At 41.6% G+C, this 144,179-nt stretch overlaps 1 protein-coding gene and 1 long non-coding RNA gene across 5 annotated transcripts in view; one reads left to right on the forward strand and one right to left on the reverse strand.

Moving 5' to 3' along the window:
- The first annotated feature begins 5,746 nt into the window (after nt 1-5,746).
- On the forward strand, nt 5,747-78,519 carry ANO6 (anoctamin 6). The gene is made up of 20 exons (XM_075140614.1): nt 5,747-5,834; nt 33,287-33,363; nt 43,047-43,175; nt 52,318-52,383; nt 53,989-54,267; nt 54,625-54,738; nt 56,567-56,682; nt 57,117-57,251; nt 58,574-58,679; nt 59,925-59,985; nt 63,364-63,509; nt 64,986-65,063; nt 67,473-67,698; nt 68,578-68,747; nt 69,328-69,425; nt 72,300-72,430; nt 73,194-73,399; nt 76,640-76,839; nt 77,289-77,394; nt 78,328-78,519. Exons 1-20 carry the CDS (start codon nt 5,747-5,749, stop codon nt 78,517-78,519), a joined length of 2,724 nt encoding a protein of 907 aa, XP_074996715.1.
- A 60,711-nt stretch (nt 78,520-139,230) lies between these two features.
- LOC142081599 (uncharacterized) overlaps nt 139,231-144,179 on the reverse strand; it is a 34,716-nt gene continuing 29,767 nt past the window's right edge. For 3 of the 4 annotated variants that reach the window (XR_012673398.1, XR_012673395.1, XR_012673396.1), the window contains one exon: nt 139,231-144,179. This exon is cut by the window's right edge and continues 1,312 nt beyond it. This is a non-coding gene — a long non-coding RNA (uncharacterized LOC142081599). The other variant, XR_012673397.1, reaches the window with a different exon arrangement.

Below are 144,179 nucleotides of genomic sequence, written 5' to 3' on the forward strand. Positions count from 1 at the left end.
AAAGTAAAAGAAAAATACTAGAGCTGTACGGGGTTTGGGTTGTTTTAATTTCCCTTAATGCTTCACTGCTCTCCCTATCTGTGAATCACACTGAAATAAACACGAGAGCCTGGTGAAACAAAATGAACTCCAAACTCTTCACAGCTTTCTCTAGTCTTAAACAGATTGTAATTCAACAGTACCAGGAAAAATATATGGTTTGGTGAACTGGAAGTACATTCTCCTACATTTTCTTTTACTGACTTTTAATGCAGCAGATTTCTGAATAATTTGGTGCACTTAAGGGAATTTCTTGTGATGAATGACCATTTTATTTGTTTTTATTTTCTCTCTGATTTTATTTCTCCATTAGAACAGGGGCTTTGCAGGCTATCTAACAAAGCATTTCAAACGGTCTCTTTTCTGTTACTGAGTTTCAAACTCTTTCAGTAATGCTTTAAAATTCACCTGCTTTCAGACACAAAGGCACAATATCCCAGCAGTTATTAAAAAAGTCTAATGTTTTATGAAATGTGAAATAATAGACTCTGTTTGGTCTCTGGGATAATTACTTCTTTCATTCCACCTAAGAACGCAGAACAGAAAGACAGCTGTGTTCTCCATTCTGCAATGAATCCCACAGTGATGGACCACTTTGACCTTCGTATCCTTAAAGAATTCCTCACACAGTGATACTTGTCTCCTGCTATTCTTCCCAAATTTTGTCTGCATTGATATAATTTGCTGTAGTGGCCTTAATACACTATTTTGCAATAATTGATAGTTTTCCCACAAAACTCTTTCCCTCCAAGTTTTTTTTTTTTTAAGTACACTTGACCTACCAGTCCTCCACATTTGCTGACTGTCTGCTTTCTTGATGCTTCTGGTCTTTATTCTGCTAGGACTATGGTTTAAGCAGTATGGATTTTGTCCCCCAGCAGTTCACAAGCACTGTGAAAGACAGCATTTGAATTTAAAATTATCTTGACAGATGAGAAAGAGTTGGTCAAATGTGGAAATATAATAAAAAAAAAGGCAAAAATGTCCACTTAGGAGCAGAAAATCAACTGCAGAAATACAAAATGGGAAATAGCCTGACAAAGAACTCAACTGCAGAAATTAATCTAAGACTTATTGCAGAGTGCAATAGAAATATGAGTTGACAACTGCTGCAAAAAAAAGTAATTGTCGCTCTGGGATATGTTAGAAGGAGCATCACATTCAAAACGGTACAGCAATCGTATTCACTGTGGGTGAGTTCTTACCTGGAATACAGTATCTGTTGTTGGGCACTGTACCTTAAAATAAAGGGTTAGGCAATGAAAGAAGGTGTACAGAGGTACTGACTTGTAATGGAAATGTTAAGATGGCAGAAATGAAGTATGAGTGGATATAGTTGCATAAGCACGAGAACAATGTAAAAATGGACTATATCCATAAACAAGGACATGGTCCACAACAGTAAGATTGAGGACTGCTGCCTGTGCTAAGCCCAGGAGGCCTGCACTCCAGTAAAACCAGACCACAGATTGCCTGTCAGCAGAAGACCCTACCCTCTAACAAGAGGAAGATGGGAAGAAGGTAACAGCACATCACATATGCCATTGCTTTTCCTTTCAACCCAGCTAGGATACATACTATGGCCTTAAGGAACTTGGAGCAGACTTGCCTAAAATTTATGGAGGTGGAAGTAAGCAAAATTCTGATGCCAAAGAATCATGCCATAGTGATTTTGGCTCTTGATATAAAAGACCTGTCAAAAAAATTAGTTTGACATTGCTTAACAGATGTGATGAGGATCTGATACCTGGTGTCCCTTCACAGAATCACAGAAGGGTCGAGGTTGGAAGGGATCTCTGGAGATCATCTGGTCCAACCCCCCTGCTCAAGCAGGGCCACCTAGAGCTGGTTGCCCAGGACTGTGTCCAGGCAACTTTTGAATATCTCCAAAGATGGAGACTCCAAGGCCCCCTTGTCCTCTGTGTTGGACACAAGTGACCCTGGCCAGACCACCTGAACACTTACATCTTGGTTCTTCTAAGTATGTGGGTGTGAGAGTGCAAGTGAATTAAATCATTGAGAAAATGACTGTGAGTGGGTAAAGCCAACGTACTTAGAGATTTTGTAAGATAATATCACCTTCTCCTTCCATAGAATCTCACACTGTGTTTTTTACACTAACTTCTTAGCGGAGGGGAAAGCACAAACAGTGATACATGCTGGAAGGCTGAAAGACCTGGGTTTGTGTAGTCTGGATGAGAAAAGCTTCAGAGCAATTAAGGTGGTAGTTTTCCGTATGTGATATGTTATTATTAAGAGGACAACAACCAGCGGTTCTCATGGATGCTGGGAGAAGGACAAGGAGAAAACAGCTCCAATTGCTGCAAAAAGATCTCGGCTGAGTATCGACAGGAGTGAAATCCTGGCAAGAGCTTACCTGGACACGTCACGGACTCGTCACTGTGAAGCACATGACCGGCAAATATTTGTCACCAATGTCTGGATACGTTCAAACCTGTCTTACTACTGGGGGCTGGACCAGACCAGCGATCGACAGCACATTTCTGATGCTCAGCACCAGATTTATTGCCAAAGGCCCTGTGACTCAGAGACCCTGGTGCCAGCCCAGATCCATGGCAGTTAGAGACGTGGTGCCTGTGCCGAAGTTTTATCACCACTGGACTAAACAATCTCTTTTAGTCTCCTCCTGACCTATGTTGCTATGGTTGCTATGAAACCCCTACTCATGGAAGCAATTTTTCCACTGGCTCCATGAACTTCTGCTTTTATTTCTCACTACCAGGAATGTCAAAACATTTTTATTTCTTCTTCGATAAAATTGAAAACAGCCATGCTTGAACTGGGGGGAAAAAAAATATTTTTTTAGCCTAACTTTTTCACTCCAGATGACTTTTGAAAAACTCTATTTGTCGGCTAGAGGTTACACAACTGCAATTCTTTGAGCAGATGTCTTGTTATTATCCTTCTGACAAAGAGATGGCAGCAGGGTGGTGCTGTTGCATTTTTCTCTTCATTTGCTTTTTTTTTTTAATCTCTGAGTTTCAGGAGTAACAAAACCGAGCTTCTGAAGCTTTGGTGCTTTACCAAAAGTACACATGGATATATTTGTATCAGGTATAAAGTTAAAAAACAAATAGCTATGCATTTTCAAAAAGTTTTATGGGAGTTTTAGACACAGTACTCCCATTGCCTTTTCAGATAACTGCACAGCTTGGCTCTGAAGTAATCTATGAAGTTGAACATTCAGGTATTGAAGGCTGAATGAAGCCTACAAAATCTTCATGTTCTGTAATTGTTGGGAGAAACCTTATAGCAAGAGCAGGACTGAAAAGTTAGATCCTCTACCTGTATTTTTAGTAGGAACAAGTTAAAAACCCACATTTTGTGTATAGCCTGGTTTTGAAATGCTCCTCTTTTGCACACTTTTTTTTTTTTTGCACTTTGCAGCTTTTTGATTACATTTTCATTCAAGAAATGTGAAAATGGGATGTACGTAACCAAGGTAACAATGATGTCCCTGGTGTGTATCCGAGAGTGCACAAATCTCACGTCACAGTCCTAAGCCAAGCTGTACCTTGTCTGTAACAATCCTGGCTCTCCTCCCATCATTTACGAAATAAGATCTCACCAGCGGGACCACATTTTGGGGAGGACCCACAAGGAAGGAGGGCAGCTGAATATTACACAATACAGGTATGTAAAGATGTCGCTGCAACCGTTTGCTGGACACATCGAAACCATGCCGGTGTCTGCGGCTGAGTCAGCCTGGAGTAAACACTCCTGGCAAGGAGCGGCGTAATTCACTCTCTCCTTGTGACCTCACTAAGTGAAACCTGACAAGCGGTCGTGACAGTGAGTATGGCACACGCTGAGATGGTCAGAGGCAGAGTGGCTGTGTCACAGGGCAGCACATCAGATTTCTAACTTGGGACACAAGAAAACACGTCTTACTATGCATCATTCCCCCCTACTGGGTGTGCCCCCATCGTATTGCCCTCCTTCTCCGGTTCAGCTCTGGGAGGCTTGCTTTATCTAACGGAGTGAGAAAAATGCTCAGTGTCAGATGGTGCAGATAATACTCGTTTGCTAATACTGGTGCTGGCATCAATAAGGTCCAGAGAGGTAGTTTCTGTTCTGATGATTTCACTTATGCCCTTGCAGACCACTTCTCTCTTCAAGCGATCAATGTGAGGGGCTCTTTGCTAAGCAGAGTTGCTCCAAAACTTCCCCATTCAATTCCTCAACTCATTTTTGTCTGAAAGTGCTTGCACTTAGACTTGCTGTAATGCCAGGCCCTGCTGTGACTCTAACCCCCAAATGGCTTTTCGTCCAGACTCGTTTGTACACTTTAGACATCCTGGGTCCTGTGGGCCATTTTTCTATCACTAATAGCCTAGAGATTGAAAATAGATTTCTTATAGGGTATTTATTTCTTTATGCAGGGAAAAAAAAAGTTATCTTGCTCTTTTCTCCTTTCCCCAAACAGGACTCCCCTGTTTCTTCAATTCATTTTTCCAACTTTATTTCCATTTCTTCCCACTATTCAAGTTCAGTCCAATTCCTCTCTGGGAATCCCTCCAGATGTCTTTCTGTTTGAGGAACCTTCTACTTTCTCCCTGGAACCAATACATGTGAGTAGATTGGTATATTGCTGAGCACTCAAATCCCTTTTTATGAGTACTTCTGCCCCCTCAGCATTTCTGCACAGTGACAATTCTGCATTCCCTGTGTTGCAAAATTCTCCTGGTTTGTGTCTGCACACTAAGGTGGAGATGAGGACAACCTCTCACCTGTGAAACAGTCAACTGAGTTGAATACATCAGCAGAGCTCCGAAGATGGGCTGTTTATTCAGCCCTTGAGCCTTCCCACTCCAACTTCTGCTACCTTCTCCAGACAACTCTGCCAATACTTACTGGTCTGGGGTTTTTTACATATGTAGGTGTCACATTTTCAGAAGTATTTAGCAATGGTGAGTTCTTCAATGCTTGGGTGAATAATTTGACATATTTTAAAAAGACCCTGGGGTTTCACTCCTGACCCAGTTTTCGAAAGGTAAACATATGGATGAAACCAAAGAAATCTTTGTAAAATCTTCACCCTGGATCCCGCTAAGAAAAACTGTTCCCTAATTAATTTTAAGATGGCATTTGATCAACTCATGATATGATCATGTATATCAATTCTACGATATGGCCAACTGCAAAAAACGGAACAAAACGCACAATGATTAATATAATGTTTTTCCAACTTCCCCGTTTTAATCATTCGGGATGCTATTAATGAAGTACCTAAATGCGCCTGCTTACAGAGCACGATTTTGAGGACGGTCTCTGCCTCTCCCTGTCCAAAGACCAGCAAGTGCCTTCTCCCCGTTCCGACAGCTTCCAGCGCGCTGGAAGGTGATAACGGCGTAAGGTCGAAGGAGCCACGTTGCCTCTAGTCCTGAATCCCACCTAGAGCTCACCTCTCCTCAAGCTCGGCGGTTTCAGGCGGGAGCTGTGCAAGGCTGAGAGCAACAGGACGGGCTGTCGGCGGCAGCCTGCCGCCCAGCCTGCCAGGGCAGGGCCGGACTCGCCTGCCGGGAAGGTGCCGGCGGCCGCCCCGCCCGCCCCCCGCCCCGCGGCCCGCCGCCCGCCCCGCGGCCCGCCGCCGCCGCCGCTCCGCCTCCGGGGCAGGGAGGGCTCGGGGCGGGCTCGCCTCCCCGGCGGCGGGAGAGCGGGCGCGGGGGGCCGCAACTTCGGGAAGATGAATGCGGAGAACCAAGATGTGCTGCTGGATCTGGAGGGGGAGGAGGAGGAGGGAGAGGAGGAAGATGATGATGACGGGGAGACCGGTGAGTCGGGGGCTGGCGCGGGGAGGGTCCCCCCGGGACAGCGGCTGGAGCGCGGGTTCACCCCGCGGGGCGGGTGTGGGCCGGCGGGGGCTACAGCCTGGGGAAGTTCCTCGTGGAGCCGGTGTCGCGGGTGGGGAGGGCACCTGCTGGCACCGCGCCCCGGGCAGCGACCGGGCCGGGGGGGGCTGGCAGGCAGGGTGCTCGCACCGCAGCTCACCTACAACTTCTGATGATTTTCCCGTGGAAAATACATGATCTCTTTGTCTGTGCTGGCGGCGTGGGCCAGGTGAGGCTTCCTCACCGAGCGCCGTTGCTGTGCTCCTGCTTTCGTAGCATCAGCACAGGCTAGTTGTCAGAGGAGCACCAAAAACTTTACCTGTTCCTTTCCCTCTCCTGGGAGGGAAACGCGTGAGACGGCACAGACGCAGCACTTTGCAGCCAGTGCGATGCTGGAGGCCTTTGGTGTCGCAGCGGTCCCCCAGCACGGGCACAGCCTCTGCCAGGGTGCCTGGCTCCCTCGGAAAATGCGAAGAATGCCATGGCCCCCGCACACCCCAGCGCATGCAGCATCCCCCGGGGCTGATCCGTGTGGCTGCCATCAGCTTCGGGGGACAGCAGCGAGCTCTCCTCCTACTGCCTGACTTGCGTGCCTTAATTTGACAGCCAAGGAAAAGAGGGGGAAAATTACCCCCCCCCCCCAAAAAAAAAAAAAAAGAAAAAAAAACGTAAGGGAGAAAATTGGCAAAGCATAGAAAGATAGTAATTTTGCTGGAAAAAAAATGCATATTGTGTCTGCCAGAAATGCAGAAAAATGACCAGAGAGTTTTAAATTCAGACAATGTATGTTAGTCTTGTCCCAACAGCAGCAGCCCAGGACAATAACATTTGTATTTACTGTGGGAATGAATTCTATTAAAGTATTTCCAGAAAACAGCCCAAAAGGGGTTGGTTCTCAGCTGGTCCAGACTGAAGGGGTCTCTTCATTTCACTGAAGAGACACAGATTTACTTCAGTTCAGAAGCTGTTTTCAGCTGTGGTACCCAAGGTATTCTGAAGTCTTTTCTTTCTACTTAACTTGTTAAAATGGATCTAACAAACAAGGAATGCAGGCAAATGTCAATTAGACAAGCAAGTAGAAGATAGATTTGTATATATAAATTTTATCAAATAAAAAGCATTCCTGCGCATTATTGTTCAAAAGGTTGTGAATGTTTTTACTAAAAAGTACAGAATTTTGATAATTTTTTAATATTGGGACTGAATTTCTGCATTTGTAAAAAGTTCTAGTGACATTAACTCTCTCTGATGCTCTTGTTGCCTCTAAATACTAATGCTTAATAATGGCCAATACAGTTTGCCTCATTTATTCAGTTAGCTCACTCCAAAAGTGTATAAAGTTTGAGCCTCACCCAATGTCTGTGGAAATCAGGGAATGTCTTTCCTCCAACATTACTAGCCTTTGTTTCAGATGCTGTGGGAGTATCCCTTGCTTTACAGTAATAGTCCAAAGACAAATTCCGTTTTCCATATGAAGTGAGGCAGAGGAATTGTTTGACTCCACTCCCCAAATTAAAGGGTGGATCAGCACTGCAATGTATTAATCAACACATGCCTTTTTCTTTCCATTCTTCACCCCAGAGAACAACTAAATTGTTTCCTACTCATGACTCTCTATCAAATCTGGGGTTAGTTCAGCTCCCAGAGCCAGCAAATCATGAGCTGCATGCTCTGCTTGCAGGATACAGCAGTTTGGAAAAACATATGCTATGTGGCAAAATTAACTAAAAATTGAGCAGTGATGATTTCATGAGTTGTTTTGCCTGTTACACAGCACCCAGCTCTGTCACGTTTGCTATTCTGCCTTGCAAAATGCATGTGTAACAGTCTCGAGGTTTTTAGTTAGTTGCAATTACAGGAGAGCTATTTTATTAGTCTGAGAAACTTGTAAACCATCCATTTACCTCCAGTTTTATTGTACCACTTGCATCTGCATTTTTCCCAAGAAAGCCATCCCTGCTTCAGCAAGTAAGCAGGACTTCTGAACTCTTTCCAGCTCTTTTCAAGATCAATCCCAAGTGTTTATAGCTCATCAGGAAAGCATTATTATGGCATATCAAAGTTGTAGTCATGGCACGTAAAGGGAGTGCTGTGGCTCCTGTTGGCATACAGTTGGTTTCGGTTATCCACGCTGATGACTAGCAGAGCCCTCGCATCAGAAGCAGACTTAGACAGGAGTCCAGAGAAAGAGCTGGACTCATGAGCCCCAATCCACAGGAAGGTACCACAACCACGCTGCCGGCCATACATAGCTTTGAAATGGATTGTTTCGGTCAGACTTGTGCTTAAGGAAGAAAGTCTTGTCCTAAGGTTAGGCTTTTTCGACAAGTTGAAACCTTTTTTTTCCAGTGCTTAAATAAGATGAGCAACTTTTTATTTTGGAGTCAGACTGTTTTCAAGAGGATTGTTACATTAGTGGCATCAATTTGTTTCTGAGATATCTTGTTACCAGGCAGAAATGGTGGGAAGCACATTGACCTGCGGTTGCCACAGCATTTAAAATTCTCTAAACCCATTATTTTCTGCCTAGAAACTGTCAGACAGTTCCATAAACTATAAAGTTTTTCTTTCCCTGGTGCCAAACCTCATACCATATCTAAATTAGTTTGCTTGTGTTTTGGGATTTGCAGAATATCTGAGTGTGCTTTCCAGAAAAATTAACTTCTGCAGACAACATCCAGAGGCGTCCACTCTGACTAACCGTTCCGCATGAAATACTTTTCATTGGGATATGTTAGCATCTTACTCACTCTTTGTTGTCTTGGTTTTGCTCAAATATACCTCCTAGGTGTTCCTTGAGCCTTGAGTGTATAACATCTTCCCATCTTTTGACTCTGCTGCAGTAATCATCAAGCCATGCTTTATAGATGACCAAGAAATGGATGTTCATATGTTAACCTTTTTCTTGTCGCACAATGTAGATATTGTGCTGATGAGGATTCCAGCTCTTCTGTCTGAAAAGGGTTTCATGCTGTTGTTCAGCAGACGTTTTTGCCAACTACAATAAAAATGTGCAACAGTACTGGCTTATTGTTGGTGGAGTTGCAGCCTAAAATAATCAGTTTTGTGCAGCCGACTGTACAACTGGAATGCTGTCCTAAGGGGTGGTGGTGTAATCCAAATGGTGAAGAGCAGGCATAGCTATTCTTCCCCTCATTACTTTTGCTCACTGTTCTGCTCTCTGCTTGTTTCCTCATGGCATATAACTGATTTTTATCATATTGCCTGCCTAGAGCTTCTATTTTTTCCTATTCAATAGCTTCATTAACTTGACCTGCTTCTCATATGACCCTACAAATATTATTGATATCATATACTGTACTTCAGTATGAATGTACAGTTACCAACAGTGTTCTACAAATTACTCCAGTGTTTGCCTTCATGATGCTGTGTCCTGGTTTTGGCTGGGATGGAGTTGATTTTCTTCCTATTAACTGGTATAGTGCTGTGTTTTGGATGTAGTGTGAGAATAATGTTGATGACACGCTGATGTTTTGGTTGTTGCTAGGTATTGTTTATGCTAGTCAAGGACTTTTCATCTTCCCATGCCCTGCCAGATGTGCAGGGGGCTGGGAGGGAGCGCGGCCAGGGCGGCTGGCCCAGCTGGCCAATAGGCTATTCCATACCATATGACGTCATGCTCAGCATATAAGGCTGGGTGAAGAAGAAGGAGGGGGGGCGTTCGGAGTGATGGCGTTTGTCTTCCCAAGTAACCGTTATGCGTGATGGAGCCCTGCTTTCCTGGCGATGGCTGAACACCTGCCTGCCGATGGGAAGTAGTGAATGAATTCCTTGTTTTGCTTTGCTTGCGTGCGCGGCTTTTGCTTTCCCTATTAAACTGTCTTTATCTCAACCCACGAGTTTTTCTCACTTTTACCCTTCTGATTCTCTCCCCCATCCCACCCGGCGGGGGGGTGAGCGAGCGGCTGCGTGGTATTTGGCTGCTGCCAGGTTAAACCACGACATGCTGTGAAATGGTCAATTCTCTACAGAAGTCTTCTAGAGGCAATGGAAAGTCTGAACAGTTAGATTCCTTGATTGAAAAATGTGGCTTTGTCCTGCAATTTATTAACTGTAATCCCCACATTGTGGGAAATTTAAAAGTGGTCTAGTCGGCAGAAGGTGCAGGGATCAGATCTGATAATTTTATAACATGCAAGGCTTTATAAGCCGATTCTTTAAAAAAATGTAATTCTGTTTCTGAAAGGACAATATCTTGCTTTTCAGTTTACCTACAGTAATGAGTAAGACTGCCCCAGTCCACTCTTATCACTGTTTTTTTTCTCTTTTTCCTCTCTGTCTTGTAATCAACCTGAAAATTATTGGGGCGCATTTCAGTCACCCACTGTCCTGAAGAAGACTGATGGGTGGGTATGTCTGATGAGCTGAAAATCAAGAATTTCTGCTCCCCGATTCTGTGCTCTGTTTGCGACACTGTTCTTGTACATGCGCATCTAGAAGGTGAGGAACGGGAGCAAGCAGGAATGTAGAAGGAAATGCAAGAAATGTCTCATTTATTCTAATTTGCTATTGAGGCAGCGAGAGACTGTTCATGGTGAACTGGGACTTGTACAGGTCCAGGAAACACTGCCCTGTAATACTCCTCAAAATTTAAACTACCTTTCATGCCTTCATGTCCTTCCTCTTACATTTGTTACCCTGGTGGTTTACCTACATTTCTTCCTCCCTTCATACTTCCGTAATTTTATTTTTTGACTTTCTGCCCACTTTGCTTTCACCAAATCCAAGCCACGCAGGAGTAACAGCCTCGTCACCAAGTATGGTTGCATTTGAACAGTACACTGCTGGTACCACTCACTTTTTAATTCTGATTTAATGATTTTTCTACAAAACTACTAAAAAACACATACTGAGAGTATAAATATTTAACTACAATATAATTACTGTTTTGCAGCTATTTATAATTCATAAACTCTGGAGGAGATCAGAGTATTTCAAGAATCAGGCAGGAATTTAGGAAACTGATAAACTTCACCAATTTAGCAGATTTTTCTCTTTTTAAAGTTTTTCTACTATAACAGAATTCCCAGTTGTCCATTAGAAACTTCCTGTAATTTGAAAGTATTCTTTGCGCCTGTATTTTGGATTTAGCTCTACTGAACATACAGTGCAGTTTACAGGTAAGTCTATAATCTGTAGGACGGACTTGTTATCTGCCATTGTATCAACTTGTGCCATTTGCACAACTTTAATTGTAATAGTTTTGTTTCTTTTCCTGGTTATTAAGTCATTAATTTTATGTCAGATATTTATCACAGGTGATTCCTTAAAGTTTTTCCTCTATTTACACAGCCCACAAGTTCTTTTCAAAGGAAAAATACCCTATACACATTTATGCTCAACATCTTAGATTTTTTGAATGACTTTTCAAGCATTATCATTTGTAAAAAAGAAAACTTACTAAAATTTATGTGTAAGAAACAGCCAGGTTTGTGTTGCATGGTACAGAGCTCCAGCAGTTCCGTAGTGTTACAGTTATTGAAAGTAATGCAATCAAAAACTCACAAAAAATGTCCTACTATCAGCTGTTTTACAATTTATGCAGTATATCAAATTGCAGGTAGAGAACTTGAATTTCAGGAGACCAGACATGTGGAAGGGGTGATGTATGCATGCCATAACAGACGTCGTGTCCGTCTGTGGGTCACACAAACGGACCTTTCAAAAGTAATTAGAGAAGGATTATGAATAAGATCTGTTACTATATGCATGGAAAGTTCAATAAAGTTGTTATCATTTAAATCACCTCATCCTAGTATTTCTTGGTACCTGCCATTTCCTAGGAAATGATGGGTTGCATGCTGTGGAATAAAGGTCTAGTTTGCCACTAGACGTGTGGCAAACCCCAAGGCGGAACTGATACTAAACCTGATGTTTTCTGCTGTGGTTAAAAAAAAAAAAGCAGCAAATACAAGGGTGCTTTTGTATGACAGCAATTACCTGTCATAAATTAAATAGTCTTTGTAATTCCTTCCAGCTTATCCCTTGTAAAGAACAATGGATTTTTTCTTTTATTGTTTATTTTTAGTTCGAGATAATGCATTCTTGTACCCCTCTAAAAAAGCCAAATAAAGAAGCATTAGCCTAATTTTGGGATTAACTGGGATAGGTCAGGAAAAAGGGTTACTAATTTTTGTGCTTTATAAATAACGCACAAATAATAAAACTAAATACCCTGTGCTTGACATGAGAAGATCTTTAAAAAAAGGTGCTGCAGGCCTTAAGCATCTGGAGCTGCTGCAGGTGTGTGTTTAACAAGGTAATGCATTTAACAGGGTGTGAGTGTCAAGGAGGAGGGCACTGAAGAATGGTGCCATGGGCTGGATTGTTTATTGTTCTTACATTCAGAAAACAATGGTGGGGACAGAAATATTTTGCAAGTGCTGAGCTCTGTATCCTAATGAATAGAGAAAATCAGCTTGCTTTTGCTGGGCTGTCACTATTGCTTCAGCGCATGTCTCTGGCATGGTCCTTACTAACAGTCTGAAGTATTGCTCTATAGAATAGGTATGCTATTAAACTGATATTTGATTGATATTGTTAATATAAAATTTTAAAAAAAATCACCAAGGCATGGGCCTAATATAGTTTGTAACTTTTTAAGGGTTTTTTATTCAAATCCAGGTTCACTGTGAGTGTAGGTAGAACAGTTTTCCCACTGAAGAGCGTATGCGTTCATCTGCTGCACGGCCGTGATGGGAGCCCGCTAGGACATTGTGAACAGTTTGTGTTAGGGTTCAGGTCTGATGAATCTGGAAGTTGAAATGAAAGCCTTAGGCCATAACGTCACAAACATGTCAAGCCAGCATAAATTGGCTTGGCTACCAAAAGAAGTATTCCCCCCACAACCACCTTACAGCGGCAGCTTAAGTCTTCGTGGCATTTTGACCTTATTTTTCATTGGGGTGTATCAGTGGTAGCATGGTAGGAACGCAAGCCTGTAAAGAAGGACACTCTACCCTTTGTCTTATTACTGACAGTGTCTTCTGTGGGAAATGAAAATTGGCAGTCATGCGAATTGTCGTCAAACAATGGGTTTTGTTTGATAATCAGTCTAAGAAAGCAAACACCTGAGCACAGAATCCTTTGTCTTCTCCACCCTTCACACTTTACTCAGGATTCCACATCATTCCACATCTATCTGAAGGCTTCGTGGCAGGATGAGTGTCTTGATTGCTTCCTGAGGACTTATACGGGCATCTGAAAGACATTTTTGCTTGATTCAATGGAATTATTTCTACCCCTTGTTCTGACCTGTCCCAAACTCACCATATGATAACAACATTAGACATGTAGGCACAATTCCCTGCATGGGCTTCGGAAGTGAGATCCTGAATCATCATTAGAGCTAATTAAAAAAAGTCCTCAACCTCAAGATGGCTTGATTAAACTTTGAGCAGTCCCCACTCCTCTGCAGGAGGAATCGCTCCCCAACCTCCTTATGCACACATGGGATACCTTCCCCAAGGAAGTCAAGAGGTGTGCTCAGGCCCCACGTTTGTATATACATGATTTAGTGCGCTGCCTATGCGAAGATAACTCACCTAAAGCAGTTGTTGGTTTATCAGGGATGGGCTGCTGAGCGGCAAAGGGTAGGGAATAGAGAAGACTTCTACTTTCATTAGCCTCAGGCAGCCTGCCACGTATTCTTCCATTGCATGATACTATCAAAAGGGAGTATAATCCCTTTTTTCCATTCCTATCCTGCATCCCTGTCAGAGCAGCATCCTCTTCACAAGCCTTCAGTTGCAAACCTTATCAATATAGATGGTCCATTTCCTATGCAGCACTTGACCTGTTGAGGGGCATAGTGTAACTGAATGCAAAATAGGCAGAGCCTAGATAGTTTTGCTAATGGAAATACCCATATTAATAAAATGTGTGTGTTATGATTGCAAAAGGGTAAGATTCAGACCAGCATAGACGTCGCTAGCGGGACGAACCAGGAAGACCTAATGGTTTTGGAAAGAGACCACATTTAAACATCTTTAATGAATACCAGATTCAGATTGGAAAATTAACAAAAATGTCTTAAAACACAAACTGACTGAACTTCAAGCAGTGTAGTTACAAGTCTGCTGGAGCATAAACATTCTTTAATTGATTTTATGCCTCGTGTGGTAGAAATTGCAGCTTAGTTTCCAAATATTGTATAAAGCCTGAATAAGATTGAACCCTTCAATTTAGTGTTTACATTAAATAATTTCCAACTAAACCACTAATCATCAATATTCTTTAGACATGACTGAAAATCAAAGTTTTGTAGGAACTGCCACCAACAGCAGATTTTGCTTTGCTTTTATAGTTTCCCTTCCTTTCAGTTTTTTGTTGATGGATTTCTCCTGACCCCATTAATCTAGTTAGTCAGGTTCTCCAGCATTTTTTAGATGTGATTTGTCATGGAACATTAAATATTTGCATAGGAGACTGCTTACAGTACAGTCATCAGAATGAGCTGCTGCACCAGTGTTCTTCTGTAGGAAACAGCCCCCACCTCTGTTCTGCCCAAGTGCTGTTGGAGCGCAGTTGTTGAGCAGGCTAAATGTCTGATAACTTGAATGTCCACGGTGTGTTTCTGTCCCGTGGGCTTCTAGCTTGGGTGGATCTTTTGCTAAGGCATCTGGCTTTCAGAGCGTCTGCAGGAAGATCTTGGTTCTTGCTCCGCTGCTGCAGCAGAGACCCGTGACCTGTCCCTGCACCATTACTGCTTTGGGATATTACAGTCAGATGAGGAATCTTCACTGGGTAGGGAAGAGAATTTGGAATGAAGTGCAAGAAGCCCTTGTGCTGAGATGCGCTGTATCCTGTGCTGTGGTGGGGCCAGAGCTAAGGCATTTTGGTCAGGAGAAGGGGATGAGATTAGTGACTTTTCAGTGGGTGAAAGGTTGTGGGTTCTTTCCTTCCGTTGTGGGAGGAATATTTAACTGAGAAAATGTCATCTGGATTGCAGATCAGGGTGGAAAATATGAGAGCCGATTATAAAATGTTGTCGGTGTAGCAACCCTGCTAAAATTGCTGGGAACTGATATTAGTAATCCAAGGACATGCTGCTGTGATCTGGCACGGTGGAGGAGTTGAAGAAGAGCCACGTCCTGCCTGTGGAGAAGCTGGGGTCTGTTGCTGTCAGTGGAGGGAGCCTGAGATTAGCGTCAAAGAGTAGAACTTAGATCAGTGGAGAGACTCCTGTAGCACAGACCACGGTCTTGACTGAAGGGTCTGGTAAAATAAGGAGTGTCAAAGAGATGGAAAGAGTAAGGAGATGGAAGTAAAGGCAAAACATCCATTGAGACCTGGGTGCAGACTAAGAAAGAAAGTACGTAAAAGGGAAAGAGAAGGAACTCTGACAGTATGCATAAGGGTAAAGCCGACCAGTGCAGCTATTCACCTATTTATCTGGTCAGGAGCTCATAAGCAGTGGCATAAAGATTCTTCCAAGTCAGTTCATCAGGAAAATAAGCTACAGCATGGGACTAAGGTAATATAACCGTGGGTGCAGTGCATTGAAGTAATTCATCATGCATATTTTTAATCTATAGTAAAAATCACAATGTGTTCATAGGTAATTTATCCAGCAGGAAAAAAAGACTATATTTATACCATTAATTATTTGCAAAAAATTTCCACTGCTCTAGGTTTGGTACTGCAGTTAGAGATAATAACATTTAGCAAAACAAGACTGAGATGATGATCCACAGGGCTCTAGCATTGCCAGAGAGTTTTATTAGTTTGTGTGCAATATTACTAAAATTATTAGGGTTCTGTTTTGATGTGTTTTTTCCTTAAGTAGTCTGATGGAGTTTTTATAGGCATTAATGAACAAGGATGAGGTCAAACAATGTACACTTTATAAACCCTTGTGAGCAGTCCCTTTGACTAGGGTGGGAATAGCATTATTTTTGTAAATGCTATTCATAGTAGAGAATGCAGAACTAGTCCCTAATGGAGGAAATATCTTTATTAAATCTTTCATCATCTCCGTATATACTGATTTATTCTAGGAAAAATAATTAAATTCATTTAATTATTCTGCTGTCTATAAAGGACGAGAAGGAATTTGCACAAAAGGACACTTTAATCTATAAACTGATGGCTATGCTTAAGACAAACAACCCAGCAAAAACTACTACAATATTTGGTAAGACTTAAACATGTAATGTATTATTTAAAAAAAAAAAAAAAGAAATCAATATGACCTGAAGAATAAATGAGTCAATGCTGGATTTTTTTTTTTTTTTTTTAACTTGTTCCTTGCTGATAATAAAGTGAGGAGAGAAAAAGCTTCAGGGGCAATGCAGTCCGGCCAAATAGAGCTCCAGATCTTTCTGTAAGTTTATTGGTGTTTGCAAGAAGAGCAAAGCTCTCTTTTAGACCTCTTATGCACAGAAGAGGGTGGCTTTAGGTAGAAGTTGCTTATTAAGCTGCAGCTGTTAGAAGAAAAATCTGAAGAGTCCTTCAATTGCTAAAACTACAGAGTATTTCCTGATAAGGAAACAAAAGTATTTATTTCTAAACTCTGGGTCCAACACTGGGAATGCTTACAGACACGACCGTTTGCACCTACACACACAAAGTAGCTCAAAAATGCCTGTAGGTTTTGACTTTAAACTTAATATTTTCATAGTCAAAGTAATTAAAAGTATCTTTTTGGGACCCTCCTGTAAACACACTGTATAACAACTGAGTGTAGGAAATACTTTAAAGCAAACATTCTGAGAAACTCATTATAGAAATTCAAATATATCTCCTTGGAGACATGTAAATTTAGGAGCAACGGGTATAATTTTATAAACATATTTCAAACTTAAGATTTCTAATTAGATAACTCATTGATCCATAGGCACTGAAATCTAACCAAACAGCGATTTGCAATTACAATTTTGGTTAATCATTTCAGTTCCCAATGAAAAGGCTCCACAGCTGCCTGGAGGCTTGGCATTGATGAGGAACACCATGGGATCAGCTTGGCTGCTAAAAAAGCTGTGTTTGTAGCTTGGGGCAACCGCTGTGCATGGGCTGCCCCGCTGTAAAACGCACTGAAGGCAAGGTACGCTCGTTCCCCATGTAATTGGGCAGTAGTTTTGACAGTATGCTTGGGGTTGATCTTGGCAAGTCTATCTCATGGCAAAAGCGGCTTGTCTTCTTTGTATTTCCTGCCTAAGGACAGCTGATTTGGGTTAGTTGCTCTGGGATAGGAAAAAAACCCAACCTCACATTATTTTAGCAATGAAGAAAACCCCTTCAGGTTCAAGAAGGCACTCGGGGACTGGCAGAAGTCCGGGTGCATTTGTGCAAGGATGTGCTTCAGCGCTGGAGCAGGTATAAAACCACCTTATCATACTCTTGACCAGAGGGTTAATGCTACAGTCCCCACCGAAGCGTAGGTCACAGTCCTTCAGCAAACCAGCCTTCACAGACATGCATGTTTATTAGGCCAGGTTCTGGGCACGGCACGCACGTGATCTAGATGGGAAGGCAGAGGGCTTGCACAGAAATGATAAACAGCTTGTGCTGCTTCTTGGTTTTATCCTTTCTACCTCTTAAAAAAATCAGCAATATTGTGGTTTGACAGAGCTGATTTAAGTCAGATGTCACTAACAACTCAGCTGAAATTTCTCGGGGAAAGAAAACACATATAAACAATGACATTCTATGATGTTTGGACCCAAGTAGTGTAGTCCTTCTGATAGCTGTCACATTGCCAAAATTGCACAGACTCCTCTCAGCCCATGGTAGGAATCCTGATTTTTACAGCATTACCTGCAGTTTGCTCCTATAGTCCTCACACAACAGCATAAACTTCTGAGGTAGCAGGCTGCTGCTCACCTCTGCGCACCAGTCCGTGTAGGGACGTATTACAAGCCAAACATTACGCAAGCATGGGACAATCCTTTTGAGTTAAGTGGAACCGTCAGCATCCATAAAGTTATTTAAACATGTAAATGTTGCAGTCTCAGCCCCCAGAGACTGTATATTGCTGTTCAGAGTGGGTTTTTTTCGGTGTTGGGTTTTTTTCAGTGGTTTATCTTCCAAAGTTATTCATGATGGAAACATAAATATCTGCCTAAATAATGGTACTCCATTTATCAGTTGTGGCTGGTGTATCCTCATCTTTCTTTTTTTGTTTGTTTCCTCTGAATTTAATTAAATGTTTTGGGGATAGATGTTTATCCTGCACTGCAAGATAAGACCAAATGTGCAGGAGTTTCTGCATCTCTCGCTGCAGACAGTTCACTGAACAAACCCACTGACCCTTCTGCTCAACAGGATGTTCCTCAGGAACACCTTGCACACAAAAATGAACTCCAGAGAAATCCTGTTTGCTTTCAGGATGAGTCTTTCAGTTCTTTTTCATCCCTTTCACTATTTTCTTCACCATTCTGTCACCTTTAGGGTCAGTGATTCTCTTGGCCTTCAGAGTGCCGAGTTTGACTCCATATGAGCAGCTCTGGCTCATGCAGAAGAGAACTGTCACTTAGAAGTGACATAAGGTGCTCTTAGGGTCCGGACTAAGAGTGCCAGCCTGCAGCAAACAGGGAGAGAGAAGTCATTTGGTGATTTCATATTTGAAATAATGAAACAGATAATAAAATAAACCAAAGTCTGCGGCTACAAGAAAGGTGGCCATTGAAATCCTAGCTGTGTGAGTTCAGCATGAACATATCCCATCAGTGCTACCTGCAGCAGGGGGCTGATACAGCCAGTACTTACAACCTTTCATGTTTTGCCTATGTAGAATGCAGGTCAAAAATATGACAATAAGTAAGATTAAAAAGCTTTTCTTTTACATGATCAGGCATGGGTTTTTTTCATCTGAAAACAGATTTTTTACATCCTCTCACTTCCACAGTTTTGAAGAAATGGACTAGAATCTCAGTGGAAATGAGTTTGTGAAGAGGGGTAAGGCTGGATCCCTCAGCACTGGTTGTGGTTTCATAAAGATCTGCAATGTTGTATGAAATGAGCAAGCCCCACGATTGTTCCCATGTTACTGCTATCTAGTATGTTCCTAACATCGTAAAACAGTTTAGCAGGACTCTGTAGACACCAATGTAAAATGTCTTTCCATGCTTTCCAAAGCAAAGCTTGCATCTCCTCTTTTGCGGGCTTTTTTTAAGATTTCATGGAATTTTACACTGTGGTATAGGTGAGACAGGAGGAAAAAAAGAGAATTTCTGTTTGGCTTTTTATTCCTCGTTATTCTTGCTGCTTAGTTTTGTTATAGCTGAATGGTATCTAAGATTCAAAGCTGGTCATTTTTCATCAGCGTCATTAGTGTATAGTCCTGACTTCTTTTTGCTTCCTCCTGAGATAAGCTATCAAAATACTTATTTTCCATATTTTTATGCTACCTGCTAAGCAAAAGGAGGCTTGTACTTTTAAATTCACCTGCATTCTTTCCTAATGAGTTGTTAGACTGAATAATTTACACACTCTGGGATGGGTAATCTTCTAGGAAGGTGCAACAATTGTTAGAGAAATCTAGAAATGGCACTTTACACCACATTATCATGGTTTGGGGGGTCTAAAGATGCCTCCACTGTTCCTGCTTTGAAAGACCTATTCACAACGGTGGTGGGTGACAGTGCTGAAGTCTGAAATATGACATTACCCAGGGAATGATTCTTCTATGTGTGTTGCTTATAAGCACAAATCTTAAGGTGACATAATATAGAGATAACAAATACATTATTAACATCGTTGCACATCAAGCACTCAAAAAGCTCTCGCTATCCCATGGCAGCACTGTTGATACTTTTCCTCATGTATCTATGGTATCTCAGAGTGTGTAGTAATATGTAATATATCTAGAAGATTTCTACTGTGCCACCTCATGGAGTAGAGAGGAATCAAAACTTACTGGTCCTCACTCTTCCCAGTGCCAGGAAGTGTAAGCAGCAGTTGCAGCTTCAAAAGGTGTAGAGAGAAATTAATGAATTAAAAAGCCATGAGATGATCTAAACCCAAAAGACACTGCTTCTGTCTGATTGTATAGAATAGGAGCTTCACTGCCTCCATGCCTTCATCTTACACTTCAGAACATTGAATGGCGGTTTTGACCCGGAGCACCACTGGCCACTCTTGGGGACAGGAGGCTGGGCTAGGTGGACCATTCAGATGATCCATAAGCACATTCTTGTGTTCTCACGTGCCCTTGTTATTCTTTGGCTGCACACATACTCTGTTTCTTAAAAATCACTGACCTTGTGCAAAACCAGTGAACAGCCTTACAGTCAAAAGGTGGCAAGAACACGGACAGAAGGCAGGCTATAGGCCAAAGACTCCATTATAACATAAAGTTGAGGACTGGGAGCAGGCAGTCTGTCCAAGGACAAAAGCCAGGAGCTAGCTAGTGCTAAGGCCTGCAGCTGGATGAGCACAGGCAAGTGGTGAGTTTCTTTCTGACATCTGATAGATAGGACAAGCCACCAGTCACTCTCACGAGCCAGCTCACAGATCACCCATCCCAACAAGAGGCTGACTGCAGCCAAAGGTGCAGTCTAATGGCATTACCTTGGAAAACTTGTAGCACTACCAACCCTGCATAAGCTCAAGGCTTGGTCTGGTAAATGTGCAATGCCTGATCTGTGCATTCACATCACCTAACCAGGATCTTCAGCACGGCATTCTCTCTCCAAAGGAATCCACTGCATTTTTCCATCCTTATCTTGTAAGAGGACCGTAATGATTGCTAAGACCTTACCTCCTTCTACTTCCAGGTTCTCAAAGTCTGGGAAAAATGTTTGTGATCACTTTGGAGTTTGTTTTTATTGCCTTCATATTTTCCAGATGTGTATGTGTATAAGTTTCTTGAATTGGTATTTTCACATGCATCTGTTTATTTTTCTTTAGTTGTATAGTAGACTTTTCAATGCCAGGCAGAGAGAGCATATTCTTATTTTCCATCAGTCTGCCCACATTACTGTTACTAGAAAGCTATGTGCACACATGCATCCTTCTTGTTAATGCCTCTTTTCCCAGAAAGTAATTTGGAAACCTCTGTGTCTTCAAAGCCACAGCTGTTTGGCATGAAGCTGTCAGACCTTGCCCAGCTGTAGTTGCTGGGCATCATGAATTGAATTGTCAGCAGAATCCAGAACTTTTTATTCATAGTGATTGCAATAAGCTAAAACACGCTGGGTTTTTTTTTCCGTCGTGGTACTGAATTTACACTAAGTAGATTATTCTGAACTGACTTTTAAGACTTAATAAATCTGATACGTGAGTTGCTAAGGAAAAGTCCATAGTTATTATGATTACTTTTCTTACAGTGCATTTTGAAATTACTCATCAGCAGCGCAGAGCGCTCCTACGCATGGGCCACTAATCAAATTGTCTGATTAGGTGAAATTCTAGACTTTCAGCAAAGTTTCCTCATGCCAAATTGCAGTTATAATTGTTCCATCACTTCTGCTCAAGGGAATCTCTCAAACGCTTCAGATATAATTTCATTTCTAAACTGACTGTATAATTAAATAATACAGTATAGCCAGCAGTAATCGTTCTCCATATTTAAATGTAAATATTACCGGTTACCAACAGGAGCCATAGCATCCCTAATTGGCTGCGGCTAATTATATATTATGTCTAAAAAGTGTTAACATTAAGGTTGGGAAGTCAAGCACTTAGAAGTTGGGCAATGTCAGCATTAACGTTACCCAGGCAACTTCAATTTTCCTGTCATTTGTTTGCATGCACGTTACAGTTTTTAATTACACAATCATACTGTTCTTTTTTTCCTCTTAAGTCCACTGCCTCATTCAGTAAACTGGTACTAATTACAGATTTCTTTTTATCTTCCTCATGAAGAGCATGGCTCCAAGCCTTGTTTAACTCAAATTATCCAAGCCTTGCGCAGCATGCATGTTCGTTCCTTTCCTCCTCTGTGTTTCTGTGGTGCTCTTCACATATCTGAGCGCTATATCTGACAGGGATGCGAGTGTCAGGTTGCCTAACTCCCTTTTTAGGGAGAGCTGGAGTTTCAGGAATCCAGACCCCTGTGATAGGAATGCAGGCTGCTGAAGTGATAAGATGTGGGGAATGTGAAACACTTCTGAGTGGGTTGTGCACGGGACAAGGCGCTGAACAGAGACACCCGCATCCCACTGGCAGGTCTCCCTAGAACACATCTGCTGCAGGGCCACGAGAAAATAATTCATTTTCAAGCACTTTTGTACAATCAGGTATTAACACCGTTCTGGGTTTACGGCTGATAAACTCTCTGTGTTTCACACAAAGTTGTCCCAAAAATGCTTACCAATCACAAAAGCTTTGGGACTGATTTTTCAGAAATAAGATCATTTCCCAATCTTGCTATTCCAAGTACCACACGATACTTCTCCAGCTAACTTACTTCAAATGCCCAGCTCTGCTGTAAAAGTGCTGAGCTTCCCGGCTGTAACACCCTGGGCAGTGAGCTTGAAAACTCTGCTGTGGAAAGCTGGGCAAAACTTTGTTCAAGTAGCTTGCTCAGCATCACATCTATTAGATGATGAAGCTGAGGCATAGGCCACTTCTCCAAGGCTGAATGCAAATTCTTTGACAATTAGGTCATCTTTCTTCCTTTCAATCTTCCTACAGTCTTTACAGCCTATCCATCTTTTGCAAAAAACAGTTAAAGGTCTAGATGGACAAGCCCTCCTCCTTGACCAAACCTGGACTCATCCTCATTGCAGCCCCATCTTGTATACAAAAGGAGGTGGGGTCCTGAAGAAAAAAAGAATAACAATTTGGGTTTTATAATAAAAAATTACTTCCTTTGCTTTAAAATCCACCAGCATCTCCTGTGCTAGATCAAGAGGTATCACTTTTTACCTTTTATGTAGTAAGAACCACTTCTGAAATGGGAAGACCAGGATCCAATCCCTTCCTCTGTCTTCTTTAAATAAGCATCACTGGTGACAGACAGTCTTGAACCAGCACTACTTCAGTGTTTGGAGTCTTATTGATCTGCTCACTTGCCACATTTGGCTATAAATTTCTATTTTTTTTTAAGAGCCCTGAAAACCAGATTCTACCATGTAGAGCAGTATTAACCAAAGTGGAATAATTGACGTTAGTGATTTAATTTGCAGGTCGTAATAAGCAGCAACCTGTATAGAGTTTTTAATCACATTTTGAATTTTTATTTTAAAGGCTTTCTAAGAGAAAGAGGTTTTTCTTGTTGATGGGTAGAGCAGCTAAGACAGTAAAACCCTTGTGTTCTGCTGAATAATGACATCGCTGAGGGCACCGCAGGGGCTGCACCCAGCCTGGTCCCCGGTGACCCCCAGGGGAAGTGCCCGCAGCGCCTGGCAGCGAGGCAGGAGGCTCCTCTTAGCCAGCGGCTGCACAGCCATGGTTTTGGTTTGTACTTCTGGACCTGAATGTTTTGGTTACTCCCAAATCCTGTTTTAGATGCCTACATCCCTTCTTTAATTCCATAGACACACATTCATTTCAGCTGGTATGTAGCTCAATGCACTTACTCTGATTTTTAATTTATTGTTGAATGACTTCTTTCTTATCTACTAGATAATAACTATTTACTCTGAACTTTTGTTTAGATGCATCTTGTTGGTAAGTAGACTTAATTAACCATAGAGAAAAACAGCGTGCAAACATGTTTATTAGTTATCTTAAATATGCTGTATACTTGAGAAGAAAGTGCATTTATAAAATATTTTGCATTTCAAATAATTTATTAAGCAAAGGAAACATTAACTGTAGTTAATGAAATTAATGGATCGATTAATGAAATTGATGGATTCATTCTGGTCACTAAGGGCCATATGCTGTCTTTGATATAATTTGGCATAAAAACTGTCAATCTGCTTGGACACTTTTGAATACCTCAGCAGGAATTTATCTGTAACTTTTTATGCCTAACCCCTTCTGCAAATCTGTCCTAATGCCCTTTGGGTTTTTAGAGTTAGTGGATCTCATCCTCTGCCACCTGGATTTTATTTACTGCAAGAGAAAAACAGCAGCCTGGTCTTCTTGATCCCTTTTTCAGGCTTAAACAGATCATTCCAAGTAAAGAAAATTTTCTCTCAGAACCTACTAACAAAACTAAAAAACAAAGTTGTCTGTTAGCTGGTGCTGGATTCAGTGACCCAGCTGATCCCTTATGTCTTACATTCTTAATGAGACTTAGGTAGTTATTTTTCTTAACCCTAGAGACTAAGAACTTGCATTTTTGACAGCAGGAATGACAATGTTTGCACTATTATTAAAAATGAAAGAAATAAAGTATATATGTATGTGTGCTTCAGTATGTAACAGGGTGACATAGTTTGAATCAATAATGAAACAGGCTTATTTGACAGTCAACATTACCGCAGCTTTCTACCTGATTCCATATATAATTAAAACAAAGCAGCCCTTAATTGAAAAATTTAAGAAGGCTCATTTGTTGCATCATTTTAATATATTTAAATTACTTAATACATTATAAGAATGTATATATGGAGAAGAGAGAATGATTCAAGCCCATATTCCAACCTGAGATTAATGCCTGAAAAGATTATCAGTCTGAAGCCTTCTGATTTAATCAGTTTATTCCATTATTTTATACTCTGACAAAGCTAGCTAGCTATTTGACATGTATGCATTCAGTGTACAAGGAAAAACTATACCAAATATTGTTTGGAATTACAGCAGGTAGGCGTGTTAATACATTCTAAAACAAAAAATTGTTTCTAAATCTATATATTGCCTATTGACAGATGAGCGCCAAGATAATTCTTTCTGACAGCCGTTTCAGCTGAAGGTGGGTAAATTGTTTAGCTTCAGAAAAAGCGTTTAGAATAGTCTAATTGGCAACTGAATTTCTGCAGTGATTTACAGTCAACTGGTGTCTGATGTGCAAACTGGATGCAGACAGGTTGGTTCTGGCGTGCATCGCAGCAGTGAAAAACAGGAGCCAGCATTTGCATTTCAGCGGATTACTCTGGATTCACAGAATTGTAACTAAAAAGTCATTAGCCCAGTGTTTGTTTTCAAAAGTGATGTTGGGGCTAGTCCAGGTCTCATTGAAATGATTTAGGATTTTTGCCCCAGGTTTTGGGCAAGTGTCCCACTTTGAGCTCGGGACACATAAGAACTGTTTGACAATTTGGTTACTGAGCCCCTTAAACCTTCTGACTCAGTGCCTCTTAAATATTTAGGCACCGCTATCAGCGAAATCATTTCCACAAAGTCTAATTTCTTGTTCTATAACTGCCTGCTAATTACTTTATTATTTTTGGTGAGCTACCCCGACTCTGAGCTGTTTCAGGACATGGGGTGTTAGACTAGCAATACTCTGTATTATATTCCCAACTGGATGGCTTCCTGTTTAGGGTTAGTCATGAAAGAGTATTTATTTTTGAAAGTCATACCACATGTTCCCAACCCTTTGTTTGCACAGCTGTAAGAGAAGATAACTTAATGGAAAGAATAGTCTTTCAAACAAGAAAGAATCATCTTCCAAGACAGCCGTTTCACTTCCTTTGTGATCCAACAGGATCTATATCATATTGGGTATGCTTGGGCATCTGAAATTAAAATCAATGTTTTTCTTATTACGTGGCATAGATTAGGTTTTGGGTTGACGATAACTGCAGATATGCCCTGTGTGAGTGCACAAAGAATGTAATTTATTGGCAGCTTGGAAAGCCATTTTGGCATTACTAATTGTCATCGGTTTTCTCACGTGTTGTTAAGACTGCAGGCGACCGTAAGAAGAGAGCAGGACTTTCACATGGAAGGCAGCTGTATAGAACTCTTATTAACTATAAACAATAGGTTATAAAATACAGTTTGTTGTAAAAATAATTAAATTTCACTTCAAGTACATAACTTTTTGAAAAGGGAAGCATATTGGGTTTAGTAGCACGTATTCTTCAAATAAGGTCTACAGGTATAAAATAAAACTAATTTGCACACATTCCAACAGAATAACTGAACTTAAAGAAATGAATACTACTAAATGCAAGCCAATAGTATTTTGGTGGAACGAGGTGAAACCATTGATAATTTGTGATCATAATGGCTGCCCTCATGAGTGAGCGGAGATGAGACTGTATCCCAGGGAAGAGTTAGTCTGGAAAAGTCACTTCAACCAGACAGACCTTTAACCGTCAAAAAGATCTCAATAATAATGCCTCCACCTAGCAAGGAGCAAGGTGGAAAGATCAGACCTACGTTTTGGAAGGATAACCTAAGACATTCTTTTCTTAACTCTTTGTGTTTATTCATTTACTCTATGAAGTGAAAGAAATTAGGTTAACATATCATCCTAGCTAAGGAGGATTTGATGGGGAGGGGGTTGTTTAAAATTGTTTAGGTGATTAAATGAAACTATTTTATATGTGGCTTGATATATAAGGATATTTTACATTTAAAACTGATTTTTTTAACAAAGGAAGTAGATCAAGGAAGTTAACAGCCTTGGTTAATTTTGGTTTAGAGCTCTGGATCTCATTGCCTCTTGCTTTCTTTGATTCATAAATTTAAAAAGGAAAATACGTATTCTTGCTCTGTCAACTCCTAAATAGTTTCTTAGCTCTGAGAGTACCCCTGTACAATGAGCACTGAACATATGAAATAAACTACAATAAAGAAATATTCTGCACCAGTAAAAGAGATTGTGGCTATCAAAAAACAGTATATCAGTCCAACAGTTTCTGTTTCCAGAAAAATTTGACTTGTGCAATGGTTTTACTTCACAATACTTTATTTCACAAGTATTACATATTGCTTGAATAGTTTACATTTAACTGAAAAAAAAATTTGTTCTATGATCAGCCCTTAAAACAGGTTGTGATCTGTTCTGATAGGCTTTTTTTAGTAATAACTATCAGATTAGTTTTTTAATTTCATATATACATGTATAAAATTAATATAAATTAATATATATAAAATCTGATATAAATTAACAGAAGGAAAGTAGTTGTTTTGTCTACTCTAAATATCATATATTCAAAGTTTTCTTTGTTCATAGCCCCAGAGCTTGTAGTCATGTTTATGACAATATCTTCACTTTCTGGGTAAGTGTTAAGATTTGAAAAAGCAAAATCTTTGCTCAGTAGGGAAACTCCTTTGTATTGTCAGCTCTCCGCCTTTTTGATCTTCTGGGGCATTTAAAACAACATGGCATAAATTTGTCCTCCTCTTCCTCCCCTTCTCTCCCCAAAAGCCAGGACAGAATCTTATACTTCAGTACCATAATTTTATTATTTTTGGACCAAGAAACAGAGGACTGGATGTTCTTAAGGAAGCTGCCGTCTATGTAAAGTTCTTTTTAGGACAGTGGCTTTACTGCCGTCCCCAACTGATATTCAGAGATGACTCCAGATCTTTAGACTGATTCACCTGAAAATGATGCTCTCCCCTCATTATTATTTCCTCAGTTTTGATACAGACATTGGTTGCCATTTTCTCACGTGGTACCCTGTCTTGGACATGTCGATACTCATCCTTTTTGAGAAGATGAATCTCTCTGAAACATTAGTTTTATTCCAGATATCAGTAGTTTGTTCTTTTTTATGAAATAAGGTGAAAGTAATTTGACTTGATTCGATGATGGGCTTCAGAGTAGTTTTCATTCATTCCGGGACTCAGTTCATATCAAGTATTTTACCTCATGCTTCCTTGTGGCTTCTGAGACAGTACCTGTGAGGTAGGGTTTTTTGCTTGGTTGCCTCTTGGGTGCCATGCGTGATGGTATCACGAAACCGATCTTCTGCTAGCTAGCACGACTGCAGCCTGCCGAGATACGGAGACACTACCACAACGTTGGTCTGTTTTCTGAGGATCAGCTCTTCTTAGAAAGCGGCATGTGGGCAAAGCCCACTGTCTTTGGATGATCTTGTTTATCCCAGCAGATGGGAACAATCTGACTCCATCCAGTACTCTGAGCCTTACGGTGGCAAACCTGATATGATCTCTTCATTTGATTTTCATTAGGACAAATAGACTTTACTAATGACTATTTTATGTTCTGATGTAGTGACAGGGCTGTCAAACAAACATTTCGGGGAGTGTGTCGATTCAGATAAAAATTGCATGTAAATATTTCCCAATGTTTTCCAGTCAGTGAAATATTTTGTTATTATATTAATTTTCTTTGCAATCTATTTGGGTCTAAAAGACCTAAGCGTTTCCATGTTTTTACATTTTTGTATGCAATGAAGGTTGTTGTCTAAGGCGCGGCTACACAAGGGCAGTGCTGTGAGCTAAGCTAGAGCGTGGGTTTGAAGCCCCCCATTTATTCAGTGTTCTCCGTCAGTAAATGCCTGCTACCCTTTCCTCCCATGCTTTCCACCTGCATTTGCTGTGGGACAGCATTGTGCGTGCAGCCAGGTGATGCAGATAAGTTGATGTGCCCCAGCACTACAGTCTAGCTTTGCAACAACTCATTTTCTGTAACTGTACTGTAAACTTTCCCGCTTATGGAGGAGATAACCCTATGCAGCAGGCAAGTCCCACCGAGGGGCTGAGCAGATATTCTTGAGCACTAAAGTTTGTACTTAGGAGAGCACAATATTCTATTAATTTATTTTTCCCCTGTAAGAACAGGATTTGGGACTTATACTTTTTAAAACTTCGGTGACAGACAGTCAGTACACTTACATAATACCCTGAGGGAAGTGAGGGGTGGTGTGGTATCTACAGCAAAGCAGCAATGCCTGGGGACCCTGGGGGATCCCAGACATCACCTCCTGGCTTTGCATTCATGATTGCTCCCTTGTTCAGTGCCAGGGCTGAGATCTTGTCCTTTGCAATGTCTCACAGGTCTGTTGAGGGAACTCAAGTACCAGGTACTGTGAGTTCGGTGTTGTAAAACCTTTTTGGTTTCTGAGAATAATTCTGTGCCTATTAGTTTGGCTTATGTAGGTGATTTACAAGCTTAAAGAGTGCTGCTGCCTTTTTTCACCTTTGATTATTTCCATTAGAGAGGAAATCAATGATAGCCAAGAATTTCTTTGGCACAAAAAGTTTGGCAACTTCAGGCATGTTTGTCAATGTCCTTGCTTATAGAGCCAAGCCCAGTGGTCTTTTCAGACACCAGCTTATCCAATATCTTTGTGGTTTTCTTGTCATTAATGGTGTTTTGGACAGCATCTTTCTTTTCACTTCTGGATACCGCTTTTTTCCATTCTCAGGCCTCTTAATTTATAGTCTCAAAAAGACCGTTTCATCCCTATTGCCTGTGCTTTGGGCAGCTTCTATTATTTCACTATTCAGACTCCAAGGAAAATTTTAATTCTTCTTTATATTTATTCCAAAGGGAGAGCAGCTTCCATGCCTATCGGTGTGCCATGGCCTCTCACCTTGCCATAGCAATAGGTAGAAATTGCTACTAGTAATGTTCATGAAAGCCTTTAAAAATTGAATTATTCAATGGGAAGATCATTGAACTTCCAAAACCATTCACTGTCAATATCAATTAACTAATGGAAACACTAGACATTTTACATTGGTTCTCAAGGTATTTTAGGACCTTTATTCAATCCAGTCAGAAATGGCAGCCGACCTGTGAGAAAGCAAAGCCATAGAGAAAACTCATTAAAAAAATCACTGGTAGAATCAACAGCGGGATTCATCTCCCATGGCCTGGTCTAAAGGGTGGGATGTACACAGGTGCCGTGGTTTAACCTGGCAGGCAGCCAAATACCACGCAGCCGCTCACTCACTCCCCCCACCCCCAGCGGGACGGGGAGAGAATCGGAAGGGTAAGAGTGAGAAAAACTCGTGGGTTAAGATAAAGACAGTTTAATAGAACAGGGAAAAAGAAGGGAAAATAATAATGATAATGATAATGATAAAATATACAAAATGAGTGATGCACAATGCAATTGCTCACCACCCGCGCTGACCGATAACCAAGTAGCGATCGGTACTTCCTGGATCACGCCTACCCTTCATATACTGAGCATGATGTCACATGGTATGGAATACCCCATTAGCCAGCTGGGCTGGCTGTCCTGATTATGTTCCCTCCCATCTTGTGTACCTAGCTCAGTCAGTAGGCAGGGAGCTGTCCTTGGACTAGGAGGGCACTTAGCAACAACTGAAAACATCAGTGTGTTATCAACATTCTCCTCATACTAAATCCAAAACACAGCACTAGGAAGAAATTTAACCCTATCCCAGCCGAAACCAGGACAACAGGTTATAAAGAAGCAGCATGGGATTAACATAGTCTTCTTAATACTTGTGTATAGGCATATTTGAGGTAAGGTGTGAAATACTGACAGTGCAATTCAGTGTCCCGGATTGCAGAATGAGCTCCAGGCAGTTGGAAATGCCACTGATATATTGGCAGCTCAGATACCACTGAGACGTTCTTGTAAAGTAGCATGCACAGATTCAGTACTTAAATGTTTACAATGGCATCTTTTGTAAGGACTAGATCAAAGTCCAACTGGTATCACTGGGCAGGAACTCAAAATCTATGATTACAATTCAAAGAAATTTGATCAAATATTCTGACAAAAGCATGTGTTGCCAGGATTGCTTGAAGGTAGAACTTGATGTATCAGTCAATTAAAATCAGAGCATGCCAACACAAATCCAGTAGATTTCTTCCCTCCCTTGCACCTTCTCATGTACACTTGATGTACTCTGACCCAAACATTAACAGGAATGATAATGCCTCTGAAGAAGAAAGAGGTAAGCAGGAATATTATTTTAATACAAAATCTCAGCACAGTTGTCTTTTTTGGCCGTAACTATGAGAACACTATGGCCGGACTTACACTCAGAGGAAACCGGGTCCGGAAAGGACCTCAAAAGCTCATCTAGGCCATCCTCCTAAGGTTCATGCCCGATTCAACTTGGCCTAGATTGTTCTAGATTATTTAATTAATCTGCACTGAAGCATCTCTGATGTTGAAGACCTCACATGACCTCACCTGCCTCCCCAGGCAGTCTCTTCTACTGTTCTTACTCTTAGAAAGTTTTTCCTAATGTCCAGCCCCAAACTTTTGTGCTGCAGTTTTCTTTCTTGTCCTCCCTACTTCAAACTGACCTTACTATAATGCTGGAGGGGAAGTGGGAGAAATACATGAAGTGATTTTGGGGATAGGAAAAGCACTTTGTGTGGGTGTAACTTTTTCTGGCAAAGCTGAGTTCTTGCAGGCACCATTTCTATCTCTCTGAGAGACTAGAAGGGTCTCTTCCAGCTAAAAACTGCACAAATTGGCACAGCTGTCCTTGCAAACCACTGCTAGAACAAATCTGACCTAAGTACACATTCAGGTAGTGTCAAGGCTCTGTATTTTTGGCTTCACGCAAACAGTAATCTGTATTTAATTTGAGAGAAGCTCTGGGCTGATCTCCCAGAAGAAGTGAGAGTGGCAGGTCCCTTTTCCACGAGTCCTTTCATTTGGATGAATGGTCCAGGGACTGTACTGAGTGGTATCTCAAGTTAAAATGTGTTAAGATGATAAATATTGATTGAATGATAAAGTGTGCATGACACTTACCATATCATGGGGAAGATATGCTGGCCAGAGACGCTGAGGCAGAAGCAAATTGTAGTCCTATAAATTTTTACAGAGGATGTTCCTGGCCAGCTCCAGATCCATCAGGATTTGGGAGAAATGAAATTATCCTGGCACGTGTCCCCTTCTCTTCAGTTCTGGCTGAAGGGATTTCTAGACGGCACTGATGAGGGGTATGAAGTAACATGTTGTGAGGACTTAGCAAAAAGGGCAGTTTAACTCATGATTCTCGTTACTGCAGTTCAGTGGCTGGCAGAAGTCTTCGTGTCTGTGTCCACATCTGCTTGTTTTGTGCAATGGCGCACAGAGTTTCAGGGCAGATGTTTATATTTCAAAGCAAGATGCTTATATTTCTCTTTCACCCTGCCCATTATATGTGGGCAGAAACATTCCCTCTTCTGTGGGCTTTCAGAAGCACTTTTTATCTGGATATCTTTGTGTCCAGATAGAGAATAAAGAATGCCCTAAGGAATGTAGGGTGATGCCCATTACACTGACATCACGGGTATGTATTTGCCCTTCTCACACTAGTCTGAGCTGAACCCATTAAAATATAATACTGTGCATATACAGCAGCCTTGCGGTGGCTGCTGAGGTATGCTTATGTTTTCCGAGTCCTCATATTATGGTCTCAGCATGTGATGTTTGTGTGCTGCACTAGTCCACATTTTCCTGCTCTTTTTAAATGCTGGGAGACGTTTCTAAAGATGTTAATGTTTTTGAGAGCTCACGGACTTTGATTATTCAACTGGGCCAACCTTTGGGTTATGACTCAAATGTTTCTGAAGCAATGTTGATGGAAAAATTCATGGACTTGCTTTTGTCTCCTCCCTAGAGTGTGCACTATCACCACAGTAGAGATCTGGAAGCTGACAGCTCAACATCTGGAACAAAGTCCCTACCAAACTCCATGAAAAAGTATTTAAATCAGAGAATTCAGCTGCTTAAAAGCCATGAAAGAATTCTGTTGATTTGTGAAGAGTGGTCTTGTTGTGCTCTGTTTCTAAGTATTTTGACATATCTTCAGCTGGTATAAATGAGCATCATTAGTGAAAAAAAGCTTCTTGAAAATTCTTGAGAATTTGGCCACATATCAATGAAGTTTTTAAGCCAAAAAAAAAAAAATATCCAGGCATATCAGTTATGTTTGTCCTGGCATGGTATCTAATGGGCGTTTAGCTATCCTTCTAAGAGTACTAGAGATGAGATTATTTCAGAGTTTGGGGATTTTCTTTTAGTATTATAGTATTTTTTGATAAGTTGAGGCTATCCTTTCCGGACAACACTGGCGTTTAGGTACCATTGATATCCATGACAGTGCAGGACTGACTTGGCTAAGACACCTCTCTATTTTAAGGATCTAAAAATAACACATGGGTCCGTCTGCCTGCCATGCATAGGCAGAAAGCAGCCTTCTCCCTTCAGCCACTTGATGTTATCTTCAGCCTCAGGATGTTATCTGACTTCTTAAGAACCAAAAATATTTGTTAAGAAACTAAAACCAATGCCTTGCAACACTTGTAGAGCTTCTGTAACTTATTTCCAGCAGCTTTATTAGGATGCATTTGTGTGTTATCCAGTGCTTGATCTGGTGGCCAGTTTTCCCAGTGTGCTTGATAATGGTATCATGGAGTAGTATACTTCACAAGATCGTTTTTATTTTATGCTGTATTTTCAGGAAAGCAAGTCAGTTTGCAAATTGTTGGTTTTTAACAGGTATTGGGGAAATGGGTGAGGAGTCACTGGGGCATCAATACACATTGAACTTGTAGGTGTGTTAATAGGTTACGTGAAAATCATTCCTGTTATAGAGTGAATGTTACCACAAACCATTAGTAAAATTTAAAAAAAAATACCTACGACACAAAATGCTAAAATGTTTTAATTTTTTATGTTTATTTTTAGTCTTGGAACTGAACCAGGTGATTATTCCCACTTACGGAACTGTGCCGGATCAGCAAAATCTTCATACTCCTGAATGGGTGGGTACTTGTTTACTTTAACTATGACTACCTGTAATTTTCTCTCATATAGATATGCAACAGTCAGTAGCTGTTCCAGAAGACTAGCATTCCTTTGCATTTGCAGCACATGCAGTTCATCTGTGTGACTGAATCTGAGTTGCTGTATCTCTGTTTCCCTAAAGGTACCCGAAGTCATTGACTCAGATGTGAAAGCGCAGGTTGACACAGGCACTGGACTCAATTAAAAGTGACCAATATATATTCACTATAAACCAATACACATGTATACACCTCCTCTCTATATATAATTTTGTACACACATGTATAGGATTTCTGTGTGTTTATACAAGGATAAATAGTTATGAACACACCCTACATGTAAACACACATACCCTATAGATTCATACACACCCAGGTATTAGTTGGCCGGCATGTGAGTTCAGGATTCATTTTTACAGAAAGCTTGGAGACACCAGGAAATTCCTTGCTCCAATCAGAGACTGAAGTGGCAAGAAGAAAAAAGATCTGGAGGTGTCCATTCCCTTTATCCAAAGTTCAAGTTCCCAGCTCGCCTAATGTTTTCTGTAGCTAACAGGCTTCTGGCTCTAGCTCAAGATCCCCTGCCTCACATCTCATTTATCTCTAAGGGCTGGCCAGTTGACCCCAACAAGCCCTGCCATGGCACATGATTTGCCAACCTGATGCCCAACTGGCATGCTGATAAGTCCAATTTTATTGTTTCCTCTAGAATGGTACAAGTGTGGTCTGCAGTTGCATAGGGAGATAGCTATAAGCCTGGATTAAAAAAGGTGTAAAATCATATACTTATCCTAAAGCTAATAGAGCGACTCCATATAAATGAAAAAAAGCCTGTTCTGTGTTTCATTACTCTAATGACAGAGGTTAGTGTCACTGGCTTTGGGTGTGTATAGGTTGTCTTTTCTAGTCGAGCTACCTCTACAAGTGGATCAGTGTTATAGGAGAATAAGGCATAAAGAAACAGGTTCAACAGTGTCAAGAATTGCTCATTGGACCAATTAATTTTGAGCACCTAAGAGCTTCATGACAGTTTTCACACAGAGAAATCGTTCAAGAAAGTACTGTAATGGTGCCACCAAGTAATGAGAGCTGGAGCTGATTCCCAATCAGCCCTGTCCAAGGCATTGACATTTAAATTATCAGCTATTTACAAATAACTGAACCTGCCTATGTGTTTCGTTATCGCTGTCTACTAGATCCTACTCCAGGAATGACAGCCTGCTACCGCTGCTACTGGTTATCCCTTAGCTTGCACAGAGAAGGTCTGTTATGACTGTGGAGGTCCAGGTCCTCCTGACTCATCTGCCTATGAGGAAATACGTTGTTTTCTTTATATGACTAGGAGAACATATAATACATTGAAAAATGAGCTAAAAAGTTAAAAGATGCAAATCAAGCATGCAAATTCAGGGGGTTGAATTAAGCCTGCGCTGTCTTATATGTAGATATTATGATTGGAGCTGTTTACATAATTTATTTTTCAGTCTGGCCTCTCAAACTGAAAGCCATTTTGATTCATATCAAACTGAAATGGGAAACAGAATCATAAAAGAAAGAGACAAAGGATTTCCGTAGTGGTAGTGCATTTCAAAAACAGTGTAAATGAGGGGATAGATTCAGTCTTCATTGCACCAAGGTGCTCCAGAGCCCTGGGGAGCTGCTCTAGCAGCTTAGCTGGCAAAGTACTTGTCATAGTTATGGGTCGGGGGGGTTTGTTCCTGCCTCTGCTGTAGGAAACAAATACCCAAACTACCAGGAAATGAGTTTCCTTCTGGAAGCTGGATACCTTTACCTCCCCTGCCCCTGCCCCAGCGTTTTGCAGCAGGCTGTTCTTTGTTTGAAGCTGCTTCAGTCTCTGGAAAAAGAATTAAGCATTTTTTGGAGCATGATGTGTAACCAAGAGCTTCCATTTCCCAACTGAGTGCCCTGACTAGGATGTTATAAAAATCCTTCTTGGACTCCCTTGTGGTTCAATGAAAATTTTTTTATGTATTTATATGAAGTGAAATAGCATCAAACCAGGCAGAATGTCATATACCTTGTGGTTAGAAGAGTGTCCTCCAAGCAGTCTTGGTAGAATTTATTTTTATTTCTACTGAAAATCAACTGTCAAAATCAATTTTTATTTTTGGTTACTTATGTTTACCAGCAGTTGTAATTTCTTCTCAGTTTTAGCAGCATCTTTTCTGCACTGCTCCTTCCATGTCAGGTCCTCCTTGTTGGCCACTGGGCAGTTTCAGGGGCCAGAAAGATAAAATCGAGGTCTGCTGAGCCTGTCTGTGAAATGGATGAGTGCTAATTGTAGCTAGAAATGGAAACTGAATAGGAAGCCTAACCTTAAATGATTGAATAGAAGGGAAGTACTGCACCTGTTGTCTAAACTTAGATGATGCTTTGCAGCTGGAAGTGCTCTGGAAATTTGATTTGATTTTGCAAGTCATCCTGGAGTAGCCAAAACTGAGTAAGTTATTGGCTAATAGAAATGGTCCTGTTCTTCTTTGGGTGCTGTCTCTAATTATAGGATCACATGCTAAGTTTGCCGCAAGATCCCTGCCTCATTCAGCACGAGTAGGACATTAATCTCCAAAAAGCCCAAATTCTGTGAGGATGTTGTTTGTAGTACTTCAGCAAGGTGTAAATGTGGCAGGAAATTGCAGGGAAAAAATGAAAGGTTCTTATGACTGGAGAAACTGAGTGCAGTCCTAGATAATTGGATTTTATCCCTGCTTCTGCTATAGGGTTTCTGTGCAAGACGTGCAAAGTCACATCCAGCTTTTGTTTATTACCTGAGTGTCAAAGGGGAACATCTGTGACCCTCTTTGCATTAGTTCAAAATAGTAACATGCGGACCTGAAAGTGAGTGTATTGCTCTTTGAAGAGAGAGAATTGCTGAGCTCTCTGGAAAGATGTCACTGTCCTGGTGTCTTAAGCTAGGATTTAGGAGACAGTCAACAGGTTTTGGCATTGATCTTTAGATGCCTTATGTGATCACTGTTAAAATGAGGGTTATACTGTTACTTTCTCTCCTGGGGGATCTTGTAAAATTAAATTTCTCAAATTTGTAGAACATTGAGATTCTATGAGGAGAGTACCACAGGCATAGTCAGAAGGAAACTCCTATTTTAAGCATTTGGGCTATTTAGATGAGGTGTAACAAAAAAAGACATTGACTAAAGAAGATAATAAGGAGTATTCCATAACTACTACAAGGAGGATAGAAGTATGGCATGTGGTTGTGCAATTGAGTCATGTACAAAAACAGAATGTACAAGGAAGAGAAAACTGCACAGGCAGCATTAATTCAAGCCTTTTCCAGCTCTCAGATGTTTCATCTTGCAGTCTTATCTGCTTTATAGGTAGATAGTTTGAATTTGGATGTAACAGTAAGATTTTTTTTTGAGAGGGGAGGATAACTTCTTCAAAATGCCTATTACTGCTGCCCCTCAAATACCATTTTTGCAGCGAGAAGGCTTCAGGGAAGTCCGAAAGTGTGAATTTCCCAGCTCCTGCATCCAAAGAAAGATGGGAGGTGCTGAAAAGCAGGTTTTCAGCAGAGTACTGTCTTCACCTTTGGTCTCTCTCTAATCAGGAGTGACTGGAATTCCTTCTGCAGCCAGCAGCAACGTGACGCTCAGACAGGAAGTCAAGTGGGTGTCTGGTCCAAACTTAGCTCAGGGGACAAGGCATCCCGATGCCTGGCCGGTTACCAACCGCTTTCTGCTGACAGAAACGTATGACAGTAATGACACCCCGCATTGTTCTACTTTGTCTTTAGTCTCAGTTTATTTCAGTTGGTTACATACCAAAAATTTCCTTGCATGTTGAGGAAATGAAAAAAAAAAACCTTCTTCTGATTAAGTGCTTGCTAATAATCTCATTGTTGCTAAAAACAGAACTAAAACAGTCCTCTGTTGTTATTAGCAAATGTGAGTCACAAGGAAAAATGTTAAAGGCACAACAGTTTTATGGCCCTACAGAGACAGACCAACGTTAGTATGTGGTATGCAAACAAACTTATATCGTCTTGAAATATCTTTTATATTATATATATCCTATATCTTCCAGAAGTAAATGCTTGTGCTGATCTTGATGTCAGAAAGTTGTCCGTATTGGTCACTTAGAACATAAAGTAATAAAAGATCTTGTTATATAGCTCTGACAGTAGAAGGAACTGTAACATTTTCTCCAGATGATCTCAAAGCACTTTACAAATAATTATGTTCCATGATATCCTGGCAATATAATTTGTTTCCCTTTTATTTACTTGATTTGAAGTTTCCTGAGGCCTGTAGAGAGAAATAACTCCTAAACTCCTAAACAGGCACTCTGAAATTTTCACCTACATAAAACCTAGAACTGAAGTGTAACCTGCGGGTCCGCTGCAAGACTGTCGCCATGCTCCAGCCGGAGGATTTTTTGCAGGTGCCTGTCAGCAGAGGCGATGTTACACAAGCTCTACTCTCTTGTTTCCCAGTACTGATTTATTCCCTGGCATGCTGCAGGAAGCTGTTTTGAAGCATATCTGAAAATTATGTGAGGTTGCAGACAAGTAGTTTATCCCTCCAGTAATGATTACATTTGGTGCTATTGACAGTCACACCAAAGGCTCAGACGGACAAAATAAAGCACTTCTTTTATCCTTCCAGTTAGATAGGATAAACTGCAGAATCTCTTGTTATTTAAAAAAGATCAGCTTACAATACTGTGCTTGTTCAGGGTATAGTAAACAATAAATAACTGCAATTCCTGTGCACATATTTTTCTTCATGCTTGTCTCCATGCTGCCCTTCCGACCATTGTCCCCACTGAATGTTTAACAATATAATGCCCAGAGAAGCCTGGAAAAGTGAAGATGGGTTTCTTTGTAATGCCACCGTTTTTCCTCCCCTGGCATGCAGCATCGCGGTTGCTGAAGGGAGCTTCCCACTAGAGTGGTCCCCTTTCATCTTCTGCTGCAGGCATCACACGTAGCCATGACTACAGGAACGGTCTCAAGAGTGAGACACTGCGGCTCCCCTTAGATACCGGCAAGCCTGGTTATACGTGAGGAGGAGCACACGGTAGTCTCCCTCCTGAGGAGCTCTGAGTCAAGGGGCTGAGGGTCGATTCCACAATGTGATCACTTGGAGTCAAACCAGTTACCTCAGCCTTTACAGCCCTGTGTGGAGAGGCAAGCTTGTCTTCATGTCCCACTTGTCTCTTCTCCAAGTGCCACTCTGTCCCAAGGGCTGGGAGAGCAGATGCTGTTTACTGACGACTGCTTGTGCTGAATTAGCAAAGAGTGCAGCAAGCCCCTTTGCTGAGGTGGCCGTGGAGTCGGGGAGGATGAAGAGAAGTCGTGTAAGCAGGGGGGTGTGCATGGCAGAGGGCTGCTCAGGTCTGGCCGGGGACCTGTGGTTGCATCAGTGCAGCACTTCCCAGTCCGGCAGGATCCCACCAGCTGAGCATACATCACCTGGTAGTGAGGACCCAAGCAGTGGGTCTGCAGAACAAGGCATTTGGTGTTGAGGAGGTGGTGACTACATTATATGCATTTCTGAGCTTTTTGTTACCGCCAACTACCTCCAGTCTCATTCCTTGGAGTGAAGAGCCACTGATGCTCACTTGATCTGACTCTGCTCTGAACTGAAACGCAGAGGTACACCCACATGACCGCGGCCGTGCTACCTCTAGGCTAGCCCCCGTAGGTGTACCCTGAGTGTTTCAAAAAGCTTTATCCACAACCTGGCTCTCCCCTCCTTCAGATTCCTTCTGTTAATAAAGCAGCTAATAGTTCCCTGTCTCTCAGTGGTAGGCAAGCGGTTGATTGTACAGCACTTGGAGAGTTCAGAAGCGCTGCAGAGTATGTGCTAAATATAATTAGTATTTTACAGCTAAATGTATTACTTTTTTTATTTATTAATGAAGTTAATCAATAGTAACCTGCTGTCCACTAGGGTATTATTATAACATTAGAGTGCACAACCAATTGCCTCCATCAGTACTTAAAATGTGATTATGCTGAGGCTAAGAAAATTTGAAAGTGCAGTAAATAGACCCCGCGTTTGTTTCTTCCAAAACAAAGAGGTATCAATGGGCCTGTTCGTTATTTTGGGTTATAATTTGCTACTGATACTTAAGAAAAATTATATATTGGAATTTCAGCCCCATTAACTTATGTGTCTATGCACACAAGCTTGTGTGCGTTTGTATGATAATATTTGTCATGCTGTCAAATAATATTACATATTTTTAAAAAAACAAACATTGTCTCAAAGGAATTATTAACTTCAGAGTACAGCACATCTTTTTGGTTTCCAGTCTTGTTTTTCCCCTGGTAATTATTTGAATAATATATGATTTTTCATTACAAACTATCCAGGAGGGATTAAAAGATACACCACACATCTCAGTTAATGTGGCTGTCAGAACCTTAACTATTACATTCCCATTTACATTTTACTTCTTACTTTTAACTGAGCAACATTTAATGTTAGATTACAGTTTATTTGTGTGGGTCTTAATCTTGATTTCTTAACCATTCAGGCTTAATGAGTCAATTCTTTATTATTTTATTGATATATAAAGTGTCCATGGATAGATCAATTCAACAATGCCCTCATGATTAAAAGCAATAGAGATTATATTTAAGAAGTTAGCTTCATAAGTATGAACTTCGGTGTATCTGGATTCATGAAGTCCAATATTGATTAATTTTTCAGTTATATTCCATTATATATATATGCATAGTTGGAGATGTATATAGAGAGAAAGGTATATGTATATGGTAACATGTATATACTCATGTGAATGAAATCATGTATGTAAGTAAATTCATGAGTCAGAATACTGATTAACAGGCAGTCTTTGCATCTGGTTATTGACAATCCAGTTAAGCCAGTTATCGCTAAGTTGCATACTAGTTTTATAAGCTTAAAGGAGACTACGTTTAAAGGAAAATTATTTAAATGGTGAAATTATGCAATCACAAATTATGATCAAAACTTGTTAGATCAAAACCTGATCTGATGTTTGCTGTCTACCATGTCTTTCTTTTCTATCCTGTGGGTAGGTCATATAGGAAAAAGAGCTAAAAGCTGTAGTGGAAAAATCCTCAAAGCTATTACTGCTTTTATGCTTTCAAGTGCTTGAATTTCACAACTAAACTCTGTCTCTTTAAAGAGAAGTTATTATAATGCTGTTTCTAAGATTCAAAAGACGAAGAAGCCCAATTAAAAAACCTTCCGGTTTATGGAGTGGCAACACTTCCCCTCCTTATTCATTATCACAAGGTTTGGGCTCTGTGTTTCCAGCGTTGCAACACAGAGCAATTTTAGCCCTGGCCAGAGCCTGCTGGGGTCCCCGGGGGAGGGCAGAGGCTGCAGGGCTGGGCTCTGTGCCGGGCTGGGCTCCGCTCCTCACGCCCGCTCCTCTGCTGCTGCCCCAGCACCTCCCAAGCTGTCTCCCAACAGGGGCTGTTGGCTGTTGTCGATGCTTTCCTCCTGATGGGAATCTAGTCAACGTGAAATCATCATGATTATGTTTTAAATGAGACTGGAAATGGTCGCAGCAGGGCTGCATTTTACACCCACGGCTAGTCGTCAGCGGGAGGAAAACTTGTCAGGGTCAAATCTGATTGCTTGTTGGGACTATGCCAACTCTACTCTCAAGAATTTAGAAATTCACATTCGTGACTTGCTTTGGGTGAAAGAGATACTCAGTGTCTTTGTGATGCCATCTGAAAGTTTAAAGCATTTTTTTCCTAAAACTTTATTCACAGCGTGCAGTTGTATGTTGATTTGGTGACTGCCTAGGTAGTTTCTGAATCCTAGGACAGGTTGTGAAACTAACATAGAATATATGTGTATATTGGCCGTATGTCAGCATATATATATATATATATGTATGCATATATGTATGTCAGCAGCTGCTTGCTGTCAGGTTTGTCACACATCTTTAAGCACAGGTGGGATTTGAAGACAACTGTTCTAACCAAGAATCTGTTCAGACTATTTGAAGCACCTAAGTTAACAGGACCTCTTTGCAGCAGAGCCTAACTGTAGCTTTGCACATACAACGTAAAAAAAAAGTGAGTTTAAACTCCCCTGAGTTTATTTAAAATATGGAAATTTTGTCATAATTATGGGGAGACACATCTTGGTCGACTGTTTTGACTCAGCCAATAAACCGTAACAAAATAGTCTACAGGGAGAGGTTTAGAATAAAACTCCTGGGAAATTTTGTTTTGGAAACACTGACACATGTGGTTCCTAAAACACTGTATGCTCCCTGGAACTGGGGTGCTCCTGACTGAAGACTGGCATTCTTCCCAGTTTTATCACAGTTGAAGAACAACCATTTCAGTCTGCACTTAAGGGGTCTCTGACACCATAACCACATTTCCATGTGCCTTTCTGTGGACCAGACATCCCAGAGCTCCCAAAAGTGGACTTGGCATCCCTCATGAAGTTTGGTCTGCACTGACAGGGAAATTTCAGGGATAGGACATCTGGGAAACTTTTCCGTGTCCCCAAAGGCACAGCATGTTCGAGAGATTATTCTGGGTCATTTTGCCTGGCCTGATCCTGCCCTGGGCCACCCTGCATGCCCAGCCGTCTGGAAGCCAAGGCTCCTCTGTATGGGATCTTATTGGAGATCTTACCATCTCTAATGCAATGCTGAGTCCCATTTCAGACATTTGATATCTACCAACTTCAGCGGCACTCCCCTTATTAACACCATGGATGGATTTGGCCAACTACCTGAAAGTTTGGTGCTCATTACATGACAATTCTGATAACATTACAGCTATATATTACCTGAAAGGAGGGGTTGTTACATGTGATAGTGCCCTCTAAGAAACTACAAAATCATTACTCGAGGATTCAGGTTCCCCCATCATCAATGTGTCTGTATCATTTCACACATGAAATAACACATTAAGATGTTATTAGTGGATATGACAATCTATCCTACTTTCCTCCGGGGACTAGATAATGGCTTATGGATATATTAATCCTTTTCATTTTGGCATGTATTACAACGTGATGGATGTGTGGCATACAAAAATGTTTTTTCCTTGCTGAGATGTTGCGAATAAAAAGATAAATAAATCCACATAGGATGTGTTCATTCTGAGAGTTCATCTGCAGCCTGGTTATGTTCTTTATTCTCTGGGCAATGGTGGGTTTGGTGCATGAAACTACTGGGCTTTTTGTTTTGGGTTTTTTTTAAATTGCAGAGATGCTTAAACTTCTGGCAGGTGAGGGGACAGATGGGAACGCACTAATTCTGTGATGAGGCAACATCATATCAGGCAACCACATACCCTGTAGACAGACTATCTAACAATCATATCTATGATGGCATGCAAATTACTTGATAGATGCATTATTTGGGAATGGTGCTGCATCCCAATACTCCTCACATTGCCAAAAGCTAATATGCTATTTTTAAAGAACAAAATTAGGTCAAAGTTCTGCTATTCTTATGTCATGCAGAGACCTCCCAAACTTTTTTTTCTCCGTTCTACTCTGTGCTACTTTTGTTGTCACTTTGGTCTTTGTGTTATATGAGTCTGACGTGTTGAATTTCTCTGTTCACTGAAATACTGTGTGAGAGGAAGCAAGTAAGGAACCGAGGAGTAAAGTTCTTCATATTAACCTATCCTACCTGCTTTCCAGGCTGATTTTGATGATAAGCCTGACTCCTTGTTCTTCAGCGATGGGCAGCGAAGAATTGACTTTGTTTTGGTGTATGAAGATGAAAGCAAAAAAATGACTCATAAGAGGAGTGATCGTAAAAAGCAAAAGGTAAGTTATTTTCAGTCTGAATATGAATCATTTGTTGGGTGTTAGAGCAGTGGGCAGAAAGGACAGTGCCCTCAGCCAGAACGGCAATTGCATTGCCTAGGAGTACTCTTGGGAGCTGGGAGACTGAAGCCCACCAAACTGCGCAGGGAACAGGGGTGAGCTCAAGCCAGTAGATTGCTGTGTAAATGGGCAGAGCACTGCACATCGTGTCTGTGTCAGTGTGTGCTAGGTGACCTCAGAGCATCCTTCTGGGAGGGAGCCCTTCAGGAGACATGAGCAGAAAAATGTTGGTATCAGGTTCCCGGTTAGAATTAGACACCAAGATCTTCAGACTAGGGCAATTTTCTGTACCTACAGTGATTGAATTAGGCCCCTAGTGGACTTTGGTATTAAAATCCGCGTATTCAGAGGAACCTATAGAAGGAGGCAGCTGACCAGGTGCTCCAGATCACAGTTATGAACATAGCTGCTGACATTCTGCCCAATAAAGTACCTAAGTCATTTATGGGAAATAATTGTACATCACTTTGCTACCAGTATTTCTCCCTGTACCACTCCCTCCCTTGACACTTCAACAGCTTGGCCCTCCCTAGGGACCTTGCAAAAAATTTCTGACTCAAGCCAGCGGTTGCTTGATGCTCCTTAGCAACTATGAATGACAATCATAGGTTATTTTTAACTATTATTTTTTAATTATTTCAGTAGTTCTATCAGTGGACTACATTCATTATGGCACCCAGGGCCACAAAAACAAGCTGAGCCATGCCACTGAGCTATTCTAATTGTGAACTACCTGAGAAATATCCATCCATGGGATTGTAGTTCCCTCGGCATCTGCACTCTCCCACCCACCCGCTTCCTTCTCTGATTTAGCAACTCCATGTTCCAGCAGCAGCCTCTGGTAGAGACAGGCAAGGACAAAGATATCACTGAAAGCAGCTTATATACAAATAATGATTTGCAGTTAGGAAAGAGAAGGGGAGTAAAAAGGCCTGTGGCTAAGTTGGTTGATATTCATTACACAGTGTTGTTGTTGGCATTAACGGGGCAGCCATAAGGAATGTCATTAGCAGGGTTTGAGGGAGTCCTGCAGTGGGTGGATGTTGCATTACACATGATCACAGGATCAGCAATAAAAATTAATTGAAAGAGATAATTAGAAACAAAAAGCTGCCCCTTTGGAAACAATTGTTTTTATCAATTACCATTTTACATTTATGTTTGTAATATTTGGCCATTGCCCAAATGTACTTAGAAATATAATGAGTGTCTTTTCCAAAGAGTGATGGAAATCAAATGTGAGCAATGGAGTAGTATTTTTAGTGCAACATTAATGTTAGGACATTAGCCAGAGCAAAACCATGAATAATTAGACCAGGAGATTGTGGGTGATGCACTAGGTGCCTGCAAAAAAAGTTTACTTTCAAAGGTCTCAGTCCTACAAAGATCTGCAGCCACACTGAATCTGTGGTGTGCTGAAGAAGAGGAAGCAGTCTACCTACACGCAACAACTGTGAGAACAAGAGTATATTAGACTGATGATTAGATAAGGTGAAGACTGAGCGGCTGGAGAGCACCTCTGTGGAAGAGGCCCTCATAGTCTTGGTGCACAGCAAGCTGAACAAGAGCTAGCTGTGTGGCCTGGCAGTCAAGTGGCCAACAAAGGCTGTATGGACAGAAGTACGGCCAGGAGATTGAGACACGTAATTGGGGTGATGTGGATGTGTCAGAAGGAAGCTGAAAACAGCAGTGAAAGCAGTTTTCAAAGCCAGGATTTCCATGGACAGGGAGAATCTGAAGCCATAGGGGTACTGTGGAAGGCGTAGGCAAGAATTTTGATACTGGGAATGCATACGATGCTGAAAGGACAGTAGAAAGCATAGAAAGAGACAAGGATGAAGAAGTGGCAGTTACAGAGGACTTCCAAGGACAAGAACAAAGGTTACAAGTGTGATGAAACTGAGCTGGAGAACTAATGAAAAAATCCAAAGCCGACCATGAAGCAGACAAAATGTTACACATAGGGTAAAGTACCAGAGGGCACTGAAAGGTGGAGGAAGGAGAAGAGGGAGTGGAGAGAGGATTTCGTTCAGTGAGTCTGTCACATAAGCTGAAATGAGTCACCTGGTCATAACCAAACTCCTGTGACAGCTCAGAAGTACTAGCTCCCTCCCTCTCATGCCTCACATACAGGTGTCATCAGTTTAGAAATGCATTTCCTTTATCTATTGTTGGAGCAACAGGCTTTTAAAATGTGAGTGGATGTAAGCTTTCTAACTTTTTAGGTTGGGATAGGTGCAGGTCAGCTCCAAGCACACAAACACTTTAGTCACCTCAAAGACAGAGAGGTCCTTCGTCTCACTTGAGATCACTTGCTGTGCAACTGGAGGAAGCTTGCCTATGCGCTGCAAATCTTCATTCCCTGAGCAAATGCTGCACAGATATTGATAATTTTCTTCCTGTACCTCCTCCTGAGCGGGATGCAGAACGCCGCCTTGGGACCTACCTCACACTCATATTAGGAGTGAAAGGAGAGAAACTGAAAAGTAAAAAAGAAATAAATGTGAATAGAATATTTGAAAAGAAGAAACAAAACACATATACCTTATGTCTGAGATGGAAAGGAAAATGACATTTATGGTACAGTATTGCACCTTTGGAATTCCAGGGAGAGAATTAACATTTTGGCCTACCACAGTTCCCAGAAAGGTGTGGAGATGATGCTGCCCAAGATACATAAGGTTTCATCAGTGTTGGCATAAAACCTAGTTGATAGCTTGTCTTTACTGACAACGTTTTTTATTTGGTTATAGTTTTTCCTGGGGCAAATGACTTCTACCCTTGTGATGATGATATACAAGATACAAAAATGAGCAGTATTGCCATTTACTGTCAGCTTTAAATACTGCATACGTCACTGTCTGTCTCTGATCAATGATTAACTGAAAATGCCAAATTTTATAAGCAGTATCTTGTGTAATTCAAGGTGCTTTAAGCCTGAATAGGTTCCTTGCTCATACTTCCTTTCTTTGACTCTCCTGACAGTTTTATAGAGCTATTATCCAGAGGTTTATTGTTCGCAGAATTTGGAAACTCCAGCTTATTAAAGAATAGCAGATCCAGTGAAGTCTGTTCTCGTAGGGTGAAATCCTCACCTCACTGAGGTCAGCAGCAAGGTCTCCCCTGGCCATGTGCAACGTTACAGGTCTGTGAAATGTAGGGACCAGGAGTGTAGTCACCGGGACAAATTCTGTCTGACTGCACTCCACCTGATTGCATGACGTGGAAGTCGGGGCACGATTTAACTTGTTAGTGGACATCTATAGCTCTAGATTTCTGAAGTTAAAGGTTTTGGGTGCTGCACTGGGTGGTTTTGTGTGATACTGAGAGTGGAGGAGTCCCCAAACACTTACTGAATTTAGTAGGGAGGATTTCAAAATCAGACCTCAACCTAGGTAACCAATTTACTGGATTCAGAGAAACGGGGTACAGATCCATCTATTCTTCTGCAGCAAGAGAAGAATTGGATCCTGGGACCATCATTATATTTGATTTGAATGGCCTTCTGTCCTTGTTCAACAGAATTGCATGAGTGTAACTGAGAAAATGGCCCAGCATTAATTTATATTAATTAGCAGTATTCTTGGGAAAACATCTCAGAGGAGAGAAGGAAATAACTTAACTAAAAACATGGGGATGATTTGGATAGAAAGAACAAAAATATGGGATTCTGAACCACGTGGAGATGAGCAGTGGTGCTGTGCTTCCCTCATTTTCATGTGTTTCTGAAATCTGGTTTAAAGGAGGCAGTGTCAAACTACTGAAATGACATCCTTGTGGAAGTTTCTAACATAATTCACAGATTCAAAAGTTAGCAGATAAGGTTCATATATGCAACTCAATTCAAACCCCAAACCTTTTTAAGTTGGTATACAATTAATTTTGCAAGCACTAGCAAAAATCAAACTGCCAGGAGCAGATTCCAGAAACTGTACCTTGCAAGCAATTGAAATTCCTGCCCAAAGCATGTTTTTTAAACCTACAATTTATGTACCCTGTTTGTCAGGATAGGTTACCATCAGAATAGAAATAAATATCAGCAGTCTTTCCAGGAATGCTCCAAAATGCCAGTTTTATCTGTTGAGGTCCTCAAGGAGCTCATTGTTGAAAGTTAAAGGGTCAGCACCAGAAAGGCGAATTAAAAATAGATCGATGCAGAATGTCATTCTAGTCCATCTGCTTCCCCCAACAGAAATAAACAGAAAGACTGTCAGTAATTTAAGTAGTAATGTGGGCAAAACCTTCATTTCCAGCCATCAAGTAATCTGTGCTTTACAGAAATAGACAGGTTTGGGTTTTTTCCAAATTAAATGAAAACTATAATTCACAGAGAATATTACACACACCATTTTTTTTAAGTACGGTCTTACTGGTACTTCAGCAGGGCTAGAGAAGTTTGTCTTCATAAGCAAACAGTGAACAGTTCCTACCTCTAGACTTGTTTAGTTTAGATAGCCGACAAACAAAAAGCTTGGATAACTTAAAAAACTAATTGTACTTCTCCCGCTGTTTAGCATGCGTCACACCTGCGGCGAATAATACTTGCGTTTCCAGAAAGAGGGGTACCTCGGTGCCATTTTATGTGGTGATTTGAGGCAATAGAGGATGGCAGGCTCTACATGCCTGCGGCGTGCTCAGCTGACCTACCCAGGAAGTCTGATAAAAAGGATGAAAGGGACCTTTGAAACTGGGAGGAGGCAACCACACCTGGCCTGGTCCCTGCTGGGTGGATTGGATTTGAAGCAGGAACTCACTGAAACAAAATCTCTGTTCCTGAGGCAACCCCAAACCCAAATTTTACTTCTCTGGCTAATGGATGGAAGGAAGGATGACAGAAGGATGGGAAGACAAATGGAAGGAGGGAGTTGGGGTTGTTTAGCCTGGAGAAGAGGAGGCTGAGGGGAGACCTCATCGCGCTCTACAACTACCTGAAAGGAGGTTGTAGCGAGGTGGGTGTTAGTCTCTTCTGCCAAGTAACCAGTGATAGGACAAGAGGAAATGGCCTCAAGTTGCGCCAAGGGAGGTTTAGATTGAACATTAGGAAAAATTTCTTTACTGAAAGAGTGGTCAGGCCTTGGAACAGGCTGCCCAGGGAAGTGGTGGAGTCACCATCCCTGGAGGTATTTAAAAGACGTGTAGATGAGGCCCTTAGGGACATGGTGTAGTGGGCATGGTGGTGTTGGGTTGACGGTTGGACACGATGATCTTAGAGGTCTTTTCCAACCTCTATGATTCTATGATTCTATGATTCTATGAGTTACTCTGAAGTTACTGCATACATTCATAGGACCAGAAATGGGTCTTTCCAAACAGGGTGACTAGAAGCCACTGTTGAGAGCGGGGCTAGACTGCAGTATTGCCAGTTCTGTGTGGTCATGAATCAGGTATCAGAAAATCATGAGGCTGGCTTAAAATCAGAGGGTATCTCAGAAAATGTGTATTTGGAGTTCTTTGGGTTTACTTTTTTTGTGTCAGCCTTTATGGCATATTCTGCTTCACATTTTTATGATTGTCTTCAAACATAAGGGAAAGAAGCTTACAGAAGCAGAGTTTCTCAATCAATTAACTTCCTGATGCTGACAGCTGGGACTTTCAGAAAAGCTTCCAAGTACCATCAAAGAAACTGTGAGAGTTGGCAGCTAATATTGATACAGTGACCCTCTCCACTCCCTTTAGCTGATTTCCATGGGGGAAGCTTTGGGCCCCATGCTCTTTCTCTTATTGACTGTGATTTATCTGTTGCCTGTCAGGTAAGGCAGAGGTGGCTATTCGAGCACTCCTTTCTTGTTAGGATTTTTCCCCTGAAGCCGCACGGATATTGTTGTGGGGTACTTTTCTCTTTGCATGAAAGAATCTAAACAAAGGTATGAGTTGACGTTCTTCTGTCACTGTAATCAAAGCAAGTGCTCCCTACCGTTTACAAAACACAGAGAAAAAAACTGCTACTGGTTTGCTGCGAATTTCCAGACCCACAATCTTGTTAGTCTCCTCAGCTTGGCAAGACAATCACCAGACATTGAAAGCATTATGGTGAAAAAGCAGCTCCCAAAAGCTAACCTCTCTACATGCCTGTAATACTTGGCATTTACTTACACTATGCTTTCACTTTCTTAAGATTGTATGTGATTATGCATCCCATAGTGTCCTAGTCTATTGGCTAGCCATTCAATCATCAAAATCTATGTCAGGTTTAGATCAGCAGCATTACCATGGTTACATTGTTATTACAACTTAGCCTTGCAGGTAGCTGAGCAAAATGCCAGATACTAAAATAAACTTTGGGCAGTCTCCACCTTCCAGCCTAATAAGCTATCATATCTTTATGCTGTATTCCCCAGTCAATGCAAAACCACTATAGACTCCTCTGGGTAAAAGTCTAGCTCCTCCATAGATCATCATATGCATAATTCAATCATTTATATAAAATAGCAAAGCCCCTAATTAGCAAAGGGTCCCAGGGGCTTTGTTTCTCACTACTTGCATTAATGCATTATTAGAAACCTTAATATTGTCAACATTCCTCTAAGATTTTGAGGGCAAAATTAATTTGGGGAACTCCTTGCTATAATAAATTATTAAAGCAATCTTAATGGTAAGATTGAAAAAAAAAAACTATTAGACTCCTACAAATGAGAATTGCCCTGCATCCATCTTTGTGCTATTTAAGAAGAAATGAAACAGGTATTTAGCCCTCTGCCTTTTTTATTTGCTGAAACAAAGCTGAACTCAAGTTGAAATATTTTCATGATTCAGTGTTATTCACCTTACAAAGAACACGTAAATACGGAAGAAGCAAAGAGGTAGGATGAAATGGTAGAAGAGTTAGTAGTGGAGTAACAAATAACTCCTGTGTTGTGTACTATGTATATTAATGATCTGGTAAGGGGATTGAGTTATGATATAACAAAAATTGCAGAGGAAATCATTCTGTAGTTTACTTAGAAGCCAAGATGACTGTGAACCTTTAGCTTTGAAGGACGATGGAGAGCGCTATTACCTGTGAAATGTTGAAAAATGCAAGGAAATATGTTACTGCAAGTTAAAAACTCATTCACATTTGGGATTCTAAGTTAGTGCTTTTAGTACAAGTAGGAGACTTAGATGTCACAGGAAACAGCTATATTAAGTGTCCTCTTCAAGGTACAGCTACCATCAACATTCTAGATAAAAGAATGTGTTAGATATATACAAATATATTATGTCATAAATGTGCATATTATATATATATATACACAATGTTATATATACAATGTTAAAATGTAAAGAGCATTATACTGTCACCAATAAACAAGTGGGTTAATGAGACATGGAGAGATACCTCCACAAAGAGTGCTTTCAAAGTTTAGGATTGTGGTTTTATCCTGAGAAAAGAGAGGAATAAGGAGAAATATGATAAGTATTGATGAAAGAAGAAAACATTGAAAGATTTGGCTTTTATTGTCCTTAAGCTGAGAAGAAGGTGATATTCACTGGAATAAAAAGGCAGAAAACCCAAAACAGATAAAACAAATACCTTTTAACAAAATATGAAATTAGACCGTCGTGACCATTGCCACAAACAGTTGTTGCAGCTGAGCACTAAAAAATATAAATGGGGTGGGCTCGCTATATTATTCAGTTTTATAATTATTAATTCCAAGACTTGCTAGAGTTTTGGAAAAACATTTTTTCCAGCTTTGGGGACTTACAACACTCTTTAAACAGACTTTATCTAAAGGGTCATTCCTTGACTCTGGTCCTTCACAGTAGCAACAGGACTGGATCTCTGGATCTTAAGCACAGATCTTAAGGCGGTTAGTCTAGCTATAGAGGACCATGCGACAGAAAACATTGGACCATTCTTCTTTTAAAAACTCAAAGTTCCAGTAGTGGTGGGCAAAAATCCCTTAAGCACAGGGCATATAAACAACCAAAAAATTGGCCAGTGGAATGAAAGCAATCTGGGAGTAAGAAAGTAGTATCACCAAGTCACTCTGAGAACCTCGCTGCATGCCTAGCCTAGCCTGGTTCAGGAAAAAAGCCATCAGTCCCGAGTGAGTTAATGTCATCTCCTTGTTGCAAAGTGCTCACAGAAGCCTCCTCCGCCAGCCCCAGCTGCCTACAGGTGCCCCCCCTTACCCATGCTGATATTTTGTAGACCGAGGAGAGCTGGCTAGCCTTGACTTACGTAAACAAATAGCTCATTGGGGAACTATCCAGTTGATGCAGATAGCTTTTAAATTGGATTACTTCACATGAAGTTTCAAAATTTCTTATAAATCCCTTATGGAATTGTATATTTCGTATTTTGAGGGGAAAGGGGCTGCTTGTCTCTGTGTGGTTTTTGGGAGGAGGTCATGTGTGTGGAGAAACAAATTCAAGACTGCAAAGACATTTCAGATTTTTTATAACTCACTACCTGCCAAGTGCTGGTACTGTGAATTGGAATTAAAGTGATCCATGAATTTCATCTTTACTGAGGAAAACTTGTCATGTCCTCCTGGAGACATTGAATGCTTCTAGAATAGCACCACTGACTCTACAAGTGCTACGGCTCTTGGCTTCTTCCTTTGGGGATGCTTATCTATGGGCTAAAATGTAGAGGGCTACTACAGTTTGAACTGTTCACTATGTGAACTCATATGATTACTGTGAAAGAAGAATAAAGTTACAGGTTGCTGGAAGGAAAATGGAATGAAAAGCCCTTGAGATGAAGATTTTCTAAAGGGCAGATTAATGGGGGACGGGAGGCTGCTGTCAGTAGTTCAATTAGTGACTAAAGGTGAAGGAGATGACAAGTTTCAGGGGTAGTTGTTCTCAAAATTCAAAATTTGGGGCACATTTTTACCTCTGTAATGTACCAGAAACTAAGAGGGTGAATTCTCCACAATTGCATTTGAGAGCAATATTGCTTATCAGACAAAAAAAATGCTGATCTGGATTAGTAGGTAAAACTGTACCTATCCCCACAGTAGCTGTCAAGTGGGCTATAGAGGTAACGACCTAAGCATTCTTCGTTTTGGGAGGCAATTCCATTCTTCTATGCATACATATTTGTGAAATTTGGAACAGATGTTTTACAGTGTCCAATACCTTTTAACAGAGGAAGAGACAAGTATACGAATCAAACCTGATAAACAACGGCTTGCAACTTGAAGCAACGAGATCGGTGAGTGCTCTTCTCTGTGTGTCTGAGAGCAAAGCTGTCCCTATGGGGATAAGGAAACTGGATATATGAATTTACTGTAACTTTTCTCTCCTCTCAGGAGAAAAAGGCCTACCTTTTTTCCGTCAGTAGCATCTCTGCGATCTGATGCAAAATCTTTTAAACTTCGTGTCTGTTCCTTCCTCTGCAAAATAAAAGATGGGAAGCGGGGAGATTAAATAGGTTGTGTTTGCTCAGTGCTTGGAAGATAAAAATTACTGCTACGCTCTGAGGAGAGGTTCTCCCCCTACTCTGGCTGTGCAGGATGTGTGGGAAGCCAGTGGGTGTCCGAGGCAGAATTCCCCTGCCCGGAGAGCAGCGCAGGCCTCCTGCACGTGATCCTGCTCCTCGCGGGGCCTGGCACAGTGCAAACAGTTGGAACTATCGTGCTTTGTATATTTTGGGCTGCGAAGTCGCCTGCGGGCAGTTCACGAGCGCTGTGGTAATGCACACCAGCTGTGCCGGAGCCGCTGTCTCTTGCAGGGAGGGTTAGAGCCCCTCAGAGCCCCTTTCCGTCCTGCCCCGCAGGGCTGCAGAGCTCCCTCCGGGTCTCCCCGTCCAGGACAATCACTTCCAGTCTAAAATTACTGTCGTTTGGTAGTCTATAGTGGGCTCCTGAAAAGGTCATTTTTGCCCCTTCCTCCCAAATTAGACTCCATGGCATCATGGTATTTATTTGATTTCTGCAGTAAGAGCTCCTGCTGCACGGCCAAGGATGCAGTCTGGCTCTTCACATTCATTAGAAATTGCTGGAAGCCTGACACGGACCTGTTGCTATACTTACATTTTGCGGTTTTCAGTTATTTGGCTGCGATCATGACTGAAAAACTTTTGAAATCTGGAAGTTTCTAGATCAGATATCTAACCAATGTCCCTGAGCCAACGAGCTGCATAACGTAATTTCGTGTGGCTGAGACTCACTGATGCAGGCGTCAACAGAAGGCCTACAGGCGACGTGCAGACAGGGGACAAGACTGGCTGTCAGGGCTCCCGCTGCGTACTGGTGCTAGTTCGGGCGTGCAACCGGGAGCGAACGTGCCCCACGCTGTCTTCCTCAGTAGTCTCGGCTGACTGCCCTTTCCCTCTCCCCATTCTCCCTACGAAGCTGGGAGTTCATGTTGCCCAGGAGCACCCATGGGTGCCTAGCCTGCTTCCATCAAGTCTGGAGCTGAACTGCTGGGGAGTCACTGACAGCTCCAAAGCCACAGTTGCTCTGCCAGGCTACAAGTACAAACGCTCCTAATTAACCCCTATGGGGGAAGCTTTGTTAAACTTAAATTGCTTTGTAAACTATTTTGCAGAGATGTAAAAATTAAGCATTAAGGGAACATTTAGTTGTCTTTTTTTATGTACCTTTATATGCCTTTATATGCCCGAGTGTTTCCACCTCACGTCAGTGCTTTTGCAAAGCTCATGATGCATTTGCTGAGATGGATGAAGAATGCAACTTTGAATAGGTCATCTATGAGCTGTAAAGAGAAAGAAAATTCTGGGTAGTTCAAAAGTGTTATGAAAAATCCTTTGCTTTCATTTTCTCATGCACATATTTTTAATATTCTTTCATTTTAGGTTTTGGATGAAAAACTTATTTTTGTAAAAGTGCACGCACCTTGGGAAGTGCTGTGCACGTACGCCGAGGTTATGCACATCAAATTGCCTCTGCAACCCAGCGACCTGAAAACTCGAGACTCAGCTTTCAACTGGTTTAGTAGACTCTTCAGGGTGGATGAAAATATCATCAAACCTGAGCAAGAGTTTTTCACTGCCCCTTTTCAAAAGGAACATTTGTCCAACTTTTATATTCAAGACAAAGACACATTTTTCAATCCTGCAACTAGAAGCCGAATTGTAAGTCCATGGAGTATTTCTAGCATTTAATCTTAAAAAGAAAAGATTCCTATAATCAAATCAGTGCAATTACCTTCATGAAAGCATCCTGAAAAATTAGAAATATTTGGGATGCAATAGTCCTGTGTCATTTATGAAACAGCCTGGACAATCCAGAAGGAAAACATTCCTTACATTTGTCCCATTTCTGTTCCACCTGAATTTAAAGGGGGGATTTGAATGGTTCATCTACCCTGTACAATTAATTTTGTCTGCACTGCTTACCCTTTCCTAACTCGATTATATACTGAAACAGGTATAGCTGTGTGTGATTACTTTCAGGTTGCAAGAGACACAAAAATATTTTATAAATTTCAGGTTCATTTTATCCTGTCCCGTGTGGAATATGCAACCAAAAACAATGTGAAAAAGTTTGGCATTAACAAATTACTGGACACTGGAATCTACAAAGCGGCATTTCCCCTTCATGACGTAAGTCCAGTGCTTGTAACTAGTCTGAACTATATCTGAGGGCTTTATATCAAAAGATACAAGCACTATTGATTGCCTTACTCCTTCACTAGTTATTATATCCACATAGTAGAATAGGACATAGTTTGGCTAAAGAGATTTTCTTAATTTCTTGGTAAAAAATGTAGCTCCATAAATGAAAAACAATATATTTCATTTAGGAGGTGTTAAGCTTGTGTTCTCTGGGAGATGTAGTTCAGTAAAGTGCCTGGCCTGAGTGATAGTACCCATGACGCACTGTCTCATCAGTTCTAAATCAATTTTAACATTGTCCCTTTTTTTTAGTATTCAATTTTTCAGTATTAAAATTCATATCAAATATGAACACTTTTAATAAAGATGTAGAATATAAATCTCATCTTAGGATGCGCGACAGTCTCACACAGTTCCCAAACATTGCGACATAGGTGCGGGGGAACTGACGTTTCTGCAGGAAGGCTCTGTCCCGCCAGTCCAACACCTCACAGGTGATGTCAGAGTCATGTGGAGAAAAGCCAACTGGGTTGAATTTCATCTTGCAATAATAAGCAATCCAGCTTTTGTGTCTACACTTTTGAAGATTTTTGAAGTATATCATTTAAAGAAGCAAGTTATACTGAAAATTGTTTTGCATTCAAAGGCTAGCAATAGCACAGAAAAAGAAAATGAAGGAGGAAAAAAATCAGATTTCACAGCATTTGACTAAGGAAAAACTCCATGTGAGGCTGCAAATGGGATACAGTAAGCAAAGACTGAGGGCAGATTTTCTGCATTATATCTATTATATACCCACACCCCTACACCTCTTCCCCATCCGAGCCACCGTTCTGTGTCCGAGGTGTGTTCTGTTGAGAAGACACCGGGAACATGGGAGGTCAGGAATGGTAACTGCTTCAGGTGTTTGGACTCTGCTTAAAATATTCAGGAGGCTTCCAAGGATTTCAGGGAAATCTTTAAGGCAGAATCAAGACAAATCATGTTTCTTGTAAGTAACCCAAAGCTTTACAGGATAGAATTAATATCATTCGTGACTATCCATTTTTAAGATTTCCTTTTAAAGATTTAAAACCTGCCTTGCAGGCTATATCTATCATGACATAGGGAATTTGGACTCAGTATGCCTAGTAATTAATGACTGTCTTTTTATGCAATTAAAATTACATATCACAGCTACTCTGAAAATCAAAAGTCGCCTATAGATTTCTACAAATGTCACTTGTCTTCTTGCATCACAGATATAGAACGGAAAATTCCCTCAAATAAGATAGGCTTTATTAAAATAGGTTTTCAAATAGCCTAGTAAAAAACACAAGCATTATCTCCATGTGAACTCTCTTTTAAATTTAAAACAGAGACTAGAAGCCTTGGATTTATCCCTCAGACTTTCCAGCCTTCATTCCAGGACAATATTATTTTGAAGCAAAACATGTTAGCCTGTTAGAGCTACTTGAAATCCATTTTAATTCAGTTCTGTTCTCTAATTAGAATGGATCCTTTTCTGTTTTTGATTCCTAAGTGCCAAGATGCTGACATGTGCTTAGATTTAAGTTCATGATGAGTCTCTGTTATTTTCAGCTCACATATGTAAAGCCTTTGCTTTAGCATTCGGTGCCTTTCTGACAACCTTCTATCCTGAATCCTGGTGCGCTCCCAGAGCTGCTTTCCTGCTCCGTTTCCTGGCTTGCAGTTGGACTGGGCAAAAAGGCAATTCCAGGCTCTGGCTTCATGGCATGGGGTCTGCGGAGATGAGCGCTGATCTGTGCTCGTTACATTAATCGTATCTTCTTCTCATGCTCTTTCTGTTTTGCAGTCTAGTTTTAGGCACCTGTCAACCGATCCTGACTGCCCGAGTGAACGATATCTTCTCTACAGAGAATGGGCTCATCCTAAAAATATTTTCAAACTGCAACCCCTGGATTTCATCAGGTTGGTGTGACTGGGGCTGGACTAATGCAGAGGGAACTGGGAATTTACATAAGAGGTCTGGGTTTGGGGATGTCAAAGAGGCACAGCTCCGTACTGAGGGCAAGTACATACACCCGTGTCACCTCATGCATGGGAGTATTTTTGAGCACTCTTTCATGATAAACCAATTCATGACAAGGCAACCACTTAAAATTTTTCTTTGCAAGGTATGATCTTTCTCTCTTTTTCCTTTTTTTTTCCTCCCCTTCCTGTCCTCTCAGAAAAGCGTAAAATTGGTGATAGAAATACCCAGCTGTAATACTTCTGCTATCCCAAAGTTCAAACCAGAGGAATATGACAATAGGAGTTGGCACAAAATGTCTGAAATGATGAGCCATTTGAAACAGAAATGTGAATTTACTTGCATTTCAGAAAAAAACCTTTCTCCTCCACAGGAAATACTATGGAGAGAAAATTGGAATCTACTTTGCTTGGCTGGGCTTTTACACTAATATGCTGATCGTGGCTGCAGTTGTAGGAGTTGGCTGTTTTCTGTATGGATGCCTAACCAAGGACAACTGCACATGGAGGTACCTGATCAGGCCTGTTTTAATATTACATGCAATTTTGATCAGTCCCCTACAGAGGGGGACCGTATAGGGTTTGCAAGACACTGCATAATAAAAGAGGCAAAATGAAAAGGTTTGGGAACAGCAGCGGTTGTGGATTTGAAGATAAAGACATAAAATATGAGCTAGAAGAGTAATGGATGTCCACGGACCATTACAGCGACAGGTGGTTAGGAGTTTGTTACTACATCATTTTATTTATGTTTTGCACTAGGTTCACCACACCTAGAAAACACGTAGAAAAGAGTGACAGTGAGAAGTCAATACAAAGTGCCATAACACATAATTTTCACTGTGGTAATCCTTAAAGGATATATCCAAAGACTTTGATAAAACCCCCAAAATTTGTTTCCTCTATTTTGAGAGAAGACTAGAGGAAGAGCAACAGCACAACGGGCTTCAGCTGTCCAGGGTATGTTGGGAGGAGAGGTATAGTCACGATACAGATTCCCTCATCAGAACATGACGAAATTCAACTATGGCACAATGATCCAGGTGTTTTTTCCTGCATCATTGTGCCAAATCCTCTGCAGGCCATCACACTGTATACCCCCTTCAGGAAGGATGTTCATCTTTACAAAACATGCTGAAGGGCTGTTCCAGAACTCCACTTCTGTGGCCAATTTATACCCATCCAGTCTTATGCCATTATTATCATTTAGTTAAGTAGTTCATCTCCTTCCCTGGTTTTTACCCCATTGACGTATGTATAGAAAGCAATTACATCACTTTTCAGCCTCCACCGTACTAGGTTAGATAAGCCAAACTCCTTTGCCATCTCTTAGAAGACAGACCTGCCATTCCTTGAATCACCCTAGCAACCCTCCTTTGCACATTTTCCAATCTGATCCTCCTTAGAAGACCACAGGGACTAGGTAACCATTTCAGTTCTGCAGCTATTCCTTGCTCTGGTAGGCAGTGTTCCTCTTCCTTCTACCCTCAGACTTGCTATGATAGCCCAGGTGAACATGCAAGTGTGGGTTTCCTATTGAAGAGTGTGAGATCTTTCAAGAGTTGTTTCATTTTTAATGTGAGCAGTTTTGAGAATTACCACCACGTACAAGGGATGGAAATTATTTTCCCCTCATGTCGTCCATTTTTGAGACGAGGACTAAGAATGAAAATGGGGATGTGTTGCCAGGGGTCATGGGAGGGTGGAATTCTTGAGAGCAGATCACTGGTAAATTATTTCTCATTTCCCTGAGATTATTGCACTGTCCTCATGTGCAAAAAGGGACTAAAGAATTTAGTGTTGGTGAGTGACTGACTAGTTTTGTTTTTAGCCAAGAAGTATGTGATCCCAACATAGGAGGTACTATCATAATGTGCCCTCAGTGTGATAAAGTATGTACCTACTGGAACCTCACCATCACTTGTGAATCGTCCAAGGTAACTACATTTACGGCTTATAGACATGCTATTGAACTTTAGTTGCACTTTCTCTAGTACTACATATAAAACGATGTTGTTCCTCCACCAATGTCCTACAGAATTGCTAGAACTGTGCAAATAGTTATACAGCAACTGAACTTTGAAAAGTCAAAACAACAACATTAATTGCTCCAATTTGATCTAAGATGAAAAAATTAGGGGTTTTTATTTCACATAGCTACCGAATATTTGATACAGGACTCAAGTGTTTTGTTAATTGGAAATGAAACACTTCAGTTTCATTTGGGGGTACTTCTTCCTTTTTTTGGGGGAAAAAAAGCTTCAATTATTAAAGTCTTGATTCAGTAGCTCTGAATCAATTTTGCTAAGAAAATGTTTAAATCATGTTTTGATATTTCTGAATTCTGCCCCCTCCCTCCCCAAAGAAGGTATCTGGATCTTGAATTTGACCCGTGTTGTCAAGGAGGAGGTGGGTACAAGGAGAAGCTGATGTTGACTGTGACAGAAGCTGTGACACAGCCATGTCCTGTTAGCCGTGACACAGCCTGGCTCTTGCTCTGAGTTCCTGTTTAGAGGAACCTCACTTTCTTTCGCCATTACCTTGTCTCAGTAGGCTAATGTTAGCCTTTTGTCGTTCCTTTCCATAGATTCAGTCACTCCCAAAACTGCAATTTTTCAGCTATTCATCAAAAATATTTTGCCCAGATTTAATGTGTTGCTTCAGTGCACTTAAAGGGTAAAAGAAATAAGAATGCAGGGAAAAGGCCATGATGGAAAGAAAAAGCAAATTGTGACCTGAGAGGTATCTCATCAGAATGTGTTTTTACTAACTAGCTTGATTTGTTGTCATCCTGCTCATGAGAACCAGATGTGTCCATTGCCTTTTTGTGGCTGTATTAAAAATACATAACTCTATACTGAGTTCCCAGACCAGAAGCACTGTTTTTCCTCTTCCTATGCAACAGATGGAAGTTTGATAGCACACCATTTTACTATCCTCTTGCTGCATATTTGGCTTATATTTTTAATTCTGGACTTTGCATTTAATTTCCTTAATTTACTGGGGGGTGGTGTACATTGACGGAAATTGAGGAAACACTATCAATAAAGATTGTTCATTAAACTACATAAAAGCTGAAAATCAACATGTTCAGTAAGCAGCTTCTGTTCTGGGTCAGTGTAGAAGAAAAAAAATGGTCGATTTTATTTTAATTTTTCCATTAATTTTTTCCATTTTTCCAGAAACTCTGTATATTTGATAGCTTTGGCACACTGGTGTTTGCAGTGTTTATGGGAATATGGGGTAAGTTGATTTCATCAACTGTGGTTTGTCATCTAATTTTGGCCAAGCCTCCAGCATCAGCCAAGAAAATATGGATAAATTTGCAACGGCTGCATTGTCTTGTACTCAGGAATTCACTAGTAGGTAGTTCCGTAGAAGATACGTACATTCACAGGAACTTTTTTTAGCATCATAAGAAAAGAAAACATTGTAGAACTTAAAGTTGGTCTTCAGTGTCTGTTTGTTTTGTTTGACTTGGAGAAAAGTCCGAGAAAAGTGATTAGAGCTGCCTCATGTTCATCCAGCAGGAGCCAGCCACATGCTTAAGTATATCTGGCAGCAGAGCTGGTTTTTTTCCAAAGAGTTTTGGAGCTGCCTGTGCCTATTAACAGCTGTGTGACTGCGCAAGGCAATTGAAAAATAGTAATTTATTATATTTCCCAGGAATTTTTTCCTCCTGTCTTTATTTAAGAAACTGATTGCAAAAAGTGTAGTAGTTACAAGCACTAGATTTATCTTTTAGCAGAGAAAATGTATCTGAAACCAGGACATTTCCCATGGGTGAAACCACTTGGTGCTGTATTCAAGGGATTAGGCAAGGTTTATTTTCCCAGAAACAGTTTCATTTGTTCATATTAGCAACTTTGTTAACCAGCTTTTATTTCACTGTCTTATCCAGAAATTATCAAAATAAGTTCAATGTTAGGTCTGTATACAGGATACTATAGAGAAAATAACTCATGTAACATTTTGAATTAATATGTAGGCTGACAAGAATACATAATTTGCTTTCTTTGTAAAATGCATTGTATTTTTATTTTGCTATGATGACCTAAAGTGCTTCAAAATAGCTACTACTTTAAAGAAATATAAGATGAAACATATTATTTCAAAAAGAAGATTTCTTTCAAAATATACGCTAAAATCAAAATACCAGCAGGAAATTCTCTAAATAAAAGAAAATTAGAAGTTTGATACTAATGTAATCTTCTCCTGTCATCTGAATAGTTATTTATTTGCAATTTGCTTTTTAATTAAAATTGTGTTTCCTGTTTTGAAGAATGGTTCCAAGAGTAATAATTACAAAGTTAAGCTGCATGGTTATAGTGATGGCTGCAAGGTCTATTAGTATTCTTGTCATAAGTCCACTATATAAAGAGGTGCATTGTATTACAGAAATTCAGTCAAAATTGTACTGAATCCAAATGACCCGTGGTCCTGGTGCAATTCCAGCTGTAATTTTCATCTTGCTGTAATACTTTTGTAGGCCTCCTGGTCCAAAATAATTAAAATAATATTAGATTTTTAGATATATTATTGCATCATTATCATCAATACACTTTAATAATTGCTTTTTTTTTTAGTGTATTCCTTCAAAGATCTTAAAGCACTATAAAACGCCAGGGAATTTGGTCTCAGGAATTAGCCCTCTATACATTAATGCTCTGGACCAACACTTCTGCCACTTCTCCCATGATGGTATGACCAGATTGGCAAAGGTCATGAACAAGAGGCAGCTTCCACTTCACTTGCTGCCATCACTGGATCCCCTCCCTGAACAAGAGCAGTTAAACAAAAAAATGTTCTCCAATGGAGGCATTTCTTTTCAGTCCTTGGTGACACAGCTTCAGAAGCAGAATACCTAGGCCATACTGAATGGCAATGTTGAGGGACACGCGAAAGGGGACACCACAAATTACCCATGTGAGGTGGAATTAGCGCTCAGATCTTCTGATTCTGAAACGTCATTTGTTTCCACTGTTTAAAAAATGCTGGTTCAAAATAAAAGGAAAATGTCAAATCCAGCAGCAGCTCCTTCCCTGCTCTGAAAGACACAACTTGGCTGCTGGCTTATTTTAGCTAGTAGAAGTTTTCTTTGTATTGGGGCTGAGAGCGCTGTCCTCGTGTTACGTGCCCTTCTTTCGCTGTTAGCACAGAGCCTATCACAGAAGGAGGCCCTGCACTTCTGGATTCCCCAGCAGCAGCTGGATTTGCAGCTGGAGCAAATCAGCATAGCCTGTAGCTTCCTGTGATTTGGGCTGGGCAGCAGTGAGAGGTTTATGGAAGACTAATCTCCTTGCTGCAGGAGAAGGCAGTTGTGGTCCTCTGGCCCACTGCTTGGAATGGCCTTTGTGTTTCTAAGTATGAAGTAACGGAGAAGTCCTTGTGAAAGAGGCCCCTGAATAATCAGGGGAGGAGGGTTTCCTGGGGTTTTGCCTGTGTGTAGATGCCAAGGTCATCTCACAGCCCAGCCCAACCAGGAATTTTCTAGTTTTTAAATGCTTCAGTTTGGGGTTTATTGACCACACCTGATTTTGGAAATAACCTTTAATGTTTGGACTTGTAACTGCATGCCACTGATGTTTCATCATTCCGGAGGAGGGGCCAAACTCATAAAAAACCCCACTTTTAGGGTTAATTACTCTCAGACAATGGGCGTAATGAGGAGTGCAGTGATGGGAAACTAACTCCTCCTGGAGGCAGTGCTGCAGAGCCACACCACTCATTTAATCTGAGGATGCACTGTCTTCAGTAATAAAGCATCCGGGTGTACCGGGGAGCGTGGTACGGACACCCATCATCCGGAGCTCCTCCCAGCCTTCTCGGCTGGGTCTGTCATTGCCTCTGCTGCCAGATCTACCTTCATCATGTCTCAGGCCAAGGTAATGTGTTTGGCTGGATTCATGTCTAGCCAATACCACTTAGGCATCTGTGTACCTGGTCCCCCAGTGCTTCCACTTGTAGGAGCGCTGTCCAGGGAAACTGCTGACCCAGCCCAGAGATCTCTAAGCTCCATGCCATGCAAAAATAGCTGCAGCCCCTTCAAATTTGTGCTAGCAGAGGAGGAAAGATAGCTGTGTTTCAACCACTTTACCTGAACCATCATTGGTTCTTGTTGTTTGCAAATTGATAATTTGTCCACACAAAAATTGCAGACTGAATGAACATGAGCTTTTCCTTGTGGCAATTTTTGGCATACTGAGTTCTTCTTTGCCAGAAGTCCTGCCCTCTCCAGCATTTTGTCTTCACCTATCCAACCAACTCGCTTTCTTACGCATCCCATGATAAACTTTTTCAAAAGCAGTCTATAATATGAAATCCAAAGTACTCATATTCTAGCCTTGGGGAGAAAGCAAATAAATTTATCTTTATTCTTTAGCATCTGCTTACAACACCATTTACCCCAGGTTTCTCTTATTAAAGTACCTATATATCCAAAGCAATTATTGCATAAAGAAGTAGATCCAGTTATTTTCACCATCGCATTAGCCAATAAGGGTTTTGTTCCATGTCTGTGGAAATCTGTATGGAAAACTGAGCCACATGTTATAGCCCAGTAGCGTCAAGCAGTGTCCAGCGCTCAGATGGTGTTGCTCACTTTGTTTATCTTCTGGATAGTTACTTTGTTTTTGGAGTTTTGGAAGCGACGGCAGGCTGAACTGGAGTATGAATGGGACACAGTTGAGTATTTAGAGCAAGAAGAACAAGTTCGCCCAGAATACGAAGCTCGGTGCACTCATGTAGTAATGAATGAAATCACACAGGTAAGGAACGTTTTGATAACTGGTGATGGCTACTGCAATAGACATGTTGTGAGAAGACACTATGAAAATGGTGAATCTAGACTGGAGCTGTAAAATCAGAAGTGCTTCAAGGAGAGTTGATAAGCTGGCCTGGAAATAGTGAACTTACAAAGTACAGATGTGTGGGAGGGAATTTGAACCTAACTGTAGGCACCTTAAAGTAGTTGCCTATTTGAGGAGCTTGCACTGCTGAGGTTCCTGTGTCATAAATAAACAGAAGTAGGCATCATCCCCAGCTTACGAGACTAAGTCTACTTTATTAAATCCCCCCAGAAATGATTCAGTGTTGCTGCCAGAGGCCAAGATCACAGAGCATTTGCTATCTTTGCCTAGGAATGCATCAGGAAAAAAGGGTGAAATAGAGGGAAAGATGTTACATTATATATCATGCCAAGACTGTTTTTTTAACCAAAGATGTTTCTGTTTAAAACATGCATAAATAGGTATTGTTGCTAAGTGCATGTGGATGCAATTACGATTAATAACAGCAAACTCACAGGGACAAGGATAATCCTCATTTCAATGAAATAGGATTCATATTTATGAGGATCTTAGTTTAGATCTCTATTTGTTATACATTTTGAGTAGCTTTAGCTTCTGTAGCTCATTCCAGCTCAGCTTCACTTTTTACTATTCTCTGTCAATGTATTACTCTGGCGTTTATCTGATCATTTGCATTGCTTTCACATTCCATCCACATTATACTAATGTTTATTAGAGGGCACTTGAAAAGTTTCAAAATTAACTGCCAACTGATAGTTGGAACTATCCTATATACGTCTTCTTTTTATATCTCATACTACACAAAACCTGGTTCTTTTTAAAAGCTTATAAACCTATGCCACCTTTAATGTATAAAGTCATAGCTAGAAAGTTTCTTTCAGGCAGTTCAAAGAGTGAAGAATATGATAAAACGTGATGATTTTGATCCTCAGAGATCCTATAAAGACTCAGTGAATTTTCACACCACCACATTGAGGTAGGCATTTTCCTTGGGAAAGCCATCCCATTGTTCCTATGGGATAAACTGAGAAGTACAGAGATCAAGGACCAAAATTGTGCCTGCTAATTTTAGCCAATGAGGTCTGAAAGCTAATGACCTTGGATGCCATGGTCAGCCAAGAAGGATGGGTCCATTGAAAAGGACTATGCACCCTGTCATAGCTGAAGTCAGTAGAGCTGTGGACTTGGTCTCTATGGAAGTAATTTTTATCTTAGAATAGGCAGCAAAAAAAAAAAGACACATGTAATCAGGCAAGACTTTTGAAATCATGAATAAATGTGAGTTTCCAGGACAAGAAAGCAGGAAAGGAAACAAAACCAGAGACTTCTTTCCTTTTTTCTGCCCTCAGTATCATAAAGGGTTTAATTGCAGCATTCAAAAAATATGAAGAAAAGATTGGGTGCATCCTTGATCTGTTTCTAAATCATTTACAGCAAGAAGAACATGTGCCATACACTGCCTGTGGGAAGTGCATACGGATGACTTTCTGTACAAGTGCAGTCTTCTTCTGGGTAAAGTTCTCCTCTTATTCTTTCACCTCATGAATTCACTTCTCTACTAAGTGTCTAAAAAAAGATCATAGAATCATTAAGGTTGGAAAAGACCTCTAAGATCATCGAGTCCAACCGTCAACCCAACACCACCATGCCCACTACACCATGTCCCTAAGCGCCTCATCTACTCGTCTTTTAAATACTTCCAGGGATGGTGACTCAACCACCTCCCTGGGCAGCCTGTTCCAAGGCCTGACCACTCTTTCAGTAAAGAAATTTCTCCTAATGTCCAATCTAAACCTCCCTTGGCGCAACTTGAGGCCATTTCCTCTCGTCCTATCGCTTGTTACTGGGGAGAAGAGACCAACCCCCACCTCACTACAATCTCCTTTCAGGTAGTTGTAGAGCGCGATGAGATCTCCCCTCAGCCTCCTCTTCTCCAGACTAAACAACCCCTCAGCCGCTCCCCATAAGACTTGTGCTCCAGGCCCTTCACCAGCTTCGTTGCCCTTCTCTGGACATGCTCCAACACCTCCATGTCCTTCTTGTAGTGAGGGGCCCAAAACTGAACACAGGATTCGAGGTGCGGACTCACCAGTGCCAAGTACAGGGGCACGATCACCTCCCTACTCCTGCTGGCCACACTATTTCTGATACAGGCCAGGATGCTGTTGGCCTTCTTGGCCACCTGGGCACACTGCCGGCTCATGTTCAGCCGGCTGTCAACCAGCACCCCCAGGTCCTTTTCCTCTGGGCAGCTTTCCAGCCACTCTTCCCCAAGCCTGTAGCGTTGCCTGGGGTTGTTGTGGCCCGAAGTGCAGGACCCGGCACTTGGCCTTGTTGAACCTCATACAGTTGGCCTCGGCCCATCAATCCAGCCTGTCCAGGTCCCTCTGCAGGGCCTTCCTACCCTCGAGCAGATCACACTCCCGCCCAACTTGGTGTCATCCTGAATCAGATCCTCCTGAACTGAACAAAAGGTAACAAAGGAACAGGTTCAGCTGGATTTCCATCTGATGCATAAACCAAGCCCATAAGGTACGGACCCACATGGAGAAGGTAGCTGTAGCCACCGAATATGCATTAGCGTACAGTCAATAGAAAATATGTCAAAATATCCTGCACCTGTACCTTGTGAGTTATGCTTGTGAATGTGGTCCATAGTTTTTTCCCTCATTATTTTAAGATAAATATCTTTGCTTTGGGGGAGGAGCAGGAGAAGGACTTTGGTTTATATGCTCTCCTCCCGGCCAGTTTCTATCCTACTTGTTCCAGCCGTTTGCTTCAATATCGTGTCTCACAGTCCCGTGTCCCTTTCAGATTTTCGTTTCACTTAACAGAGCAAAGCTGGGTGCTCTCTAATCTTCCAGAGCTGCTGCTTTAATTACAACTAAAACTTGAAAGCAGCCCAGTCACCCATGAAACAGTATCTAACATGGTGAGCATGCCCAGAGAGGTCTCCTAGAAAAGCTCAGTGTTTTAGCATGCTGCATGTCCTCTTCGACTGTAGCACAAACAGCAGCTGGAAAAGACCTCATCCTCGGTGATAGGAGACAGACAGGAGATAGGGTGGTGGCTGGCAGCCCAGGAGAGCCTCAACATTAACACATCTGAAACACAAAGGAAGGAATACTGGCTCGCTGTTGGATTTAAATAGGAAGGACTCCGGGCTGAAGGGAAGAAATTTGGTCTGGGTTTGTCATTTGTGCTACTGCACTCTCTTATTATGTGCAGGGATGGGGGAGGTAGGTGGATTCATGGCAGTTTTGCAGAGAGAGATAGTGAAAAAAGGATTCACAGCTCTATGGACCTCAATCTGAAGAATAGCTAGAGAACTAGCAAGAAATAAAAGCAGGAGGAGAAGCAGAAAAAGAGGAGATGGCAAGCAAGATGGGTGCATGGATCATTATTACAACTCCTGCAGATCACATGACTTGGCTTAAAATTTGTCTATTCCTTTGAGGGGTCTGTAGTCTGTAATGTTGTCACGTGAAAGAGAAGGTACAGCCCCTTCCATAATCAATGCAGGCCTGCTAGTACATTTGCCATCCTGCCAATCGCCCAGTGTCAAAAGAGGGAGATTGCTTCCTAACTCCTGGAACCGTCGCATGCCTTGAGGCGTAAGATTTGATTATGCATCTCATTATCTTAGCTCGCATCCGTACAAACCTTGTTATTAGTCATAAACCAGACCCTCTCTTTTCTTTCCTGCAGATTGACTATACTGCATGAAGAAAAGGCTTCTTTTATGGATTCTAAATTTATTGCCTTCTATCTTATTTGAGCATCCTCTTGCACTCATCTTACGCGATGGAATGACAGGCACACAATCGGTTTCCTTTTGCCTATTGTAAAAAGTATTTCAAACTCACTTTTTCCCAAAACCAGTCGTTCAATATTAACATCTTTCTTGTGTTCCCTTGGCAGATTCTTTTGATTATTGCTTCAGTTATTGGAATAATTGTCTACAGACTCTCAGTTTTCCTGGTGTTTTCTGCAACATTGTCACAGCACATTAGTGGAACGGAAGCGATCCGCAAGTACCTGACTCCGCAGACAGCCACTTCAATAACTGCTTCGCTCATCAGCTTTATAGTCATTATGGTTCTCAATGTCGTCTATGAAAAAGTGGCAATCCTGATTACCGACTTTGGTATGCCGCCGCTGTACCTCAGATAGAAACTTGGGGTAAAATAGCAAGAAAAAAATATCATTTATATGTATTATAAAAATTCCAATAAATGAATACCTGTACCACATATTTCAGAATTTTCCCACCAAATCATACAATACCATCCTCAAATTTTCAAATACAGATCTTCTCAATATCAAAGGAATATGATATTCAGCTCTTTGCCTGAAAACTCCTTGTATAGCCAGCATGAAAGATCAATTGTTTACAGTTTTGTGCTTGTGAAACAGACAAAGCAAAGAAAATTACTATAATAACCAAGCTTTATGAAAACAGATCAGTAACGCATAACACATTCAATTACATTAGCTTTTGTTTATGGGAAGAATAGCTATTTTCTTGTAAATAAATGAAATAAGGTCACTGTTCCAAAGCTAGATACCGTTCCCATGTTATTAAATAGATAAACAGTCACAAATATTATTATTCTTTATATCCAGGCCATCAACATTAAAGTACCTATTTTACTTTATATGTGTGAAGTAGTGCGGTGTTTCAATATAATTTCATTCAATACTGTTTCATCAGTTCAAAGTGTTACATTTGCATCTTTCCTGAGTGTGCTGGATTTGGGTGCTTTTTTTTTTCCTGAATTATCAGAGTTTTTGCTTTTTCTTTATTGTCAGGGAACAAGTTATTTCCTTTTCACAACACATATAGTTTTAGTATTAGCATAATGGTTACAGTATACATGGGGATTATGTACAATCTAATTCATAATGTTCTCAGTCATATTAAGGAATGCAAGGCATACACATACTTTTCCAGCTGAGGCTCTAAAACAGCTTGTAGGCTAATGCTAGGTTGGCTTTTTTTTTCATTTGTTTTTTTTAATTGCAGAGCTTCCAAGGACACAAACCGATTATGAAAACAGTTTGACCACAAAGATGTTCTTGTTCCAGTTTGTCAACTACTATTCTTCATGCTTCTACATAGCCTTCTTTAAGGGCAAATTTGTAGGTCACCCTGGAAATCCAGTTTATTGGCTAGGAAAGTATCGCAATGAAGAGGTAAGAATGTATGATAGTGTTTGTTTTTAAACAGCAGGAGCCATTAGTCCAGGTATTCTGCTGCAGTTAGGAGTGTATAACATAGTTGTACGTATTTAACATGAGGGTTCAAAAAGTGACTGCCTCCCAAGCCAATTGCCTCCTTAGTAACCCCTAGCATAAATCAATATGACATGAGACCAGTTGGGCTTAGAAATGTGTTACGTGTACCCAGAGAAGCTTATTTTTCCATGGTCCAACAACCTGTGAATCTGCACAGAGGGGAAAGGGAGAACATCAGTAGAAGCATTCCTGTTCTGCTGGGTGACCCTCGTCCGGTGACAGCACAGTACAAAGCTGCCTGACTTCACCTGGTATTTCACTCTTTCACTGGTGTCCTGTCAACCTACCACATATGACCATACGTGGCCTGGAATTGGCTTTTGCATACATTACTGGAAAGGTTTGCCTAAATAGCCTTTTTGCATTGCTTCAAGAAATGTTATCATAATAAAACAGGAATGCATTATTTTAAACGCTTCATTCATGCCTGAAAAGTCACCCAACTTCAAAAACTTTTCATGTCTCTCCCAACCTTCAGTGTGATCCAGGCGGATGTCTCCTCGAACTCACAACTCAGCTTGCCATCATAGTAGGAGGTAAAGCAATCTGGAACAACATTCAAGAAGTGCTTCTTCCGTAAGTTCAAACGATAAAGTAATCTGCTCTTTCATATTTGAAGGATACTGCTTTTGCTTGATGCATTCAGGCATTTGGTCACTAAATTTGATAGGCGCATGTTGTATTCTAAAAGAATAAGACTAGTTTTTTGGGGCCTTTTTAGACAGTTTGGATATTTTTGGTCTGGTAGCTCTGAGCTCCTGTCTCTGTCATTCTGACTGATTTTAGTTCTAATCAGAAATGTTTCCTTCCTCTGCAAATCAGACTCAAGGTGTTTCAGGCTGGATACTTAAAACTGAGGCACTAGAAGCTCTGAAAATATTAAACTAAATACTGTTGCTTAATATTGAGTGGAATTTTTTGTTGTTATAGATTGGGCTTTCAAAAATTATGCATAAGTTACTAATTTAACTCATTTAGTTTTACAGTCATATTTGACATTCATAGTGCCTATATGTTCTCTTTTAGTGGGGCAGATCTCTGGAAGGTCATGTTTTAATGTAAACAATAAGCAAAGTGCTAACCATGAACACCCTTCATTTAATTTAGGTTAAGATACTATCCAGGACTCTGATCCTTCTCCCAGACTTGTTCTTTATGTTATGCCAATCAGTGGCTGTTATGTTGCTTGGAGTAGGGAACTCCCAGTTTGCTCATGCCCTCCTGAATGCCATAAGCACCAGCCCACGGCATTGTATTCTCTCTGGCTGTGGTTCTTCCATGCCCACGAATTGTGCTCCTTTGCTGCATGGTGACCCCACTTCAAAGTGTGTCATAAATACTGTGTAGGGTTGAGGCTAGGGTCCTCTACTGAGATACGGTTCCTCCAGACCCAATGCTCCGTATATGCTGCTGGTTGTAGACCGATCCTTCTTTTCAACATCTTCTTTTACCTGGGGAAGGGTCCCTAGACTGAGCATGCCTGCAGATGTCAGTTCCAGCCATAGACAACTGACTCCCCCCTTCTGTGTACAGGAAATATATTCATCTGACCAGAATTTTGAATTCACTTCCCAGAGTGACAAGTAACATTTAGGTGTTGAAACTCTGAGTATCACTTTTGGATCTGGTTCTTAACTGCTCTTTCATTCTGCATCTCTGCAAGTATAAAGAGAACTGTTTTGGTTTTTTCTCTGTTGATAGACATTCGCCCCCACTCCCCTTTTTTTTAATACGGTTCTTTGACTGCTGAAAATGACTACAGCCGATTCATTGGTTTTCTTAAGTTCTCATGCAAGCCTTTCAGATGAGAAGATCAGCCTCACCTTGATCCCTGGGAAGGTGAAGGAGCAGCTAATCCTGGAAACCATTTCCAGGCACGTGAAGGACAAGAAAGTCATCAGGAGTAGCCAGCATGGATTCACTATGGGGAAGTCATGGTTGACCAACCTGCTAAGCCTCTGTCATGAAATGACTGGCTTCCGTAAGGCTGTTGACACTGTCTTCCATAAAAGCCTCGTAGAGAAGCTATTGAAGTATGGGCTGGATGATCAGTGAGGTGGACTGAAAACTTGCTGAATGGCCAGGCCCAGAGGGTGGTGATCAGAGGCATGAAGTCTAGTTGGAGGCTAGTCACTAGCGGTGTACCCCAAGGGTCAGTACTGGGTGCCGTCCTGTTTAACATCTTCATTAATGATCTGGATGAGGGGACAGAGTGTACCCTCAGCAAGTTTGCTGATGACACCAAACTGATAAGTCAGAGGGTTGTGCTACCACCCAGAGGGACCTTGACAGGCTGGAGAAACGGCCTGACAAGAACCTCATGGAATTAAACAAGGGGAAGTGCAAAGTCCTGCACCTGGGGAAGAACAACCCCATGCACCCGGATATGCTGGGGGCCACCCAGCTGGAAAGCAGCTTGGCAGAAAAGGGACTGGGTATCCTGGTGGACACCAAGTTCAACATGAGACAGCAATGTGCCCTTGCGCCAAAGAATGCTAATGGTATCCTCAGCTGCATTAGGAGGAGTGTTGCCAGCAGGTCGAGGAAGGTGATCCTTCTCCTCTAGTCAGCACTGGGGAGGCCACGCCTGGAGTGCTGTGTGCAGTTCTGGTCCCCCCAGTACAAGAGAGACATGGATGTACTGAAGAAAGTCCAGCAAAGGGCCACAAGGATGATTAAGGGACTGGAGCACCTCACGTATGAGGAGAGGCTGAGAGAGCTGGGACTGTTCAGCCTGGAGAAGAGAAGGCTCAGGGGGATCTCATCAATGTGTACAAATACCTGAAGGGCGAGAGTACAGAAGAGGGAGCCAGACTCATCTCAGTGACTAATGCTCAGTGACAGGACCAGAGGCAATGGGCAACAACTGAAACACAGGAGGTTGCCTCTGAACATAAGAAAACATCTTTTTACTGTGAGAGTGACCGAGCACTGGCACAGGTTGCCCAGGGAGGTGGTGGAGTCTCCATCCTTGGAGATACTGAAAAGCTGTCTGGACACGGCCCTGGGCAACTGACTCTAGGTGACCCTGCCTGTGCAAGGAGGGGTTGGACCAAATGACCTCCAGAGGTGCCTTCCAACCTCAACCATTCTGTGATTCTGTGAATTTTGTGATCAAAAGGAATTAATCTGTCTAACCACAGGCCTTCATTTAATTTGATTTTTTGTTACTTTGAATTTTATGTGGTCATTCACCTGTACAACATAGGTATGAATCACTATGATTCTAATATATTGCCCTTTTACACTCTTATTTATGGCTGTAAATAACTGCTTTCAGGATAAGGCAACAGAAGGTTATACTCATGTTTGAACGAAGTTTTCAGTAATTCAAGAATAACTAAATCCACTGTTAAAAACTATAACAGCACAAATGTAAATTTTTTCCATTGACTGAACTTTTTAGGTTATTTTACCAATGTTAGTGGTCTTTTTCTCCCTGGCTGATAGTTGGGTTAAGAATCTAATCGGAAGATACTGTGCAGCTGCTAGATCAGAAAAAGTTGTTCCACGCTGGGAACAGGACTACCACCTGCAGCCCATTGGAAAACTTGGACTGTTTTATGAGTATCTTGAAATGGGTAAGTGGCAATTTAGTTCGGATTCGCTATCACTGCTGGATACAAACATGCTCTAAAGAAAATCTTCACACAAGCAATGCTTACTAAGTTTGTAGGCAGAGGAGACATGAATGTTTTCCAAGACAAGTTTTGATGAGCCGTTATAGATAGCTGTGCAAGCTTTTATTAAGCAGCTATGCCTCAATACAATTTATAACTGCTGCTTCTTTGCCCCATCCTCTGAGAAATGCATCCAGAAGGCAGACCACTGCCATGTTCTGGATGGTCAGTGTCAGACTGCTCTGCCGGCAACCTGCAGTCGCCAGTACTTGTCACTGGTCTCTTGGGAGCTGGCAGATCTCTGATTTGTTGCCACCATCCATTCTGTCACAACATTGCCAGCGTACTTGTGGCAGCACCCAGACATGAATAATATGATTGTTAGTTCGGGCTTTCCAGCACAGCCCTGAGACAGATAGTCATTAGATTTCCAAGTCTTCATGGTCTTCATGATGAAAACATAAGAAAGAAATGGATGTTTAAATACCCTGAACAGTTCCTCTTGGTGTCTTGCGACTTGTAACATCTTCCTGTCCCTCCACCTAGCGGGTGTTTTCAGTACTGTTGTGCTCCTATCTTCTCATACGTAAGATTTGCTAGGAACTCAGCTACTCTTTCTTGTCTTTCTCTCCGACAGTTGGAGTATATAAAGTATACGAGCTCATATATGCTTATCTCCAGTAAGCGAAAGCCTCATCAATGTATTAACCTCTCCCTTTGACAGTTATACAGTTTGGCTTTGTCACTCTGTTTGTGGCGTCGTTCCCCCTGGCTCCTCTTCTGGCTCTTATTAACAACATGTTGGAAATCCGGTTGGATGCATGGAAGCTGACGACCCAGTTCAGGCGCATGGTTCCACAGAAGGCACAAGACATTGGTGCCTGGCAGCCCATCATGCAAGGCATAGCCATTCTGGCGGTGGTCACCAATGTAAGTACTGGGCCAACAACAACTGCAAAAGGTAAACATGCCTTCACTGCAGGTGTTACATCCAAATGTAACTTTTGGCCTCAAGTTGCGCCAAGGGAGGTTTAGACTGGACATTAGGAGAAATTTCTTTACTGAAAGAGTGGTCAGGCCTTGGAACAGGCTGCCCAGGGAAGTGGTGGAATCACCATCCCTGGAAGTATTTAAAAGACGTGTAGATGAGGCCCTTAGGGACATGGTGTAGTGGGCATGGTGGTGTTGGGTTGACGGTTGGACTCGATGATCTTAGAGGTCTTTTCCAACCTTAATGATTCTATGATTCTATGATTCTATGAAATGTGGGACTTGTTACAGCTGATTAGACTTGGGCAGTGTATCGTCTTCTCCTTCACGTATTACCTTTGGAACACCTGCTAGTAGCTTGCAAGGAACTTTTGCACAAAACTATCAGTTTTGCAACTTGCCGCTCAGGCACTGGACTTGCTGTTGCATGATACCAAAGCATCTGTTGTTGATTTGAAGACTGATTTTAATTAGTTATGGTATAAATGGAAAACTGTGTTCAGTAAAGCTTGGGAAGTAGAGAATGTGCTATTTGTTTGTAGTTCTCCAGTGCAATACTCTGAAATGCAGCCCATAATTCAGGAGGAGAAAAGTTTTTCCTTTGAGAGGATGCCATAGGATTAGCTTTCCTATTTCTATCCTTGCAGCTCTCTGGAGCACATCTGGAGATCATTCCGAGAGAGGGAGGAGAGTGGGACAGGGTTCAGATTTAGGATGATGAGAGACCTGGGGCCTTGCAAAAAAATTCAGTAAGAGCAAATATTAAGTTGTGTAAATACCATATTCCAGCATCTTTCTAAATGATACTCAGAAGCAGCATCAAACTCATTTGGTCCAAAGGGAGAAGGGATTTTTTTGCCTTACTGTTGCTACTAGTTCATTTATGGTCTGACTGGATGAGCTAATGAACAGAAAGAAATTATATTTAACTAAAACTTTCTGTGCTTGTACTTCAGTTAAAAACAGAGTAATTTAGGTGTGAGGTCTTCTCCCTGCAACTGCAAGACACAGTAATATATATTTCTTGTCAGCCAAAAACACCTACTCTGCGTGTAAATATAAACAACACATAATTTTCACTTCATTGCACACTGGCATGTAATGCTTAAAAACAATTTTTAAAAGTGCATGCCAACTACATTTGATTTAAGCCAGAGTACAGTACAAAAAAAAAATCTTATCCTTGAAAATTTTAAATGAGTTTATTTCAGTCTCAGGATGCCTCCCTTTTCTTTCTCGTCAACCAAATTAACTTTCTCTCAACTGAACTCAATTGCAACAGTATTCTGGAGAACCAAATATAGATTTTGGACCACAGTCTCAATCTTAAGTCTTTTTTCTGCAACTTTTGTCTTAACTAGAGTTTAGCTTCTCAGGTACTTCAAAGTAAGCCAACTCAAAAGGAAAGACATTAGGATAGTGTTCAACATTTGGCAGTGGTGCTGCTTGAGGCGGGGTGGGTCCTGCACCGTTTTCAGCTCCTTGCCTTTTCCCTTCCCTGTCTTTTCCCCTTGTTGTTGTCTCTTGTGTTGTGCTGGCACCAGCACTTTGCCAAACGCGTGATGAACCAGAGCAGGGAGTGGATCCGGCCGGGATTCCCCACCAGATCAGTGCCGTGATCTGATCAGCTGCACAGCTGCATGAATGCATGAGTGACTGCTAGGGGCAGAGGCAGTCTGGAGGGATGGTGGTTATTTTAGCTAGCGCTGCCACCAAAATGTTGTTTGAGGAACTGTAGAAGAGGTGTCCGCATTTTTTTTCACCCTTTCTCCTCTCTCCCCTTCTGTTTTTTTACAGCTGTTACAAATACTGCCTCAGGTTAGGGCTCTCTTGCTGGGAATGCTGCATGAAGGCAGACAATTTTTGCCCCATCTCGTGAAAATAAGGAAGTACAGATTGCATGAATTGCAGGCTGGCATGAAGGGGAATAAAATGCAGATATTAACTAGTTCTTATGCTCCTCTGCTAGAATTACTGCTTAACTTTGCCCCTTCCCCTGTCCCACACCTTTCCTACAGCTTTCTTCTCCCCCTTTAATGTATCTCTGCCTACACCTCTCTCCCTCTGACCCCATTAGATCCCTACTTCACACTTTTCTCCTCCATGTCTCTGCCCTGGTTCTTTCCATCCATGTTGTCAGGTGGTTTTTTCCCCTGCCGTGAGACAAAAGACTTCTCTTTCAGCCCTGGAGTGCAGCCCGTCACTCCTTCTAGGTGCTGGGCACCAGAGACGCCTGTCGTCACGAGTTGGCCGGGCAGCCTCTTGCTAGGCACTCAGCTGCAGATCTTGCCAGTGGAAAGTCTTCCTCACAGGGAAACCTTTGCAATAGCAGAGGAGGAGATTGGATTAAACATAGTTAACCTGTCCTCCAGAATAGGAAGTTCATGAATTTAGAAAAGACTTCCCACAACAAACCCACGGATCCAATTTCCTACCCAGCTTGTGACTAGCAGACTGAGTAGTACAGGGACTCTCTTGGGAGCAAGATAAAAACAAACGGTCACGTCATATGTAAAACAGCACTATGCAGCTGCTACTAAAAAAATTATCTTGGCATCAAAAGCAGTTTCCACATGTACTGACACTGAAACGTATGAGGCAACAACTGCCAAGATGAATTTGGGCTGGCTAGCACCTCAGAAAGAGTGGGATGTTTCTAGGGTCAGAGATGGATCAGCTATATATATAATTTATTTAATTCTTTTACTCAAACCTCAGGCTTCCTGGTGAAATTTAATTTTCTATTATTGAAGGATTCTTCCATTGTTTCCATGAGTTTCATCAGGCAGGATTTCTTTAAGCACCTCATAAGTACATCTGATAGCAAGCACGTTTGCTGAAGGTTACATTAGAGAACTTTAAGGTGAGTTTGGCTGCTGACGTCCATTGCATGCTCATGAGGAAAAAAGGGTATTATAGTATAACTTTTTTAAGGCATCCAGCAGAGCTAGCATAATTTAAAAACGGTACAGAGTGCACATTCCAGAAAGAGATTGTTTTAGGCCCGTGAGTGACTACGTGCTCATTTACAGAGGGAACCACTGACTGGAAAAGCACATATTTTCTATTTTTAGCTTATACTGTAATTTTTGAGATACTAAGTATATCGCAAGCCATACATATTAAGGCTTATTTCTTAAACGCTACTCTGCTTTTTTGTCTTCTTTTTCTGAAATGCAGGCTATGATAATTGCTTTTACATCTGACATGGTTCCTCGTCTGGTTTATTACTGGTCCTTTTCAGTCCCTCCTTATGGGAGTCACAGCAGTCACACTATGAAAGGGTATATAAACAATACGCTTTCTGTCTTCAATATATCAGACTTCAAGAATGCAAGCAAGCCATTTTCCCCTTGGTTTGGGAACCAAACAACATGCAGGCAAGTGTCAAATAACCATTCTTTTCCAATGAGAAGAATAAATATATTTTTTAAATGTCTAAATCATCTAATTCTGTTAACAATATCCAGTAAGAAATGTTAAAACACAGTAAAAGCCAGCATATTTTGAATGGCAGAACGGAGTGGAAGTATTCACCCATAAGTTTGTGATACTCAGAAAATTCTTACTTTATTTTGGTTTTCTCATAATTGATAGTCTTCAAAACAAAACACTTTAAATTTTTATAAGTAATTCTTAATACAGGGGCAAAAAAAAGGACATTTCAGCCAAATATAGCTTATTCTGCAGATACAAAGTTTACCCATACGTGCAGCTAACTGTTCCTGGCTGCATTAAGCAGGGACATGTCTTGCTCCATCCTCTGGCCACAGTGCCTTACTGCAGAAATGCCCGAGACTAGTTCCTGACTTTCCTACACTGCTTTCAGATACCGGGATCTCCGCTACCCTCCTGGTCACCAGCACCAATATGAGCATAACATATACTACTGGCATGTCATTGCAGCCAAGCTGGCTTTCATCATTGTCATGGAGGTAAGTGTACGGGGTTTTGAGCATTACTTATTTAAACTTCTCTTCCCTCCATGCAGAAAATCCTTCAAAGACATTCTGTCCAGGCACAGCAATCAGAGCTGGCGACATGTGCTAGCATGGGCAAGCACTTGGGAGATGTAAATAAAGTGTAGCACATCAGAAAAAGAAGTCTCTGAAGTCACAACATCAGCGAAGGATTGCCCCACACGTTTGCAGTTTCTTTTCCCGAGAACTGTAAAATTATTTTTAGTATCAGAAAAAGAAGGGACAGTTACACCAAAAATATTTTTACATATATTTAGAGGAAGTTTGTGCACAGACTCATGAATAGATATACATAACACATGTGCACTAGCAGAGTGAAGTGTATAAAGACAGTCACTGCAAGAGGTGAGTCTCTAGATGAGCATCAAAAAGCAATTGCTCCTTCCTCTGCAGTTACAATCTGGGCTTATGAAGGATGCGAGTCAGTCCAAGATGAAGAGAAAGGAATATTAGGTATTATTTCATTATAAAATGTACTTAGGGCCTGAACCAGGGACTACTGAAGTCATCAGAAACATGCAACTGGTTAGATCAGAGTTCCTGTAGCAGCGAAAAGTCTATTGCCCCAGAGTCATTTGAAAAAAACCTAAAACAATTTTAAAAGAAACTGTAACCAATAGTTCCTTGCACAGGGGAAACACTGGGTACCAGGGTTTCCCCAAAGCAGGCAGAGAAGTCCTTGTTAAAATCAGGATTAGAAAATCAGAGAATTGTTTATCAATTATTCTATTCATTAGTCGTGTCTGCTTTTTAAAATACTGTTCCACTTTGATAGATACTGGTACAGAACCAGCTCAGAGTCTTAAGAGATAATATGACATTTCATTTATAACAATAATAATGTCCTGTTCAGCCTGACTGACATTTTTTCATTTTCACCTTCCCCAGCATGTCATATACTTTGTGAAGTTTATTATTTCATACGTAATTCCGGATGTATCTCAAAAGACCAAGAGCAAGGTCAAACGAGAGAAGTACCTAACACAGAAACTCTTGCATGAGAACGATCTCAAAGTTGTGAAAAAAACCATGGGCAAAATAGCCGACAAAATTATCAAAGGAGTAGACAGCACTTTCTGACCTAAAGCTGAATAAGTACTTTTTTATATGGAATAACAGTATTTAGCCAACTAGTACCTGTCCAGATACCAAGAGCTAATCAAACACTTTGGATTCATTCCTTTACTAAACATTGTTTCTTGCAACAGTTACCTGCTTATTTACCTCTTTCCCTTGGACAAATGCAACCACTGCAACTCAAATAAGAGTTATCACTTTTTTAAACAGCTTTAGTAGGACATATTTTTTTAACGTGATACTAGATCTCTTGTTTCACTTGAATAAAACCTTAAGAACAAGAATGATTTGTTTTAAGAACACCATTACGTCTTTTGAAGGAGTTTTGATTACTTGCTAATGCAAACCCCAACTATAAATGAAGAGGAAAAGTCAAAACATCAAGGAAAGAGTGGAAAATACAACTCAAAATCATGTTATTAAGCCATTAAAATTGATATACTAAAGCGCTGTTGTGTGCTACACTGAATTAGCTATGCATACTGAGACTTAAATGGATAACAAGATATTTCAATTAATCATGGACTTGGATCACAAGAAGCAGCAGGACTGTAAGCCCACCCTGTTCATCAATCTCTGTGTAAACAGGAGAATTGCCTTTGAAATCAATGCATACAAGCTGACTTTACAGCACTCCAAGTGAGTAGAAAACTCAGGCATTTTATCTTTCCCCAGTCAATGTACTTTCATTAGTTCACTTGCCCATTCTGCTGTGAATGACCATAGCCTTGAAGGTCTCCTACCTGTAACTGTAATGACTGTTAGAAGTCTTTTCACGTACTAAATCAATATTTGTGGAGGGCTGTCTTTTGTGTTTCTCCCACACCAGAGGCACCGTGCTCTTCCCTGATAGATTTCGACATAGGAGGAATGTGCAGCTGGACCTGTTATGATACAACATTGCATGATAAAGTGAATTCTGACAAGACCATGGATCTATTGAAACTGGAGATCGGAATAAACCATTTGATATGCCTTAACCATGTTATGAAGCTTTAAATAACTAGGAAGGATGTTAGAGGTGTGGATGTGTGTGCAGGAGCCATCAGTCATCTCCAAATTAGGCTGCAGATCTGCTTGGCTATTTTGGCTCCAGTTGCAAACTGGGAGTTAGGGAATTATAGATGGAGCGTGTATGCAGAGCTCCACTTTGTGTCTGCAGCAGTGATATTCCAGATTATTAACTTGCTTTCTCTTTTAACAGTTTTAGTGGACCAATTTCTACAAATTCTGAAAACCAAGATCTTGTTAAAAAAGCAAAAGTATGCCTGTACTCTGTAAACCAGCTGATTACTGTTGTGTTTGTAATTTTGTACTCTTCTTAAGTGTAATAGATATGCAGAATTTTTAGGCAGATTATTCATATAGCTTTTTACATATTAAGAAGTTCATTTGCAGAAACTAAGTAGCATTTATAAGATGTATTTTTCCCATTAATAATCAGAAGGAATCAAAAGTCTGAATTTTGGAGCAAAACTTCCAAATATTGACTGCTGTGTACCTCAAGCCTATACTTTGAAACAGCAACATTTAAACCAGAAGGGGCAGCACATGAGGAGAGTCCTTTCAGCAGTCACGATACACAAGCTTTCACTCAGCAAGACTTTGCATGATTGCATGGAAGAACGTGAGAGAAAAGCTTGGTTCAAAAATCAAGGAAAGATGAAAGAAAGAAACTCACAGGTTCCAGAGAACCTACTTGCATTTCTGACACTGAAGGACTGAAGCTTACTTATTATAATGCCCAGAAAACTTTGTGTAGACATCACCTGAAAACAAAAAAAGACACAGGACAGAAAAACAAGATAGACCGTGATAATAAATCACAGTCAACCAGAGCAGCGAAGGAACCAGTGCCTCTTTGCACAGGCAATTCTACCCTTTGCCATTTGTTTTGGTTTTGTCAGAATCATGACAAGTCTTTAATTTACCAGGAAGCAAATATAAATTGGCCAAATGGACAAACGCTCAGAAGTTTCTTAACAAGACAGAATTTCGTATCAAAATATATCCCCTCAATACTGGTTTGACCTTTTCCCCAGATCACGGGATGGTTGAGGTTGGAAGGGGCCTCTGGAGATCATCTGGTCCGACCCCCCTGCTCAGGCAGAGCCACCTAGAGCAGGCTGCCCAGGACCGTGTCCAGACGGCTTTTCAATATCTCCAAGGATGGAGACTCCACAGCCTCCCTGGGCAACCTGTGCCAGTGCTCGGTCACCCTCACAGTAAAAAAAGGGTTTCCTGATGTGTTCAGAGGCAACCTCCTGTGTTTCAGTTTGTGCCCAGTGCCTCTGGTCCTGTCACTGCAGAGTATACCAAACTTCTGTTTAAAACAAAGTTTTGTCCAAAAAACTGTTTCAGGGAACAATTTTAGTGAAGTACTCGGGACTTCCCTGTGCAAAATGAGTTTAGTTAGAAAGGCCAGTCAGGTCCTTGCAGACTTGGAGCTTTTGATTTTAGCTCTGAACTAGCTCTTCCCGCTCCGCCGTTGTGTTCAGCTGAGATGCTATTTTCATACCCCCGTCAGAGCTGACAGTGCCAATGTGCCTTAAACACCCTTTCAGGTGCGGTGTGGGAGGGCTGGGGCAGGCAAGGAGGCATCCTGTGACAAAGGAAAAAAAAATGCAGCACAAAATGGACCATTTCAGGTAATTATTTGGTCTTAAGGAAGCATTCATTGCCCTCTTTGAGAGGTAAAGAGACTAGGAAACAAAGGAATTAAGTGCCTTGCCTGGGGTCACACTGTGAGCAGTGGCAGAGCTTAAGGCTGATTTTCAGGAGTGCCTGGTCTTCTGCTCCTTGTTTGGTTCCTCTGGCCTCTCTCAGTTGCCCCTTTTGACATCAGTTGGCAGCATTTCCTAAAGGGGGAGCTGGCCCTCGGTGCCATCGAGAGTTTATATTCCTGCCGTTAAAATAATGATTTAAAAAAACAGGCTACATCAGCAAAGTGTGTATATCTATGACTTGGGCTCCTCTCAAAATCAGCTTTGGCTGTGTTTCTACATTACCATTTTTTGTTCAGATTAAGAGTGTGCTTTTGAAACTACTCTTCCACTTGTCCCCGCTTTCTGGGCGGTGCTTCCCATTACAGGCTGGTCTCAGGGCACATGGACTGGATTCCTCTTGGTTTAAACTGAACCAGAGGGCAGGTTTTAGATATGCACTTAATGGTCTCTGACAGGCACTTAGTCCAGAGAGCTAAAACCAGAGCCAGGCTGAAGAGAGCAGTGAGTACTGCCTGGGCATCAGCTAGTCAACATCAACTTTTTGCTCTCATGATTTGCTTCTGAAGTGCCACGCTCCTTGCTGATGTAGCTGTTACATTTCATTTCAGAAGACACTGTATCAGGAATTCGGTTCAGTTTGCCATACGCACAGTGTTATTTACAGCACAGTTCTGAATGAGAGAGAAAGAAGAGGAAAACCAACAGAGTGCCTTATAATTGCATTTTAATTGTTGGATCTCTTAAGCTGTGCAATTTCTGTAGCCTCTACCTCCAACTGCTGAAATGTGCTCTGCTTGTACACAGGGAGCTCTGCGCAGGCATCAGAACAAAATGCTGGGGAGAGCAGTTGCCAACATATGAGTATTTGTAACTTACTTTTTGTTTTTTAGGCTAGGTCACTTTACTAATATTTAAAGATCTGCTTGAAGGGAAAATTAATGTTTGTTTTAAACTATGAATCCATTTTACTCTTTTTTTAGACTTTATATGTAGGCCAGACTTACTTTGTATGGATTTGTTGAAGTCAGGGTGAATTTGGACCAGTGACCATTTAATTGCCTTAACAAGCATCATAAATTACAGACCATCGCCACTGTTTCAGACTCTGTGTACACTGATAAAATTCAGAATGTAAGAATGTATTTTTTGTATTTTTTCTAAGAATGTTTGCTATTAGTTTCTGAATATTAAGATTTCTTTATATTTATTGTCATTAAATAAAGTCTATTTTAAAATAACAACACATCTGATGTTGATTAGCATTGTTTGGTTTTCCATGAACAATAATGCTTCTGCCAAATGCCACATTTAAATTCTTAGAATGTCATCCCTGTCTGATTTCCATATTCCTCCTCTTTTTCAATCTTTTTCCATTAAACTGTTACTAGTACTGAAATTTATCTCCTGTTTTTTCTGCATCCTCTAGATGGAAGTCATTCCTTTCAACACCAAGTTGATGACAAGGACCATTATGTTCTCATACAAATAAACAGTTTAGGTCTTTATACCCTTTCACTCCTGTCATGATAAACTCTGTGTTATGTTTCGGAGTCATCATTTATTTCTTAATCTGAATCGAGTCTGTGATGCTCCCACCTCTGGGCAGTCCATTCTCTCTCTCTCTCTCCCTGCCATCCACCCACCATCAGTTCTCTTCTGGTTCTGCTCCTGCTCCGACTCTTCCTCTCTACTTCGAGGAAATCCTTTTCTAAGACCTAGAGAACAGGAAGGTTAGAGAGCAATTTTAAACAGAGACCTTCTTTGCATATCATCATAGGCCAAATCTGTATGAGGACGGTGTGTTTTTAAATTGACTGGTACATTTAAAACCCTTCAAAGAACAGGCTTTAGTATGTTTCTACTTAATACACAAATAGCCAAAGTAACATATTGCTTCTGGTGTTGCCTGCTTAGTTTTAATTCTTTCTATCACAGAGAAGATGAATTGCACTGATTTTGGATACCCAGTATGTGCCAGAAGAACACAAGCTGTGCTCTGCCCCACCTGGTACACCCCACCGCGTCACTGCGCTCCGCCTGCACATCACCAGAGAGTTCAGCAAAGGTATCAGCAATTCACACCAAGTCTAGATTTTTCTCTGGTATGCCCACCTGTCATTTCCAATCTGGCTGCGTTTCCCGTACAGGGGAGCAGCGCCGGTGGCTGCAGGCTTTATTTTTATTTGCATTTATATGGACCTCAACCATGGATCAGTAACAGGTACACAAAATGCTGAAAAGATATGTATGTAGTTAGTCATAAATAACCTCCACATGGCTTGGGGCAATATTTTCCTCATAAGAAAATAATGTATCTTAATAGGCTGATAATAGTAAAAAACTCTTTCCAGGAAAGTTGAAGAAAGTGTTTTTTACAAGCTGGAAGTGCATCAAAACAAGAGCCTTTTAAAGTTGTTTTCTACAACTTTTACTGCGTTCTCTGACACAATGATCCTGTAAAAGCAGTGCTAATCACTGGGATTGAAGTTACAGTTTATCAGTCAGCAAAGATGCAAAGAAATTAAATCACTTCTCTTGCTTTTAGAACAGATTCATCAATTTTCTGGATATTCCAGGCTGTTCTAGCACAGGGTATGGAACTGCACATGTGAACACGTATCCTCTACCCTCTTTCAAACATATATGCATACACTGATGGGTGTTCTGCCAACTATAAGGAACGTAACTCCCAGCCTGCCTCACACTGCAAGATGCTCTTTTCCAGTAAAGAAAAAAAGTCTTCCATCCAATTGTATCAAGATATATTATTCTCTGTAAATATGTAGGCTATGGTAATCTCCTACATGCTGAAGAGAAAGAAAAGGAAGAAAAAGCACGCGACACAGACCACAGAGAAATTCCCTCTGCGTTCCATGGTGCAGTGAGCACAGGCCAGCACACCAAAAAGCCACCTCTAGCATAGGAAGAGAGAGTTTATAGGGGAATTCTTAAATTGTGCAACACAAGGGAAATTACAACCAACTCTGATAGCATTAACACAATATCAGGTATTTTATTTTTTTAGATATTCATGTAGTATCCATCTAAGCCTCTCACATCATCCCTCTGCTTCTGGGTGGACGTCACACAACAAGTGGCTAAATAAGCTGTGCTGGGAGCCACAGCCACCTGCGGCTATCGCCTTACCTCCCCATTCTCTGGGATTCCGTTTGGCTCCCAGCAACTCGTCTCCTGTTACAACCGTATTGTGCTCATTCATGCAGTCATTTTCTAAACCGGTCTGGCTGCTCAGAGCAAGCAGAGTTACATGTAAGCCTCTGTGGCAAGGGCACTGCAGGATCTTCACTTGCCGGAGCCCACAAGCTCGTGGAAATAGTGACCGTACCCCCAGCCCGGCATTCCACCCTGAATATCCATCCCCTCCACCAAGGGTCGATGGCACTTGGGGTTTGTCACGTTCTTGGGTTTTATGGAGCTGAGAGCAGCCTGGCTACCAAGAGGTGAGCTGGGGTTAAGGTTACTTGTCCCGTGAAAATATTTCGGTGGCCGTGCCAGCATACGCAGGCAGGGGCTCTGCCTCCTCCCAGCCACCCTAGGGCTGCCTCATGCCAACCCCCCTGTTTGTGCAGCTGTGCACCGGGCAGGGCAGTGCGGCGGCATGGGCGGCTGTGCTGGCACGGCCAGCCTGGCGGAGGGTCACACGGGGTGGCAAGTGGGGGACGGGGCAGTGGGAGAGGCAGCCGGGCAGCCCCCGCCAGGGACCAGTGCAGCCTGGGCTCACCTCTGCGGCACAAGAAATGTACCAAAATGCAACCAAATGTGCTCCTCATCCCATGATTATTTTAATGGGTTAAAAAAAAGGAACTTGCCTACCAGCTGACCGGGCCGGGCTGTGCCTTTAAGAGTCCCCTGCACAACTGCAAAGAGGCAGGGCTGGTCTTGGCACCTGGTCTGGGTCCTCTGAATACCCCTATTCAGGGGTAGCTATTGTGCCTTGAGCTCACGCTTCACCTGAAGCCAAGTGAATTTTTCAAGTTCAGACATGTCCTCTGGGTGCTCATAACTTTAACTCTATTGAAGATTATGCAGGCGGCTAAAAATCGGCAGAATCAGGCCCTTAACCGCGGTTTTGCAAAGAATACGGCATTCTTATTTCCGAGATTGCCAAAATGTCACCTGGTCTCTGAAAACCCCAGGACGACCAGGGATTTTTGTGACGGCAGCCTGCGGAAGCCTGCTGTGCAGCTGGGGGCAGAGGCGACCCCAGACAGGACTATTTGCAGGAGGTTTCGGCCAGGGGCAGAGGTCGCGGGGCGAGGGCGAGAGCAGCTCCATCCCCAGCCGCCCAGCCCCCGGGGTAGGGCGCTGGGGGCTGTGCCAAAGCAAGAGCTGAAACATTCTTGCCGTATCTGCTGTTAATTAGTAACTACTTAGTTAGATCTGGGAAAGGCAAAAACTGGTCTGCCTCTCGTAGAGTAACGTACTTCCAGATTAGTGATAGATTAGAGACCTGTTACAGCTTACAGCAGTTTTCTTTTAAAGAGATGTTAAAGTATCTTTTTTTTTCTCTTAAAAAGGTATATACGATATGCACATTGCATATTATATCACTGTTTTCACATACGACTACAAATAAAAGGAAAAGGCTGCATTTGTGCTCTTCAACTTAAAGCTTTAACTGGGAGGCATAAATACAAAAAATAAGCCGAACTGATTTTCTTTCCTTGTCGGTCTGCTCCCATATTTTTTCCCCAGTGATCTATAAGGGGAAAAAAATGTCACCATCCCCCAAGAGGAACCATTAACAAATCCCTTCTTATCTTGCAGCTAAAGTAATGACATCTTATTGACAGCGCAGCAGAACAAACAATGTCTGATTGAAAGCTCCAGTGCTGGAGGATTTCGGCTGTCCTCAGGACTTGAGACCAAGTAATGAAAACAGGTTTTGCTACTAAATCAAAGACAATGACTGCACTAGTTCTCCAACGGCCTTTAGCAGTCACGGGCACACAGAAGGTGTGCATAGCTCACTGAGGTATCACCCGCACTACAAACTTAATCACGTACAGGGACCTTACTACGAGAAGGATGCCCCAAGTAGCAAGCAGTTAAAGTGTGATCTACAGTACATATGGGAATGGTGCTGGAACTTCCTCTCACTGCTGCACTTGACATATGGATGGGCCTGGAAATACAGGTCCATCCATTTCTTACAACCCAGTTTAGCCTTATCAGAGTCTAAAGTAAGTTATTTGTTAATTTTTGTACCTCATTAAATTAATTGGACCAGCTGTGGACATTTTTGATGACTGAACATGAGTTGGTGATTCGGGTTTTGTTTTTCATGTCTGTGTATGATCTTATTAAAATTATTAATGTACCTTTGTTCTTGAGATAGATTCTCCTTCCTGTAGGCTCCTGGCAGCATCTTGTGAGTAAGAAGAGATTTTTGCAAAGCGGGTTATCAGAGTTAGGTCCATTGTATACATATGGCTTTGTACAGCTGAAAAATCGGTCAGACATAAAACGTAACTGTGCCTCCCAAATTCATCCAAGCAAAGGAGAAACAGAAATGCAGAAAACAGATATGTTGTAGAACTGCAGCCCGCGGTTCCAACTAACCTAAGCTGCCTCTGTCATAGTTCAACCACCTCCTGCATTCCCAAGCAACCTTTCCAGCACATTTCTCCACTATCACTTGTCTTTATTTGGCATCCTGGAGAACTAGCTCAGGATGCAAAACTGGGAGAGACCGAACTAAAACAGTACAAATACTGAATATTCTTCTGCCAGCCTAGCACACTGAGTGAGCTCACTGCGGGCCGATGGACACAATTGCTGGTGCACGGAAAGAGCAGGGCGTCGTGGCAGGGCACAGCAGCGTAGGACAGCAGCACCCGCTTGGATTGCTTTAAACCCTCATGGACCCGTGTCCTGGATGGGGAGGTGGAAGAAGCGGCTGAGTGGGTCTAACAGATCTCTGCTATCAAAAGGCTCCTCTTTCCCCCTCTCCACCAAAATTCACCGTGCACTTCTGCACAGCATTCCTCAGGCCCTTCGTGAAGACAATGCAACTTACCAACCCAGCAGAAAATTACCCCCATTTTTACCTATTCAGTTTTATTCTGGATCAGTGAGTCAAACTGGCTCATTACAGATCCAGCCAGCACCAGAACCAGTGCAAGGGGTGAGGGAGCACACAGCCAGAAGCTGAGGGATCGGACCTGCCCTTTCAGGGGTAATGATGTATTAGATCAGCTGAGCCATCCTCGTCCTTGCACGGGATGAACTGTAGCTCTCACAGCTCCATTACTTCACAGAAGAGTAACTTGGTTTGCAAATGCTTTTTTTGTCCTTGTCTTTATTTGTGTGTTTACAAAGCCAATGCATCACATTTGTACAGCACATATATAGTAGACTAAGACAGAATGTGAACATACATTAAGAAAGTGCTCAATTTATCAGTATTAAATTTAACAGATCTTAGATTAAATACAACTTTTATTGTTGAGTAAACAAAGATTAATATTAAACCCTGCCTGTGCTAGAGCAGGAGTGAGCAATATGTGATGTCTTAACTTGTGAGTACGCATCTTCAAAATGCAGAGCCGAGGCCAGAAGGAAAGTGAAAGGGGGCCGAATTCCAACCCCCTGAGGAAGCTGAGCATCCACCAAGGCTTGGCCAGGAGGATGCTGGAGGACCTGCGAAGGAGCGAGGCTTGTTCTCAGAAGTGGCTTCTGAAAGAGACACTAACAACGCTGGCAAACAGCTGGCTCAGGAAGACCACTTCCATTTTCCAGATATCCCTCTTCAATTAAAGCTGAATTCTCAGCAAAAGAAAAACTTATGAAATATTTAAATAGACCTTTTTTAATAGAGAAAGAAATTCTTACAATAACCAGTCAGGACATTCCCTGTGGTTTTCCTCCCATATTTGCTACTCCTACATGGGTGTTAGTGGCTCTGTTCAACACCCTCCTAGGAGGGTGATTTAATGATTTAATGGGCAAGAGACGAGCTGTGGATTCAGACAGTCAAGCCCAAAGAAACAATCTTCAGCATGGTGGACAACAGGCTCTCCAACTTCCCTCTTCTTCACCGAAGAATAAGATATAAGCATGCCTCAACCTTGACTCTGAGGTGGATTGGCCTGATTTGTGCACATGACCTAATAAACATACTCTGATTTGTCTTGCTTTTTCAAAAATTAGAAATACCCCATTCAGCCACTTTGAAATCCCAGAATGAGTCACATTTCTGCAAAAATTCCCAAATCTTTGCTTTCTCCCATTGCTTCTGGTTTTTACTTGGTCTTGCAAAGAGGACTGACTATACTTGCACTTTGTAGCTTATGGTCAAGCTTATGATGCTTATGGCATCAGGGCAGTTCTTCTCTGCCCCACACTGGTGGGCTCTCTCAGCAGCAGCTCACTCTTATCCAGCACCACCACATCTAAGTTCAACGTCTGGCCCCGGTCAGCCTCAGACATAAGCCTAAACACTTACCATTCTTTATCTTATTATCCTTTTTTGCTTTATCTTTCCAGTGTGACGGGAGTTTCATCTCTTTAAATGTAAACATCCTCTGTCTTTAAATACCAACAGCCTCATCTGGCCTATCTATAATTAAGCCGTTGCTAGAGTAGCTTACTTTCATTTCACAAATGAGTTGTCATAGCTCAAGAAGTACAAAAATCCCACAAATTAATGTGTTGCTCTTTGCGTTGATTTCATTTATTCCTGTTGTCAAGCCTTAAATGGGATTATGACTTGAAAGGTCAGGGTATCCTAGATAAAATTTTTGATTGCCTAATACTGGAAGGGTTAGAAAATTGTAATCACATAGTCTGAAAAAGTAATTTACTACTTTACTTCAAGAATCTCCATTATTCATTTCATAGACTCCTTAAGTCCACGTTATCTAATGATTTATCCTCAATCATACTTCTAATATGTGAATGGAAACATTACATTTGGTCACAGTTTGTAAAACTTACAGATAAGTCTGATCAGATCTTTTCAACAACTCTAACTGCAGGAACATAAGGTACATCACAGCTATTCTCGATGCAGACAAACAGCTTTCCAAAGAGGAAATTTCACGTTCAGTACAGCCAAGTATGATGAATTCCCCCCCGCCTCCTTTTTCTCTAAGGAAACCACTGGAGTTGTTTGCATTCTACATTTCCAAAGCATCTTCTCCATCGATGGTGCATTTCCATGAAGGATGAAGTTCCCCAAAAGCCTCTGGAAATGTATTTTGCAGAAAGATCAGGAAAGCCGTCTTTGGTCTGTTTCCCTCTTTGGATTTGACTGACGCAAAGGAGCCTGGGCTGTACTGCCTTCCAGGTCAAGAAGGTACACCTCCATTCTGTCATGGTGAAACAGGACATTGGTGTGGATTTTTATTTTCATGAAATAAAAACAGCTAAGATAATCACAATTATCAATGAGCTTCAGATATATTAAAGAAAGAAATGAAGTATCAAATACATTAATTTCTAAAATGATCATAAGTAAAGAAATACGGGAAAGGACACCAGTGATCTGGTGAACAGTCCCATGCCTTGCCCTTTTCTAGAAGATTCTATCTCTAAGGTGACACACAAAGACATAGTCCAAGATTATTTTTTTTCCTTTTTATTGTAAAACTTATATTACCTTAAAGCAAATTATCTTAAAGTAAGGGCTGAGAAGACAAACTGTACTTCTGGGCTGATACTGATCTTGGTGCATGTGCAAGCCCAGCCGCCCCCGGGCTCGCTCCCCCAGCAAGGGGGACGGCTGGGGTTGGGGCATTCCTCCAGCCTGGCTGATGGCACCACCGCTTAAAAGCACAATAAGAAAAATGGGCAGTGAGGGCAGAGGGAGAGGCAAGCCACAGGGCCAAGTTTCACCTAAATCAGCATGATAATCACATTTCTTCGCAGAACATTGTCCTTAACAGAGGTTGTTCTTAGCCTGATCCTTAATAAAGGGGATAATAGCTCATGAGAACAACAGTCACAGGAGATATTTCTAGTCAGCTTTTGTTCTTGTACTTGGCCAGTTTATGTGCAGCCTAAGGGTATAAATAGAGAGACTATAGAGGGGATTAACAGACTTTCTTTCCAGCAGGGCTCATGTGCCAAAGCGATGACTCTATTAGCATTGTTCCCCTGAAAGGTTTGTTTCACTCAGAAACCAGCACAAAGGCACCAAACTCTTTCCTGAGGGCCCCATTTTCTCCCCTGAAGAGGAGCGAGGCTTCAATTGCGATCTAAATACTTTGGAGTTTATCCTTCCACCTGGGACAAGCCAACCAGATTTTCCACCTCCCATTTGCAGACCATCATCAGGGACAAGGTTTCTGTGGGGATTTTACACCCCTACAAGCTCCGTATCAGCAGAGTCACTTTTTAACTACAGCATTTTAACACTGAATATTATTTGATGAACAGAATATTAGTGATGCCTGTGGCCTTCCACTCGCCTGTGCTAAGGAGACAGCATATAAAACATCTCCTGTGTGTACTATCACCCCAACAGAATGTGATAGAGGATGGGGAAAACAGGAATTTAAAGGCTAAGCCTCACCTCCCCAAGTTTTAGGGCTCTGGAGCATAGACATCTATATCTGAGTAAGCCACCCTAGGATCCCTTTGTAATTAACAGAGAAAAACTGGCACTTTTCAGGTGTGATCCTTCTGATCCATTTTGATTGACATTGGGATGTGGTGAATCACCTGGAGGTAAACTGGGAACTGGCTCAGTTGTCTGCAGGTGACCAGGCAAGGTTGTGTTTCTGCTTCTGTTCTCTGTCACACATGGACAATTTAATTTACTAAGCCCCCAGCTTCTTGGTTTTCTTTTTTTTTTAAAAACCACAATCTTATCTTTGCAAAGCTTTTTAAAAATGAAGTATTCCCTTTTTAGGGATAGATCTCACACAAACACAAACGTCATGGAGAACACAGAGAGGCACAGCAGAAAGTGCAGTGACTTCCCGTGGAGTGAACAGCTGGAAAAAGACAACGCGACCACATCCATCACCGGAGGAGCAGCAGGACCTCACTCTGCACTAGGCACTTCATAGGATCTACCAAAATGTCTGCACATGTGATTGAAGATGATCACAAGTTTAAACACCTCTTTGGACCAGCTCTAGGTCCCCAGCATGCCAAAGGACGGAGCCCTTGCAGTCTATGGCTAACAGCGTTCCCACAGATGCATCATTAAGCAATTTGAAAAATTGATTATTTTGATTTTGACCATCCATATGGTGGGCAAGATCTCTCTGGTGTGCCATAATCAGCTGTATGATCCCGTCCGATATGTGCAGTGCTCAATTTAAGCAACTAGAAACAACAGTCTGCATGACAGGGTAATCATTTTATCCCGGGTGCCTTGTGCAATGCCAGGATGAAGGCTGAGAGCCATCTAAACAGCTAAGTGTGAATTACTACACCATAACTCAAAGTCAGTGGTATCGTTTATTAATCATTTATAGAGCTGTGTATTATTAATATATGCAGAAGCAGCTGTCTCTCTCTCTGGTGGAATTTGCTTTTGTAAGCAATTTGGGGGAGACCAAGGAGATGAAAAAGCAGAAGCCCAGCAGAGCCTTCCCGAACAACGAGGAGGAGAGCTGCTGAAGTAGGTCACGAAACCTCTCAGTAGGTAGATGGGTCCTTCCCTCATTAGGCTATTTTTAAGCACACGTGACCAGATCCTTAGCTGGTATAAAGGAATTCGATCCCATTGACTCCATTGCAGCTAGACGTATTGACACTCCTTGAAAATTTGGCCTGTGATTATTTAAGTATAAAAAAGTACCCCCAACACACCCCAATTACAAGCCCAAAAGATATATTGAGCGTGCAGTAACACCAAGCAGGACATGCAACGCACTGCAATAACAGTAAAACTTGAATGTTCCTCAAGACATGGGGCCAAAGTGCTTTTGCTGCTGCATGATGAATACATTACAGAGATGAAGGTGTCTCTATGTATTTATAAAACAGATATTGCCTTCTTATTCACTGGTCCATGTCCTTTGCTTACCAACACATTAGAGCTGCCCTCTAGGACTTCTTCCACTTGAGGGCTGAATCTCTGAACCATTCTGGAAGATTAAAAAGCACTCTTGGTTTTACAGAAATCAGCTCCTCCTATTTAAACACCTAATTAATTTCATGGCAAGCATTTCCCAACATTTTTTTCTTTTCAATCTATTTATGGGCCTGCTGTCTGCAGCGCTTTCCAATACAGCAAGACCAGCTTGTTTAATCTGCTAACATTTGTACATCAATTGCTCTGTGAAAAGGCAACTTTAAGGAATGAATTATCTATCTCTTAGTTACCTTTGAAATTGAGTAGAAGAGAAAAAAATGTTGGGTTTTTTTTTACTAGAGCTGAATGGGAAATATTTTTCCTCCCCAGAGAATTTCTAAGAGTCCAAAATGTTTTATATTCCACAATCCAAGGCAAACCCAAGGCCTTGGGAAGTTTTCCACAAACAGATTTAAAAGCCTGGAAAAGGCTGGAGTAAAGCATTTTCACCTGGGATTTAGGGAAAGCAGACTGAGGTCCCTATGCCAATGCATAATCATCTAAAATGACTGTATAAAATTATTTCATTAGAAGAAACTCTGAGAATCCTTCCCAGCTAACTCTTATCTCAGCTACCACCCAGGATTTGGGTGCACTCCTGCCAAGTTTGAAGCCAGGGAGGTCTGATTTGAGGCAAAGCCTTCAGCATCCCAAGATGGGCCCCGGACACTCACCCATGGTGGGAGGAAGAAGAGAAATGTTCCTCTCTGCTCCTCTTTTCCCTCCTCCTCCTCCTCTTTTCCCTCCTCCTCCTCCTCTTTTCCCTCCTCCTCCTCCTCTTTCCTCCCAGCTTGGACCAGAAACACCATACTTTAGCCAAGAACATTTCTGCAAGGATTAGTGTGTGTTAATAGAAAAAAAAATCTATTTTATATTAACAGATTCAATTTAGATTGATCAGCTTAGTGATGACAAAAAAAAGAGTGAAAGATATTCACTCTATAGAAAGTGCATGAATGAGCAAATATATATATATATATGTTCATATTGATCTATAGATCTCATGGTGTGAAAATTCACATAATTCTACAAAGCCCTAAGACTGAAGCATTGCTGCTAAAATACATCTAAGTCCATAACATAGAGCAGGTAACACCAGCGGCCTAACTTTTCCTAGCTTTGTCATGCAATTTGGCTGAAATAAAAAAATCCAGATTTTATGTGACCCTTTCCCATTAGTGACATTAATATATGCCTTGAGACCATTTATAGTCTGAAAGCTGATACCGGCTAGGACTGAAAATTTTAGTTGTCAAACAGAGTTGATTTTAAGACTGTTTTCATTTTGCTTTTAGGCTGATTTTCAGTGCTCTGTACCTGTCAAGAAGTGTGCTTGGTTTTTATCCTTGCTGGGAAGTTTAATGAAAACCTGATCAGTGCTTTATATGTAGAAGGGTGGAAAAAGTTCCATTACTTTTGTATCAATCAATAAAAAAGCTACATAGATGCTAGGTGGTTTTTAAGATTCACATTTGTAAACTTAAGTGTTAGAGGAACTTTTAGTTAATACATCTGAGTGCTTTTGGATCTGGATCGTAGATACGTACCAAATTTTCAGGATTATATATTAGGAAAAAGCACAATACACAAAGAATCTTGCAATTTTTAAAAACTTGGATATTTACATCAGTTACAAAGTTATGCAATATTTTCTGTTATATAGTTTACATTTGTTACTGATGCTTTAGTTTACATTTGTTACTGATGTTTTAGCTTAAAAATGAGATGTACAATACTGCATGAAATGAAGTACTGATTCGCATTGCTTTTTAAAGCCTGAACTTATTTTAAAACTGCTTTCTTCATTGTAAAACCAGACTAGTTTTACTAATACTAGCACAAGTATTCTCACTGCTTTGGGAAGCCCCGGTGCGAAGCGTGGTCCCGCCACGGGGAACAGCAGTATGGGTGTCTGTAGAGGGAGTGAGCTGCCAGCTCCCACTCCAACTTGCATTTTAAAATGATGAAAAGCAGAAGGGGAATGCTCCAGTGGCCGGATTTTCTCTCCATGAGATATTGCCATCCAAAGTCAAGCTTTTTATACTTTTTTTTTACTTTTTTTTTTTTTTTTTTTTTTTACAAACTTAAGGTCCCACCCCGCAAACTCATCATCACGAGTCTATGGGCAGTATGGGCTCATATGAGGGATCAGAGCCACAAGTCCCAGCGCTGGAAGCCACCTTTGGCCATTGCCCCTCCGTGCTCCTGCCACGAAGCAGAAAGATGACATGACCCCCCGTTTCCCCTGGCAGACAGTGGGAGCCCCGTCTGCCACCATTGACATCCAGCCCTTGGGTTTCCCTCCCCTCTGCTCGCCTGCCGTATCTGCAACACCTCTGAGCTGTTTCTGAAGGCTTGTTCCAGTCCCCAGGGCTGTGTTTGTGAGCTGGTTTTCTAACCACACACCGCTCTGCTACCAGGACTGGCTTTCTGGGAAGTGTTTCAATGGGCCTGGATACAGCTGACAGGGAATTTTTCAACAAAACCTATTTCTCTTCCGGAAAAAATACCAGTTCATCAAAAGGGAAACCTCAAGCAGAAATCTGTTGGTGGGAACAGAGTGGAAGAAATGGGACAAAGAAAGAAACAAACAACTTTTTTTCTCTTGAGAAGGTGGGATTTCTGCTGAAGTCCCGAGAGGCAGACAGCCCCGGCCCCGCACACCACACCCCCACCTGCAGCAGCCGTCAGCTCCGCAGCGTGCAGCTTCGTCTGGAAGAGGCAGCCTGAGGTTGAGTCCCCCCAACAAGAATCCAAATTAGAGTGGTTTTTTTTTTCCTACAGCTGGAAAAGTAGTCAGTGCTGCTGCTTGATTAGTCTTCTGCTGTGCTAATGAGCTAAGCGGTCCCCGAAGGGACCAGGGAGAGGCAGAGCTCCTGGGACCAAAACCTCTGGGGTGCGAAGGCAGCCCCGCGCTGCCAGCCCGGCTCCGGCCCTTCCGCAACGCCTCCCCGAAGCCTTCGCCGAGCCGTGCAACGGCCCTGCCACCTCACCCAGCCCGTGCTAGGATTTGAAACACCGGCAAAAGCAAAAATAGGAATAAAAAGTGGATAACCCCACTTTATTTCTGGGGTTGGCGAAGGGGTGGCTGAGAGCACATGCCCTTGCTGCGGGCTGTCCTGGGGCGGAGGCAGCTGCTCCTCTGCCTTGGGTTTGATCCTGCTCACCGGGAGGCATTTTGGGGGTTCGGTTGTGGAAAAGTCCCTTACAACATCCAAGATACCGCTTGTATGTAACGCACAACACACGTAGCACATGTGGCTCACGACTATGCAGTGATGAATAAGGAGATTTTAAAGGGACTTACTCTAAGCTGTGTGACTCACCCAGAGCCGGGCACCACTGTCTTTTTTCCAAACCGAAAACCAGGGGCTGATGAGAGACTTGGTTGCTCTCCCACACCTTTGAGATCCATTTCTTCAGAAACATCTCTCTAGGACTAGTAAATGGTAATTTAATGGGCTGTTTCCTTCAATATCCACCTTTTACTGGCTAAATGCAATGCAATTCACCTGTCTGATGGATTAGGAGAGCAATTCCTCCTCATGTAGGGTAAGGCCCGTATGTCACATACCACTCTGCTCGTCATCTAAAGGTGCAGTATGGAGTTTCACTGCGCTTTCAAAAGACAGGGCAAAGGCAGCAACTGAATTATTTTTCCTGTACTCATTTATCTATTGCTCTTCTGATTTTGGGTGCTTCTTTTTTGCCAAAAAAGAATTGTGAATTTAGCCCCCCCTCAGCTCTCCTCCCTTCCTCCCTTTAGCTCAAGTGAAGGGCAGCTTTAAGAAAGTTCAGAATTGCCTATACGTCAGAGGCAAACCTGCCGTCAGCCGTCAACCGTCGACGCGCTTCCAAATGACGCAGCGCTAACGACAGCGGGGCAGGTCCTGCTGGCAGCTGTTCCCCAGGGGTACGCGAGGAAAACCTCTTCTGTCGGAGACCCCACCGCTGCTGTTAATAGTAAGCAGACACGGCCGCCTGCCCACTCTTCAGCGGTCCAGCCCCATCATCCAACAAGCTACAAGTCTCAGAGTTGCCCATATAAGCCTTCACAAAGGCAATTAGGCAGTTATTTAAGCAGCTTATTTCTGCCCTCTGGGATAGACACCGTTATGATGTGACCTAAGGTTTATTTCTAAAATGCAGCCTGTGTTGAAAATGGGATGCAAAATAATGCTGTTAGTGAAGGTATTAAAGATAAACAGTTATTAGCAACAGTCTTTCAGCTGACTACTAAACTGTTTGGAGTGGAAAAAAGATGAGAGGATTTCACAACTGAGGCAGCACAAGTTACATTATAAATTTCAATAAGCTGCCATGCTACATGAGTTACGTTAAATTATTTTTCCTATATTTGAACTTATCAGCTGTTCCCTCTTTCTTTAAAAAGGACATTCTCCCATGCAAAATCATTAAAAGCCTGTTAACATAAAAAGGCAACCCACTTTGAATGTTAATAAAATACAAATACAGATTGTTACACTTGTCTTCCTTCTTTTGTTTTGGCCAGACACATTTCTAGATATTGGCTGGTATGGCAGGAGTGGTAAATAGCCATCCCTCCTCACTTGCAGCAATGCAGGGCAGTTTTCTAATGCCATTATAAAAATAATTTGCCAGATATCTTTATAAATTAACCTTTGCATCCATATTCTGAAGAGTGGCTTAGGAATCTTTCAAGTTGGGAAAATCTCACAAGACATGAAGACGATTATGCCATGTTTTCTATCATCTTCCTACTGAAGACCCTTTGAGAAATTTTTGCTCAGTCTAAAAGCAAGTGACTTTTATTCTAGAAAAGAACAAATATGCAAGACATCAGCTCAATAATGTAAGCCAGAGGTCAGGATGGAAAAGCTTATATGTTCTTAATTATAGCTTTAAAATATATATATACACATGTATATACAAACACTAAATTTCAGAAGTTCACCTGAAAAAATATTGCAATTGTTGCATGACATATTACTTTTACACTTGACTTTGCAAATGATCTTTCACTTTTTCACATATATTAAAATCGAAAAAAACTGGCAGCCTGATATTTGGGGCCTAAATAAGCATTCCTACACTCGGCCATCGGAAAGCCCATCCTATGTGCTTTAGGTTACACAAACTTGCTATTTTTATCTGGGTGCTAGGAAGGCAATTCCTTTACATAGTCTTCTATTCTACTACAATTTTTGTCCACATATATACTCAATTTCTACATAAGCATCCCAAATCCACCCAACCCCCCATAAACTGAGATCTGTAGGGCTGCCTAAATTCCTTAGATAAACTCACCTAAGTCAGGCTAGCATCTACAAAGGCCTCGAGGACACAAAGAGGGGGAGTCACAGAGGGCTATCAGACAAAGCATCCCAGCATCTACTTTACAGCTGCTATCTCTCCCCAAATCCCCTCTAACGACTGTACAAACCATTTCAAGTGAAATGACATTAATTGGGTGAGAAAAATGAGAAGAAAAATAAAATAGAAATATAGCAAAATAATATAGTAAAGGGAATTTAAAAAATAGTGAAAGGAAACGTGTCTGCAGAGTGCATCCCATCTGGCTCCAGCTGCTTCGCTTTGAACTTGGGGGGTGCCCCAGTTTTTGCAGGGAGCTCACCTGCAGCCTCAGCCATCACTGGAATCAGGCTGAAGCGACCAGGGAATCGCTGCAGCTGAGCCTTTTGATATTAAATGTAAAAACTCTCTACAGGAGGAAAAAAGGGAGTCCCTTACACACCTACAATCTGGTTTTTGGGGGGGGAGGTTGTTGATATCTTGTTTGAAGTGATAAGCAGTGTAAAGCTCTGTGTCTAGGGCTCTACACTACATACTTAAGCTAAAAATAATTTTTAAAAGCTGTATAACATCAGCAGAGGCTAGTCTGGTAGTTTTTTTCTTCACATGAATGCCTACAAATTTGAGTTTGCTTTGAAAACTAAATGGTACTTCAAAACACAAGAGATTTAAGAATAAAATTCACATTAGCAGCTGTTAACAAGAATGATCAGTGTAAATCCCTTCATATTAAGACAAGAATAAACTCCTGGAACTCGAAGACTCTCTAAGGAAGAAAGAGAAGTTAAAAAGAAAAGCCCCAGAGACTCAGACCTCCCAGCACAACTGCGGCAGGCTGGGAGCTGGAATCCACTCCTGATCTCCAGGGCTCGGTCCCTGTGAGCGGGTCACCTGCCTTGGTCCTTCTCATTTCCCAAACGACCGCGTTTCTCCCTGCAGCCACCCCTGCGAGTGTTTGCTGGGCAGTAAGGAACCAGCTGGAGTACCCAGCCCAGGCACGAGAGATGCATTTTTACCATTTCTGGGGCTTGCCAGGTTACAAACCCACGTGTGCTGCGAGCGAACCGCCGAGCAGAGGGCGAGGACGTGGCACTCCCCCTCCCTGCTGCTGCTGAAGCCGTGCAGCAAAAAATGAAAAATTCATAGAATGAAGTACACTGACACAAAATTGAATTTACTGAGAAAGTACAGCACTACCATCGACTGCTTAGGGAACTCGTTTGAGTGAGTCCTCAGAGATTGTTACGATTGTTGTTTCCTATGAAACAGAGGCACGAGGTGGCATGTTTTTAGGACTTAGTCTCGTGATATCTCGCCATCACCCAGCGTTACCAAACACCAACTGAACTGTGGTAACTGATTACGCATTTCTGCTGCCAGTCTACTGCAAATGTGTGAGAAACCACGTTCGCTCTGACCCGCTTTCATCACTCTGCGAGGTGCTGCTTTCCACGCTGACCACGGGGTACGTACACATGCTAGGTCGACTCTCGCTGCTCAGATGATGCAGGATAACGGCTTGACTCAGGCAGCAACTCCCGGGTGTGGCTGAAGCCTCAGACACCTCAGCCTTGCCTTTCCCTGGGAAGCACGTTCGCTGCTTGTCCTTGTGTGTCCCCTCTCCCACCCAGGGAACCGCGCATCCCGCAGGAGCAGCCAGGCGTCTTCCCACGTGCTGGCGCAGGCTGTCAGTAAGCGAGAGGCGATTAAGGGAAATGAACATTTCCTTCAGTGAAAGCAGCGGAGGGCAGGTCTCCTGTTTCCCAGCTGTGTGTTCTAACCCTGTAGCGTGAAACAGGGTACTCCTAGCTGCAAAAGAGCGAGCTAATCCAAACTCCGCTCTTGGAAAGCAAGCAGCACCAACAGAGCAAGAGATTCTTAATCAGTCCATCAATTATCAAATTGCTCAGCCAAAGAAAAGCAGCTCACTGTATAATATTGAAACACTGGCACATAAGCAGTAGCCTAGACCTCTGCCAGTCCAGGCAAGTGCCCCAGCCAGCAGGTACAGTCAGCCTGCTCTGGGCTGTACGTGCTCCTTTGGGACCAATGCATATTTTAAATCGAGAGATTGGACTAGTTGCAGCTGGGAAAGCTGCATCACACAGTGCCTCATCACCTACCTGCTTATCAAAGTGGTTGTAAGAAGACAGATATATAAAAGATTTTTTAAACTATCTCAAGCAGAAAAAAAATGAACCCCAAACCCTAACCTGGGTCTCTTGCAACTAAAAGCATCACCCAGGCATCACTCGCTTTAGCTGCAATCAGCCAGTTCAGGTCGCCATCCCAACAGATGACTATTCCTGGTTTTTGTCAGGTTAGGTTTTTGCCCGCATGGTGAGTCACATCAGCTCAACAGAGCCCAAGGCAAAGACCAGCAGTAGGCAGGAGGTGGAGGTGGGAATGGCAGGGTGCGGAGCACTCCCTCATCTAGTGAAATCAATGAGCTCCTAGAAAAGTTCAATACATGTCATGTAATTTTAGCCTATTTCCATTTATGGCTTTCAAACTTTGATGACTTTGGTGTTACATTAGTCCCTAACTGATCTGAAAAGGCACTAGGTGGTCTTCTCAGCCATAGGAAGGAGATGTAACTAAGAAAGGATGCTGTTTTGAAACAGCACAGGAGGATCCCTTTTAAAAGCACTGACCCAACTCTAAAATGAAATGATTTGCAAAAACTTCTCTTCTGGACAACACATAGCTGGTTTTGGAGTCAAGGTAGGAGTTATTTTCCTACTGGGGAAGAAATTAATTGTAAGGATTTAGGGTGGCCGTATGGCCCTGGTGCTGGCGGATGCAGACCCAAGAGCACAGGAGCTGCAGCCATGGTCTCTCCCACCCTGTCCATCCCACCCCGACAGCAAGACAGACGGTCAGCATTAGACATTATGAGATCCCCTGCATTAAGCAGAGGTGGCATAATGGATGTGCCATATTAGGATTCCTCCTAAGCCCCAATTGCTGTAAGCTGTTGGAAACATGCTAGCATACCTGTTAGCAGTAACCAGGGGCATATTTACAGCAAGAGGATGGGAGGGCAGTAGCCCTCTAATTACCACCACCCACCGGGGCACCCAGCCTGGCTTACAGGATGGAGAAACCACCGTGCAGCCTCCCCCAGCGTGCACAGCTGCACCCAGCTTTACCAGCAACTCTTATAGCCCAGGGAAGACTTGTTACAAAGCACAATCTTTTCAAATATTATTTATTGCCTGGCTCCAAGGATGTTTGTGTATTATGTGGAAAAGTATCTCCCTTTCCTCTGGCTTGGAATATTCTCTGGCTTCCTGTGACTACCCCTATTTTCATGGGTGGGAAACAGGGACAACCGCTGTCCCTGCCCTACCTTCCCTACTAATGGTTTTCAGCCATTATACCCCAAAAAGGGAAAAGAGGCACAGGGCAGAGAGCCCGACTGTGCAGCCAGCCGGCAGGGAGAGGCAGGTAGGAGCAGCTTAATTTGATTACGTTGTCATGGACCTCTAAAGGTCCTTTAGCAGATCACAAGGGGTGTGTGGATGAGTCCTTCTAGACTATTTATTATTTTGTCTCCTTTTTTATGTCTTCTTTTTATTTGTCTCATCTCTAAGGGAAACAACTCCAACCTTATCAATCTCCCTTGATATGAGAGTTTTCCTCTGCTCCAATCTTGTTTGTCACCCTTCCCTGAACCCTTTTTAATTCTCTTGTTATTACTTTGAACAAAGATGGATGGAGCAGCAGAAGCAGAATAGTTCTCCAGCCGCACGACTTGCGAACTACAGAAAAACAGGTCAAGGCTAGACTGAACTCTGGAGCAGCTCTAGCGAGGTCAGTGGAGTTACCTCAGGAATGAGTACACTCCTCTTCAGTTAAGTTTCTTGCCAAATTCACTTTCCTTAGTATTGCTTAGGCTGTGAGAAGCAACTGTTGCTGACAACAGGTTGTCCATAGTGCATGCAACTGAAGTCACGTCAAACATCTTTTAACTGAAAATGTGGATACACACAAGCTGTACTGAGCATTTCAGCAAAATCATGCCTAAACCTGTCTGTACAGCATTGCAACACCTGACCAGAGAAATGATCTAGCCATCTCAGATCTGTTCAGATCACTCCTGTTCAAATCACTGCCAAAAGGAAGGGACAAGAAACTCGCTACCAATTAATTAGGGGCCTGCCTTTTGTTCCCATGGCTTGTGTCATCCAGTGCTGTCTAACAGGGTTTAGATCTTCTCATTCTCCATACAGAGATGATTCCTTGTTTTTAGTTTTTCTAAATCCTTCATTTTGATGCATCAATCAATACCATAAATTAATAATGCACCACTCAGGATATGCTGCTTTTCACTTCCATTTCAAATTGCCTTGTTTTGGCATTATGCTCAAGAATAAATAAGAGACCTTGATTTTCATAGAATCATAGAATCATAGAATGGTTTGGGTTGGAAGGGACCTTAAAGATCATCTAGTTCCAACCCCCCTGCCATGGACAGGGTCACCTTCCACCAGACCAGGTTGCTCAAAGCCCCATCCAACCTGGCCTTGAACACTTCCAGGGGGATGGGGCATTCACAACTTCTCTGGGCAATCGGTTCCAGTGCCTCACCACCCTCATAGTGAATAGTTTTTTCCTTATATCTAATCTAAATCTACCCTCTTTCAGTTTAAAGCCATTATCCCTTGACCTATCACTACAGGCCCTTGTAAAAAGTCCCTCTCCAGCTCTCTTGTAGGCCCCCTTCAGGTACCAGAAGGCTGCTATAAGGGTCCTCAGAGCCTTCTCTTCTCCAGGCTGAACAACCCCAACTCTCTCAGCCTGTCTTCGTAGGAGAGGTGCTCCAGCCCTCTGATCATCTTCGTGGCCCTTCTCTGGACTTGCTCCAACAGGTTAATGTCTTTCTTACATTGGGGGCCCCAGAGCCGAACACAGTACTCCAGGTGGGGTCTCACGAGAGCAGAGGGGCAGAATCACCTCCCTCGACCTGCTAGTCACGCTTCTTTTGATGCAGCCCAGGATACGGCTGGCTTTCTGGGCTGCAAGCGCACATTGCCGGTCATGTTGAGCTTCTCATCAACCAACACCCCCAAGTCCTTCTCCTCAGGGCTGCCCTCAATCCATTCTCCGCCCAACCTGTATTTGTGCTTGGGATTGCCCTGACCCACGTGCAAGACCTTGCACTTGGCCTTGTTGAACTTCATGAGGTTAGCATGGGCCCACCTCTCAAGCCTGTCAAGGTCCCTCTGGATGGCATCCCTTCCCTCTAGCGAGTCGACCGCACCACATAGCATGGTGTCATCAGCAAACTTGCTGAGGGTGCACTCAATCCCCCTGTTGGTCATGGACAAAGATGTTAAACAGTGCTGGTCCCAATACAGACGCCTGAGGAACGCCACTCATCACTGGTCTCCGCTTGGACATGGAGCCATTGACTGCAACTCTTTGAGTGTGACCATCCAACCAATTCCTTATCCACCAAGTGGTCCATCTATCAAATCCAGGTCTCTCCAATTTAGAAACAAGGATGTCACGTGGGACAGTGTCAAATGCTTTGCACAAGTCCAGGTAGATTTTCTATAACATTTATTATTTTGTGCATCTTCCACTCCATATTGACTCAATTCATACATTAACTTTTTTATCTGCTTTCTGAATCAAGCAGCTGTGGTCCCTCCATTTCTCTTTATACAGAAGTATTTCCAGGTTTTTGGACGATGCTTGTTGGTGTGGCAAGACTCTGCTTTGTCCAACTACTCCATAACGTAAAGGAAACCTGATGCAATATAACCAACCTCCCGTTAAGTATAATAATAGTTATCTTTGTGTATGTTCTCAGGCTTTAGTGATTTTCAATCAGGCATACAAATTTGGACCAGTATCTTGAGTGCTGCCATCCTCCCTACCACCCTATAGCCCTTGCAGTGCTTGATCTAATCCCATGGCAGCTGGCAGTAGCTCTTCCAGCCCTTCTCAGCTCCTGGGGCCCTTTTCATCCATCGGTTTAAGGGCACTGTAGAAAAAAAGTAAGATGGAAGGCATGATCAGATGAAGTGAACTGAGCTGAGCCACGTAACAGGGCAGTGCTGGAATAACCCATCACTGGTCTATCTCACAGCAACACCTTCATGCCCCTCTGCAAGATCTTCCCTCAGGCAGATGTTTTTGACTTGTCAGTGACTATAATTGCTTCCTGTATTAAGGATGCATGGTGCAATATGGTGATTTGTATTCTGAAGACATCTGTAGAGTCAGTATTAATAGAGAAGTAACCAGCAAAAGCCAAAACAGATGTCTAGTGATATGTGCGTTAGTGCCGAGCTCAGAGAGGTTTCCACAATCTTTAATTTCTTCATTAAGACCAAAAGGCTGACAGTAATCCAGTTTCATGACAGTGATCCAGGTTTTATGAATCCCTGCAGACAGCCTACTCTCCAGCTCTAACCACAGCCACCATGCAAGCACCAGCCCCCTCTCATACCTGCACCGAGAGCACCCACATCCTTCCCCAGCACAGGGCTGGGCTGAGCTGACCTCCTTCTCTGCCGAGGCAGAGAGCAAAGGGCTGCGCAGACACAACCTGCCGGCTCCCAGCTGGACTCTGCTGAATAAGAGCGTGTCACAGATCTCTGTAAGATTTGCAGTCATACCCAGCCAAAGGGATATTCATGAATTCTCACTTTAAATCCCATTCCGTTTCAAAAATGCTGTCCCCTTGAGATTTTTTTTCAGTACTTACAAACCTGCCAGGTTTTTTAACATATAAATAGGAGCATTTAGTAAGAAAACAGGGACATGATTCTAACTCTATCGAAATACATCTGATAGAAAGAGCTTTTAGGAGAAAAAGAATTGAAAAGATTCACTGCTTTTAAAGAACGGTTAAAACCCATCTTTCATTACAGCAAGACCTAGGAGGAATGGCTTTGATCCCTCAATATTATCAGAGCAAAGGCAGTTAATATCTACTTCTAGAGTACCAGCACTAGCTTTTGTACAGAATTCTTTAAATTACTTCTGGGGCTATTAAAGTCAATTGTATAACACCACTGCGTTTACCTAACCAGAATTTCCCCAGCAGATCAGTCCACAAAAGGCTTTAGATGTTGCAATATTATGTGTTGCAATTCTGAACTTTTGGCACTTTTGACCGGCTTCATCCCACTAACTTTGGGAACCTTAGCCGGGAACAAAAATTTTGCTAGGCTCCTCTGAAGTCAATGGAGAACTCCAGACAATAATTTAGGTTGACCGTTACATGGGATGAACCCAAGATCTTGGCCCCCGCAGAAATAACCAGCCCTGGGTTAGGTACCTAGGCTCCCTGTTGAATACGTGGAGACGTCCACATGCCTCTGAATGGGATCTAGGAAAGCCACCAGAAGGAATAGGAAACCCTCTCACCTAGCTGGCACTAAGGGGCTGGGGGTGAAAACCTCTTCTCCCTCGCCCCAGGAAGCTGTTGATGCAACCTTCCCACTTTCCTTGCTTTCTAGGAGCAGCAAGGACACCCACCCAGGTCTGTGGCAGCCTTGGCCACTCTTCTCTGACCGAGGCAATTTTAACCTAGATCTTGTTGTGGCCACCAGCATATAACTGGATCATGCTCTGCCAGTTTCTCCCAGTGAATTGTTCCAGTTTTTATGAAATGATTACATGTCTGTTGGGCTAGTGAGCCAGAAAATTACTCTCTAATCTAGTCAGTTGGAATAGGAGTGGAAGAGGACTGCATTCCAGTTTTTGCTGTCATGATTATTCAGTTATTCGATATGAAACATTGATTGAAGGAGAAATCAAAACCTTGATCTGATAGAAGAAACGATCACATTTAGTAGCTATCTGAGAATACCTAGTTACTCTCAGCAATGAGACAGTGTTGATCATGTTCCCAAACTATCATTCAAGAAATTAGAGACTTCACTGGCAGAAATGTAGGTGCCTAGAGACTTAAGATCCTGACAGGGTCAGCTAGCAGCAGAGACAAGATTTTAAGTATTTAAATTATGATTTGACATCCCCGTATACATGTAGGATGTGGTAGAGATACTACTGCTTCCAGCTTTTGGTACAACATGAATTTTATGGGGAAGTCAAACAACTGCAAAGAAAGAAGACATCCTACGCTCATTTAGTCTTATTCCCACATGTAGGTGGACACATACATGTAGCACACTGCCATTAATAATTCAAAATTATATGAATAACTATGTCATTTTTGACACAAGGAATGAGTTGTCTTGTTGTCTACATACTACTCATCATGGAATATTGGCATAGCATGTTTGCCAAATAAGATCAATAAATAGGGTTTTACCTAATGGTCTGAGAAATAAAGCTCACAATGGGCAGATCTGTTTTAAAAACATAAATACACTATTAGGAGACAAGAGTGTGCCACCTATGAGATTACTAACTAAGGTTGTGTGCAAGACTGGGAAGAGGCTAGACAAAATAATATGAGGACCACCACTGAAGGGAATGGAAAATCATGTATTTTAAGCAAGCAAGCAAGCAGCCCAAGGAAAATGAAACATCAACATAAAAAAAACGAAAAAAAGTTGGGCGGGATAAAAACAGGAACAAAGAAAATAGAAAAATTGTAGAAAAGAAGAAAAGCCATCAAAAGAAGTCTCTGAAAAGCATTTTCATGTGTTTGTACACTGGAAAAGAACAGTCATCTGTTCATTTACATGTACTGGGTTTTTTTTTCTGATTGCAGTGCACTATAAAGTGCTTTTGCGCAATATATTCCTTATTTTGCAAAGCTCTCATAGAAACTACACACACACTTAATATGTATATAAACATATTTTATAATAAGATAATTCATTCCTTAACTTCACAGTGAAAATGAAAATTATCTGGCTTTCAATAATGAAAAGGAGAATCAGATTCTGGTTAATGAGAACATTTTTCTGATTAACCTTCTCCACAGTCAATGACTTGTAATGGTCCATCAGTCATCCATGCCTAAGTAGTGTTGCCAAATGTATTCAATCCATGCCCAAACATGTATTTATAGAAACAATCATAGGCCACCAAATAAAATTTGGAACCACGTCTTAGTCAATGAACATCAGGAAAACCATGCTTAGAGCATTCAAACACCTAAAGATAACTCTGTGTGACCAAATTATTAGAGTTTACAGTCTCACTGGTATTATATACTTGGGTGAGAACTGAATCATATGAGGAAAAAGTATCACAAGCAATAAAAAATCCCCAGAGATTTTGACTTGTTAATGAAAATGATTCTGCATAGTAGTGATTGAAAGATAATAGTGTTTAGCAATTGGAAAATGACATTCCTGTATGTAAAATTAGTTGTTGGTCTTAATCCAGTTAGCAGCAGTGAGAAGGCAGCTGTATTATTAAACCCTATTGTGCTCTGATGGAACAAGGGCTGGAGTTTGAGAAGCCAAAATGAGGAGGTAAGTTAGACTTCATTCCCTCTGTTAATGGTGTGGTTCAATTGTCCCCCCTAGAACAGTGTGAGGAAATTCCCCTTCCCACTGCCTTTCCAGAATCTGTTACAGAGATGAATAGAAGTGTCCTTTTTCTGAAAATATCAAGTAAATACATGAAATTCCATTAATTCTTCTTTAAAAAATAAAAACAAAAACAAAAATACAATGTGCAGGTGGAACCCAGGTCTTGGTCTATAGTCTTTCAGGGGTAATTTTGGGAAAAGACGTGTGAAATCATTTAGGATTTTTTTTGCATGTTTAAGGCCATAAATCAGGCACTACCTGCCAGAAGTTAAGAACTGTTCCTGTGAGTGGGTTGCTACATAATATTTTCATAGGATTTGTTGAACCTTTCTTTGAAACATACGGTATTGGCCATTGTGCAAGATATGGTAATGGACTTATCAGACTAGTGGTCTGTTAAAATACGGCAATTTTTCTGTTCCTGTGGTATTTAATAGAGCAAGGACAACAATTCATTGCCAGTAATTTATTGGATAACTGTTGATTTTTCTCTTTATGAACTGTCACAGACAAAGGTCCAAACTTTCAAATATGGCTATTATTCCAAATTAGTTGTCATTCCCTCTATAAAAGCCTCCCAGAGATCAGAGGGTTCATTAAGATCAAAAATTTGAGACTGTGGACTGAATTGGTAGGCTATATGTTGTTTCAGGCTTCAGACAGACTCGTATCTGCAAATAAATATCAAAGCACAAATTGAAAACATTGAATATTACAAATGAATATCTGATGAAAAACTAACTTTTGAAACAAAGAACATAAACAATGCCTTTTGCGCACACTTGGGATGCAAAGTTGCAAGAGATCAAATGCTCATAAAACCTAATCGTAGTATATGTTGAATTTCAAGTGCCAGATACTCAGCCTCGAGAGCTATTTTGCCAAATTCTGCCTTTTCCACAAGCCAAGCCAAAGGACAGACCCTGCCTCTCACTCTCCATCTCCATGCTCTCCAAGGGCAGATTTTGGCTTTCGGTGTCAGGGACACATCCATCTCACCCACAGCCCCACGGGTCCACCAGCCATACTGTGGGAAGCATCTGGCCAGCAACTTGGTTCTTCAGCACCTCTTTCTTATTTATGTTTTGCTAATTATGTTCTTGACCTTCCTCTGAGGAAGTTCTTCTCTTGTGAGAATAGTAGTAATTAATTTAAAAATGGAAGGTGTTTCTTCTTTTTTTTAACGGAGCAGAGAGCGTTCAAAAATGGCATGGAAAGGAAGGATACCAGAGCACAAACACCTGTGCTGCCTATATTTGGCCACCTCAGACTAATGGAAACTATTCTTTTTCTCATTACTTAAAGTATAGATTGTGAGCAGAAATGGGTGAACTACCACTTCGCCATAATAATCAGGAAATAATATGTGCCTAATGAAGGTCATTGCTTCACTTAATCTAATCCTCTATGAAAAGAATATTGTTCTTCTTTTACAACACAAAAAGAAAGAAAAATATTTGATGGGGATTAACAACATACAGGACAAATCACTAGGAGGCCAGTAAAGAATAAGTTCTAGTAAGCAAAAGGTAAAACCATAAGGAGGCAGGTCAGAAAAGCATTTTGAGAGACAACTCGTTAAAGGAATCAAAAAAAGTAGTCAAACCGTTCTCAAACACGCTGCGAGCTGGCAGCCCGCCAGGTAATCAATAAGGCCCACAGGGCTTCCAGCAAGAGGAAAGCTAAGTGGACTCGGTAACCAGGAAAGAGGATCTCAGGGAGATTCCATTGCATGGGCTTTCCTGGTGAGAAAAAAATAGTAACGTCTCAAATGTAGTAGGGGAAGATTTAGGACAGATCAATAAAATAGGTAGTTGTAGCCCGTCTCCTAACCCAGGGTTTGAGATGCGGGTTGCGACAGTAATGAATCAGCAGGACCCTATTGTATTTCCCCGTATTTCCCTAGGATTGTAAAAGAGCTGCTAATTGCAGTGCACAATCCACCACTTAAAAGGTGCTAAGGGAATAAAAAGGCAGCTATGATCCCAGTTTTGGAAAAGAAAATTAGAAAAGGTCCAGAGATCTGTAATTCCGCCTCGGGAACACTGTCGTGGGAAACTTAGGATAAAGCGTAGAACTAAGAGACACTGGGCAACCATGATACAATTGGAAAGAAATACTATGGCTTCTGTAGGGAGAAAATCTTACCTCATAAATCCACTGAACTCCTTGGAAAGAGTCAGTGAGAGCACAGATTGCGGTGGTGCTGTCGATGCAGCATACTTGTGTTTCCAAAAGGTTTTGACAAGGTCCCTCCCAAAAGGTTTTTAAATAAATAAAGCTCTTGCAGTCAAAAAGAAAGGGTAGGAACAAAAGGTCATTTTTTTTAAAAAAGGGAGATTTCCAGAGGACTCCGACCAGCACCTATGAAGCTGTGTGCTCCATTTACCCATAAATCATCTGAGAAAAGTGAATAGCAGCGCAGCAGAGTTTGTTGATGATACAAAATAGTTTAGGGCAATATAAACAAAAGCTGACTGCAATGTGACAGAGACAGCTCGCAATAGGACACACGTGGGATTCATCTTACCTAACCATGGACATCTACAACATAGCTGTTAGAGAAACCGAGAGCCACCTGAGGCTCCTTTCATACTCCGTGGAGAGAAACAGGCACTTTAAAGGCTTGGTTCCCCTGATCTGTTTGAGATATACACATTAGAATTGGAGGAATCACAGCCCTAGAAATGCCTCTTTCTCTCCGCTGCCTATAATGGGAGCACACGGTGGCTGGCTCAGATGCCATTCATCTACATTTAGTCTGATGAACACGCTCTGAGTATGCAGGCAGTAAAATAACAGACAAAATTCAGTGTCAATAAATGTAAAGTAATGAATATGGAGGGAAACAACCTTAACTAGACATATATAATTTAATGGATTTTAAATTGGCTATTACTGTTCAGAAAAGAGAACTAGGAGTCGCTGCTGGTAGGTCTGTGGGGAAGCTCTCAGTTCACTCTTAACAGCGGTCAGAAAGACACATGGCTTTGTCAAGTGTCGGAGATCTGGGGACTCCAAGTGCATAATAACACAAGTACAATTTAGGACAGGTCAGACGGGAGCTTTATTAACCACGATCACAGAGAGTGAACATTTGGACAGCATTGCCCTCTCTGCTCCCCTGTGCTCTGCCAAGTGATTGCAGAGACCCAGCCTATGGACTGTGTCAGTATATAGGAAAGGAACAAAAACCAAACCAGAAATTAAATGATGGTATTGTATATATGGTGTGAATTTACCCTGTCTTACTGGTGACAGTTAAGGTCCCATCATTTGAAAAAATCATCGTAGAAATGGTACAGGTGTAGGAGAAAGACAAGGGGGACGGTCCAAAGCTTGGAACACCTTCTGAAGGGAAAAATTAAATCAGCAGGAATTGTTATATGGAAAAGAGACATCTAAGGTCAATAAAACCATGAGTGGTATGGAGAAGATGAACGGGGCTTGCTTATTCACTCTTTGTTGTAATTCTACCAACATAAAAGGTAGGAAGGAAAATTAAGTCTCAGAACCGGCTTGTCATCACAGGTATGTTGACAACAGCATCAGTCTGAACCTAAAGCAGTGACAGCCGGGAAACACTGTCCTGCACTGCAGCCAGCTCCCAGGAGGTGGTGTGTGGGCGGGAACAGCAGAAGGAAGATGTTCAAGGGCAACCTTTAGGGGAAACTAGAGATGAGAGAACAAACCAAAAGCAAAAAGAAGGGCCATCACACGCCCTGCCACGCACAACAGGGGAGGCAGGGGACTGCCGAGAGAGGCCGTGCAGAGTGAAGGATTCAGAGAGCCGAGAGAAACAAAGCTTGGAGAAACCCTGCGCGTAATGGAAGATAAGTCAAATAAACATGTGGTTTCTTAAACCTTTCTTAATCCTCTAACAGCATAGTGTCTAAGTAGAAAGACAGCATACTCGCTGGGCTGTCGACTGTGAATCCCAGCGAAGCATGTTCCCTTGCTGTAGGTAGATTATCTAGAGCTGCCTTTAGCACAAGGCCAGTGAGTAATCGCCTGGGTCGTCATTTAGGGGACAAAGTTTAAAAGAGTCCTAATAATGCACAATGAAACAGAAAACTGTGACAGAGGGTAGGAAACACTGAAACACCTGTAGATCTAACAGATCGATCAGAACTGTGATCCTTCCACAGCAAGCGACCTCAGAAAAACTCTGCAAAACTGAATTATGTTTGATATATAGCATACGTTATATAAATATATAATATTTTTAACAGTCTGAATATAGGCATTTGGGAAAATGTCTAAGCTGCTGATCGAGGATCGATTCTTAAGAACTGCCAAAACTGCAAATCCAATAACGTGCAACAAAAAATTGTGAATTAGCAGTTTCCGTGTTGGAGACCTTCCAAACACAGATAGACTATGAAAAATGGCAGAAGAAAAATTAAAAAGAAGTAGAAATCTTCTTCCATGTCCTTCACAATGGGTATACAACAGCTCCATGTAAGAAAGAAAGCAGATGTGTTTCCAGCTGTTGCAACCGCTTAGAAATGCATCAGATTATATTCTGTCCTGCTTGAAAGAAAATAAAAGAGCCAACTCAATATTCAACAGACCTATACTAATGTGGGGTTAAACAGAGTGTTTAAACCACAACCTTTGCAGAGTTTGGAGAAATGCAGAGGTAATCCTTCTTGCTGGAAAGAGGCGCAATCTCAATTGTCTTTATGGACCCTCTAGTACTTGTCCCCAGAGCAGGAGCGACAGCAGAGGCTGGTCAGGGGGACAGCGGTGGCGGGACAGCAGCGGCGGTGGCACTGGCTGTGGTGGCTCTGCTTCCCCCCGGATCCCCCCGCGCCACGGCTGACATTGAAATGTTCAGCACACAGGCAGGAATTTGCCCAGCCCCTCCATGGGGACAGAGAGCACAAAGTCTCTGCATCTTTTTTTTTTTTTTTGGCCTCTCCCTTGTTCAAAAACTCGTGCTGGATGATCTAAACCTTTGTGGTTAACAGCTTATTTAATAAAATATTGATTTTTTTTCCCCCTCATGCTTTAGGAAATAGGATCTTCAAGCACTTTGATGAAGTACTGTAGTTTTCTCAAACTCTTTTCAAGGTCTAACTGAAAGTCTAAATTCTAAACTGAATGTTTCCTATTAATTATATCCACATTTCCTACAAGTCCTATAAAAATAAAGTATGCCCACCAAGATCACCAATGAAGGAGAACACCACAACTTTTCCAATTTCTCCAGTGGTAGAGGTCCATCTACAGCTACCCATGGAAAAACGGATGAGTGTGGTTTGGGGAGGAAAATACCCTCACCAAAAAACAGAGGAGTGAAGCAATAAAATCTGTAATAGTTACTTGCTAACTAAAACTAAACAAAGTGGAAACTAAATGGTAAGTATATCTTGAAGAAAAAAAAAGTAGCATGTGTAATTTGGATAGTATAACGTAAGTGCAATTGGATAATATATAAAAGAAATGTGTACATTATTTACTTCTAACTAATGATTTATAAACTTAGTATTAGAGATGAAGATGTCCTATGAGCTAAGGTATATAAATTTGATTTATGTCTTAAAAAAAAATTGAAAACAGAAACCATCAGTATTTTTTAATCATAAATAAAAAGTACCTGTAGAGTTCTGAAATAGGATTTGACTGAACTTAACCTGATGTTATAATACAAATATGGAATACAGACATCTATAGACAAAATTTTTCAAAATACACATGATATTCCTACAAGTATTCATCATAATGTAGTTAAAATAGAATCATATCAAAGACTAACAGTACGTTTTGTTGATGATACATAGGAATTGTAACTCTGAACTGATAAATTCTGAAATAAAGTATCATAATCTGAAATACTGCCTATGGAAAGCACATTTTAAATATTTGTCTGTTTCTTTCACTGGTAAGTTTGTCATTTAATGGTTCACATGAAAATTTATTTTAAATCCAATTCTACTTTTTCCCCCCATATGAGTTGCCTGGAATAAATAGGATTTTTTTTTTTTCTCCTGAAAACTTCTAGAACTTTTCTGTACCATATTAATTCTTTCTACACAGTATCAAAGAGACTGAATATATGCTGGAAGCCTTTCTGAACCAGGATTTTCAGTTTGCCCAGTGAAAAGCATCTGGCTGCATAACAGTTTTAACCAGCTTTAAAATGTCTGTCACTCAAGTAGGAATAAATGGACTCTTGGTTAGAAAAGCTTGTGACCTTCGGCCATCTTTAAACTTTGTTTAAATTTGAGATAAACATGAGTTCGGTGCACATAACTGAAATCATTTAAAAGTGTAGTCTACACATTAATGCCAACTTAAATCAGCTGAGGACCTAGTCAGAAATACTGTCCAGAGCACTCACAGAAACCTTCCGCAGATTGCCTGTCTGCATATTTTCAGTATACTCTGTAAGAGATTACGCTGGAGAAAGTCATAGGTAAATGCTGTTATCTCCTGTATGTTATCTGCACTGGCAAAACTAATGCTTTATGTTTTTCTCTTTTTAACTTTACACAATTAAGGCTTGCAGCCATTAGCAGAGAAGTCTGGAGAGATAAGAGGAAAGGGTCTAGCGCATTACGGTACTAAAGAAAACTGAAACAATGTGCTAAATGGTTAAACCAAAAGAAGGTGAAAAGTCTCCAAAATATTGGCACGACTGCCAAAGGAAATGCCCATCAACTTTGTTAAGTACCTTCAGGTTACTCCTTTTAATGTGATGTGAAAATAGTTAGAAAAAGAACTATCCATCTGCGTGGTGTGCTACAGCAACGGAGCTGCTAGAAAACAAAAGACTATTTATGGAAGAGAAAACATGAACATTGATTTACTTCACTACACTACATAGAAAAAAGGTTAAACAGTGTATGACTCTTTAAACTGAAAATTCAGAGGCTATATCTGAGGAAGTTCCCCATTGGTTGTCTCCATCCATAAACTATAAATGTGTGTCCGACAGCCAAACTCGAAACTGAGAAATAAGTTGGATAGACCTAAAATACAATAGAGTCAAGGAAACTTTTCTAGGTCTTCCAAAGCCTAGACTAAAAGCAAATGTCACCAAGGAAAGAATCAATAACCTTGCCTTGTTTTTCTTTCCTCTTTTAATCTTGATCACCATTATTGGCCACCATAAGGAAAAGACAGGACATTGTCCTGTTCCAGCTATATTTAGAATAATGTCTTTGGTTGGTGGGTTTTGTGTTTATGGGAGAGAGGATGAGAGGCAGGGGAAGGAGTTTGGTTTGTAAGGACAACACATGTGGCTCTGAACTGAATGACCGGAAGAGTTACCCCCAAAGTAAGTCCTCCCCTGAGAATGAAAATTATTAGTGGACCTGGCTTGCTAATAAAAGCATAAAATGCACCTTGACCAGCTCCATAAGGAAAAAAAATGGAAAGGAGGTGCTCTGCCACATATTGAATCGTAAAGCCTCACACATCAGTGCAGGGAGTTGTAGGGGGAGTTGGTCCGTGACACGCTGCTTCGTCACCCCTGTCATCTGCTGTGGGCTGAAACTCTACCTTCATGGCAAGAAATAATTTTCTGGCACTGATTTATATGACTACTGCTCCTAAGGTCACTAACGCAAGGCAAAAATGCCCAAAATCCCACTGACTGTACCAAGGGTAAAATTTTAAGACCGCCTTATGCTCTGCAGGAGCCCTGGCGCAGAGGAAGAGTTGTGTCCTGATGCTGGCACAGAAAAGGTGCTGCTCCCTGCCCCACGTCGCATGTGGAGGCAGAGGGTGGTGGCATGAGAGGCACAAACCCAGCTCCTGAGGGCATGAGGCAGCCAGGATGGTGAGCGGGGCACCGCTCTAGCAGGATGCCCATAGCCCGGGGAGCAAACACCAGCACGCGCTGTGCGCTGGGGTTAAACACCCAGCGTCCCTGTCCTGCCTCTCCCTGACAATCTCCAACTCCACCTCCAAAGCCTCCCACCTGAATTCCTGAGTGGCAGGGATGACCTCCATGGGGCAGTCGCCTTGACACGGGATGTGGGGAGCCCTCTGCATACATAAAACTTAAAAGACCTTGGTGAAGGCCATTCCTGACATCTTTCTCCCACTCCCATTTCCAAATGCAGCATCAGAGTCCCTCCCGTCTTTCCAGATGATGAAATATAGCTGTTGTAAAATGCTAGCTAACCACATTTAGCAAATGGAGATAATCAAATAAAAATGAAACTACACTTACTAAAGAAACACAGTTTCCAAAACACAGACTTTGGCTAGAGACTGTGTTTTGCTTAAGAGTCTGCCAGGAGATCTGTGGACTGTTTTGTAAACAGTTCCCAAACTGGTGTTTGTGGGAGAGACACATGGGAAGGGGATAAGAGACAGATGGACATATGAAATGTATCCCAAGCAAAGTTCATCAGGAAAGAAAATGCTCAAGATCTGCTTTGATGGAGATCCATGAGAACTGTGTACAGTGGAAAGAAGGTGAACGGGGAATTGTTGTTCATTGTTTCCCACTGTTTCCTGTTATGCAGGAGCTAGGGCACAGCCTTGACTGTATCTCTAACAAAAACAAAAAGAAGCATTTTCCCAACATAACACACAATTTAATGGTGTAATTTATTGTTACTGAAGTTATAAATGAGCTCTAAAGGAAATTAGATGAGTTTGTAAAGGATGGGATTACCAGCACTGTTTAGCAGGATGGTTTAGGTGCAATCTGCAGCCCCAACAGTCCAAACCCAATGACTGCTGAAGATGAGACGGTGTCCTGGGGTACCAGACGGTATTCCACACAAGAGCATCCTTCACTTGTATTCTTTCTAATACTCAAACCCCAATATAGGCATCCTATATTGATCACTATTAGATTCAGCATTATGTGACAGAACCTTAATTTGACCTAATTTGGTTGTTCTTACATTCCAGAACACAATCCATGGATCTTTCAGGGTTCTTTCTGGCCTTTCAATAGCTGAAAATCTCATGCAGTAAATTAGAGTTTAAAATAGTCCATTCTTCCACTCTATTCCTTCCACATGAAAGTCGTCTTTTTTCTTTCTTCCCCTAATACAAAAAATAGGCTTGCGGTCAAACTCAGAGATGGCTTGAAATACAGCGAATGGTTTATTGAATGCTAACTTGTAAATCTTGCTCATATTTTTATCATTTCAACCTCTATTTTTAAAGTTTTGCTTTGGAAGAAGGGAGAGTTTCTTGATACAGGTACTGGGTGGGCCAAGCAGGGCGATGCTCCCCAGCATCTGCTATTCACTGACAAGGAAGAGCTGGTTGGGGATGTGTTAGCTGGTGGCAGCTGTGGTTGTAGTGACCATGCAACAGTGGGGTCCAAGATCCTGCAGGAAGCGAGGAAGGAGTGCAGCACAGCACAGTCCCTGGACTCCAGGCAAGACGACTGCTGCTTGTTTAGGGAATTGGTAGGTGGGATCCCAGGGGGCAGCTCTGGAAGGTGTTCAGGAGAGCTGGCAAGCCTTTAAGGACAGCATCCTCCAACCACAGGCAGGGCCCACCTTGATATTCAGGAAGACAGGTGAGTGTAACAGGAGATGGCTTGGCTCATGGCAGAGCTCCAATGCAGAAAAGGAGCATACAGGAGGGAAGGAAGGGGAAGGGACAGGCTACAAAGGAGGAGTTTAGAAATATTGCCCAGGCAATGATATTAGGAAAGCCAAAGCTCAGCCGGAATTGAGACTTGCAAGGGATGTCAAGAGCAACAGGAAGAGCTTCAGGCACTACTTTAATGACAAAAGTCTGAACAAGAAAAATGATGGCCTATTATTGCCTGGGTGAGTGAACTGTGACAGCAGACACAGATGAGGGTGAGGTGTCTTCTGTGTCTTAGTCTTCAGTAACAAGGTCTCCCAGGGTTCAAAGGGGAGACCTGCCAGCGGTGGATGAGGGTCAAGTCAGTGATTACTTATGAGAACTTGACCCATACAAGTCCAAGGGACCAGATGGGCTACATCCAAGGTTTCTGGGAGAACTGGCTGATGTCCTTGCAAGGCTGCTCTCTGTTGTCTTTGGAAGGTCATGGACATCATTGTGGGGTCCCCAACAACTGGAGAAGGGCATTTCATCCATCTTCAAAAAGGCATAAAGGTCAACCTAGGGAACTGCAGGCTGGTCAGCCTCACTTTGTTCCCTTGGAAAATCATGCAGTGAGTCCTCTTGGAGTACACTTCTGGGTATGTGAAGGAGAAGAAGGTAACTGGGAATACTCCTGGGCTGCATTAGCCAGTAGATTGAAGGAAGGGATTATCCCCCATTTCTCAGCACTTGTTAGACCACAGCTAGATACTGAAGAACAATATGGACAAACTGGAGCGAATTCAGCAGAGGCCCCAGGCTGGTTGGGGGCTGGAGCACTTGCCCTGCGAGGAGAGGCTGAAGGAACCTAGTTGGTCAGCCTGGAAAGGAGGAAGTTTTGGGGGGCCAACAGCAGCCCCCCCAGTACCTATGGGGAGGGTTCGCAAGAAGGTGGAGCTGGGCTCTTCACAGTGGTGCATGGCTTGAGAACAAGAGACAACGGGCATAAATTGAAATAAGAAGCATTCAGATTGGTTGAAAGGAAATACTTCTTCCCCATCAGGCAGAAGAAGAGGCTGCCCAGAGAGGTTGTGCAGTCTCCATCCCTGGAGTTTTTCAGGACCCAACTGGATAAATCCGTGAGCAACTTGGTCTGGGCTCAGACGTGACCCTGCTTTGAGCAGGAGGTTTGACTAGTGACCTCCTGAGGTCTTTTTCAGCCTGAATTATCCTATGAGCCTATGATACTATGATAGTAGTGACAATACTTCCTTTCACTCAGTGCTATAGATTTAATTATTTTTTCTATCCTGGTGATTTTAGATTAATTGCTTTAGTTTTTCAAAGAAATACATTTTGATGTGTGCTTTTGTGTGAATGATAATTACTTTAATTGTCCTAACTTTTGAGCTACTAAACTTGAAGTCCTGCTATGCAGCACTGCCAGTATCAAGTTTAATTGCTATTTCCCGTTACAGCAGTGTTCCCCGTTATTGGAGTCTACTGCTAAGGCAGGAGACACTGTCCTCTGCTCTTGTAAGACAAGGCAGAGATCCAGCAATTCAGGCTGATGGACCAGCAGCTCTGGCGCTATGAACCTTCTGCGTCTCAGCTACCCCATGTGCCCCTCCTGTGGGGAGACAGTTACAACATCTAGTCAGGCACTATGAACCACAAAGACCCTCTCCAGGAGGCTTTTGGGGACAGCAGGAGGTCTTGCTAGTACAAAAAGGGCATGTGTGCTGACTTTTAAGCTGTGGTGAGGGACCTGAGCCCTGTGCTTCTCTGGATGAGACCTGTCCCTGCTCAGGCTCGAGAGCTACACACCATCCTTAAATGGCAAACCTCACCCTGGAAAGAAATGCATACATGAGCTTACTGTTTCAACTTTCCTACACAAGTTTTTCTCAAATAGGGAAACATGTAAGCCTTAGGTTAATCACAGATTGGGAGTAAATTATTTCTTCTCTCATATGGCTCAGGCAATTTTATCTTTTTGAATTATATGGAAATAAGAGCAATTAGCTTTTAGACTATCATTCCTTTCATATATTTCAGCTGCCCATTTCCCATTCTTTTTTACAGTAGATATTTTGCTCAGACAGCTTTTAAGAACTGGAATTCACCAAATACAAAATTGTATTTTTTCTTTACATTTTCCCCACTCCTCAGAAGGCTGCCTAGCACACATTTCATACTGTACCTGTTTTGTTTCTTTCTTTTCATACTCTTAGAGCTGTATGCATGGGATTAGTTTCTAAAACATATAATTATTTAGCAAGCAGATAATGGGCTGTTGCATCACAGATGCAGGTTGTTAGCATTGTTCTTTGTATTCTTGAAATTTGTGACTAGGGACACTTTCAATGATGTTTTGCTGTTGTATCAAGCAACAGGCTGACATCAGATACATGCAAGTTTCCATCTTCTTGCATAAGAAAGGAGTTGCAAGAATCCACAAATTTCCTGGTAATTCAATGTACCAAAACCTAATGTTTGCTGTGAAATGATATATAAAATCTTAAATGTATTTTAGGATCTTTTATTTTCTTTTTTCTTTTTTTCCTTTTTTTTTTTTTTTTGTTTAATATAATGGTTTGCGACCTCCTAGCTAAAAAGAAAACCTCTGGAGCACAAACTAGCTATAAAAAACTGAGATGTTTTCTCCCTGTGGGCACCTCGAGCTGGGACCGCTGGGTAGTGCCTACAGCTTCCAGATCAGGTAGTAACTCTGCCCATTCACCTTCCGCATGGACCTCTTGTCTTGGCAAGGTGAAAGCTCAAGGATCCCTGTCCCACTCTTTCACGTACAGCACAAAAAAGCATTTTGATTCCGGACAGCTTGGAGATGTGGTCTGCAGAGCTGCAACTCTGTGCTCCTCTCCATTGCAGCCCTACAACCCCACAGTTCTGCCCTTCTCCATGGTGCCAGGTAGCGCTTGACAGAAATACCTGCTTTTGTGCAGTGGCTCTTTTGTGCAGGGTTAGGAATTGACGTCAGGCGGTACAGAAATCTTAAGAAAAAGTTATCTTCAAGGTGGAGGATGGTGGAAAAATCGTTAACAAATGTCATGTCAACAAATACATTTAACTGCAAACTTTGGTTGCATGGGATTCTTCTTGGGCCAGGAGGAGGATGGGAAGGAAGATTATTGCAAGATGTTCTAATAAATTAATGTTGTCTTGAAATTAAAAGATCACTGCTGTGGAATTTGATCCCATTGTCTTGAAAACCATGGGGGTCTTGTACATAAGGAAAAGCTACTGTACATTTTTCCATAGTAAATCTGAATTTATTTAGACTAGCATATAAAGAATATTCCAACTCTGCTCAGTTAGAAACATCTATAATTTTAGAAGAGAGAGACCGAGAATGATTATTGGTATCTATATTTTAGAGTACCTTCTTCACACTGAACACATCTCTGTGCAGAAGTCTGCACAAAGCCTGTGGGGCACTCGTGGACAGCCTGAACTGAGATTATGAAATGAGATCCAGGCTTGGAAGAGGATCATTTTGCAAACATGAATTTACCTGCTGTGCTCCCTTCATCTTTTCCCTACCTGTCCCCTGAAGTCCCATGTTACAGCCAAATGGTGTTTTCCAGTTTATTTCTCTGCTGTGGCTTCCTGCTTGTCAGATGGTTAGCTGTGACTCCTCGTACTATGCCTACTGCACCTTGTGGGATTCCCAGGTGGTCTCCCCTGCAAGTACTAGGCAAGATCCATGCTGCTTACCTCTTATGGAGAAGCCTACAAAATATAGCATCATTTGTGCTAGAAAGCACAACAAAACTTGATTATGTTATTTGGTTTGGACTTCCTTTGCAATAACAGCAGGAGAAAGTAGCTTTCTTAGGGACAAATTCTAGTTCCACTGAAGCCATTAAGCATTATTAGTACCACCAAGTTTTTGGCAAATTCTGTGGCACAGGGTAGATCTTTTGTGTACTGGCAAATCAAGACCAGAGTTATGATCTGGGCTTTATGAGATTTCTGAATGCATAAAACACTATTTTTATATTTTCTGCTTTGTTTTTAATGCAACAGAATGGGGCTATGGTATTTTGTGCACCAATGAAGTTATATTCGGTATTTAATAAAACCTCAGCACCACTTAGATTTTTAGATGATAGAGGAGGTTTATTGATGCCTCATTTTGTGGTCCTGGCATTAAAGTGCTTGTAACCTCTCATTTCAAACAGTTTTTCACAGTAATATGAAAACAGCTCTAGATGTGTTTTAGGCATCAGCCAAGATGTACCCAAGGGGTGCAATTATCACTTACTATATTAAAGCAAAAAGCGGAGGTGTTGTACTGAAAAGATCCTGAGATAAACAAGGATTCTAGAAAAAGCATTGTTTTAAGTTTGCTTTTATTTTTCCAGAGATACTCATTAAACAGTGTAAGGTATTTTTCTGCACAGGTTTTATTCTTTTATTTTTGGAGGCATGACTAGTGGATACGAGATGTCTCAGACCAAGAGGGATTTAAAATGTTGGATGATTCAAGATATCTGCCTTTAACGAATAACTTCCAATAAAACCAGATTGCACAGGGCAGAATGGCAGTCATTGCCATGAGGCTCTTGCAACCTGCAGTTGTAGCCCTCCATGAGCTTCAAGTACATGGAGCCTTCAGTCCGCCTGGCACTGATTAAACCAGCAGGGTCTAAAAATAGACAGACAAGATGATGGAGGAAAACCAGCTGAGGCATTAGTGCTTGCTGACAGTACCTTTGTACATCAGAAACCACTGTAAATATTCTGATCGCTGTACTTCCATAGCTTCTTCAATTAAGTCATTCTGTAAATTATTACACAGTCCCTTGCTGAGAAGGATCCAGGACATGAGGGAGCCACGGCACTTCTGGTTGTTATCTTCTCTAATGTATCCTCACGGCAGCTAATCACAAGACTTTCCATCTACCTTACATTTGGAAGAATAGATTCACGTATGAAAGACAAAGGCTTTAAATCAGTCAATGTAAGCCATGAATAACTTCATTAGAATGAATGTATTCAGCCAGTGCAGTTTAGATAAGGCTCAGCCAAAAGGACTCTTAACTGTAATCCAGTCTCAGTGCTGCCTTGCACGCTGAATCATAGCCGTATGGGTTTTAGATTGGGCACAGATTTTAAATCGACAAATTGTTGATAGGGTAATGGATGTCCCTTTTCCTTGATACTTTCCTTCACGTTAAGAGTTGTAAAAAAAGTTCAGGAGGGAAGAGTGATTGTACACTGTTATTTTGTAAAGGTAATAGGGGCTACAGAGTGCTTTATATGGGTAACCGTGCGGGGTCCACTCTGCTCCCCACAGCTCGCAAGTGCCGTGAAACTACAGAAAATACACACAGAGAAAACAACATTAAAAGGTATCTAGTGAGTTAGGTTAGACAGAAGAAACTCAATTTCTACAGTCTGCCAAAGAGAAAGCTCAGGGGAGACAAGATCACAGAATATAAATACCTTCAAAGGAGGGGGATTATTCGCATTACCAGAATATGACAAAACAAAAAGTAGTGGCTTCAAACCAGAGAACACAAAGTGTGATGGAGTAATTAAGCCCTGAATGGAGCATGGTGCCAATGAAGAAGGGGCCAAGAGGGAGGAACGAGGTCAGAAGAGAAGACTTAAACTGATAGAGGAAGAGAGGATTACAAACATAATTAATTCAGTGTTTGGGAAGCTGTGGGATTAGGAGTAGGCAAAAGCAATATCCTTCCTCTCTCTGTAGAAAAGTTCTGGGGCCTGCTGCACACTGCCCACCAAGGCACGACGTCCTTGTCTTCAGTGGTCTTCTCTGCGCGGGTAGTACTTGTCCAGGAAGAACCAACCTACCAAAGCAGGTCCACCACGAGCCCACACACTGTGTTCAACTTCCATGCCAGTCTGCACCCCCTGAACTGCCCCAAGGGTGGAGAAGAGTTCTTGGTCTGATCTGAACGTCGGCATCACGTTCACCCCAGGAGGCATCAGAGCAGGAACATTCTTTAACTTGCTGCCTTCGCTGTGATTGTTAGCAAAAAAAAATACCGAAGAATCATCTGAAACATCACCACATGGAAAATGTAATTCAAGTTCACTGATCTGTAAAGCGGAGATGCACAGGAAACTGATATTGGGGCTATTTTGAAACTTTGGCTGGTACACACAGAATGGTGTGCCGATAGTAATAGCGGGAGAGGGCTGGGATGCCGGCCTGCCCGAAGAGCTCCTTGAGAAAAGGAGGGGGTGACCTGGCTGGCCCACCCGTCAGGGACAGAAACCCGAGGGTGAAGCAGGGGTGCCCTCGCAACGCGGGATGGGGAACTTCCAGACCAGTAAAGCAGTAGGAGTTGGGAGGAAGCCCTAGACTGTGGACTCATGGTGTATTCATCCACTGCACGGGCAACTTGCTCCCCCTCTAATTAATCTACAAATATATCTTGTTGCCCAAGGTCGGAAAAAAGGGAAGTAAGGACAGGCCACCTCCTGCCCCCAGGTCCTCCTGAGGCCGGGCAGGTGACACTGATAGCCAGCAAGACACTCGGAGTGCTTCAAATCCCAGGGCTCAGGTTTTGCAATACATTTCTCCTCCATCCACTCACAACATGGGCTGCCTTTCCAGGAAGCTGTGATCGAGCTCTTTCCTTTAACTTCCCAATCCTTTATGAGAGCTAAAGGTTTTTTATTAAAATGTGCTGCGTAATAGTATTTAATTAGCTAATGTTTTTAATGTCTTACAACATTTTAAGATTCATTTTGTTTCTTTTCCCTTTATGGAGAACTCCAGATACACAAAAATGAATCTCCATTTTAAAAGAAGAAGGAAGCACGTTTTGAAACAAATAATAAAGACAGATAAATTATTGCTTTCGAAAGACAAAGAAGAATGTCTAAATTATTGACAATACAGAGTCAGAAACGGTTATATGCCCACAACTGCCATATATCCTTTCCCCCACTGAAGCAATGTCAAAGGTGAAGATGAGTTCATTATCAAAATAATTTTCAACTTAAAATAATTGCTTATGTTTATTGGAAAAGGGCTATGGTCAAACAACAAAACGCCTTGGGAATATCAGAAGTAGAACACGGGTTCACACAAGAGACTATAACTTTCAGATACACATTAAAAAATGGTCTTTTACTTTAGGAATTTTTTCTAAATTCCTATTCTTTCTAAAACAGACATAAGTTTAAAATATTGCCATGAATTAAAATAAGCACTTGTGTTTTGGCTAAATAAAGAAAATTTCAGAAGATGGCAAATTAGCATACTCAAGAACTAGTTCTAGAAAAGCAGTGCCTGATTAGTCCATATTTTAATCAAGTAAACAGAGGACAACGAATTCTATAAATAATATTGGGGTTTATGTCAGTAAAAATTAGCAGGATGCGATCTCTACAGTCTCAGTTGTTTTCAGATTAATTGGAATACATAATGAAAGTAATTACACTCTGATAGTTTGGTGCATGTCTCAGTGTATCTTGGAATGAGTCCAGTAAGTTGTCTCTCTATATATGATTTATAGAATAGTGATTTGTCATTTTAAATTGCTCCTTATGAGCAATAAGCATGGAGTATTTGTATAAATAGTAAATGTCTCTTGATTTTTACCTTTCTGTGCCCCCGAAAGAGATGTCACCAAGAATAAAGTACTGAAAAAAATCCCATGTGATTTACTGCCCAGAAAGTCCCTTTTGAAGATAAAAAGTGAAAATTGGCCTGATACTCAACACGCCTGTGTATACTACAGCCTGTGTGTGTACAAATCGTGTTATGTGAATGGAAACATTTTTGTGTTAAACATTTTTGGGATAAACAGCCTCTGCTATGTCAGGGAAGCAAGTAATCTTTTTTCGAAAATGTAGCGAAGCTGATAGAGGAGACGTGTGAGAATGGCTGATTTTAAGACTGAGTGGGCATCAGAGAATAATTCTTTACAGCCGTTTGGGTTTTCATGCAGGATATAGGGTCTCTTCCACCTCATGCCTTTAAAAAAAAGATGCAGGATAATAGATGAAATTGGAGATTCGGAGGCTACAGTCCTTGGATACATACTTGGGGAAGGAAAAGGCTCTTGAAGTTGACAGAAATATCTCCAGTGGTTTCAACAAGCATCAGGCGAGGACTTGGAGGAGCACTGGGAATGCGCTGGGAGCATGACCAGGATGGTGGCAGGAGGGAGGAGGTGACGAGAGACAGGGATTTAGTGGGAGACCTCCTTGCATTAACCACCAGCAGGCTGGTGCTGCTTTCCATCCCTGTAAGCATTTGCACGTCTCTTATTTTTCCCTTGGAGGAAGTTTTCCTTGCAACAGTGATACATAACATTCAGACTGGGCATTTTAAAGCTAGCATCATCAGTCCTGCCACAGTAACTGCTCCGCCACGGTGACCCGTGCGTGAAATTAACCCTCTCAGGTCCCACCTTCGTCCTGACGAGGCTTTCCAACGCTGCCGTCGTTGGCATCGCTCCCTCCCCGAAGATCACGCCCTGGGCTGCTCGTGTGCTGCATGCTGTGCCGCTCCCTGACGAGCTCTAGGCGAGGGGACCGTCTTTCATGCTGTTTGCAGATCAGATAAGCACCCAGCATCACTGCAAATTACCAGCAGAACTTTAATGGTATTTCCATTACAAGCTGATCCTGGCTTTACCCTCTGTACCCCTTCCCTAACCTCACGGAGACGAACCTAGGTGCTGTGTGAACAAGTCCAGGCCTTCATTTCACCGAGTCAAGCCATTCCCCCGACTCATTTCAAGCCTCATTTCACCCATTTCACAAAGTGTGGCATTCACCAGTCGCCTTTGTGCTAACCAGGCAGTAGAGAAGAGGCGAGTGTCACTGGCCAGGCAGAGAACAAAGCACCCAGACCCTTCCCCATGGCAGCCCGTGCCCCCCGTGCCCAGGGGCTTGCAGCTGGCAGCGTCCCGGCTCTGGGCTCAAACCCTGCTTGGGCTGCGTTCTGCATCGCCCCGCCGGCTCTACCTACAGCCACGGCCATATCAGGCCACTTAGTTATCCTCTGAGTAAAGTTTCATTTTCATTGATTGGCATGATCCTTTGCAACTTTTGCTACGGTTATGATAAACTTGGTATTTTTACAATACCTGTTCACATTTTTTCATCTGTCCCACATACCTTTATTCAGATGATTAGTTGTACATATATATTTCTGTCAGATAATAGTGATGGGTGCATTTTCTGGTGATAATTTTTGTCTTGAATTTTTTACGAGCAGTATTCAGATGAAACTTAAAACTAAAATTTTAAGAATGCACAAAAAGAGCTTGTTAAAATTGTTTCTGCAGGTAAAATAAATGACCTTTTATCTGCCTTTTACACAGGGAAAAAAAATTAAATTTTTAAACTATGCTTTGTATTTAAAACTAGTTTATTATACAAAAGAAATATTAATTGTAGTTAGTGAACTGACAGATTGCTTCTGGTCATCATGGGCCTGATTTCCAAAGGTATTTGGTGCCTAATAAAGCAGTTCATTACCTTCTGGGATTTCAGAAATACTGCAGTAGGCCAGCTGCTTCGTCTCCATCGAAATCAGTGACAGTAAGATGCCGAGGCACTTCTGAAGAGCAGCCATACATGCAAGAATATCTTTGTAAATATGTCCAGATATTCTTTAATTTTCAGAATCAACTAATGTTTTTCTTGTCCATTTGGGGTTTTGTTTGTAAACCAGAAGACAGAAACTTTTTTCTGCTTTTTTTAACTCAGTCTCTCAGCTTTAGATGAAGTTACACAAATGAAGAAAATATTACGTTTGCATCTCACAACTAAAAATTCCACTGGAAGTAATTCAGAAAAGCTGCTTCCATACAGCAGAAACTGAAAAAGATCTGAAGTAAAAAAAAAAAAACAAAAAAAACCTCTTGATCCATTGTGGAAACTTATACAACATGATACATAATACTGAACAAAATTATTTAACTCATAGTGATACAGAAGATATTCTTCCCACTGGAAAAAAACACTTTTGAACTCATTAACATCTGAGAACAGAGTAAATTTAGGCCTTAGAACAGGCTGTCATTGCCATGAATGTAAACAGTATTTTTAAAGACAAGTGTATTCATTTTAAATTGAGACTTCCAATTTAAAGAAAAAATGATGGCTTTTTTATGTTGGTAAGCATGAACATAAACTCTGACATTTATGGGTTGTACCTTGAGATTAAAAATCCTTTAATCATATGTGATAATATCTACAAATCTGAAATATACCCCATTCCAATACCTTGTCTGATGATGTTATGTAGTTACAGGCACATGTATAGTGACAACAGCACCAGTCCAGCAGCAGCAGCGATTATTACCTTAGGCAGCACACGACATGGCAACAGAAGCAGTGGGGTAGACAACTATAAAAAGAAGACAACCACTCAGTGGCTAAAATGAGTGGTTCTGAGGGAAGGCGCGTCTCAAAAGCCACAGCCAGCCAGTGACTTGCTGGCACCTCAGGTAGAAACCGTGGATGGTGGAGCTGGGTCTCCTCCAGGCCCCTGGGTTTTGGGAAGGCAGCGGGACGAGCAGAACAAGTGGGCACTCCACGGCCCTCCAAAAGCCGGGGCAGATCTTCAGCCCCTTTGGTCTCCTTCTGCTGGCATGGACATGGTGTTAGCAAGGAAACTCGCGTCCAGGCAGATCTCATTCAGTACGGTCGTGAATGCTCCAACACAAAGTGAAATATATTCGTTTCTCACAATCTTTCAGTGTTTCTATTGTCCCAATCTTGCTTTAATGCCTTGTCTAAGATTTTATCACTTTTAATGAACAAATACTTATTATAAAGGCCATTCTGCCCATCCAAGTTCTAAATCAGAGTAGCAGCTACCATTTATAAGACTTCAGTGTTCAGATATTCAAGCTACCTAACATCATTTAGATAATGTGTTGGGGCTGAACGTAAGTGATAATAAACTAATGTGGATTCATTATGATGACTCAGAGAAGCAACATTACATTGTAAATTCTAGGTAATATGTTTCTGTTCAGAGTGGATGTGGTCTTGCTAAGAAAAATAGGTATCTTAAAAAAGTTGTTCCTTTGGGCTAAAAAAGCTGCTTGAAATCTTGAAGATAAAGATTACTGAAATACAGTGCAAAGACCCCTAAAAGTCTTAAAACTGAAGAGAAAAAGGGGGAAAAAAAGGAGATTTTTCTTTTAATATGCAAGAGACTTTCTTCTTATCCTATCATAAGAACCTTGTTACCATCTAATTTGGGGGTTGCAGGTTGGTGCCGGAGAGCTGGGGAATCCAAGTGTGTAATAGCACAGGTACAATTTAGGACAGGTCAGACGGGAGCTTTATTAACCACGATCACAGGGAGCGAACATTTGGACAGCATCACCCCCTCTGCTCCCCCGTGCTCTGCCAAGTGATTGCAGAGACCCCGCCTATAGACTGTGTCAGAAAAAAAAAGAAAAAAAAGAAGGAAAAAAGAGAGAGGTGAGGAAACCCAATTGTTTTGATATTAACAAAGCCAGGTATCCACCTCTGGCAGGGACGGACTCCTTCAGTAGCTCGCTAGCTGCCACAGCTCTAAGAAGGACTCAGACAGTAAATAAGGCGAGGACATGGAGGGGTGGCTCCTGGTGGAACCTCTACTATGAGGCACACCCCGTACTGCCTTTGATCAGCGGTGGGGAGGGGGAAACAAACACAGACACACACTGCTGGCTCCTAGTCGAAAGGACTGTTCTTTTAGTTAGGATAAACTTCTTAGCCAGACCTCTCAAATCTTAAATATTAATAATTTTACCACCACATTGGTAAAACATGCCTCAGGGTGTTGACTCTTACAGTTTTGTCATGTCCAATCAATTCTGTATTATCAATCATAACAATCTGCCTTTTTTATTTCCCCCTGACACATGCAGTTGGGGAATGAATGTGCTCATAGTGAAAACCTGTTTTCTGCAATGTGCTGGCGTAATCTTCCCAGTCACAAGGAGTTCACTGGGTCATGCCTGGCAAGTGAAATGAAAAAGACCTCCTTGCTGCTGCTCTCCCTCACCCCCTCCCAGATACACACACCAACTGTTCTGATGACACCTCAGTATATAATAATGTCTTCCTTGCTGTATTTTCTAACTTTTATGGCCAGGTTTCCTAGCAGCAGGTTGTAATTGGAATCTGACTGTGAAATAAACAGGTACAAAATGACTTACAATTCCCAAAGATGTAAAAATAGGCACATTTTAACCCCATGCTGTTAAAAGAGTTCCTGCACAGATCCTACGAAGTATTGTCTTTACCTGAAGCTGAAGAAACACTTCAAAGATGAGGCCTTTGCCTTTTTTTTTTAAGCACATGCTACCAGAATTATAAGCTTATAAAATAAGTTATGGCACTGTTGCACTTGGGATTTCTTTGAGCAAAGTCAAAGAAACAGCATTTGTACCATAATCACATAATACTTCCCCTGTACTCTCTCTATAACTTATTTGCCCTAACAGGTACATACTGTTTTTTTCATTGTGGACTCATCTTAATATGATATTACAGACTGCATCTTTCTTACATCAAATTCACATAACTAAAACCAAACCAAAACAAAACTGCTACTGTAAATACCTTACACTGATTCTACAACTGGAAGTTATCAGCTATGCAAATAACAGATAACACTATACCTACTCTTTCCAGAATAAACTGAAAAAAATCCGTTACATACATTGTGTACATTTTCAGAAAACTAATTTCTACTTTTTATTTTATCCTCATATACTTTCATATATGCTTTTAGCAGTGTGGTCTTCATACAAATACTATAGACTAGAGCTATTCAACCTCTCTACCCCCACGTCCCATATAAAAAAAAAGAAAATTCCTGGGTGTCTTACCAGGCACTGGGACTCTGGGGAGAATTAGGGGTAGAGGTGATTTGCAACTCACAATTCGAGAAATGCAATTGCAGACTGAATGGCTAAGGCTCTTTGTAGTTAATGCTGCCAAACTCTTCCCATTAGAAACCCTTCATTTCAGTCGTTCAAAACTCTTCCAGAATTTAACTGTTGGGGCTGAAATTTTCCATGTCTGTTTTCCAAAAGAGTGTCAGCATAAATTGTCCAGTTGTTTCCAATAATAAAGTCAGCAGAAAATATATTATTTGCCAATCATACTATTTACCAGTGATTACTACAACAGTTTTGTCAATAATTTCTGGCAGTGTGATGACTTGAGGCAAGGAAGTGAAATTTGGCATTGAATAGTCTTTGTGTGATGGATAAGCATTTTATTGTGCATCTATGTGTGTGGAAGGGTATAATGCTCAAACATAGCCAAGTTATAAATAATTGAGAAAATATCTGATTGCATACGCTTAGTAGCAGTTGATAAATAGCATTTCCAAGGATTCTGTCCATGCTAAGGCTATTTTCTTTCTGACCCTAGGATAAAGAAGGCTAAGACAAGACCTTCCCTGCAATTGCTCTTCCCAGATGCACTGGCCCAGGAGCCAGACACAAAACCAAGGTGGAGGTTACATGAGGTGGCTGCGTGGATCGGACCGCTCCCTGTGGTGAGAAAGGGAAAGGCATCGGTCTCCTTTCAAGCCCTTTTACCTAGCTAACCTCACAAAACCATTCCCCCAAAGCCATCCTTTCGTGGCCACTGATGGCCCCTTAGCTGCGCGCCCGCCTCAAGCAGGAGGCTGCATTTGTCCTGCAGGAGCGCAGGGCTCTCGCACCCACATCTGACATCGGGGAGGGCTGTACTGTGAACAAATGAAGTCTGAGGAATAATTGTCTATTGTTTTCTTACTCAATGTCCAAAATTTGTAGTTAAAGTTATTATTTATATTCTTCTGCTTCAGCTTATTATCTGAAAAATGGGACTAATAATACTCTTCATTGCAGCAAAGGAGTATGGCAATAAGTTCATTACTGATTGCGAAACAGCTGGGTACACTAATGGTGAACATGAAAGAAATGGTCATAAGGAAACAAATAATTCTGCATTACAACAGGTTTGCACAATGTGAAATGAATAAGGCATTGGATGCTCAGTGAACACAAGGATAAAATCAAATACTGAGTTAATTAATGGGCCATCTATATGAAGCATGTTTCCATGCCAGGTGTCTGACTTTAAAGAGTTTCAGCAGAAGAGATCCATCAGCAAGGACAAAAAAAAGTATGTGTTCTTTTAATTAAAGACTGATCACAATGCACAAACCCAAAGGAAGCTAGTTAAAATTGCACAGATTAAAGCCAGAAAAAAACAGAATTATGTTTTACTGCTTGACTTTCAAAGCTTTGTGTCCTTTTAACATTTTTTAAATACATAATGTTAACACATGCAAATAATAACAAAATGCAGGATGGCTAAATTGAAAATTATAAACTTATGGCTTTAAGTGCTGATATGCTTTCCTAGGAGCATCATTCAGACCATATGATTTTACAATATGTAAACGCACTACAAGCAACACCGAGACCTGATTTAGTACCTAACAATATATTCCTGAAACCTAGAAGAAACAAGAACAAGCTCAACCTTAAAACTCCTACAGAAATCAGAGCTTTATTGTCAAGAAATGTAAACAAAACTTGGGATGACAGCAGATGACACGTTTTCCATTTTTTCCTGACATCTTTCTGGGGTTGATGTGTTTTAGCACCGAGATACAATCCAATGACAAACAGTAAAAACCCCTCTTTGATGCAATTCCACAAAGCAGACCTCTTTAACAGCAGGTTTTCCATGAACACAGGGTGACAGCTGAAAAACAGGTCAGGCTAAACCTTTATCCGAGGCGGTTTAGAGTCTCTCGCCAGGTAAATAAGAGGGCCAAGGCTGGAGATCATCCATACTACTTCATTTTTCCAATGTCCCCCAGCCCTGCCTCCACCCGACACCGCCTCCGCCGCTGTCCCAGCAGACTCCACACCCCCAGGCACCCCTGCCTGCCCCGCGCCACGGCCCGGGGAACCCCAGGCGTACCTTAAACTTCACGCCACTGCAACAGCGTCACTTCAGACACTTCCACCTCACAAAAGCAAACGCAAACCAGCTCTGAGCTAGGGTCACGGGGATGACACAGGGCATCTGGAAGAGACGCAGAGCCAAGGGCTGTGTAGGGCGGATGAGGGCAGCCTATGCCTGGTGGCCAAAGGACTGAGGAGCCTCTCTGGTCTCACGTCGTTTAGCAGTGCAGGGGTAGCCCAAGGGACCTGTCCCACCTGAGAGACCAGACTGCTCCGCTGAGGGCTTCCTAGCTCCTATCCTCCAGTCCAGGCCTCTCACTGGGCAAGCTGGCACGCTTGGAGCCCCCGTTCCTCAGCTCAAACCATCAGCAATTGATTATGGATACAAGCCCCGAAGGTTTTCATCCTTCTTACCACCACAGCCTTCAACAAAAAGGAGGTTTCTGGCAGCTTTCCCTCTGTCGTGTGTCCTTTGTGATCAGGAGATTCCCGGGCACTAGGCATCCCTGTGTGCCTAGCCTTGAAGGGCCTGAACTTGGAACAGGGATTTGGAGCCCACGCTTAATAAATTAATCCTGTGACTTACAATAAGAAGATTTCGAACACTCCGCTAGACTTTTTTGAAAAATTTCCTTATCACACATAAGCATGAAATTATAAATATGTTCTGTGCTATGCGAACGATATTTATGCACTGCCCTGGGCTCTGGGCAGTGACTTATGCATGTCATATATCCTTTGCCACGTGCGTCTTAAGCTGCATATGCAAGATAACCTGGTTATCCCAAAAGCTGTGGTATAGTTTGGACTTGCCAGTAAAGTTAAGTGCTATTTATAATCATGAGGAAAATTAAGCTACAGTGCATTTCTGACTTTAACACAGCAAATGAGTACTAACCATCGTGCTACATTTTGTCATCACTTAGATTTTTTTCCAGAATATCTGAAGAACTTTTTGGATATTAAATTTGCTATCATGATTGATTTTAATGCATCAGTCATATATTTCTCTTCCTCTTCCAAATTACACTTGCTGAAGAAACAGAAACGTACCGAACAAGGAAAAAAACTATGTATTCAAAGTGAAAAGAGATGTGCTCTCAATTTGGAAGGTGCAATGAATTAATATTTTTAATGTACTAATACAATAAAATATTTCTGATTACTTTCAGGTTAAACTTATGCAATGAGTTTCCAGTGAGATGGCTATATTTATTAAGTACAGCAGGTCACTGAGTGGACGGCATTACTGCATTGCCTGAGGTCCCAAGAACGTGCAATCAGCCTTGATTACTGGTGGCCCAGTCCTGCAAGGTACTAAACAATTTCATCCTTCATTTCAATAGTAGCCAGGAACGTTTTGCATCCCTTAGGAATAAGTACATGAAAGAGCCTGCTCTAAATTAGCTGAGAAACAGCTTCATGTGAAATTTCACATTTGTTTTTAATGAGAAAAGTTCTTCCCAACAGAATAGGACAGCTACGCCAACAGAACATTTGACCCACTGATTTCAGAATTTCCTTCAGTTTCTGAGAGATCTCCCATGCAGAGATAGACTGACTTGTTTTATGTACACTGTCCAATTTTATTTTGCTTCTGAAGTTTTTGTTTTGAGTGCTTACAAAGTCACTGTAAAGTGTTTTATCCCAAGCATACCATCCACAACCAACCAATGCAACTTTATTATATACACATTTGCTAAAATATTCATCAGTGAAGCAGAGAGAATTGTCGATCATAACCCGCAAGTGATCCGCTAAACAAGAGATCTGTTATTATAAAGTTCTTAGTAGAATACTATAAAGGAAAAATCCATTACACTACACATTAACCTTACAAAGGCATTCCCATTTTCTCTTTCTTTTTCTCATTTTCACTTCTTCGCTCCAGCTGAAAAGTGTTTTTCTTTTAGGAGTTTGCTTACGTACTTGATCAGCAGGAGTTACCTGAGCTTCAGGCCTCTGCCCCCTCTATCCTATACTGGACATACAGTTTCAACAACTGACTTTGCTGAAATAATGATGATCCCTCTCAGCTTCTGGGTCTACCCAGCGGCCAGTGTTGGGTCGACCAATCTGAGTGAGTCGCACTTGCCGAAAAAGTTGTCGCAGTTGCTAGAGGAGAAATTTTTGCATCGGCGTAGGTAAGCCAAATACTTCTGTCAAAAAGTTCACCAGGTTCAACGGAGCTGGACTTTATTAGAGCAAAAGATGACAAATGTCACAGGAGAGAAGAATGACCTTTCATTTATCCCTTCCACAAACAAGACTTCTGAAATTCTTTGAGCATTTGCATTGTTTGAAACACATTTTTCAAATGAAAACTGGTTTTTGTGCTTTGCTGATATTTTTAAAATCTAAACCTCCATAAATTTTGGCATTTTGAGCAGTCAGCATTTCAGCAGTCATGTTCTGAGCCACTAAAAGCAGGCTTTAGTACAGGTCTTACAGGTGTGAGGTACAATGCCTCAATTCATTCTGTGTACAACTAAACTCATTTTTAAGAGATACATTGACATTTTCTACTTTAAAAAATGTATTTGGAAAACAAAACAAAACAAAACCCAACCTAAACTTTTTAATCCCAATGTCTTCTTTAGAGCTTGTTTAGTACAAACATTGAAACTATATAGTTAGTTTCTTCTATTTCTTTCTTAATACTTGTCTTAAGATCCTTCAGCAAATCAAGAATATCTGTTCACCCAAGGAACAAAAATTACGAGGTCACTGATGCTCTGTTTGCTTATCGTTGGTTGTTGTTATTTTCAACTCAGTTATCAGAGAGAGTTATTGAATATGAGAGGGTAAATTAAATGTCAAGTCTGACTCGCACAAAGTAGGCGTGCTGTCTATTTTACTGCCCTGCTAGTTCACACAAGGTGAAGAATATATCCTAGCTGTGGGGGGAAAAAAAAGAGGATTACTCCTGCAGCACCCATTCATTCAGTCTGCAAATCTACCATCTGCCATGAATAAAAGGTGGGATAAGCTGCAGCATTTCACAAGCAGAGTAGGAAAAACCGCATTGTAATCTAATCATTGTAATAATTGTAATTACCCAGCTCCGTAGCAGCACCAGGGAAGTGGTCAATAAGTTCCTCTAGCTGTTGAAGAGCACAGGGTACTCACGGACAGGAGGGAAGGACAGAACGAGTTGTGCCATCCGCTTTGCCTCCTGCTCCGGGCTGCACCTGCCCGGGAACTCGCGGCTCAGAGACCAAATGTTCCCTAAGGCAAGACCCGCAGCTCCCACGGACGCAGGCTGCTCCGCTCCGGTAGCCAAGACACGAATGAGAATGAGTTTGTTATGGATCCGGAGGTAATTGCCAACAGTCAGCTGCCATCCCCTGAATTTCTGTTTCAACATAATGGGCAATTTCCCTTTACAGTGACATCCTGGTTCAGATAATTTCAGAAGCATTTTGTTTGCTGGAGTACTTATGTGTAGTATACACCTCTACTCAATCAGAAGACAGCTAATTTCTTTGCTGTGCTAATTACGTCAGAGCAAAACACAACATGTTTACGCTTGTTCTTGTCAGCCAGTTTGAGAAAGTGGTTCTCTTTGAGTGACTCTATCACCCAGTTTCTGATGTTTTGCTGTGGACTACCTGATGACCAGTTCCGAAATTTCTCTGGAGTTGTGCATGTGGCTACTTGCAGGCAGTGCAAGTACAGTCCACACAGGGGCAGGGTATTGTTCACAACAGCCTGTACATACCCAAACTGCAGAGTAAGCTGTAATAGTATCAGTGGCTGATACCTATTCATGCTCCACATGCCTGTGGTTACATGTGTGGACTTGCAGCCTGAGTCACATAATGATGGGTTACATCTGCGATACAGTATCATACAAGCATGGCACAACAGGAGTGGGAAGGATATATAAATATATATATATAGGAACACATCCAAATTAATTTTATGGAAGCAACTATATGATATAGTTGCCCACCAGAGCTGAGCAGTGGGCTTCTTGCCCCAGGATGTCCTCTCAGTTGTGTAGTGTTAAGACTGAAAATGAAGTTGTCCTTGGAACAATGGAGTTGCCTTTTACAACTGGAGTGGTGAGATCTTAGAGGTCTTTTCCAACCTTAATGATTCTATGATTCTAATTCAAAATTCGGGTCAGCAATCAGACACATAAAAAATCAGAAATTTGTTACAAAAAGTCCTGCGTAAAGATAAAAGCCTCTATTGGCATCAGAGCAGTCCGACCACATTTCTCCCAGCCCTGGCTTTTGGTCCTGCTTCGGCATTCTCCCGCGCCGCCTCATAATGTCAGAGTTGACATTAATAAACTCATTTTAATCACTTAACAGGACAGAATTAACGGGAGAGAAATACAATCACATCGCTATCTGCAGGGCTGAATGTTCTCCTGCAAGAAGAGAGCCAGCCAAGACACCGACAGCGGTTTTGCCTCCCCACCAGGCCCTGGCAGGCAGAGCCACTCCGGCACGGTGCTGCGGGGAGGTGCAGCGTTGCTCAGCAGAAGAGTTTTACTGTGAAAACAGCAACATCTGTGTATCAGAAGGGGGAGCCTGGATGGGTCTGCAGGGGCAACAACAACTTCAGAGCACAGAGAGCAAAGGGGAAACGGTGCAGCGCTCTCTGCCCTGCACAGGTCTGGTGGGGGAGGGAGGGGGGTTGGTTTTGCTTTTTATGAGAGAGGTGAAGGTAGGAAGATCTGATAGGCAGGAAAAGCAGATAACCCAGGAATTTCACGAGTTAAATTGTCTTCAGAACTAGTTCTCCCACTGAGATGAAAGGAGCAGCAATGCAGCTGCACACTCGGGCTTCCCCTCCACCAGGGATTTTACCATCTACACCTTCTCAAGCCCAGTATAACTTTAAATGAACACAGCTGCATGCATAAGTAGTGCCTACATGATGTGTACAGACCTATTTCTTCGACAAGTGACATTTCTACCAGATATTTTGCACTTCTGCTTCTATAAAAAACTTTTCTCAAACAATTTGTATGCAGGGACCAAAGAGTAACCTTGAGAGAAAGTGGCAGGCGTTCACGAGATTTGAAGCACCCAAAGGCTTTCTAAACAGTGTACGAATCTGCCCTCCTGAAGATGTGGGGCTCTGTCCCTGCCTTTCACAGGCCATAAACCAGGAGCTGATCTCAGCAAAACAGTTTGGGATATTGATAAGTAGATGCTGTAACCAAGGTATGATGTCCCCATTTTGGGGGAAAAAACAACAAAACAAAAAAAGCTACCAGTAAAAGCTATCGGAATGCATATGTTTACAAGGAAGATTTCTGTGTATGCTCTTGTTCTATTATCTACATACTGCCACCTTTTATGCTGTCTCTTGACAGCATTTGATGTGTTTTTCCTCCGGTGCTTATTTTTAGTTGCCATAGGAACTTTCTTATTTCCTGTCAGCTGATGTCGTTATTTCATACTATTAATTGTATAAAAGGGTGTTGATTCTGGTACTCTAGATGCTGAAAAAGAGCTTTAGGAAGGCAGAACACACATTTCAGTTTACTTGTTTTTTTATTCATTTATTTCTATCAATATTTAATTCAAAAAGCCAGATACTGTAATAACAGCTGTTACCACATCAGTGGAATCCCGAGAAGATCCTCTCCAGTCTTTTCTTCTTGTTCGGTCTAAGTTTCCCTCCCACTACCATAAATATACTCATTTGAAACAGTATCTTTTGTCTGTTTAGTTTGTAGTTTCATTCTTCCTCACTCCCCACACATCCTATTCTTTCTTTTTCTAAAAGAAAAATTAAAATCTGCTGTTAAAATGAATGGGAGTGAAAAGAAAATTTTCAGCATATAAAGAAATACAGTCTGGAAAAATATTGGGATCTGAGGGGGGTTTCTTTTTGGCAAAGCCCAATTCTTCTTCTCTTACATATAATAAGTTATTTTGCAAAAGATTATTTTTCTGTTAAATTCGTTGTGTGACCAGAAAGCAATAAAGAATGACCGGAATTGACTGAGAACTACAATAGCTTAATCTGGCGCTTCCTTTATCCACATCAGCTTTAAAATTTCCACAGTTTTTCCCATGAACTGATCACATATTTGGAGAAAAGACCTGATCAACATATAAATTTGCATTTGAATTAGTATTACATGGAATGATGATGCAAGCTTATTCCAGTCCTTCTCTGGGAAAACTTGGGAGAACTTAGGAAAATAGCACTAATGTGCACAAATTCAAATTCTGCTATAAAAACATATTCCTTTTTCCATTTCACATCACTGCTTTTCATAAGATGGAGGAAAACCAGTGGAATAAAGAAACCGGCAAATAAAGTAACATTTATAACTTTAGAAAATAATTCCACTGTTGTGACTTAAATTATGCAAACTTCATCTAAGGTTTTATTCAAAGCATCCTAAAGACAACTTGAGTCTCCTCACCGACTTCAGGGGCTGCTGGATTAGTCCCACTGAACGGGATAACAGGAGTATTAATGAGCTCGCCGAGGCGCTAGGAGGATAATATTCTGCTTGGGAATGTTCCCAAAGCATATGGTGTGTGCTCTTCCTGAGACGAGCGCTGTCAAGTGTTTTAGTTGCTATAACTCAATAGGCATCTGAGGCAAATGATCTTCCACCCGATCCTGGAAGCTCCTCCACTGAGGGTCCCTTCTGCAGAAGTCCTTCCCAGCCGCCCCAGCCCAGCCCCACCATCAGCAGAACCGTCATCACCCCGACTTGGTTCGGCGGAGGGGATTCACCTTAGGACAAGCCGTCCTGCAAACAGCGACGCTGATTTTGTTTAGGCCTCGCTAAATTAAGGAAGAATATTTGTTCACCAACACAGGCTTTTGTTATTTTAGCAAAAGCAAAATGTATATTAAACATCTGTCTTCTCTTTTCTTCTGAACAGGAAGAACTGAAGATTTTAGGAACTGGAAATTTATTCTTTTAACCAGTTTGTTCTTTTAGAAATGGTTTAAAAAAGCAACTTCTTTGTAAAAGAAAGTGTGTATGCACATGGAAGTAGCTTTTGTTTATTAGAGTCATAGACAAGATAATTATGCTGATTATTTCACTGTAGGACTGTCTGGGAGATTCAAAGACTTTGAATATTATTTCATATATCCAGAAATAGAAATTTAAAACTGACCTCAGAAAAAAATTCTTAACTAGAATTTGTCCATAATGCCTTTTCCCAAAATGAGTCTCCTAGTTAAACCAGGAGTCAAATAGTTACCGTTTTTATAAAACAAGTTATTACCCCCAACAACTGGTAATGCTTTATTTCTTCTCAGGAATATGCTACCAGTCTGATCTATATTGAAATATGGGAGAGCTAATCTGTAAGTGCAGCCAAGCCAAGTTGAAAAATAACTCAGTTCAATGTTACTAATATGCAGCGGCATTTATAACATCACATTAAATTTGAAGGAAACTGCAAAGGTATCCAGCTTCCCTGGCAAAACCATGGCACACGATCTGGGAAGAAGCAGCTCAGACGGGCAAATCACCTGCAAATCACCTGCAACTGAAGTGGACGTTGAGTTTCCATCCCCTTTCCATAGGACCAATGGGGTCAGCCGGCACAGAGGGAAGAGCTGGGAGGTTGTGGAACCCAGGGGCTGGCTGGTCCGGGGGGGGCCCCCCTGGGTCAGGAGGCTCCAGGACCACCCAAGAGAGAGCTGTGGGATGGGATCAGCTATGCTGGGGGTGCCTCCCTGGGGAGGGAGGGAGGGAGGAAGAAGGGAGGTTGGAAGGAAGGGAGGGAGCAGGGGAGGGAGGGAGGAAGGAAGGGAGGAAGGAAGGAAGAGAGGGAAGAGGGAGGGAGGGAGGAAGGAAGGAAGGGAGGAAGGAAGGGAGGAAAGCAGGACAAAGCCAGGTTCACCGTGTGACAGCAGTGGAAGAAAGGTGAGCAGGAGAGCAAGCCCGAAACACCCCATGAAGTCAAAGGCCAGGAAGACCAAAATCACTTCTAGAAACAAAACTGGAGTATTGCTCTTCCTCCTTTTCGCCTCAGTGCAGTGGAGATGGGAAGGGACCGAGCCGTCGCCACCTTGCCGAGGGGCTGGCAGTGAGCATGAGGGCACGTTTGCTTTCTCCGCTGAGAAACGCTGGCTCAGCAGCGACTCTGTAAGATTCAACAAAGGATGAAGCGAGTTATGAGAACCACGCCACTAAGACTGAGACACTAATAACATTACGGGGACATCTGAGGATACTGTTGTACTTACCAGAGTACGAGAATCAACATCATCCTCTCTAAGTTATACAAATGAAAGAAGGTTATTTAGCGTCCATCTGGTTTTGTTCAGGAGGTAGTAAATAATTGTTCCTCAAATGTCCACCAAAAGCTTTCAATTGCTCTGAGCTGCCAGACAACAGGATTTTTCCTAGCCTACAACTGTCACCTTCCATGTCATCTGAGACCAAAATGAAGCATTCCCACTTTTTATACCTCTTTCATTAAGGCAGTGTGATTGCTTGTTTATAGAACACGGATATTAGTACAGCTCAGGGAATAAAAAATTAATAGGCGCTATCCAGCAGAGGGAGCACAATAACGTAAAAACCCTTCAGCTGTAAGGTGAAGAACTTTTTCTATTAAAATCCACAATATTTGGCAATTTGACTTTACTGGTTTAGCATATGGGGTGGAAAAGACAGAATTTAAATAAAAATAGAGAGATGGGAGAGAGGAATATCAAATACAAGTAACAAAATAATTGATTTCCTGTTATTTTCATCCATAGTAAGGCAGATGTAACTTAACTGCTGGAAAAATTAAGGTTTAATAAGAAGAGGTAAAGGATGATCTCAGGAAGAGTAATAACACTTATTTTAAAATGCTTATTTTAATTTAAATAGAACTGGCTGCCCTGACTGAAAGACTCAAGTGCTGCTTTCGGTTTGACTGTGTACTTCCTCTTGTTGTTAATGAAGTCATAGATCACAGAAATAACTGATGCACCCATTCATTCGGTTTATGTGTAATTTTTAGAGTCCAATATGACAGAAGTCTTACTAGATATGTTCTCTCTTCTGTGACTGTTACACTTTCTAATCTAATCAAGCTCAAATAATTGTGAATTAAAAAAAGAATCAAGAGCTAATACCTATTTTATAAGAAACGATCATAAACCAGAGAAAGAATCCGTGACATTTTGATGTGACTTACATGAACTACAGTAATTAAAGAAACAATGTAATAGTTTAAAACTGTTGCCATCGTAAATGCAAACATTTCTCAGGGTGCATTTCATTAATATATTTATACCACAAGATTTTTTAATTAGGACATCTAAATTCTAAGCTCTGCCACTGACTGTTATTTGACCTTTGGCAATTCACAGTCTTTCTAAGAGAGTTTCTGTTATCTTTGTAATGAAAATCATATTGATTTCACAGCTGGGTAGAGTGTAACAGCAGCTTTGCCTGCTGGTAGAAAGTGGTTGAAATAAAAACATAATTTTAAAAGGAAAGAGAGAAGAAAGAACTGGATGTTCTGATCAGAAATGCTAACTACAGCTAACTCGGGGTAGAATATATTCAGTTTAACTCTTACATGTTTCCCAAAGAAAAAGCCAAGCGTGATGAGGACTGATGAGTATTTTTTCTGTTAAGCAAACTGAATTTTTTCTCCACAAACTGGCAGTAAGATTAACAACTGAAACAAAACATCTATACTGCTAAATATTGAAGATGCCCTCATCCAGCAGATTGTTCACTTTGTTGTATAATGTCCTAAGGAAATGAGGTTTATGCAGGCTCATTATCCATTCACTCAACTATTACCCCGCTTTCTCTGGTAATTTTTTAACCTCTTGGACAATTTCAAGCAAATCTAGCAGAACAGTGAAAGTCTTAGAGATATTAAAGACCACCAGATTCAACTGAGATTGGATGAAATTTAATGGACACTTACTACCTTCGCTGGTCTCACATGTGACTAGTCATATGAAAAGTAACTCCAAAAGTAGACGGGAAGCAAGGCATTGCTAGAGGTTTCTTATCCCCACTGTAGACACAGCATCTTCACCCTGACAGGACAAGCTCATCCACAGAAAGTAAAGTCTTGGGAAAAGGTCTGAAGAATTATTTCTTAAGCATACTGAAACTCAAACTGTTTAGCTTATATACTTGTGTATTCCACAGCACTTCCAAAATATCTTATTTCATAAGATTCAAACATAAATTCATTTGTTTTTACATAATTCTATATTAGTAATGTCTTAAGGTCACAACAAAGTTACTAAATTATTTTAGAATTATGACGACTTCACTAAGGTTATTAAAATTGTCAAATTTTAATTGTCAAAATTGTCAGAACTGCCTAACATCAAAAATATCTTACTAAAAGTTTCTTACTGTTTATCATCAAGGCATTCTTATGATCCTCTATAGATACATAAATCCAACAAAGTAACTTTTAGAAGGTTTTATTGTCTTCTTTCCAATTAACAAATACAAATGCCTTTTGCTAGGCCAAGACAATCCCTCATCACCTCACGACAACCAACAAAATGTCTAGTACAGGCAGGCTTCTTAAAAGCCCAGCTCATTTTCATGTACATGATGGCCGCTATCAAAACCTGCAGCGTGGTATGAACAGGTATGGATGGTGACGGGTAAGTAAAAGAGAGAAAACATGAATTAACCCCAGCTACACATGGCCACACACACACACACATGCATTCCCAGACAAGCAGATAAACTCATGTGTGAGAAGATATCCGATGTGAAATATCCATGAGACGAACCCTGTGTGAGAAGGAGCTTAAAAATGTGGTGGAAACTACCTGGAAGGGTCTGGGACTCACCAGTTCCACTGCCCATAAATGACCCATTCAGTCTAATGCAAAGTCCCCCAGAACTGTGGGAGCCAGGTGGAAAAGCAACTGCAAACTGGAGGAAACTTTGAAATCCACAAACTTTATGGTATTTATGAAGTCCTGAATACTACTGAGGTAGGAAGGCAATGTGACCACAGGCATGGGGAATAACAGACCAGAATCCAAAACCACCTCTTTCATGTTTTCTTCTGTAGAGATTGCATAGCAGGCAGATAACAGAGAATCCTTCTGCCTGTCCCACACATAAGCAAGACTAGGATTGGTATTGCATTGCCCCATCATTGGGAACAAGAACCGCACCAACACAGTTCATCACAGGTGTCTTACAGAAGTTTGCACAAGGGCGACTGGATTTGCAGCAGCGCAGAATACCACCCTAGGTACAGCTGGGCAAAAACACACAATAAAATCCAACCCAGAGTTTTGGGAAAGGCCAATGCTGGGTTTTGAAATTTGTCATGTTAATGTTCATACTCCTAGGAATTACTGCTATACAAATACATCGGTGATAATACACATTCGATTATACATATTTGGTTTCAAATTTTAGTCATTTTAAACATCCAGTCTAAGAGTGATTAGTCTCAGACTCAAGACTTGATTAAAATTTAAAGTCTTTAACTATGGAGAATTAAGCCATTTAATCCAATTTTTTCTAAAATTTGCCTCTTACTTTTGTAAGTCTCATCAAGGTTCATGCAAATATGCATCACATATAATCAGTCTGAGATATCATGTAGCACACCACAGTATATTAAAGCTTTATTTTTAAAACACAGTTTTATGTTACTATATAGTAAACCCTAGTAGAGTCTCGGGGACAGAATTAAGCCCACGCATGTGCTGCAAAAGTCTTCCTACATAGTTACACCACTGAAGGCACACGAGTGGGGTAGGTAAATCACGAGCCCTAGAATAGATATCGTGCTGACACAATGGTCAATGTGAGTGGGGGGTGTGAGGTACTTATACCAAACTTATGCCACCACTGAGAGGTGGTGTAATTTCCTCCAAGATGTACTGTTTTCCCCCCACAGCAAGCGCCGCGATTCCACCAGGAGTCTCTGCCGATGCAGCCGCTCTGGCACCGTGACACCCGCGGCTCTGGGGGCCAGAGCACTCCAGCACTAATCCTTACATCCCAGCTCTGCCCTTCCCGGAGCGTTTGGGTTCTGCTCTTCCCAAGGCTTTGTGCAAGCTCCATCCATCAGGTATTGCAGTGCTTTCCTCCTCTACCATGGCATTAGCAGTATTTTTTCTCGCAGAAGAGATATGACATGTCCCAGCAGCATAAAGGAATTTAATATTAAAAACAGAACGTGAAACTGCCTTTCTGAATTCCAACAGGTATAGAAGCAGTCATTTAAAAATCTCTACTATTTAGGAATGTCTGTTTAGCTGCTGTCAAGGTATATATTCAACTTTAAAAAGTTTTGATTACCTGCTAGGATATACTATCACTACTACATTCCAGAGAAACATAAATCTTTTTTGTCGTAAACACTTCTACCATAAAGCTCTTGGGTATGAATTTTGTTTCCTGAATGCAAAAATTCACATGAACCTGCTTCGTAAAACAAAGTCTAGAAAAAAAACCAAAAAACAAAAAACACCTCTTAGGAACAGATGAAGAGAGAAAGAATTTTTTACCCACAGACCATTATGGACCATTAAGGATGCACCAAACTGATACTCACTTATCTAGGTTAATGGCCATCACGAACCATCCGTTGCTATGAAACTGTTTAAAATCCATTGTGTCAATTGAATGTAAGGAAATGTACCTGTAAAACCACTTTGAACATGTGCCTGATCTCCATTAGAGAACATGAATGCCCAGAATAGAGGTGCTGGTTTTAAAAATGTAACA

This window comes from Calonectris borealis, chromosome 1 (genome assembly GCF_964195595.1).
Source record: "Calonectris borealis chromosome 1, bCalBor7.hap1.2, whole genome shotgun sequence".
NCBI classification, from domain to species: Eukaryota; Metazoa; Chordata; class Aves; order Procellariiformes; family Procellariidae; genus Calonectris; species Calonectris borealis.

Coding starts and splice junctions, on each gene's coding strand:
- ANO6 (XM_075140614.1), top strand. CDS start 5,747: ATGAATGCGGAGAACCAAGATGTGCTGCTGGATCTGGAGGGGGAGGAG. Junction 5,835..33,286: donor TGATGATGACGGGGAGACCG/GTGAGTCGGGGG, acceptor GTTTATTTTTAG/TCTTGGAACTGAACCAGGTG. Junction 77,395..78,327: donor CTTTCATCATTGTCATGGAG/GTAAGTGTACGG, acceptor CACCTTCCCCAG/CATGTCATATACTTTGTGAA.